Source organism: Durio zibethinus, chromosome 1 (assembly GCF_047325235.1).
Source record: "Durio zibethinus cultivar Kanyao isolate XHJ-2024 chromosome 1, ASM4732523v1, whole genome shotgun sequence".
Lineage (NCBI taxonomy): Eukaryota > Viridiplantae > Streptophyta > Magnoliopsida > Malvales > Malvaceae > Durio > Durio zibethinus.
Window position 1 is genome coordinate 9,805,796 of NC_143162.1, and position 144,179 is coordinate 9,949,974.

The following is a 144,179-nucleotide window of genomic DNA, read 5'->3' on the forward strand; positions in this document are numbered from 1 at the left end:
GACTTGGTAATGTCACTGGATAATGCGGACAAGATTTTCTATTATTTTCTTCACATCCAGAGGGCTTGCTGGCAAATTATTGTACGGGTAAGAATTATGGGAACGGGAATCAGATTATGAATCAAATAGTTGTAGTTTCTGGATTCAATTACAGCTCAGATGTTAGTGTTAGGATGGATGATGTCGGAAGAAGAAGAGATGTACTGAAGGCAGGCAGTGGGACAATAATCTGATGCTAGCGCAGTGTCCATGGCCCTGCCCCTGCCTGCACCAATAAAGCAGTGGTTGTGATTTTGTGGCTCATAATTCATATGGATCTATATATATAACATAAACAGTAGTGCACTCAATAACCCATTAACCCTTTATGAGAGTTAAAATATTTATTTCCTTTCTTAGGTTTTAGTATTCTGAAATTTTTGGTATATATTGAAACTTCTATTGTGTGTAACCATTATTCCCAAGCTCAATTAAAATTGTGAAGCCAAAAAAAGGAAAAGAAGGTAATATAATAACAAAGTTAATATGACAACTATGATTATGAGCAATGCATGAATAAATTTATAGATGAAACGAAATTCCCTTTTTTTATTTGTTCCATCATAAGATGCCTTCTGGTAAAAAGAAAAGACGTTGTGTTGATTTTCTCTTTCTCACGAAAGTCAAACGACGTCGTTGCAACATTGGGCATATTAAAGAAGATCTTAACGTTTGGGCCTAGTCACATCAATTCCAGCCGACTGAGCTCTAGTGGTCATTTAATCCCAGACGGAAACACGGACCAACCGACAAACCGTTGCGTTACCATTCACCGCGATCTCTGGAGACGGCATATCCTCCTCCCTCAGTTGCTTTTCGTTTTGCTGGGTAGTTCAATGATCAAATATTTTTGCAACTGTTAAAAAAATTTTTCGTAACGCTTTCTCCAAATGAAAAATCCCAACGCCAAAAGCGAAGAAACCGATTGGGAGGTGAGGCCAGGGGGCATGCTGGTCCAGCGGAGAGACGACCAGGAAGATGATGACGATGATCTTCATCACAAACACAATCACGAAACTTCTGCTGCTTCCTCTGGCGGGCCAATTATCAAAATCAACGTCGCTCATGGCCCGGCCCAGCACGAGCTCTTTGTCCCCGCCCATTCTACTTTCGGTAATTTCCCTGTACCTTCTTAATTCTTTACTGCCTCAAATTAAAACAAACCAAAAAAAAGAAAATTTTTTTGGGTAATTATTGGTTTCATGCATGCGCTTGTTAATTGAAGCTGTGGGCGTTAATTTGAGCTATTGTTGTCGATAAAGAATGAAGAGTAATTAAGGTTTTTGTCGTTTGTTTATGCCTTTCATATGGGTCTTGGGGCTTCCACTCCTAAGCCGTCTTCTGGTATTACTCTATTATATTCCTATTTTTTATTGTTTTTGTCTTCATTTATTATGTTCCTAAACGGATTCTTAATTTTGTTTGAGCTGAAGAATTAGTTATCATATGATTGTTTGATCTTTCTGTAAAATTTATCTATTTATTGCAATTTTTAACTTCTAGATTTTTGTGTTCTGGTCACCAAATCTTTAACATTTCTCAAAAGTTTAACTTGTTTGTTTGTTTGGTAAAAGAGCTGTATTTTCCTGTTATTAACTGTAATTTATTGTGCTGGTTGAAATTGATATGTGTTGTTGTCTTCATCGGCTGATGGCAGGGGAATTGAAGATGGAAATTGCTCAAAAAACTGGTTTGGAATGTGATAAACAAAGAGTATTGTTTAGAGGCAAAGAGAAAGAGGACAAGGAGCATTTGAACTCTGCTGGTGTGAAGGATAAATCGAAGGTTTTACTTCTTGAAAATCCTGCAAGCAAAGAGAAGAACGTTGAGGAAATGATGAGTAGCAAAGAGAAGGTTGAAGAGACGACAGATAGCAAAGAGAATAAGGTTGAAGAGATGAAGGAAACTAAAGAAATGTCAACGGCTTTTGCAGCAGTTGCTGGAGTCAGAAAAGAGGTTGACAAGCTTTCTGAAAGAGTGAGTTTGTCAGTTTGTTGTGTTTATTAGTATGGACGGTGAAGACTATACTCCAATACTCCATTGAGACTTAATTTGATTTTTCTCTTTCTTTTTTTTGTTCATTTGGATAGGTGGCTGCATTAGAAGTGGCTGTGAACAGTGGGACAAAGGTTGCAGCTGAGGAATTTGATGTATCGGCAGAGTTACTCATGAGAGAGCTGCTGAAATTGGATGGGATTGAGGCCGAAGGAGAAGCAAAGTTACAGAGGAAGGCTGAGGTTGGTACTGTAGGCATTGAGTTTTACTAAATTTTGTTTTTGGACACTGTTCATTTATTGCATCATTTTTTTTTTGTACTCATTTATTGCATCATTTTCAATATAAATATATCTTAACCAATGGCTACTTAAACCAAGTTTTTGAGATTGGTCAACTATAGTAATTATGGATGAGTATCAATGTGTGTTTATACCCTTTTATCTAAGGTAAGTTGTTTGTTGCCCATTACCTTTATCATATATTGTCAGAAAGGATTTTGAAATGTGATGGCCATTTAGAGTTCTTAGCTATTTGGATTGAATGATTAGGTCTTGCAAATGTGTTGCAACCTGAATCCTTTTTTCCTTATTTCTTTGTTGGGCATATGGCTAGTAAGTCTTAAGTTATTGCATTTTAATGCCTGTCAAGGACTACTCTACATGAGAAATATAGGACAGCAATTGTTATTCAATCAAATTTCTGAGTCAATGGAAGACATCCCAGTCCCTGCTTCCCATAGTCTTCTCTTTTGGGAACGTCATGTATGGCCTTGATGTTGACACCTGTTGTAAGGAGAATACTGCTATTTGTCCTTCAAAGTCCTTCTGCTGCAGGTGATGCTGGAACTTGCCGCTTCCTATAATGAGTAAACACCAGCAAATCCATGATAGATCCCCCTCCTTGAAGGATAGTTTGCACTATAATCTTGTTCTCCAGCATGTTAACTCTGACATGACAAGAGAATAGGTGTGTGACAGTAACACATAAGCATGTAGACATAATCATGGTAATGTAGTCTTGATGCACAAGTCTAGCATAGCATCAACTTTTGCTTTGTGCTCGAAGGAAAGGATTTTATGCAATTTTTAGATTAGGTAATGTATAATCTCTTGTGGGATCATGTTTCAAGCTTTTACAAAATTTTAAAATCTGTTTCTAGCCAATGAGTATGCAGTATGCTGTTGTATCAACTAATTGTTCCCTTGATCAGGTGCGTCGTGTCCAAAACTTCCACGAGACACTGGACAAATTGAAGGCAAGAAATTCCAATCCTTTTAGCAACAGTAGCAAAGCTGTGTCCGTGACAACAAAATGGGAGACATTTGACTCTGGAATGGGAAGTTTAACTGCCCCTTCACCTATGTCATCTTCAACAGACATTAAGCAGGATTGGGAACAGTTTGATTAGTTAATATTTGCCCCATTATTTGGCCTATAATAAAACTTATCTGTGGAACATAATATATATGTATCATGCAGGGCTCCTTTGTAATGGTTTTTGGTTGCGGCATTTACTTTTCAAGCCAAGGGAAATTATCTTTTGCTTGAAAGACAACTGGATTCTTAATGGTTGGGATATAATATAATATTTAAATTGCATGGTTTTATAATGTATTATTGCCTTAAGAATTATTCCATTATTGACAGTCACGCTGTTAACTAGACTCTAATACCATTTTCAAAGTATCTTGGAGATACTCAGTTTTCATGTGGAGAATTTTGCATACAAAACAAGGATCATGTAACATGTATTCTACCCTTAGAAATGGTTGCTTAAGCGGTATGTGGACACGACTTTTGCTTCTCTGTGTTATTATCGTTCGGTATGCTCTAGGAGCTTAATCTTACAGTTTGTGAAGGTTAAGAATGGAACCGCGGAGAAAAGTGAAAGAAATTATCAAATTATTCATCTTTTTCAGTTCCACGGACACGTCGAAGCAAGTTGTGTATTAAGAAGGACTTGCCGATGATTAAGCCTATTAATGGCTAAAAGAGAAATTTCTTCCAATTTAGGAAGAATAAAGAAAGCAAAGTCAACTGGCAGTCTTTCAATCCAATACAACACACTTTAATATATCCTTTTGTTGAGCCTTTTGTTGAGCAATTTTTATGGGCTTATATAAATGGGGTTAAAGCGATGGAGAATTTTGAAAAGACTGAGTACGTATGAGGCCCCGAAAAATCACCCATGTCCAAGACTATGATTGGGAAGAGGTGCCAAGAGAATGGTAGGGCTTATATGTTAGAAAAAAGTATCTCAATTTCAAATATTATAATAGTTTTTGATAGTATAATTATAAAATCTTTTAAGTTCTTTAGAGGAGGTGAGCAGTCAACATATTGTTAGGTTATCATATTGGTTAAGATATGTGTTAAACCACCCATTTAAGGATGCCTTTTTAGTCCCAACGATAGGGGAAAGACTCGAAACTCTTTTTATACTTGTTGTATTATTTTTGATATAAATAAAATACTTTTTTTTTTTTACAAGAACATCAGGGGTTGTCTTGGTATACTCTTATTATGCCCCTATATATTGTTGTGCATTCTTGAGATTAACTTATGACTTGTTGGTTGCCTATTCAGATATTGAACTATCCTTAGCTGACTTATGTGAAAAGTATCCATCCAAGTGCCGCACAATCTATTGCTTCATCGAAAGAAAGCTTAGCTCGTGATATGTGGTATCAAAACACGGTTGAAAAGTGCTAGAGAATTGATAATGGCTACGAGTAGTGAATTTGATGACTGACATATGATTGAGGAGCTTGAGGCCTCGATGGTTGCCCTGAAAGCTCATGTGGTAATTTTTGATTGATTGAGGGAGATCGAGACAGTCCAGTGGGAGTTGTCCGATACTCTATATAGTTTGGATGATGAGATCAGAGATGCCTTGAACGTCATCTAAAAAGAGTTTGAGGAGCTCAGAGCCCAAGTGAGTATGCTACAAATGGTTGTAGCCAGGTCGAGTTCTAGCTCAATGAAAAAAGGAAAACTGGTCAAGGTGCCAGAGCTATGATGTTATGAGGAGGCAAGAGATGCCAAAGAGTTTGAGAACTTTCTATTTGACATAGAATAATACTTTCGAGCTGTGCACATAGAATCAAAGAAGGATAAGGTTACAATGGCTTCAATGTACCTTACTAGGGATGCTAAGCTGTGGTGGCGTTCAAAATTTGTAAATGATGAATGCCCTATTAAAACTTAGGCGAATTTTAAGCAAGAGTTAAAAAACCAATTCTTCCTTAAGAATATGGAGTATATGGCTCAAAAAAAGCTTTAAGAATTGGTGCAACCAAGAATGGTACAAGAGTTTGTGATGAGCTTTTCTGCCCTTATGTTGGACATTAAAGACATGTTTGAAAAAGACAAGATCTTTTATTTCCTTGAGGGCCTCAAACCTTGGGCTATGATGAAATTACAAAGACAAAAAGTGCAAGATATGGCCATGGCCATGGCTACTACTGAACATCTTAATGACTATAATGATGGCCTTTCAGAACGAAAAAACCCTTTATCAGGTAGCAATAACTCCAACTTTGGGAATGAGAGAAAGATGGCCAAAATGGACTGACCTTTGAATGTGGGATTAGATAGAAGGCCTTTTGATTGAGACAATACCTAACCTAAGGCAAACAATGCATCAAATTTCAAGCTGAAGCAATTGCTAGCTTGCTTCCTATGCTGAGGGCTACATCAGGTGACCAAATGTCCACATAAAGGTGCCTTTAATGCCCTGAAAGCCTCTTTTCAAGAGTCCTCTAAAACATCTAAAACTATTAAAAAAGTTGAGAAGGAACTAGTAAAAATAGGCTCAATATGGTTTTTTAGTACCCTCCATACCCAACTAAATATGATAAAGAAAAAACCTAGGATTGGTCTGATATAGGTGGATCTAGTACTCAATGGTAAAATCACAAAGACTATGGTAGATACGGGTGCAACCGATACCTTTATCACACCAGAAAAGCAACCAAAGTGTGCTTTTAAGGTTAATAAAGACTATGGGCAAATGAAAGCAATTAACTTACCAGCCTTTACTATCAGTGAAAGCTTTAAAAGTGTGATGACCAAGTTGGGTCCATGGGAAGAAGATGTAGACTTCACAATTTTCCTTATGGATGACTTTGATGTTGTCATAAGATTAGATTTCATGATGTTAGCTCAAGCGATCCCAATCCCTGCTGCTAGAGTTGTCTATTGTTCTTAGAGGGATGCTTGTGTGTTGTGTCGACCATAATCTTCCCTAAGAGTGGGAAAAATGATTTTAGTATTATAATTCAAGGGGTAAGGAGAGAGGAGCCTTCTTATATGGCCATATAGGTTTCCAAAGATGGGATTGAGTCGAAATTGGTACCCAATATGGTACAAAAATATTGGAAGAGTTTGAGAAAGTGATACAAGAATAGTAGCCCAAGATCCTACCTCCTCAAAGATCAGTGAACCATAAGATTGAGTTTCACCTGAGAGTTAATCCGTCAACTAAAGGCCCATTTTGAATGGCTCCACCAGAGCTGGTTGAATTGAAAAAATAATTAGATGAGCTATTACAAACCAGATTCATTAGACCATTGAAAGTATCATTTAGGGCACTAGTGCTATTTCACAAAAATCATGATGAAAGTTTGTAGTTATGTGTGGACTACAAGACCTTGAACAAAGTCACTATGAGAAACAAATATCCTATTCTTCTTATTGTGGATTTGTTTGATCAACTAAGCCAGGCTAAGTACTTCTTTAAATTAGACTTGAGATCTAACTATTATCAGGTCAGAATCGCTGAAAGAGATAAGCCAAAAACCATTTGTGTAATACGGTATGGTGAATATGAATTTCTTGTTATGCCTTTTGGATTAATTAATGCCCCTGTCACATTTTGTACCTTGATGAATAAGGTGTTCCATGACTATTTTAAAAAATTTATGCTTATCTATTTAGATGACATAGTGGTCTATAGTTCTACCTTGGAAGAGCATTAAGAGCACATACGTCTTGTGTTTTAAAGACTAAAAGACCATTAGCTATATGTTAAAAGAGAGAAATGTGCATTTGCTTAAACATGGATTCACTTCTTAGGCCACATTATTGAAGAAAGCCACATTCGAAAGGACATGAAAAAAAATAAGGCTATAAAAAAATAGGCAACACTGAAGAATGTCAGTGAACTTCACTCATTTTTAGGATTGGCTAACTATTATAAAAGATTTGTAGAGGGATACTCTCGTAAAATCATGGCTCTCATGGAGTTATTGAAAAAGGAGCATAAATGGTGTTAGGCAAATAAATGTCAAAAGGTTTTTAAAAGCTTGAAAGAAGCCATGATGAAAGACCCTATTTTGGCTCTCTCTGACATTGGAAAGCCTTTTGAAATTCAAATAGATACATCTAATTTTGCTATTAAGGGAGAGCTTTTTGCAAGAATGACATCTAATAGCATTTGAAAGTTGAAAGTTGAGCTAAGCTAAAAGGAGATATATGGTTCAAGAAAAAGAGCTATTGACAGAAATCCATTGTTTAAGAGCATGGCAGCATTATTTGTTGGGTTCATAATTTATGGTTAAGATAGACAATGCTAGGTTAGTCATTTTCTTACCTAGCCAAGGTTCACAGCTAAGCAAGCTAGATGGCAGGAGTTTCTAGCCAAATTTGAATTTTGTTTTGAGCACACAACTAGAATAACCAATCAAGTGGCAAATGCATTAAGTAGACGGATAGAGTTGGTTGCCCTCAAAAGAGTCACCCTGATGATGGCTAATAAAGTCATGACAGATATTCGTAAGCTAATTGAAGATAATCTAAAGAAAGACCCATAAGCCATTGCCATCCTAAATGTAGTAGAAGAAGGGAAGTCTAAGTACTTTTGGTAGGAAAATAAGGTTTTATTGATAAAAGGTCCTTGGTTGTTTATGCCAAAAGTCAGAGGTTTGAGATAGATGTTAATGAAAGGGTGCCACAACACTGTGAGTGGGTCACCCTGGTTGGCAATGTACTTTAGCTTTACTGAAATAAGGTTATTATTGAACTCACATGCAGCAAGATGTGACGGATTATATGAAGACTTGCCTCATTTACCAACAAGACAAAGTTGAAAACAAAAAACTGACAGGCATGTTTGAACCACTTTTTGTGCCCACAAGACCTTTGAAAAGTATCTCCATTGAGTTTATATCAGGCCTTCCTAAGGTTAGGGATCTTAGGTCTATTCTGGTGGTGATTGATTGATTTTTGAAATATGCCACATTCATTCTAACCCAAAAGTATTGTACCATGGAAGATATGGCATGACTAATATTTAAATATGTAATCAAGTATTAGAGCCTTCCTAAAACTATTGTCAATGACAGGGGTCCGAGATTCACTGGGTTATTCTAAACAGAACTTTTCAAGATCTTGGGATCCCAACTTAACATTTCTTCAAGTTATCACCTGTAAATTGATGGTCAGACTAATGATTCAATGGGTTGTTGGATGAGTACTTAAGACACTTTATTCAAGCTAATCAAAAGAATTGACCTTCATTGTAGCTTAGCTTTGTTTTAATTCCAACAAGTGTTCGTCCTCAAACAAGAGTCCATTTGAAGTGGTCATTGGACAACTACCAAGACTACCGCATATATCCCTTGAGCCATATTGAAGAAAAAATCTGTGAGCCTTCAACCTTAGCAAAGAATGGAGATAAAACACAAAAATTACGTAAGCATACTTAGAAAAGGCATCAAAGTGCATGTCAAAATGGGCAAACAAAGACTGAAGGGCATAACAATTCAAAGTTGGTAATATTGTTCTTGTCAAACTAGTGCCTGAACAAACCAGGTTATTAAAAAAACAAGATCATAGGTTGGTGCGTAAGTATAAGGGTCTAGTGAAGATCCTTTCCAAAATGGGGAATGCCTCTTATAAAATCGATCCATCAAAATGGATGAAGGTGTATCTAGTGTTCCATGTGAGTAATTTGAAGCCTTATCATACATACCTCATAGATGCAAGTCGCAGTGAATCAACCAGGGTTATCATTACCATGAAATCGCTATCAAACATCGAGTTGAAGAGATTTTAGTTAACATGATATCCCGACTATCTCGAAAATAGTCCATGAATATCTAATGAAGTGGGAGAGCTTAGGACCAAAAGAAACCAGTTAGGAGATAGACTATGACCTCTGAGCATTCAACCAGAAGATTGAAGAATTCTAGGCTAACAAGTTGATGAGTGTGTCGATAGAATAGGTAGGGGAGGATGTCATGAGCCAACCTTGTATAAGGTCATGATTAGGCATAAAATGTTATAAGCCACCCATGTATAAGGCCATGACTGGGTAGAGGTGTCAAAGGGGAGGGTAGAGCTCATGTGCTGGGAAAAAGTGTTCTCATTTCGAACATTGTAATGCTTCTTGGTAGCATATCTCTTAAGCTATTTAAAGGGGGTGAGCAGTTGGCATGTTGTTGGCTGCCTCTCTAGTTAAGGTACGTGCTAGACCACCCATATAAGGTTATCCCTCTAGCCTCGATGATGGTGGGAAGACTCAATGCTCCTTTTGTACTTGTACTATTCTTGATATTAATAAAACACTTTTTTTTATAGGAATGTTGGGGGTCGCCTTGGTGTGCTCCCATTATGCCTCAATATATTGTTGTGTATTCTTGAGATTAATTTATGGCTAGTTGGTTGCCTATTTAGATATTGAATTATTCTTGGTTGACTTATGTGAAAGCATCTATCCAAATGCCGCATGATCTATTGTTTCGTTAAGAGAAAGCTTAGCCCGTGACACAGGGCATGCTTGAACTTAGATCGTTAAAGTCATTGCTTAGGTATCTATATCAGTTGTTTTAATTTAAGGCAATCTTCTACCACTTTTAACTTTCTTTTCATTTATAATTGCTAGCCAGTGAAATCTTACTTCTAAAATCGTTTGCTTAAAAAAAAAAAAGGTTTCAGCCACCGATAGATAATAGATATTCTTCAAGAGGAATAGGAAATTGTTTAGAGATTTTTCGGTGAGAAAGGAATCCAATAGGTGATGAACTTGGTTCTTTGCTGTTGTTTTTCTCCCCCTGCCATCACCCCCCCCCCCCCCCCCCCCCCCCAAAAAAAAATCCACTTTTTCTGCTGCGGTCAAGGTCGGGTAATATTTCATGCTTGCCAATCTTTTGTCTCTGCTGTATGGATTGAACAAATTTTGGTTGAACATTCGCCATGATAGGTTTGTTCGAAGCTTCAACTAATGCCTTACAGTGATTCAACTAATTAAACACACGACTAAAGAACAATAATGCTGAGATCAAAACAGAAACAATCCCCTTTGCAGGGTACTTTAATACTAGCAGACCACACTGGCAATGGTCTCCATTCTCAAAATTCAAGAAGCCAGGAGCTTGGGACCTCTACTTCTGATAAAGCAATCTCACACCAAGAAAATCATATTTAAAGCAAATATTTCTATTTTATTCATGTTTGCATGTAGCTACAGACTGATGGTTACTCCTCTTGCACCATTCACATAAGGTGAAGGCGCTGTCATCCCTGAGTATGGAGGCGTATGCCAACCGTGCTTTCTTGGGTCATATTTTTCTCCATCACCCCAAAGAGCATAAGCTTCTTCCCCATGGACGGCATCATCTCCAATCTCAAGCTGGTTATCGGGCATCCTTAATGGTATGTACAGCCTTATTACTAGAAGAATTATTGTTGTGGACGCTACATTCCAAGCAATAACAAACAAGGCTGCTACCATTTGCTTCAAGAATTGCACTCCTCCATTGCCACCATAAAATGCACCCCTTGTGTCGATTGGTAGTATGAGCCTGCAGAGGTCTGGCTCTGCCAATAGCCCAGTGAGGAGGCCGCCCAACAGGCCAGCCACAGCATGCGTGTGAAATACACCAAGAGTATCATCTACCTGCAGTCAAATAAAAGCACAAAATAGTTAAGTTCATATTTCAAAACATACGAAAAAACAGTACTAGTATTTCAGAAGAATTTTAGGCCTTGATTATTCCATCGAAAACATCCCAGTAAATTTGGATGACCTCAACATTGTGGTATGAAATTAATTATTCAACTAGAATTCATTTTGTTACAAGCCTTGTACCAATGGTTATTTGTATTTATGTACCAAATTGAATTGGCAATTCTTGTTTGGACTAAGCAATTTTTTTAAAAATAAAACAAAAGGATAGCTCTATCTTCTGAATTTATTAAAGGAAGAATTAACAGGGATTTCAAACGTGGGAAATAGACAAAGTAAAAGATCAAATCTCACTTAACAGGAAACTCCAATGGGATCTTTTAATCAAGGGTGGACGTCAATATTTTTATATAGGGTCTTTTTTTTTTAACCCGTAGATAATGGTCAAGAATTCTCAGCTCTGGCAATTCAAGAATCAAGATTGGAAACATGATTACAAATGCTCATAAGTCATAAATTCCATCACTGAACGTGACTGGGTGTTAAATTTCCAAAAAGTGGAGCGAACCTGATCGTTTTCTTTCGACAAACGATGAATTTAAGCAAAGAGAAAATGTTAGGAAAATGGGTCTAGTCTCATGTAATTGGGTTTGGATTAATCAAAAGTCATAGATTTTGATCTTTTTTCTTACATAGAGACCTAACTACTTAATAAAATGAGATGGGGTTGTTTTAAGGTGGTGAACCAAGAAAATAAAAATGAGGTGAGGTTGTTTTAAGGTGGTGAACCAAGAAAAGAAAGAAGAAAACCTAAATAAATAGAGAGAAAAGGGAAAAGGAAGAGTTGGTAGAACGAAAATCGATCCGTAGTCTGATTAAGCTGAAATTTTGTCAATAGGTTTATGATTCAAAGTTTTACATTATGAACGGTAAAGATTGGGTTTGAAGCTTTATAGGAATAAATTCATTGTGTATTTGTTGAGTCACCTATTTGGTGAGATTTCTTCAATTGTCTCTTTCTAATTGTTGATTAGCTCTAGTTTTAGCTAGATAAGAACTTTGTATATTTATTATTTGATAGTGAAAATTTTTTTGATGTTTCGTGATTTTTTTTCTCTACACTGGAGGGTTTTTCACGTAAATCTTGATGTATTTTATTTTTCCTGCATTATTGATTATTGATTGTTGTCTATTGTTGTGGGTTTATTGCGATATATTGCTTCTGCGCTATTGTGTTTATTGCTTCAGGCCCAACAAGTGGTATCAGAGCGAAGGTTATTTTGAGACAACGATACAAAAGTAACCCAAGATAGAAGTAAATTTTGTTTGAAATCATGAAAAGTGATACAAGTTCTATGATAAAATTAATAGCATCAAATTATTCAATTTGAAAGCCTATGATAGAAGATCATTTATACTGTAAAGATTTGTATGAGCTAATATTGGGTGATTCGACTAAAGTAGCAGATATAAAAGATGAAAATTAAAAAAAAGTTAGGCTGAAAGACGCTGGCTATAATTAGAAAATGGGTTGATATCAACATATTTCATTATGTAGCGCAGGAGGTAGATGCCCACATTATTTGAGAAAAATTGACAGCATTGTATGAGAAAAAAACAAGTATGAATAAAGTTATATTTGTTAAAAAGCTTGTAACTTTATAGTACAGGGATGGACGATCTATTACAGAGTACTTGAGTGATTTTCAAGATATATTTAATCGGATGACTACTGTGGAGCTTAAGATGGATAATAAAATAAAGATATTATTTCTTTTGGGTTCATTGCTAGACAACTGAAATACTCTAGTTGTGACTGTTCTTAATTTAGCTCCTAATTATAAGATGACATTGGAGATGGTAAAAGATAATATGCTTAATGAAGAAGCAAGGCGAAAAGATATAGACCCTAAGAATCAAGCTTTGGTCACAGAGAACAAGGGTAAAAACATCAATAGAGGTCAGAACTCAAAATGTTATAGTAAGTCTAAACATAGATTCAAGTCCAAAGATAAAATGAAGTGTTTTCATTATGGTGAAGTAGGTTATATAAAACGATACTATAAAATCTTGAAGCAAGAGCAGAAAGATGAGAAAGGCAAGAGTTTAGATGATGGTAATATTACAGTAGTGAATTGAGATAGTGATTCAGTTACTTTGATTTATACACAAGGTGATTGTAATCATGTTGGTGATCCTGGCATTAAGTGGATAGTTGACACAAGAGCGATATATCATTGTGTTCTTAAGAGATAGTTGTTTACAACTTACAAAGTATGAGACTTTGGTTACATCAAGATGAAAAACAAGAATGTGTCACAGATTGTTAGGACTGGTGATATTATTGTATAAACTAGTATAGGCTACATGTTGACTTTAAGGGATGCCAAACACATTTCAGATATGAGAATGAACTTGCTTGCTATTAATATCCTTGATAAAGAGGGATATGAGAGTCGACAAAAAAATACGCAGTGAAAGCTTCTCAAAGGATTTATGGTAGTTGCAAGGGAAAATTATGCTACACAATATATAAGACATAGATGCAATTGAACAACAACTAAATAAATACCATTGAGGATGATGCTTTAGCAAACTTGTGGCATAAAAGGTTGGTACACATGAGTGAAAAATGGTTACAAGTTTTGGTAAGGCAGTATCTCATTCTCTTGACTAAAAGTGTGTCTCTCGATTCATGTGATCATTGTTTGTTTGATAAGCATCATGGAGTTTTTTTTTTATAAAAGTTCTTAAAGAAAAGAAAATAGATTGGAATTAATTTATTTTGACATATGTGATCCTATTGAAGTTGAGTCATTAGGTGATAACAGGTATTTTGTTACTTTTATTGATGATGCTTCACGTAAGACTTAAGTGTATATATTGAAAAATAAAAGCCAGGTATTATAGTATTTTAAAAAATTTCATGCCATGGTGAAAATGATGATAGGGTTACCCTTGAAGTGTATTTGGACTGATAATGATAGGGAATATACATTCAAAGACTTTGAAGAGTACTGTTTAAAGCATGGGATCGGGCATAAGATGATAGAACCTTGAACACTACAACATAATGGTGTATCTAAAAGGATGAACTACACCATTATAGAAAAGTTAGATGCATGTTGAGGATGACAAAATTACGAAAGCCATTCTAGGGTGAAACAGTCAACACAGCTTGTTATTTACTTAATAGATCACCGTTAGTTCCTTTAGGCTTTGACATTCCAGAAAGAGTGTGGATAGAGAAAGATGCTTTATACTCTTACTTGAAAGTTTTCATATATAAAGCATTCATGTATGTATCAAAAGAATAGAGGTCAAAGCTTGATAGTAAACCTACACAGTGTGTGTTTATAGGATATAGTGATGAGAAATTTGGCTATAGGGTATAAGATCCAGTGAAGAGAAAGATAATCGAAAGTAAAAATGTGATCTTTTATGAAGAAAAAACTATAGTAGACCTTGAAAAAAATGAGAAAACTACACGAGTTACTATTAAGTGTAATGTTTCAATACTGACAAGAGTTCTATAAGAAAAAGTCACAGATGGTGAAAATGAGTAAGAAACAGAACTTGAAGATATGAATGAGCCAGTCATAATTAGTGATGAGCCAGATATAATCAATTTTGGGCAAGAGGAGCAATCTTTTCCACTAGAGAGTGTTGAGCAAGATGAGCTACCTTTGGCATTAAGTGATGTAGAGTCTTAGCTTAGAAGATCTACTAGAGAGCATAGGCCATCTATCAGGTATCCAAGTTTAGATTTTATATTAGTTACCAGTGAAGGAAAGTCAGAGAGCTTTTAAGATGTGCAAGCTACTCCAGATAGACAGTACTAGTTAAAAGCAATGAAAAAAAAATAAAGTCATTGCAAAAAAATAGTACTTATGATCTTGTTAAATTTTTGAAAGGGAAGAGGCCATTGAAAAATAAATGTGCGTTTAAATTGAAAAAAGATGGTGACAAACTAGTAAGGTACAAAGCTCGATTGGTGGTGAAAAGTTTTCTAAAAAATTGAGCATCAATTTTGATGAGATCTTTTCTCTAGTTGTAAAGATGAGTTTCATTTGAGTGATACTGGGATTAGCAACTAGTTTGAATCTTGAGCTTGAGCAATTTGATGTCAAGACTTCATTCTTGTATGGTGACTTGCAGGAGGACAGTTATATGAATCAGCCTAAGGGTTTTGAAGTAAAAGGGAAAGAGCACTTAGTTTACAAATTGAAAAAAAGTTTGTATGGCTTAAAACAAGCTCCGCGATAGTGGTACAAAAAGTTTGATTCTTTTATGGTGAACCACAGCTATAAAAGAACGGCAATGAATCCTTGTGTGTATATCAAAAAATTTTTTAATGGTAACTTCATTATTCTCTTATTATATGTTGATGATATGTTGATTGTATGACAAAATGCTGGTATGGTTTACAGGTTGAAAGAACAATTGTCTAAGTCCTTTGATATGAATGATTTAGGTCTAGTAAAGTAAATTCTTGGTATGAACATTATCCGGGATAGGAGAGCTGAAAACTTATAGTTGTCACAAGAAAAGTATGTTGAATGGGTGCTTGTAGATTCAACATGCAACATACTAAATTAGTTAGCATTCGACTTGCCAACTATTTTCATCTGAGTAAAAAATCTTGTCCGGTGTCTAAGAAAGAGCAACTAGCTAAGTCTAGTATTTTTTATTCTTCTGTAATCGGTTCTTTAATGTATCTTATGATTTGTACATGGCCAGACATTACTAATGCAGTTGGTATAGTGAGTAGATTTCTTTCTAATCTGAGAAAGGTTTACTAGGAAGCAGTGAAATGATTTTTAGATATTTGGGGGCACCTTAAAAATGTGTTTGAGTTATGGAGTTTCACAACTAGTTCTAGAAAGGTTTACTGATGTTGGCATGACAGGTGATCTTGATGGTAAGAAATCTACTTCAGGGTATTTGTTCACTTTTGCAAGAGGAGTTGTGTCATAGCAATCTAAGTTGTAGAAGATGTTGCTTTCTCAACTACAGAGGCTAAGTATATTGCAGCAACCAAAGCAGGTAAAGAAATGCTTTGGATGAAATGTTTTCTTCTTGAATTGAGGTTGAATTAGAAATAGTATGTAGTGCTTTATGATAGCTAGAGTGCTTTAAATTTGAGTATGAATGTCATGTACCATGCTAAAACAAAGCACATTAATGTTAGATATCACTGGTTACGTTCAGTGATTGAAGAACAATAAATGTTGTAGAAGAAAGTCCATACTTATGAGAATTTAACAAATATGTTGACTAAGACACTTCTTAAGGAGAAGCTTAAGCTCTACAATAATTTAGTCAGAATGGGTTTTTTGGCCATGGTAAGTTTCAAATAAAACTGCTATGTTGATAAATATCCTTCAAATAGGGCTGGAGGGAGAGATTGTTAGGAAATGAGATCCAGCCCCATGTAATTGGGTTTGGATTAATCAAAGGCCATAGGCTTTGGTTTTTCTTTTTACACAGATCTTTAGCTACTTAATAAAATGATATGAGACTGTTTTAATATGGTGTCACAAATCAAGAAAAGAAAGAAAAAAAGCTAAAAAAATAGAGAAAAAAGAGAGAAGGGAGAGTTGGTAGAACGGAAGTCGATCATGGTCCGATTGAGTTGAAATTTTATCAGCAGATTTATGATTCAAAATTCTACATTTTGAACGGTAAAGATCAGGTTTGAAGCTCTCTAAGAATAAATCCAGTGTATATTTATTGAGTCACCTAGTTGGTGAGATTTATCCAATTGTCTCTCTTTAGTTATTGATTAGCTCTAGTTTTAGCTAGAAAAGCACTTTGTATATTCATTATTTGATAGTAAAAATTTTTCTAGTAGTCCTTAATTTTTTTTTTACATTGAAGAGCTTTTCACGTAAATCTTAATGTGCTTTATTTTTTTTTGTATTATTAATTATTGATTATTATATATTATTGTAAGTTTATTATGATATATTACTTTGACATTGTTATATTTATTGTTTCAAGCATAATGGAAAAGACAGGAAAGACAACGAGCATCAGAATTAATGAATTATGTATTAGCTAGCTGGTGGTTCATATTTTACATGGGATTAAAAATGAACTCATTAATCAGCTTAAACCTCTTTTATACGGATGACCAACAGCAAAGGAGAATTCATACACCAATCATTTTAGCAATTAACTCGTACTAGCATCTTTTTGACAAAAAGTGAAGCCTAATTGATGGTCAAGCATGCAGGTTTGCAAGTTGAGGAGACGGTTGGTTCAGAATTTGATCTTCTAGCCTGGTATGTGGCCTGGCCACAAACTTAAACCTTAGGCATCCTAAAGTCAATGACTTCGGACATTTTGCCACTAGTGCTCTTAAAATCACCTACCTATCCTTCTAGACCATCTAATGTTTTGGGGGTCAAACTTTATACACATTCAATGTGGAAAAAGTGATGAGAAAAATCAAACTAAGCCAACTGTTAGTCAAGCCTCAAATCTAGAATGGGAGCCACGCACTTACCAAAACAGAAGAAACAAAAAAAGAGGACAAAAGTTGTACGGTCACGCACCTTTTGTAGCCAACTGCATTTCTTGTGAAGGATCATCATGGATACCCATGGAATACTGCCAGAAAGCATTCCCATAATTATAGCAGCCCATGATTGCACCAAGCCTGGAACAAAACAAAAAGTTTGAAGTTCTAAATTGGATTGATTGCTGCAAAATTGCCCTATAATTCTCCAAATTCTCGTTTTCTTTTTTTTACTTTCTTTTTTTGTTAAATTACGAACCTGCTCCTGGAGTGATGCAAACAAGCCCTGTCATCATTCCCTGAACAGCTCCAATTACGGAAGGCTTCCCAAAGAACACAACATCAAGAGATGTCCAGACAAGAAGGCTTGTTGCTGCACAAACATTTGTGTTGAGTACTGCTATTGAAGAGTTAATATTTGCAGCATATGGTGCTCCTCCATTGAACCCTGACCATCCCATCCACAACAACCCTGCACCGGCAAGCATAAGCAAAACATTGTTTGGTGGAAACCTTTCTCTGTCGCTCTTTAGCCTTGGTCCAACCTGTGTCATATTGTATATAATTGTAAGAACACAGGTATGAAACTATAAACCTTGAAATTTGATAATAAAAGAACGGTGATTTATGTTACCCAGTATGCGGCTGTGAGACCGGCGATCCCAGAGGAGAGGTGAATAACGTATCCGCCAGAGTAATCAATGACACCCCAGTGATAGAGAAAGCCTCCACCCCAGAGACTAAAAGCTCCAACAGTATAGGAGAATATAAGCCATAGAGGCACAAAAGCCATCCAGGCCTTAATATTCATGCGGCCAAGAACAGAACCGGCGAGCAAAATAAGAGTAATAGCAGCAAAAGTGAATTGAAAATATACAAGCGAAGCCATTGGATAAAAAGGTTCGGTGGTCTCATAGTCACCATCGGTGACCCTGTGCGTACTCTCTGGGACCTTGGCTCGGCCAACAAGGTAATTTTGGCCTAAAGCCGGTGCACCCTTACCCCAAAAAGGGAGGAGTTCGTCACCAAAGGCCATGCGGTAGCATAAAAGGACCCAACAAATAAGGACTGCAGCAAAGGCATAAAGAGCCATAAAGGCTGAATTCACTGCCCATTTCTTCTTGACAATACTCGCGTAGAGGATCACAAGCGCAGGCATGCTTTGAATCCCTACCAGAGTCGATGCTGTTATTTGCCATGCATTGTCTCCTTTGTTTAGCCATGGGGGTACTGCCGGGGCAATCTCGTGTTTTGTATAGGCTATCTGAACGACATCCATGGCCAAACTTAGCACCGGCTGCGCAGAGTTGACTCAGAAGCATGCACCTGGGGCAATATCTTTGTTAAATGAACTGCTCTTAAGTCTTATATATGTGTTAGGTGGGTAGAAGAAAGTGAGAATGAATTTTGGAGTAACATTCTTTTCCTTATTTTAACATAAAAACTACTTAATTCTTTTTGGTAATTTCTTTGGAAGGTTCGTTGTGAAGAATGAAGGGCTTTTTGTTTTTTTTTTGGGTGATTAAAATTAGACTTTTCCCAAGTTGAAAATAGTGATTTGCGAGAAGGGTCTCCGTCTTTAAACCCACACGTTTTCGCCCTGAAACCGTAGCGAAATTGCTAAACTTGGTCGGTCAATGCATGTGATATACAGTATACCAGAACAAGGGGAACATATATATATATATATATTTATATGATAGTTTGACATGAGATTCTTGGAATCTTTAAACCTTTAAATGATGCTATTGTAATCTACTCAAGCGAAGAAAATAGGTCTACATGGTATCATGTTTACATCGAAATTGTAGGCAAGAAACTGTGTTCAAGTTCGATTGTTTCATAGAGCAATTGTTTATGAGCGAATGAGATGTAAGCATAATTATTCGATTTTTATGTGATAATTAAAATATCATAGTCAAACAAATACTTGTTTCGCAAGCGAAGGCAAAATATTCATAAAAGGGGGATCGAAAACAATGAATCACTACTATTTTACTTACTTGTTATAGTGGGTTTTAAGAGCAAACTTTTTTATTTAAATAAGTTTTAATTTGTTAAAAATATTATCTATCAAAATTTTTTTGAAAACATTATATTAGTTTGCAAATTTTAATATATGTTACTATCAATATAATTATATTTTGTTAATAACAATTCTATCAATAATGATAGTTTTATTAATAAAAAAAGCTAAAATAAAAAAGTAAAAATATTGAAAGTGATTATTTATAAACCATATAATTTATATCATGAACATACTTACTAATTGATATATTTTTATGTTTTAAAAATATTTATTTTTATTAATAATTAATATTTCTATTATACAAAATGTATTAATTATTGTTTACATTATCAAATTATTCATTTGCATCATACTTTGTTCACATTTTTTAAATGATTAGATAAAGTATATTATATTTGTATCATTATATACATCAATATTATTTGAAGTTCACTCTTTTTTTTTTCTTTTATCACATTGTAATTATCAATATATATATTTTTAAATATTTTGATTTCTTAGTACCATTGTCTTCTTAGACTTACCACTCACTCTAACTCTAATCCTAAACGGATGGAAATTGCTTTACTTTAGGTTTTTAAATTTTAATGTTAAACAATAAAAATTGCATTATGGCTTACGGACTAGAAAGACTGATTAGGAGGGTTTTTTGGCCACATATTGATTAGGAGTTTAGACGATTAGAAATTTAGATTGTTTGAATTTTTTTTTATTGTATAAATAACTTAGTTTCATTGGATATTTGGTTTAAATAGCAAAAAGAGTGTGTTTCTTTTAATTGTTTGGGTTCGAATCTGTTGGTAGATTGTGAAAAAAAGTATTTTTTCATGAATTTATTAAGTTCAACGTACTTTAATTTGCTTGAATCTATCCAAAAAACGGATGTATTGAACAAAATCTAAAAATTTTTGTAAAAAAAAAAAAAAAATAGGCCATTGTAATTGATTAATTTTTGGATTGAATTAAGTGAAATTAAGGTTAAATGAAATAACTAACAGTTAAAGGCATATTAAATAAAATTAGATTAGTATAAATATAATGATACAAAATTCACGGGACCAAGATATAAATTAATGGGAGCCAAGTTATAATTCTAAATTGATGGAGAGCCAAGCTTCTAGATTAATCCAAAGTAAATAATGATGAATTTTGACGTTCAAATTTAAGGAGGTCAAAGTAATATTTTATAATAATTTTTTAAAAATATATCAAATTTATTAATAATAAAAAATAAATATAAATATAAAATAATAAAACATAAAATTATAAGTATGCTAATATATATATATATATATATATAAAACAAAATAGATATATTAAACAATTGATTTCACGATTTTTAATTATAAATCATTAAAATATTTTTTATAAAATAAATTTATTAATATTTTTTTAAAATATTAATACATTATTTTATCATATTTACTATTTAAAGTATTAAAGTGAAAAATTTACAAAAATATATTTTTTAAATAAAACATTAAATTTTAAAACAATAAAGTAAAGACTTTGATATGATAAATTGAAACCTTCTAATTTTTTCCGTAGTATTGTTACATTATGAAAAATGAAAAAGTATTTAAATTAATCATATTAATTATTCTGACATGTAACAATTTTCAAATAAAATGAGCATGTATACAGTAAAAAATTTATTAAAAAAATCACAATTGAATATTTGTTAAGTCGATTTTAGTTTTTATAATATTTGCATATATGTTAAACATTTTTGAAAATATAATGTTAGACAAATTTATTCATTTTAAATCGAAAATCATTTATAATAAGTAAACACAAATTAAAGAATTGTAATTTTTTTTTGAAATTAAGAGTTGTAATATTTAGATAAAAATAATTTTTGTAACTATATATTTAATATAAATACATAAAGAATAATATATGTCACAACATATAGATCAGTGACCTATCGCTAGACATACATTTTAGGAGACGCTACCAATCATTTTTGTTTAGGTCTGATTGGTCATCTAATTAAATCTATTCCGTTTTAAAGAAAAATTTTAAGTTTGACTCAGGTATCTTTAAAAGGTAGTTTCAATGTCTATGAAACCAAAACTAAGTTCGAGAGTACGATTATATGTGAGAAAGGTTATAACACCTTCACAATGTCCATCAAAGGATGGTACCGACTTTATTCCGTAGTATCTATTAAGCCTTTGAAAAAACTTGCCAGATAATTAATTATTAAAAATTATTCTTAATTGACTCCAATACTTTTTGTAAAAAATTAAGAGAATTTTCTCACCTAAAAAATATACAAGCAAATTATTGTTTCTCTTGTAGAGGCTCCATCATCGGATTATTTAACATTTAAAAAAATTTCAAGAAAAAATTAATACTTTTATTTTTCCTAAGATTTCTTTTCTTATTTTATTTAAAAAAATTAATGCTTTTATTTAAACAAAAATTAATACTTTCAACTTTTTTCCCAAATGTATTTTTTGAAATTGGGAAGATTTTTTTTCTTTTTAAAAATGATACTTTCAACTTTTCCTTAAAACGTCATTTTTTATTTTTTTTATTTAAGAAAAATTGATACTTTCAACTTTTCTTTAAAACACAATTATTTATTTTTTTTATTTAACAAAATTTGATACTTTAAATTTTTCCTTAAAACCTTTTATTTAAAGAAAATTGATACTTTAACTTTTCCTCAAAACTTTTTTTGAAAATTTTTATGTTTAAAGAAAATTGATTCTTTAACTTTTTTCAAAAATTTGAAATTATTTTTATTTTTATTATTTTTAGAACAAGGATTTACCAAAAAAAGTAATTAAGAATATAAGCAAAATAACACAAAGAAAATACTAAAAAATCTTAGCTTGACTTGGCTAAAAAAGGGTTGGTTACAAGAGCGAATGAGGCTTGACAGCTCAATTTTTTTCTAGTAATCTAAAATGCTATGTTTAGGAAAACATTAATGCCCTCTTTTCAAGTTTTTCTTCTTCATTTTCTTCTATAATCTCTTTTCTATCTTTTTTTCTCTAAAGAATTAACCAAGAAACTAAAACCTTAGAAGACTGATGGGATTTTTTTAGATTTTAGTGCATCATTAACATCATTGTTGCAGCAAGTTGCCACTACCACCCCCTTTTTAGTTTTTTGCTTTTTGTTTTCTCCAACCTTAAAATTTTAGTAAAAAATTCTACACCTAAAACACTACTCTTTGATCATCATCGCCTTCGTCGATGTGAGTTACAACTATCATTGTCTTCTTTGCTACTTATTATGACTGATTTTAGGTTGATTGTTGCTTTTGATTGTCTATTGGGTTTTGGGCTTTAGGTATTGCTTAGGTGATTGATTTTTGCTAGTGGGTGTTTGGCCTTATATCTTGCTTAAAGCTGGGTTTGCTAGATTTTGTATGATTATTGTGTAATATCTTGATTCTAAGATGGTAGGTTTGCAAGTGGTGTGAGATATTTGTAATTTTGTGATATTGAATATAGTGATTGAGCTGTCGAGCGATTTCAGTGGTGATAGGATTAAATAGTTTGGTGGTGATGAATTTTTGGCTAGTGGCTTTTTCTCTGTTTGTGTTTTTTGCTAGACTCATTTTTGTGATTTTCTCTCTATTTGATTGTTGGAGAAGGTGGGTTTTAGATTGAGGCTATTAAATGTTGTGGTTAGGAGTGACAACCATGCACGGTTGATAGCTTGGTGGTCGTGGCTAAAGGATGAACTATTTGGTAGTGCTGTGGTAGATTAAAGACTCTGTAGTGCTTGTGATAGTGGGTAGTATGGTGGAGAAAAGAACGAAAATGGTGATGAAGGTACCAGTAATTGTTGGGTTTTTCTTTGTATTTTTCACTCTAATTCATTTGGGTTTTATTTTGTATTTTTTTCATATTTTTCACTTTGTGTGTTTCTTGATTCTTGAACAAGGGTTTAAATAACATGATGATGATAGGATTTAAATTAAAAAAAAAAACAATCAAGTATCCTATCCCCTATAATCTGAATTTTGAGTTCAAAAAAAAGCATGAGAATTTCAAAAATTTAATCCAATACTCCAAATTTCAAACACAGAATCTTATCATTTGATTTATTCTTTTTTTATTCTTTTTATTTATTTTCCTGCAAAAAACTAATAGAAACAAAACAATTACAAATGGTTTGCTCTGATTTAACATATAATCTATGCCTAAAACTCAAATGCTAAATCCAAATCCAAATAGGTCAGGTCTAAAGCCTAATTCAAACTAACTTGAGGCTCAAAAGCATTCCAAATAATCCTAGATAAAATGAGATGTCTACAGTTATTATTTTTTGCACAATTTTTATGGAACAAAAATTATGCAAAGACATAGATACTTAATACGTTTGAGTTTGGCTTTACAACAAAATCTCAAAACGTTAAAGATTCACAATTTGAGTTTAAAGAATCACAATTTTGAAATTCAAAGATTTACAATTCAAAGATGTGCAAAGTTCAAAGATTTGCAAGAACTCAGATTCACAAAAGTTGAAAATTTGCAAGAATTAGAGATTCACAAGAATTGAATATTCGCAAAATTTTCAGCTTTGCAAGAATTTTTGAATTCACAAGATTTTGATTTTGCAAGAGTTTGATTCTCAAGAACTCATATTCACAAGTTTTTAGATTCGTAAAATTTTAGTTTCGTAAGAGTTTGATTTCAAAAACTCAAATTTGTAAGAATTTTTTCAGATTCACAAAAATTTGAATCTCAAGAACTTAGATTTATAAGAATTTTTTAGATTTGCAAAGAATTAAGCTTTGCAAGAGATTCAAGATTTGCATTTGATTGAAGATTTACAAAGGTTCAATATTTGCAAAGATTTAAGATTCAAAGATTCGTATTTAAAATTATAAGGCTCACATCCAACATTTAAAGATTCACATTCTAAAATTCTATAGATTTACACCCAAAAGTTAAAGATTTTTTTTTTTAAAACTTTAGGGATTTACTTCCAAGATTTTAAAGATTCTCATTCAAAAATTTTAGTGTTTCACATTCGATATTCCTCATTTAAAAACTTCAGGACTTCATCCAAAATTTTAAAGCTTCTTATTCGAGTTCATTCGATAAATTTTAGAGTTTCACATCTAAATTCAAAGGTTCAAATTCAAAAAATTTAGAGGTTTGCATCCAAAATTTTGAATATTTTCATTCAAAATCTTTAGAGATTCACAAAAAATTTTCAAGATTCTCATTTAAAATTCAAAAATTTTCATTTGAAAATTTTTACAGATTAATGCCCAAAGGTCTTACAAATTATTCTTAACATTGAAAATGCTTTTTCAAAAAGCTTCACAACTTTTAAAATTTGGAATATTTTCCTTGTAAAAAATTCTCATCATGAAAAGTTTTCCTCATTTAATGATTTAAAAGATCAAAACTTTCCTACCAAAGTCAAAATTTTATACAATAATGATGCACATGCTTTCTTTATGATGCAAATGCAATAATCCAGATTCTCACATAATGCAGATGCCATACTTTAAACCATGATTCAAATATTCACTACATGATGCAAATGCATACTACATGATGCAAATGTATGATCAAACCATGATGCAAATGCAATTTTCAAAACAAAGATTCAAATATTCATTAATTATGTACATGTATTATTCAAACAACAATGTAATGTAGATGTAAGTAAAATCAATACCATGAAATTCTAATTGATTGTGGTAATAAGGTTTTCAAGACTTTACCATCTCATATTTCCTTTTTGACTTTCCAACATTAACAATTTCAGAATCAATTCATAAATTTCATCAAATCCATGTTATTTTCAGCATTTGGTCATGACTCACATATTATATTGGTTGATCCATCACCATATTCACCACTTGGGCACCACATTTGCCTTTTCAAATCATTTTCTCAGGCTTCTTTCATTTTTTTTCATTTTTTTTGCCCCTATCATCCTCGATTTCTTTTTTCAAAGGAATGTATGAATCTCTTATGGATATTGTCATTCATTCATTATTGTTTCAATTCATAACAAATATAATGCAATTATATATTTTCTTAATTTATTCAGGGGATGCAAAAATGAGAGAAGACAAAGTGAATTGAGAGAAAAGGTAATCAATACTAGAAGGAGTTTGGTACAAAAATAAATAGGCAAAGGAATAAATTCAAAGCTTCTTACTAGGATGAGTATTTGAATGGTATAACAATATCTAAACAATGAATATTTAGACAATTTTTAACATTAATCTAGGATTCTTTTTAAAAAACTCATTCCATTGACTTTCAAAATCATTTTGAGTTCATCAAACTTTACCCTAGTTTCGGAGGATCTTCAAATGAGATTGATCTTTCATATTTTTAATTGCCCATCCAATTTTTAGCTTAGATATTTTCCCACCTAAATTGCCCTTTCGAGTTTCCAATTTGAGTTTTTCTTTTCTCTTTTTTTTTTTTTTTCATTTTTTCACATTTCACATTTCTCATCTTTTTTTCATTCTTTCATTTATTTATTTTTCATTTTTCTTACTCGATCCACGATTGATATCTCCTATACACCAATCTCTAATACATAATAATAAATCTCGATTCTATATCTCCTTATAGACATGCCTTAGCTCAATATATGATCATTCAATTCGAATATTCACACTTGATCAAAATAAACTTTTAAGGGTTGTAATGTAGGCTATGGTAAAAGGTCATAAAAAATGGATAAGATAGGCTCAAAACATATGTTTAAAGGGTTCAAATCAAAGGGTCATTTCTCATTAAATAAGGCAACTGGCACTTTGCCTTATTCCGCATCATTTTCATAAATTTTTTTCTTCATCTTATTCCTCACAAAGAAATTCTTATTATTTTGCTCTAGGTCATTTGTGGCATTCATTTTTTTTTGTTGTTGTTTTTATATAAGGGTTTCTTTTTTTTTTTCACTCATCATCTTTGAAACCTTTTATGATCTTTTACTTTTTTTCTGTATTAAGTACGTTTTTTTCCAAAATTTACTCCCGATGTGAAAGGTGACCATTAATTAGGATTTTTTAAAAAAAAAAATCATAATAGGCCTAAAAGAAGTAGTAATGGATAATTTCATTTTTATGAATGGTAAAAGAAAGACGACCATTTTTCATCTCAAATATGAATGCTTTCTTTGAAGATCATATTTTGAACAAAGATAAATTGGTGGATGCTTTTGAAACATGTCCATTTCATTTTTCCATGAATGATATTTGCTCACATATTATTATTATTATTTTTGCTCAACTAGCCTCTACAGATCAATATGAATGAGTTTTCAAAATTAAATTTTAGAATTATTATTTATTGATGTCCAAGCATTCATCATTTGAAATTTAAGAATAGGAATAAAAAAAGCATAAAATAATGGTTTGAATGAAATGGAAAATTTAATGAAATGCATCAACTTGCCTTTTATTAAAATGATAAAATGAAATCTTATTACATAAAAACCTAGCATTACTTTAAAAGAAATTAAAAAATGATAAGCAACTTTTAACCAGCATTAACATCATTGTCTTTTTCAAAATTATGCCCTTGTGTCATCAGGCGAAGGGTTTTCATTGACATTTGGTCCCTTTGATTTGTTGAAACTCACCAAGCTTTTTCGGATCAAACTTTACACCTTGTGCTATGCCATCTTTAGGCATAGCTTCCACAATACTTACACTGTGGGCCTATTTAAAATTTTGGAATCATTTGGATTAATTGATTTTTGGCTGCAAATTATTTACTTCAAGTGACTGATAAGGGCAAACCACTTATATGCAAATGTTTCTTGATTAAAAAAAATGAAGTGAAAATTGGATGATATCATCTTAGCCTAGATGGTTAGTACTTCGTGGCTTGAAGAAATAATAATGGCATTTTAACCCTTAATTAATGTTTGAGATAAAATTGTAAATTTTAATAAATTATGAAACTTAAACCAAGTAAAAGTTAATTATTGTATGGAATTGGAACCTTTCACATATGTATTCAAGGATATTGCATTGTTTGATCTGACTTTGTAGTCACACATAAGTGTATCACAGTTGGCATAAGTTTTTCTTAAAAGTTTAAAAATCTATCAAGAGACAAAATAAAAGAAAAGAAAAAAAACAAAATAGACAATTCAGCATAACCCCATTCCAATTTTGTCATATAAGGTGGACTTTTTTAGGCCTATTTCTTGGAAAGGCCTCGAACAAGCACCATTTGTTTTGAATTAATGCTACAAGTCATTGAAGAAGGACGTATTGTTATTTTTCATTTATTTGAAATTATGCTATTTTATCATATGAAATTAACATGCATGACTTGATCAATAATTAAAAACTTAAGATATCCCATATGTTTATCTAGTATATGTACTATTTAAATCAAACAAATTAAGAATCACATTCTAGCTATTTTTTTTGCTATAACTTTCTAACATTTGTAATTTTTTTGGGCTTTCTATCCTATCTTAATTAGCCAAAAAAGATTTTGGCTATTTCTTCATCTTTTTTTACATGTCCCTGTCAGCAATCTATTTATTTTTCTTTATTTCATTTTTTATTTTTTTCAATATAATTTTAGTAAGAAAAATTCTCCTTTTGTGCATGATACTTTTAGTATCATCTTCCTCTATATACTATAGCTATAGTCGTAATGAGCCTTTGCAAGTTTATAGAAGCAATTATTAAGAATGTGGAGTTTAGCCCCTTCTTTTGGACCAATTAAAAGTCATAGGTCTTTGGACTTTTAACCTAAAATAAAACTTTAAATAATAAAAGAGGGTGGCTGTGCTTTGGTGTGAAAAAGTAAGTGTGGTAGCCCTGAAAAGAAAGAAAAAAAGCCAAGAAAAATAGAAAAATAGGATAAGGGAGAATTGATTGAATGAAAGTCGATCCAAGTTTCGATTGAGCTGAAATTTTTTTAGCAGGTTCATGATTTAGTATTCTACATCTGAATGGTGAAAATCAGGTTTAAAGCTTTCTAATAACAAATCTATGATATATTTATTGAGTCACCTATTTGATGAAATTTTTTTAATTATCCCTCTAGTTGTTGATTTGCTCTAGTTTTTACTAGAACAGAACTTTATAATAGTGAAGATTTTTTTTGGTGGTCCATAATTTTTTTCCTTTACACTGGAAGGTTTTTCATGTAAATCTTGGTATGCTTTATTTTTTCTATGTTTTGAATTATTGATTATTGTCGTTATTGTAAGTTTATTGTGATATATTACTTTTGCGTTATTATGTTTGTTGCTTTAGGCCAAACAAGTGGTATCAGAGTAAGGATTATTTTGAGATGTCGATACAAAAGCAACCTAAGACATAAGTAAATTCTATTTGAGATCATGAAAGGTGATGCAAATTTCATGATAAAATTGATAGTATCAAATTATTCAATTTGAAAGCTAATGATGGAAGATCATTTGCACTGTAAAGATTTATATGAGTAAGTATTAGCTGATTCGACTAAACTAATATATATGAAAGATGAAAATTGAAAAAAATTAGGCAAAAAAACATTGGCCATAATCAGAAAATAGGTTGACATCAGCATGTTTCATCATATAGTACAAAAGATAGATACCCACACTGTTTGAAAAAAATTGGCAATATTGTATAAGAGGAAAACATGCATGAATAAAGTTATGTTTGTTAAAAAGCTTATAACTTTACAGTATAGGGATAGACGATCAATTTTAGAGTACTTGAATAATTTTTAAAATATATTTAATTAGATGACTACTATAGAGCTTAAGATAGATGATAAAATGAAGATGTTGTTTCCTTTGGGTTCGTTGCCAGATAGCTAGAATATTCTAATTATAATTATTCTTAATTCAACTCCTAATTATAAGGTAACATTGGAGATGGTAAAGGACAATATGCTTAATAAAGAAACAAGGTGAAAAGATTTAGACTCTGTAAATCAAGCTCTTGTCATAAAGAACAGAGGTAAAAACATCGACAAAGGTCAGAATTTAAAATGCCATAGTAAGTCTAAACATAGATCCAAGTTTTGAGATAAATTAAAGTACTTCCATCATGGTAAATCAAGTCATATAAAATGATACTGCAAAATCTTAAAGCAAGAGTGGAAAGATAAAAAAGGTAAGAGTTCAAATGATGGTAATGTTGCAGTAATGAATTCAGATAGTGATTTAGTTATTTTGATTTCTACACATAGTGATTGTAATCATAATGGTGATCATGGCATTAAGTAGATAGTTGATATAAGAGCAGTATATCGTTGTGTTCCTAAGGGAAAGTGGTTTACAACTTATAAAGTAGGAGACTTTGGTTGCACCAAGATGGGAAACAAGAGTGTGTCATAGATTATTAAGATCAGATATTATTGTACAAACTAGTACGGGCTGTATGTTGGCTTTAATGGATGTCAGATATATTCTGGATATAAGAATGAACTTGCTTGCTGTCATAACGTATAAGTCCATAGACTTGTAACTAAACTTGACTTTAAGAGTTGCTATTAATCTTTTTTTGTTTTGATACAATTGGCCACCTAACTGAATCTATCCTATTTTAAAGAGAAGTTCTAAGCTTGACTTAAATACCTTTAAAATGTAAATTCGAGTATTCAAAACCAAATCTAGGTTTGATAGCACAATTACATATGAGAAAAGTTATAGCACCTTCACAACACCCATCTAAAGAATATACCATTTTAATTTTGTGTTGCCTAAGCCTTAAAATATTTATTTAATTTTATTAAATAATTTAATTATTAAAAATTGATCTTAAACTTACTCCAACCATTTTGTAGTAATTTAAAATAATTTTTTATCTCAGGAGTATTTATGAAGATTCGCGTCTCACTTTGAAGAGGCTCCATCGTCAGATTCATTAACATATTTTCCAAGACATTATTTTTTAAAACAATAAATAAAATCCTCCAATCATTTGATATGATTTTATTTTGATACATATCCCTCAATTGTTTAGTGAGATTTTTATTTGAAAACCTATTTACAAAAAATTTTTAAAAAAAATTGTCATTAAATCTTTCAATAGTTTCATAAGATTTAACTTAAAAATTTAAATCCTCCAATCATTTGGTATGATTGAAAAATTATTTTTTAAAAATTCATTATGAAATTCTCCAATCATTTGATAGAATTCATAATTTAAGATTTAAATCCTCCAATCATTTTGTAGGAATCATGAATTTATTATAAAAATTTATTTTAAATATGCATAAAAGAAGAAAGAGAAACAACTAAGTAACATAAATAGATATATAAATAAAGAAGAAAAAAATAAAAATTACCTTGTCTTTTTTTTTTTTTTTTTACAAAATAGTTTTTTTTACAAAATAGCCTATGGCTTCGCTAGCGCCCCTTGCTTGTGGTGATTGTCTTTCTTTCTGATTTAAACAAAAATCAAACAGAAACCTAAAACATATATATTCGAAATTCTTGAAATCGTCGAAAACTTTATTGCAAAAACTTTTTGTTGAATATCGCCCTTTTGTATTTCTTTTCAACTCCTTTCTCCAATACAGAACTCCAAAGAGAAAATCTCAATTATCTAAATGCAAAACACCAAAAAAGACTACACAAAAAAATCTTGATTTTTTTTGCTTTTTTTTTACTCTCTTTATCTTAATTTTTTTTGATTGATTTTTAATTGTTTCTAATTGATCCTAAAAGGGTCTTTCTATAGGCCTTTGATCCCAATTATAATAGAAAAAGGAATTTTTTTGGTTTGAATCTCCTAATTAACTCTAACCTTGGATTTTTAATCCAAAGTCACCTCTTAAACCAATTTTCTTTTACAATCATTTTTCAATTAAAAAACTTTTAATTAACATTTTGATTAGAATTAAACCCTCTTCAAGTTTCAACAAAACAATTCTTTCCCTTTTTTATTTTTTTAAAAAATAATAACAATAGCTCTAAACTCAATACAACACCAAAAATAAAAAATTCAAAGCCTAATCTTATAATATAAATTGATCCTGGACTAAATAGGGTGTTTACACTTGCTATTAATGTCCTTAATAAGGAGGGATATGAGAATCGATAAAAGAATAGGCAATAGATGCTTTTCAAAGGATCTATGATAGTTGCAAAAGAAAAACTATGCTACACAATGTAAAAGACATGGATGCAATTGAATGACAATCAGATATATACTGCTGAGGATGATGCTTTAGTAAATATGTGACATAAAAGGCTAGCATACATGAGCAAGAAGGGGTTACAGGTTTTGGCAAGACATCTCTCATTTTCTTGACCAAAGGTGTATCTCTCGATTCATGTAATCATTGTTTACATGGCAAGCATCGTAGAATTTCTTTTCATAAACACTTTCAGATAAAAGAAAACTAATTAGAATTGATTCATTCTGATATATGTAGTCCCATTGAGGTTGAGTTATTAGGTGATAGTAGGTATTTTGTTATTTTTATTGATGATGTTTCACATAAGACTTGGGTATATATGTTGAAAAATAAAATCTAGGTATTACAGTATTTTTAAAAATTTCATGCTATGGTAGAAAGGATAACAGAGTTGTCTTAAAATGTATTTGAACTAATAATGGTAAAAAATACACATTCAAAGACTTTAAATAATACTGTTTAAAGTATGGGAACAAGTATGAGATGACAAAACCTAGAATACCGTAACATAATGGTGTAGCTGAAAGGATAAACTGCATCATTGTGAAAAAATTCAGATGTATGTTGAGGATGGCAAAATTATCAAATCCATTATGGGGTGAAACAGTCAACACGATTTGTTATTTGCTTAACAAATTATCATCAGTTTCTTTAGGCTTTGACATACTAGAAAGAGTGTGGATAGAAAAAGATGCTTCATACTCTCACTTGAAAATTTTGAGGTGTAAATCATTCATGCATATGTCGAAAGAGCAAAGGTCAAAGCTTGACAATAAAATCACACAGTGTATGTTTGTAAGATATGATGAAAAATTTAGCTACAGGGTATGGGATCCAATAAAGAGAAAGATAGTCAGATCATGAAAAAAAATCATAATAGACCTTGAGAAAAATAAAAAAAACTACACGAGTTATTATTAAGTGTGATGTTTTAACATCGATAGGGGTTTTATCGAAAAAAGGCATAGATGGTAGAAACAAGCAAGAGACAAAACTTAGGGATATGAATGAGCCAACCACAGTTAGTGATGAGCTAGAAACAATTAGTTTTGAGTAGAGTGAGTAATCATTTTCACCAAAGAGTGTTAAACAAGGGGAGCTACCTTTGAAATCAGATAGTATAGAGCCTCAACCTAAGAGATCAACCAGAAAGCACAGGCCATTCACCATGAATCTAAGTTTATATTTTATTTTAGTTACCAGTGATGGGGCCAGAGAGCTTTCAAGATATGTAGATAACTTCGAATAAAAAACATTGGTTAAAAGTAATGAAAAAAAAATATAATCATTACAAAAAAATAATACATATGATCTTATTAAACTTTTGAAAGAGAGGAGGTCATTGAAGAATAAATGGGTGTTCAAGCTAAAAAAAGATCGTGACAAGTTAGTGAGATACAAAACTCGATTGATGGTGAAAGGTTTTTTTTTTTCAAAAACTCGACATCGATTTTAATGAGATCTTCTCTCCATTTATGAAAATGAGTTTCATTCGGGTGGTACTATGATTAGTAGCTAGTTTGATTCTTGAGCTTGAGTAACTTGATGTTAAGGCTACATTCTTGTATGGTGACTTGTAGGAGAAAATTTATATAGATCAGCTTGAGGTTTTGAAGTGAAAGGGAAAGAGCATTTAGTTTGTAAACTGAATTAAAGCTTGTATGGCTTGAACAAGCTCCATGACAATGATACAAAAAGTTTAATTCTTTGATGGTTAGCCACAACTATAACAGAACAACAACGGATTCTTGTGTGTATGTCACAAAATTCTTTGATGGTAATTTCATTATTCTTTTATTATATATTGATGATATGTTGATTGTGAAACAAAATGCTGGTATGATTCGTAGGTTGAAAAAATAATTATTTAAGTCCTTTGATATTAAGGATTTAAATCCAGCAAAACAGATTCTTAATATGGATATTATCTGGGATAAAAGAGTTGAAAAACTATGATTGTTATAAAAAAAATATGTTGAATAAGTACTTAGTATATTCAATATGCAACATGCTAAATTGGTTAGTAATCCACTTGCCAACCATTTCATTTGAGTAAGAAATCTTATTCAGTGACTAAAGAAAAGCAACTAGCTATGCCTAGTATTTCTTATTCTTTTGTAATTAATTTTTTTTATGTATCTTATGATTTGCACATAGCCTAACATTATTCATGCAGTTGGTGTAGTGAGCAAATTTCTTTCTAATCTAAGAAAGGTTAATTGAAAAGCAATGAAATAGATTTTTAAATATTTGAGGAGCACTTTAAAAATGTGCTTGAGTTATAAAGTTTCACAACCAATTCTAGAAAGGTTTATTAATGCTGAATTGCAGGTGATCTTGATAGTAAGAAATCTACTTCAAGATATTTGTTCACTTTTATAAGAAAAGTTGTGTCTTGGTAATCTAAGTTGTAGAAGTACGTTGCCTTGTCAACTACAGAGGTTGAATATATTACAGCAACCAAAATAGATAAAAAAATGCTTTGGATGAAACATTTTCTTTTTGATTTAGGCTTGAATAAAAAAGAGTATGTGCTGTTTTGTAATAGCTAGAGTACTTTAGATTTGAGTAAAAATATCATGTACCATGCTAGAATAAAGCACATTGATATTAGGTATCACTGGTTACGTTTAGTAATTGAGGAACAAAAGATGCAGTTGAAGAAAGTTCACACTGATGAGAATGCAACAGATATGTTAACAAGACACTTTCTAAGAAAAAGTTTGAGCTATGCATTAACTTGACCGGAATGAGTTCCTTAGCTAAAGTAAGTTTCAAATAAAATTACTATGGTGATGAATCTCCTTCTAATTCGGCTAGAAGGGGATTTTGTTAAGAATGTGGTGTCCAGCCCCATTCCTTTGGACTAATCAAAGGCTATGGGCTTTTTGACTTTTAACCTAAAATAAAGCCCTAACTAATACAATAGGGGGCATGTGTTTTGGTGTGAAAAAGTAAGTGTGGTAGCGCTAAAAAGAAAGAAAAGAAGCTAGGAAAAATAAAAAGAAAAAAGAGAATGGAGAGTTGGTTGATCGGAAGTTGATCCGTGATCTGATTGAGCTAAAATTTTATCAGTAGGTTCATATTCAGTGTTTTATATTCTGAACGGTGGAGATCGAGTGTGAAGCTCTCTATGAACAAATCTAGAGTGCATTTCTTGAGTTACCTATTTGGTGAGGTTTCTATAATTATCGCTCTAATTATTGATTAGTTCTAATTTTAGTTAAAAGAGGATTTTGTATATCAATTATTTGATAACAATGATTTTTTTAGTGCTCCGTGGTTTTTCCCTTTACACCGGAAGGTTTTTCACGTAAACTATAATATGTTTTATTTTTCCTATGTTTTAGATTATTGATTGTTATTTGCTATTGTGAGTTGATTGCGATATAATACTTCTACGTTATTATGTTTGTCGCTTCAAGTCCAACACCGACTTGCCTATCCAAAGAAAAGAAAACTACGCTTTAATTAGTTTCATGAAGTATTGAAGGAGTATTTTTGGGAAGTATGTATACATATAGCTCCGATTCACAAATATACATATAGGTCAATCCATTGCGCCACTGCCACTGCAATGTCATGATTCACAAATAACACAATAACAGACCAAAACAAGTAAACAAGCGTAGTTATCCAAGTTAAAGACGTCATGAGTAGGGACAGGGGACGCCATCCCTTAGTGTCTCAGTCGCCCTCCCAACCCCTCCCCCCCCCCCCCCCCCCCCCCCCCCCCGGGGGCCCTTACACTCCTTGATAAAAATATGGCATTGGCACCGTTTCCACGTTACCCCAATTGTACCAACGTTCTTGACTGTTTAAACAATGACGCACACTTGCTGTCACGTCTTCCATAAATACTCCATCTTATTAAAAACCCTCCCAGCCCTGACACTCCATTGCTAGCTTATTCCCATATGGCTAGTTCTCCTCCTTTATTATCATCTTCCATGGCCCCTGATGATCCTCAACAAGACGATCACCTTCTTTTCTCTCGTGATAGAAACTTCGCTTTGCATGGTGGGATTATGATGCTTATTTTTCTCCTACTTTTTGCCGTCTTTCTTTCCTTTCTTGTGTTCTTCCTCTACATGAGACGCTCCCGCAGTCATGCTAATCTGCAAGATTCTTCGTCCGAGCAAGTTTTGCCAACGAAATTCTCAGCTGTCCAGCCCAAGGCCCAGTTCCAAAGGGGTTCAAAGCTGTAGATGAATCAACCTGTGTAGCCACTAATTAATGGTACAGTATCCAAGTTTTGGGTGTGGAATTTGGAGTTCCTCTCATCAATTGACTTCATGGAGTTGGCAACCATTGTTGAATTGGCATTTGCCACATCACTGGTAATGATAAAATCGCCATAAGGTGTCAGCTACAGACTGGTGGAGATTGTTTGATGTAGAAAATTACTCTAGCCAGAGGGAGGGATAGGGAAAAGAGATTCTATGCAAGTTTTAACATTTGCCAAACGGCACCATGAGATTTGGTTGTATTATTAGATATTTTTATAGTATTTGTTGGACTGTTGTTAATAAGTCAAGAAGCTACTTCGATTTTTCCATGTTTTCATTGTTGTCTTCTTGTTTCTTCTTACCAAGAATTAGGTGTCATTTTCGCTATTTTTTAAAGAGAAAAGAAATCTCACCAAAAATAAAAGGGCTATATTAACCACTCAAGCCAAGCTATAGAGTTTAAGAACATTTGATCTGGTCATATAGTGTTGTCTTAAAATACGCAAGTAATATTTTTACTGAAAATAGTAAGACTTATTTTCTGAACAAGCTGAGCTAAAAAAAAAAACATATAATACTGATCAGCTTAATATATTTTACAAATTTAATTGGATTGAGTGGTCATGCCCAGCAGCCTCCACCGGCTAACCTTTTTCATTCTTTCTAGTTAAGTTCGACAAAATGTTTTTAATTTTAATAAATTTAGTTTTTTTTATTTGGGAAATCCATGTCCATTATCTACAATGAGATAATTTTTGCTATAAGATTATCATTCAAATAATTATGATAATCTATACATCGTGATTAAATTATTATATCTGATAAATACTTGATAATCTTACGTGACAATAATTTTAGATCACAAAAATGATTAAATCACAATCTTAAAGGGTGACTTAATTCTCATATAAAATAGTGCAAAAGTTTTAACACAAAAATAAAATGATATATAAAATTAACAATGATCAATATTATTGATTTAACATATAAATTAAAAAGTTTCTTTCTCTTAAAGTTAGAATTATTTTATATATTAAAAATTTTATATTTTAAATTAATATTCATTATAATAAATTAAAAAATAATTTTTTATTTTTTATATTTTATATATAATATAATTTTTTTCCTTTATTATGAATTTAAAAAATTAATTTTATTTTTTAATTCAAATATCATTGCATAATTTATATTATAAAAATTAATTTACTTATCAATAAATATATTTATTAATTTAATAATTTAATTATATTTTATTTAAAATAAATAAAATATTACTAATATTTTATAAATTATTATCTTTAAAATGATTAAAATTTTTAACTCATATAACTATTATAATATGTATGATATTTTCATGCTTTTAAATAAAATAGTATTTTATTTTTAATAAAAACAAATACAATAATCTCTAATTTTTAAAAATTATTAATTATTAATTAAATAAAATAATTTTAAATTACACGAGATAAAATCACTTTATTAATTATATTATTATAATTAATTTTACAAAAGATATCATTATCTAAAGGGAATTCTCACATAACATAAGCTTTAATTGTCAATTTTTAAATTAAATTAAGATTGCAAAAATATTTAGAAGAAAATTTATGTCAATTGAACAACTTTCGTCAATTGATGCACAAATCAATATATTACTTATTTCTTAAAATTTTAACTAATGAATACGCTCAGTTGGTAGTACTGATTAATAGCACTACACATATTCGAGATGTACACATGGGCCATTAGGAGTGGGCCACCATTCGTTCATTCACTGCGAGCCCTTTTAATTTTTGACATGTCTTTCCAATACGTCCATTTTCTTCTTCTCTTTATTTATTTTTTATTTTTCTGTATACTTAGTATATATGTAATTTGGTAGGAGAAGAAGATTAAATCGGCCTAGTTTGGGATTTCAATTGGAATGAAAATTACTATAGGAAAATGTTAAAAAGTGTCTGTAAACATTTGTTAAGGTGTTAAACTAGGTCACCTGCCACTGATATAGTAAATGTAGGAGTAACATAAGGTATGACAAATAGGCATGCATATGCCTCTCAACTCATGTACTTGATTTAATAATTCTTACTTAAAAAGATGAATTTTAAAATTTGAATTGCTTTTCTTCATAAATTTTCTCAAAATGAATCAAAAGAATAAAAACCAGAAAAATGCATGTATCTGCGTGGTAAGTTATAATTTTTTTAAATTACAAAAGTAAGGAAATTATAAGAATGAGTTTGTCTTTACCACAAAGACACCTGCATTGAAGAGTATATAGCAACTGCACCGATTTATTTAGTCATAGCTGTTTCAGCATGTTATAGAGATAGACTTACCACATATATGTGTTCTACTTACAAAAAAACTTTTCTTATCAATGCCCTACCAGTTATAGAGAAATTAACCTTAATATATAGTCATGTCAAAGCAGGATACTCTTATATACAGGAAACATTATCGAAACAGTCTCGGAAATTCAAGGTCTTTTAAGTGAGTAGACATAAAATTAACAGTATGGCTGGTCTTACCTTTCAGATTTTGTGGCTCACTTTTTAATTTTGTGCTTTGCTTGTTTTTGTGCTAAATGTGATGTTAATGTTACTTTTGCCTTGCATGTCGCGTATTGCTCAAGAAATATAACCATGCCTCCATAGTATCAAACTTCTCCGGATCCTGATCAGATGATGAGTCCCGAGAGAAGCTACTCATCCTCTTCTCTTGACATTGTGGACTTGACGTCGTCCCTCCAGGACACCAAACCCTGCAGGGCCTCATTGCACCAAAGATCCGCAAGTGATTCCCTCGCCTTTGTGAACAAGCCTTATTTGGTTGGACCAGGATCTTGTCAGAGCTCAAATATTGGTGCAGAATGGTGCTCGAAACTCGATGGAGGTAATGCTGATGGAAAGGCTATCGATCACAACGTCGAAAAATTGGAGGACTCTTCGTCTTCGTCTCTCATAGGAGAGAGTACTCCTCCCCCAACTGAGCCTCAAAAACGGCGTCGGAACTTTCACCCTAGCATGGACCCCAAGAACATCAAACGGTGCAGTTGGCTATTACACTATATACTATTTATTTATCAATTTGGACAGGATTTTTTAACTATAAATATTGACACACCCCAACAAGTATACCGCATTTAATATTTATAGAGCTAAATATTTTCTTCTAATACCATTTTATTTGTTGTAGACCGCTTGTGAACAGAGTTTCAGCTCAGAAATCGCGGCTGAGGAAGCTGGAATACATAGAAAAATTCAAAAGAGATATAAACGCCGAACAGGTTGTTGAATTCCTTTACCAATGTTGACTATGTTTTCCTCTGAGTTAAATTCAATAATCTTAATACCAAACACATTGTTAAGTTTCGCATTCTCATCTTCTATTTGGGTAACATTTTCAGGCCAGAGTATCGTTTCTAGCTCCACAGGTTTCTTTCTATGAACTTCAACGCACGATGTTGCAAAAATAGAACAATGCAATGAAACAGAGGATGGAATTTCTTGAGAAAGATATGGCAAAGAAAGATGGTGAAGTAGCAGTTAACTTTATCACCTAGATACTAGCTAGACTGATCGGTTTATCCTTCCTTGATCTTCTCGTTTTTAAATTAATTTGAAAACAATGAAATTAACAATTGAGTAACTAAGCTTACTTCTGGTTGCAGCTGAATATCAAGCATTGAAGGACGAGAGAGACATGCTTGCCCTCACGTATTTCCCGATGCAAGAAGGCATTTAGAAACAATAGAGCTTTATATTTGGATTACAAGATCCAATATTGAAGTCAAAAATCTCTCAGACCTCAGACCTGTCACATTAGTATTCACAAATTGTTTCTTTTCTATTTTCAAAGTATAGTTCCATCACAGTTCCCTGGACCCTAAACTTTAAAATAATTTCAAATAATAGTGGAATCAAGCAAGCTCTTGAATCATTAGAATTCTGTTTAAGGCCGTATGCATAAGCGAAGTTCCTGCTCTTTATATACATAGTAGTTTTACTTCTATCTCGGATTATCAACATTTTGTGAAAACTTATATAGGACCCTTCTGCCCCAATTTCTTGCCAACAAGACATGGTGATGGCGGTCTTCTCTTTTTGTCAGCAAGAATATGAAGTTGGAATTGTAGCCTGTCTTGTTTCGACATAATTCTGAATTCAAATTTGATTGGGCAGGTAATGTAAAGGAAACGACGGAGTAAAGAATTAAACAAAAAGGTTATTATCAATTGGTGTAACATTGGTTCGCACATGACAATGAGAAAAACCTTCCTTTCGGATAATTACCTCAAGATCTCACTCAGAATTGTCCCATTCATATAGTCAGATCTAGAGTACTTACCCTTCTTGCACTCTCCTTGGTATGATCATCTCCTTTTAATCTGCTAAGCTTTAAGGATGATGGTGAGTACAATGACAGAGATAACTCACTACCAACATTGTCTTCCATGGAATTTCGCTGGTTTGCTTGGTTCACCTGCGTTAGCCGTAGTGATAGATCCAAATCAAGGTTGCAATCTGAAGTCTTTCTTTTCATCGCCTTAAAGTCTTGTTGATTAGGTTTATTTAAATCAGAAGGGCCATTACTTCTGCTAAAATTTGTATGATCTTCTACCTTAGCTTGCGTTTGGCTTACGGGGTTGAGCCCAATTGGGCCTAATCTTGACCAGGTGTGGAATGATTCAAGATTGTGAGATGATGAGAATTCATTCTTCAGTTTATGGCTTTTCCTGCTAGGTAGTGCATTGAAAGGGTATGTGCCCATCCTGAAATTGTAATTAGTCCAATTGCTGCTGTTACTGCCAAATATCCTCTCTGTCACTGTTCCATGCAATCCTGGTCTTTGTTCATTAATGAAACTCATGCTTGCATAAGGATTACGCATCGAGTATTCACAGCCATTCCAGGAAGCGTCTCCGTATCTTGAAAGAAGTGGAGTTTTGCACAGAAATTCATTCTGTATTTGGAAAAGACTAACACATACATTTACGAAATGTGAAAGATTGAATGTTGATTGTTAAATTTGGTACCTGAAACTACTAGAAGTATTGCCTTGATGATATTTATTATATCCTTGCAGCATGGGCAGTTGGCTGAGGTTATAAATATTTGGTTCTCCACTTTCCACAAGATGCCTATGATCGCTTATGACTGTCATGTAAAGGTAAATTGTATTCATTAGGGACGACGACCATAAACCCTAATATTGATTCAGTGGTCAAGGAAAAAGAATCAAGATAGAGAGAAATTGAAGTACATACTTTGTCCCCGGTCATCAATCTTCTTGCTTCTATACATCTGATGACAGATACCGAAAACAGGGAAAATATTTTTGGAAACAAAAATCAGAGATTTTCATTCTATTAATGAATATGACATAAGAAATTATTAGCTAATTTACAAATTTTTATAGCCAAACAACCTGTAGATGGCTCTTGACATGAGCGATGCTAAGTCCTTTTATATTCATCAGTTGAAGAACTAACTTTGGGGTAGCTCCTGAACCAAGAGAGTTCGCTTAGTTAAAAGATTGTTTTCTTAGTTGCAATTCAATTACTACCAAATTAGATCAGACTGCAGAGATTGGTAAGGGAAGAAATGAACTCACTGTCTTGTCCACCGAGTCTCTCAACTGCGTGAACAAAATGAAGGTGAAGATCGGGTGTCCACCGGAGCCTTGGCATCTTGGATCTGACGTAAGGCCTTACTGTTGGCTTCTTCTCATTCTCTTCCACAGTGCTGTTGCTTAAGGTTCCTCCATTTCTAGGCTTACTTTCACCGTCATTTTCTTCACTCTCACTCTCAGCCTGATTTTGTTTAGATGGGCTTGTCTTTGAACATTCGATGCCTCTATTTCCCTCCATCTTTCCAAGCTATCTAGCTTCCGCTCTCTATCTTCAATATCCAAGTCTAGGAATCATAGCATATAATCAGAGACAAAATATACACAGAATTATGAACATGGAGGCTTAAAATTAAATCATACTAACTAATTTGTAACCGGAAGTAGGGTGCAGCTTTCTTGGTTGATCAAAATAGGGTTAAATTTTGTATCCTCCTATGAGGAGAGCAGATAGAAAACTAGGTGAAAGCAAGCATCGACTCAAGCAAAGCTAGCCTACAGGTCTTTGAACAGAAAGGAGGATATGGGAAACCCTAGATCTTGACAGGGAAGACAGACAAACCTGTTTTCTTCTCCCCTTCTCTCTCTCTTGGGATTGGTACCAGTAAACAATAATATTTACTCATATCTTTGTGTATATATCAAGAATATTTTATATCATCCACGCCATGCAACACATGAATGCATCGATAGATGTCGAGTTAGGCATTGAAGTGTGTGTGTGTCTATATATATTACTCTTAGAGTGCATTAATTAAATTTAAAAGAGTTTAACAATTTTATATCAAATTCAATGAGTATGAAACCAAGGATGTCCAGTAATTAGGCATGATAAGCCAAAGAAATTAGAGAAACGCATCTTACATTTTTAAGAAAAGATTAGAAAATTTATTACAACTATTCTTTTATCGATTTGAAACTTGTTTTTGTTGGAATCTTAATTGAACTCTACTTACTTCAAGTGGGCTTTTGTTATTATTACTTTTGTCACTTGGCTAAAATGAAAGAAAGACTGTGGTGTAACTGATGGCGGCCTGGTTGAAATTGTTCCCTACCCAACCTAATTGAAAATCCCTTTTTTTTATTTATTATTCCATGATGACTGACGAGTATAGTATAATTCTCCCTACAGTTGAGAAATTGATTAATAATATTTCAAGAAATTCCCTATATAGGGAATCATTTACAATAAGCTAGCTAAATGCAAAACTGATGTAATGTAAAGTTAACAACAATTGAATCTAACTCAAAAAAAAAAAAAACTGAACAACAATGAAAGTCGTCACATATATAAATAAACCTCAAAAACAGGTGAGAAAATACTGTACTTTGTGAAACAGCTTCAGCTTACATTGAGGATCCAACCTAATTTTAAATTTGCATGAGGATTTTGAGCTGTTGGGAGGATAATTAATTTAAGTACACGAACAAATAAAAGTTGAAGGAATGAGCAGTAACCCATGTTGAGGGAGGGGGGGTGGTTGATGGGTCTGATGCATGCATGTGTGAGAGCTAATGTGAATGTGATGCTAAGCTGTAGCTGATGCAGACGCAAACTAAAAAGAAGATTATGAAATTGCCTTTCCAACGGGAATCACGGGCTTTGCTCCTCCTCGGGGAAGTGAAGGTACACCACTGCTCATAATTCATCACCCATTCACCCTTTCTTTCTAAACTTTAATAAATTCTGATTATAATTCCAAAAAAATATTTTTTTCTAATCATCTTGTTTCTAAATTAATTTTAATTCGATTGAAATATTGTGCGAATGACTAAGAAAAGAAATCTATACACTTCAATTATATTCCCAAATCTGTTCTAATAAAAAGATTATTAATACATACTAGAATTATTATTATTTTTTTTTGTTTTATGGTTACATGCCCATTGTAACAGGTACTATTGCTTTCTTTCTTGTTAAAGTAGTATTACTTAAATACGGTTTCTAATTGAAGAATGCAATACACCAACACAATTAATGGAAGAATTTAAGACAAAGAAAAAAAAGATGAAGGATTTCTTGATTAATCTAACATTACTAACAAGGAAAACTTATTACGTGTAGATATCCAATTTGATTCAAATCCGGATCAATTGGGTTTGATCCAAACATGTAAGCCCATTTTCATTTTTATTTTTATTTTTTTTAATTTTTAATTTTTAATTAATTAATTATTATTACTATTATTATTTATTAATATATATTTTTTATTATTTATCTATTAACATATTTTATTATTTATCTATTAATATATATATTTTATTATTTATCTATTCATATATTATTATTTATCTATTAATATATATATTTTTTATTTTATCTTTTCGGCTGAGATTAGGATAAAAAAAAAATTTTTTTAAATTCTACCGTGAATTTAAGATTCAATCAGAGTATAGATTGGATTCAAAGATTGAATCTCAATCCAAGATGAAATTGGGATTGATCAGAAAGATTGAATCTCAATCCAAGATGGAATTGAGATTGATCAGAAACTCTTCTGATCAATCCTTATAAATAGATCCATAAATCACAAAGAAAACACATAGAAAGACAAACGAAGAGAGAGCAAAAAGAAAAGAAAAAAAGGTTTTCAGAAATGTCAAAAACAATTTTAGGAGTTTTTTTTAAAATTTTAAAGAATTTTTAACGAATTTTTTTTTTGAAAATTTTTTGGAAAATTTTCAAATTTCGGTGAATTTTTCGATGAAATTTGAATTTTTCAGTGACTTTTTTGGCACTAGTTGAATTTTTCGACCAGCTACCCAGTTTTCGATGTACTATTTCCAGAAACCAATCAACTTTTCGACGAACAACCCAGATTCTGATAATATTTTTCAAAATCCGACGAGATTCAACCGGTGTTCTTAGTTTCTTTAGAGATAATGAGGAGAAAAAGATGAGAGGAGAGAGAGAGGGAAAGAAACGGTCTGTAGAAAAATAGATGTTAAAGCCTTTTATAGTGCCGTAAAATGACGTCGTTTTGGCATTAGTGAACCCACAGGATCCACGTGTTTTGTCAAGATCCGACCCGACCCGATTGCGATCCGATCTAGCGACCCGGGTACTAAGCTTCCACTGGAGTCGAGCCGAGCCGAGCCACGCGCTCCCGAGCCGTATTCTTTAAGCCATTTTTTTCTTCCTTAAGCCGAGCTGATCTCAACCGTTTAAGCCGAGTCGCGTTAAGGTTATTTATTTATTTATTTATTATTTTTATTTTTATTATTATCATTATTATTATTATTATTTATTGATTAGATTAGAATTATTTAGTATTCTTTATTTTATTTTATTTTTATTTTTATTTTATTTAAATAAAATTCTAAAAAATATATTTTTAAGGAAAAGTTGAAAGTATCAATTTTCTCGAAATTAAAGCTTCAGAAAAATATTTTGAAAAAAAGTTGAAAGTATCAATTTTTTTTGTATAAAAGCAATGAGTTTTTGAAGAGAAAATTATTTATATCTAAAGCTGAATCATTTTTTTTCTTCATTTTTTTTCTTTTCTTTTTTGTTTCTGGAATTTTCTTTAATGTTAAATAATTCGATGATAGAGCCTCTACAAGTGAAATAGTAGTCTCTTTGCATACTCTTGAGGTGAGGAAATTTTTTTAATTTTCTGCTAAAAGTATTAGAGTCAATTGAGAATAATTTTCAATAATTAATTACTTGATAAATTTTTAAAGTTTATTGGATAACACAAAATTAAGTCGGTACCATCTTTTGATGAGCGTTGTGAGGGTGCTATAACTTTTTTCACACATAATCGTACTCTTAAACCCTGTTCTGGTTAGTAGACCTGAACCTATTCTTTTAGGGACCCTTAGGTTTAGGTGTTTCTTAAAATGATAGATTCCTTAGGTGGTCAATCACACTTAGATAAAAAAAGATAGGTGACGACTCCTTAAGTCAATGTCTAATGATAGATCTCCAGATCTAGATGTTATGACAGTTTGACGACTCCACTGGGGACATCTGAAAGTCAGGCCAGCAAATAAGTTTGTGTTATCCAAAAGCCTAATAAAATTGAACTTTTTTGTATAGATATTTTTCATTCATGTTTGTTTACTTTATTAATTATGTCATTCATATGCATATGCATAACATGAGCTCTATACCCAAGCTATGTCCCTCTAGGAGGGAGTAAAGTACCTATTGCTTTCATGAGGTTTAATGCCTCCGCAGTGGCTAGTGAAATACTCCCACTCAAATTGAACCTTTTTTGCTTGTAGCCTGTAATGGGCGAGGATTAGGGTGCCTCACTAGTTTGCGATGGACAATGATGTAAGAAGCAATTTGGGAACCTTTAGACTTTAACCTCAAACCACATATAGTAAACCTTAAGAGTGTCTAACCTATAGATAGAGCCATCATCCTTCCCTTTTAGAATTGACCAAAAGCATAAGGTTCATTCCTCTTATTTTGTGTGATATTTTAATTTACTTAGTTATTTATTTATTCTTTTTTTTTTGCGCATACTAACATTTTCTCTCATTCTTTTTCATTGGTTCATGCTCATCTCATAAAGTTGCATAAATAACATTTGCTTGAAAGACGGTTTTCAACAAAAAGTTTTTTATAGACTCCATAGAATGATTAGTTTGTTCTTCATCTGTATTAGCTCCTTATGAGCTACCCAATGAAGTAAAAATCCAGTCAAAAAAGATGCAACTAAAGATGGGGGATTGTTTACTAATCGACTATGATTCTACCCTGTCTTAAGAAACATATATCCTCCTCAAATAAAATAATCTAAAAAAATTGCTTGATATATGAAAGAAGATGAACCCAGCTAGATAAGAGAAGTTTTGCCAAAGACACGGGCATATAGCACACTTTCTCGAAGTAGTTATCGACGATCAACTAATTAAAGCTGTAACGTAATTCTGGGATCCTACATATAAGTGTTTCATCTTTAATGAAGTTGATATAACACAAACTATCGAAGAATATTCGACTTTGTTAGGTTTGCACCTCAAGGCTTTTGATGAGATATATGTCAAAAACACAAGTCAAGATTTCGTAAGGTTTTGGCTCGACTTATGGGGATAGACAAAGAAGTTGTGGATTCTCATACAAAGAAGAAACAAGAACAAGTTTGCCTACCTTGAAAGTTCTTTCATGAGTTTCTAGTGCAGCATGCCAATAAAGAACAGGGGTTAAATGTATTTGCCTTAGCTATATATAAAATGGTGATATTTTCAAGGATTTTAGGTTATATTGAAATAGCGATGGTTGATTTCTTCGAGAGTGTGATCAATGGTTGTAACCCTTCAACGATAATATTAGCAGAGATTATCATATCTTTGAGTTACTGTCGTTGGAATGGAGGGCATTTTATAAGCTGCATACAGTTATTATACTTATGGATGAAAATTTGAATGGAGAAAATGTGCTTTCTCAAAGCTTTATGTTCGCAATCGAGCTTCGATTAAAGAATTCTGTGAAAGTGGATGGTCGAAACAAAAGTCTAAAAAAGAATGGATGGCTTTCTTACAAAAATTGATCAGTGCCGAAGTAAGATCATTGGTCCCATGGATGAATCATGAACCTATGTTGTATCAGTGTAGAGACAATACTGTGGTCCCACTTTTGGGTTTATGAGGAGTAACAAGTTATGAACAACTTCTAGTGATAAGGTAGTTTAGGGCAGAACAGTTCATTCCTATATTGCATGGGCTTCATCAGTTAGATTTCTCTTACAGTGAGCCAAAAGTATTTCAGAGGATGAATAATATGATTAAAGTATGAAAAAACCCCTGAAGAGTGAGTCTTGGATCGTTTACTGATAAAATCCTCTAGGGTATTTGCTTTGAAGAGCAAGAAAAAGACAGAAAATGGTATTCACTTACGAAAGCTTTAAACCACCAACAGAAGGAAAGCTTGAAGAGACACCATCAAAATTAGAGCTTGTGACAAAAGAATTTGAGTATGAAAAGGATAAGTTAAAGCAAAAAATTTAAAAGCTTTGAGAAGAAAAATATCAGTGGAAAGATAGAGTTGAAAGATATAAAGCCAGAGTTTGCATGATTGCTAGAGAACGTGATACAAATGTTGAAGATCTAACAGAGCTACACCAAAAACATAAAAGGTTATGTGTGAGAAAAAAGACCAAACAGATAGTAATTATTGAGTTGACTGAAAAGAATGTAAGATTGAAACAGAAATATACTGAATTGAAAGAAGAAAGTACCCAAGTACAGATAGAGAATAACATGTTGAATAGTTACCTAAACAGGTTGAAACAAAAGTTGAATGAATAAGAAGACCATATTACTGCATTGGTCAGAGAGCATAGAGAGTTATCATACCAAGTCTGGTGTGATTAAACAGAAAACTTAGGAAGAAAAAAATACATTGAGCACCTAATGACCCAAATTTGTAAAGGGGTATGCAAGGCAAGAGAGATGACAAAAGAGACAGAGGCATTGAAACAAGTGGTGGCCCCAATAGGAGAGGATGGGCAGCGTCTATAAAACTTCATCAAGGAAGCCAGAGCCCAGTATGAACAGATCAAACGATTTTATGGTTATAACTCTAGGATGATAAACTCAATGTAAATAAAAGTTCTTTGGAATAAATGAAATCTTTTAGTTAAGCACCGTCTTAAGGCAAATATTTTTTGCATACGTGCATTTTCATTCATTGTATTCTCACTCATTACACTTAACAAAGTAACCATGAGATAGTTATATAAATTTGCTAATTCTAATATTGGTACTTAAGGTTCAAAGATAGCTTCATTTAGCGAGAACCCTATCCATCGATACAACACAAGAGTAAAAACTAGACAAATAGCGTAAAAAAACTCTCACAAATTTGAAAAGCTGAAAAAAGCATAGGAAAAGATTGAGAATGAGTTGAGCAAGATTCTGAATGCTCTCAATAAGCTAAACAAGGGAAAAAAATAGAAAAAAATACAAGCCAACAAGACCCCCAATCACAAGAAGTGGTCGACCCTTTAAATCCTTCAAGTTTTGGTCCACAACAAGCCCAGCCCACACAGGATATTTCGTCATAACAGTTCACATATCTTGTATACCTCGAAATACCATCAGCTTCGAATCCAAGGTATTACCATAGCTATGTAAATCTTATCTTTATTAAAACGACAGTAGAACCGATTTAAGTTCCTGATCTAGATGACTTGAAAGAGAAAGAAAAAAAAAGCAAAAGTGGTGGAGTCTCAAGAAGATTTAAAGATTAGTATGCTTGAATAAAGATTACGAGCCGTAAAAAGGATTGGATTTTATGGTTCTATTGATGCTGTTGGGCTATTTTTAGTCTCAAATATAGTCATTTCATCAAAATTTAAAGTACCAAAATTTGAGAAATATGATGGTATGAAGTGCCCAAATACCCATAACACCATGTACTGTCGGAAGATGACAGCCCATGCCTATAATAAAAAATTGTTGATGCATGTTTTTTAAAATAGCCTTACAAGCTCTACTGTCATATGGTATGTCCAACTAGATAGAACTCGTATCCGTTCTTGAAATGATATGGCTCATGATTTCATCAATCAATATCGATATATTATGGATCTAGCTCTTGATCGTTTATCTTTACAGAACCTAGAGAAAAAGATAAATGAATCTTTTAAAGAATACGCCTAGAGATAGAGAGATATAGCTTCTCAAGTGTAACATTCTTTGACTGAGAAAAAGACTACAGTGCTATTTGTCAGCACCTTAAAATCTTTTTATTATGAAAAGATGATAGGGAATGCAACCAAAAACTTCGCTGATATGATGATTTCAGGAGAAATTATTAAGAGTGCCATCAAGAATGGCAAGTTGAAAGAAGGTGAAGCATCCAACAAAAAAGCCCTAAAGGAGAAAGAGACTGAAGCTCAAGCTGTAAGCTTTGATAGATAGTAATTCGAGGGTTATTAATCTTACTCACCATAAGGATAACTTTCATATTATCCTGCTGTAAATAACACTTCTCCTTATCCATACCAACCATTCGTACAGTTATTTTATCTCCAAACATATCAACCTCCTCTCAAGCCTTAGAATACCACATATAGTCCTAGCACTCAACCTACCTCAAGACCTCAAAATCATCTAGCCAGCCCAATGAGAGGTTCTCGGGAGCAACGAACCACTCGTGAAAAGTTTGTATTTGACCCAATCCCTATAACTTATATAAAGCTATATCGTGAGTTTTACAATAGTTATTTGATTGTTCCTAGTAAATTAGAACCACTTAAGTCATCTTACCGTAAGTGGTATGATCCCACAGCTCATTGTGACTATCACTATAGGATCGCTGGTCACTCCACTAAAAATTATACTGTCATGAAACATAAAGTACAATGATTGATCAAGGATGAAATGATTAGTTTTGATATAGAAAGGGTAACTGCACCAAATGTTAGTAGTAATCCTTTGCCTAATCACAATGTGAATGCCTTGAATAATGAATAGAGTGCTATCTGAAAAAAAAAGTGGCAGATATTAAGACACCTCTTAGTTAGCTGTTTGATACTTTATAAAAAGCTGACATGATACAATCAATGAATCTGCACAGCTATCATGGAGTATATATAGCAGGCACTAATTGTAAATATCATAATAGGACAGATGGTCACCCTATTGAAACTTATGAGTAGTTTCACCAAAAGGTATAAAAACTCTTAGATTTATATCATTTGAAAGTCTATGAAGAGGGAGAAGTTTCAAAAAGTGTTAAAGTATCCATGACAAATAAGCCTACAAAACTATTTTTAAAGTCGGTGACGATTCATTGCGGGAATAAGCCAAAGTCAATCCTAGATAAACTCATTCTCAGATCGATAACTTTTAAAGTTTGGACTCCATTCTCATATAAGGATGATAAAGCTATACCCTAAAATATGGCTACGATATAGTAGTTCAAGGATAAAAAAAGAATGTCTCTAAAGCTGACGCCTCCAATATAACTGGTGTAAGAGGCATTACTTGAAGTGGAAGATGCTACACTTTAGAAATATTGAAAAAGGCTAGAAGAGAGAAAGCCTAGGTAGGAGAAGAATAAAATAACCCTGAAGTGGAACCTGAGAAAGATCACTTGAAGACGGTGTCAGAAAAAGAGGCTTGTGAATTTTTAAAGTTAATAAAACATAATGAGTATTCAGTTGTTAAATAGTTGAATAAAATGCTAGCATGAATCTCATTATTATCACTGCTATTAAATTTAAAACTACACTGAAATACCCTATTGAAAGTATTGAACCAAGCATATGTGACACATAATGTATCCATTGAATATGTGAACCACCTGGCTGAAAATCTAGTCATGCCAAATTATATTTCATTCAGTGATAATGAGATTTTTCCACAAGAAAAAAAAAGTACTAAGGCTTTACATATCATAGTCAAATGTAAAAACCATATCATGGCTAAGGTTCTTATTGATAATGGCTCTACTATCAATGTCATACCTATGTCAACTTTGGCAAGGCTACCCATCAACTACTCTTATATGAAAGATAGTTAAATGATAGTACGAGCTTTTGATGAGACCAAAAGAAAAGTCTTGAGAGATATTAAGATGCTTTTACAAATTGGGCCGTGCACTTTTAATATGAAATTTTAAGTAATAGATATCTTTCCATCTTATAGCTGTCTACTATGAAAGTCATAGATTCACATGGCAGAGGCTATTCTTTTTACTTTTCATCAAAAAATTAAGTTCAATATGGAAGGCCAGTTGTGGTAATGTTTGGGGAAGAAGACATGTTATTAAAGATGTTGAGAAAGTGAAGGAGTATTCCTATCGAACTTTTAAACTGATCAACTCTGTGGGTGAAGGATTTAAAAATCAATATTTTTTAAAGATAGTGATGAGTCAAGTCATCAATAAAGGTTGGTATCCAAGATAAGACTGGGTAAGAACTTACAAGGAATAAAGGAACCCCCAACAATGGTGGACAATAGTGAAATGCTAAGCCTAGGCTATGAAGTAGCAGAATGAGAAATCAAGAGAAGGTCAACAGGTAAAACAGCAAGACTAATGATTATCTCATACCTGTACGAGACTTTCAGACCTGGAGGATTCATGTACCTAAATACAGAAAAAAGTATGAAAAAAGCTTTTGCCCAATTAACCATCCATGCTATTGAAGATGAAGTAGGGCTTAATCAAGAAAGGTGGGTCCATCTTTGTCCACTAGATTATGAGCTGAATAATTGGAGTGTCATTGAAATACCTTTGACTTTTGAAGCTAAGTCAATGTAATTGTACATCGCAATAGTTATTACCCAAGGCATTAGAGTGATCTTTCTTGTTTAGGCCATTTATCTTTTATTATTCTAATAAAGACTATGAAGGATGCATTTTCATTCATTTCTTCTTGTGTCTTTATTATTCCTATTTTTTCAAACACATCTTGTCAACATATCTCATTTCATTCAATTTCAGGTCCTTAAATGAACATGAAGATAATTATGATAACAATCAAGAGGTTAGTTTTGATAATTCAATTAACACTAATGAACTTGACAATGAAAAGAATTCTGAAGAATATGTTATGCCTCAAGACCTAATGAGATTAATTGAACAAAAAAATAAGCCAATTGAGCCTCATCAGGAGATAGTTGACTTAGTGAATCTGAGAGATTAAAAGAATAAAAAAGATGTTAGAATTGGCACTTCACTTTCATCAAGAGATAGACAATGTTTGGTAGATTTACTTCAAAAATTCATAGATGTGTTTGCTTCGTCTTACCAGGATATGCTAGGGCTGAGCACGGAGATAGTAGAGCATAGATTATCCCTAAAGTCAGAATGTAAGCCAGTCCAGCAAAAATTGAGGTGAATGAAGCCTAAAATGCTACTAGAAATCAAAGAAGAGGTGAAAAAGTAGTTTGATGTAGGCTTTTTATAAGTGGCTAAGTATCTAGAGTGGGTGGTCAATATAGTACCAATTTTTAAGAAAGATAGAAAGATACAAATATGTATAGACTATCATGATTTGAATAAGGCTAGTCCAAAAGATAACTTTTTCTTACCTCATATCGGCACACTGATAGATAACACAGCTAAACATTCAATGTTCTCCTTCATGGATAGGTTTTTAGGGTATAATCAGATAAAAATAGCTGCAGATGATATGGAAAAGATCACTTTTGTAACCATGTAATGAATTTTTTATTACAAAATCATACTTTTTGGGTTAAAGAATGCTGGGGTAACATATCAATGGGTCATGGTAACACTCTGCCATGATATAATACACAAAGAGATTGAGGTGTATGTAGACAATATGATTACAAAATCTTGTGAGAATGAAGATCATGTCACCCGCCTCAAAAAATTATTTTAGAGATTAAGAAGGTTTCAGCTCAAGTTAAACTCAACCAAGTGCACATTTGGGGTAAAATTAAGGAAGTTACTAGGCTTTGTGGTTAGTGAAAGAGGGATTGAAGTTGATCCAGATAAGATACGGGTCATTCAAAATTTATCACCTCCAAGTACACCAAAAGAAGTTTGAGGTTTTTTAAGAAGATTAAATTACATTTCTCGATTCACTCTCAGCTTACCTACAAATGTGATTCCATATTTAAGCTTCTTCGTAAGAATAATCATGAAGAATGGAATGAAGAATGCCAAGTGACTTTGATAAAATTAAGTAATACTTGTCAAAACTTCCAGTGTTGGTGCCACATGTTCCAGGAAAACTCTTAATTCTATACTTGACAGGATGTGAGAATTCAATGGGATATGTGTTAGGGCAGCAAGATGAGTCTAGTCAAAAAAAGAGAGTTATTTACTATCTGAGTAAAAAATTCATAGAATATGAATCCAAGTTTTCTCATTGGAAAAAATGTGTTGTGCATTAGCATGGACTGCCAAAAGACTTAGACAATATATGTTCTATAATACCACATGGCTCATAACAAAATTAGATCTAATTAAATACATCTTCGAAAAGCTTTCTTTGTTTAAAAGAATTACTAGATGGTAAGTAATGCTCTCGAAATGTGATATTATATTTGTAAGCTAAAAAGTAATAAAAAAGGGTGCTATAGCAGAGTTCTTTGTAGATCGTGTTACTAAAGAATATGAACCAATGAGATTGAAATTCCTTGATAAAAATCTAATGACTATTTTTCAACTGAAAAAGAAGAAGCATGAAGAAAAGTGTTAGAGAATGTATTTTGATGGAGCTGCCAATGCTTTGAGACATGAAATTGGGGTAATTCTGATATTTCCAGAAGAACAATACTGTCATGTAATAGTAAGGTTAAATTTTAATTACACAAATAACATCGTTGAATATGAGGTATGTGTCGTGGGTTTACAAGCTAATATAGATAGAAGAATGAAAGCATTAAAAGTGTTTAGGGACTCAGCTCTAGTTATATATCAGTTAAAAAGAGAATGGGAGACGAGAGATTCAAAACTCGTTTCATATCATAAGTATATTTTAGAGTTGATAAAGTAATTTGAAGATATTCAGTTTGACCATTTACCTCGAGAAGAGAATTAATTACTGATGCATTGACTACTCTGGTTGTAATAATTTGAATTAATGACAATACTGAATTCAGCTCATCAGGCTAGATGTTAAGGATATGCCAACTCATTGCCCTAATATAGAAGAAGAGAATTATGGGAAACCCTAGTATTATGATATCTTACAGTATATTAAAGATCAACAATACCTATTTCAAGCAACAAAAAATGATAAAAAGGTCATCCGAAGATTAGCTATAAGCTTTTTCCTGGATGGAGATGTTCTGTACAAAAGAAACTGTGATCAAGTATTTCTAAGATGCGTAAGTAAGGCTGAAGCAAGGAAAATTATTAAAAAGATGTATGATGGAATATGTGGGGCACATGCTAGTGAATATATGATGGTAAGATAGATCATGAGAGTAGAATACTACTGGTTGATAATGGAAAGTGATTACATTGACTATGCTCGTAAATGTCATAAATGCCAGATATATGCTGATAAGATCCATGCTCCGTCATCTACTTTACATGTTTTGGCATCACCTTGGCCATTTTCAATATAGGGCATGGATGTCATTGGTCTTATCACCCCAAAGGCTTCTAATGGGCATAGGTTTATTTTTATGATGATAAATTACTTCACAAAATGGGTAGAGGCAGCATCATATGCAAATGTAACACGATCTGTGATTTACAAGTTCATAAAGAGAGAGAGATAATCTATAGATATGGGCTTTTGAAGAGAATTATTTTAGATAATGCTAAGAATTTAAATAGTAAGATGATGCAAGAAATATACGATCAATACAAGATCAAGTATCATAACTCGGTACCCTACCGTCCAAAAATGAATGGGATAGTTAAAGCAGCTAACAAGAATATCAAAAGAATTTTTGAGAAGATGACTGACTTATAAAGGTTGACATGAGAAGTTATCATTTGCACTGTATGCATATCGAACGTCAGTATGCACCTCTACTAAGGTAACCCTATTTTTTTTGGTTTATGGGATGAAAGTTGTACTACTAATGAAAGTAAAGATCCCATAATTGAGGGTTTTAAAAGAAGTTAAATTGAAAAAAGCTGAATGGATTCAAAAACACTATGAACAGTTAAATTTTATAAAAAAAAAGATATTAACTGTATTGTGTCATGGTCAGCTATATCAAAAAAGAATGATAAAGGCTCATGACAAAAAAGTTTGACTCCGTTGCTTTCGAGAAGGAGAGTTGGTCTTGAAGAGAATCCTTTCAACCTAGCACGATAATAGAAGAAAATGGACTCTGAATTAAGAATAACCGTATGTGGTGAAACAGGCTTTCTCGGGTGAAGCACTGATATTGACTGAGATTGATGAAAATGATTTACCCCATTTTATAAATTTTGATGCTGTGAAAAAGTACTATGCTTGAAAAAAAATGAAATGAAAAAAAAGAAAAAAAAGTGAATGAAAAATGAGGACTCAAGGTAAAAACCCTAAAAGGACAATTTGAGTCATAGGGAGTTTATCTAAGTTGAAAACCTGAAAAGACAGCTTAGATAAGAAGAATACAGCATCAAATTTAAAAATCTATTAGCATGGAGGCTAGTAAATTCAAAGAAGCTCTAAGTTGCTAAATGCATAAGATGATTGGGTTTTTAGAAGAACCTTGAAATGTGTTATCATGATTATCCGATTGTTCATTTTTGGGCATTATCTTCCTATGCCTATTTGTAATTCTTTCTTGGCCAAAGTTTGCCAACATTTTTGTTAATAAAAGACATTCTACTTTACTCTTTGTGTGTCTTTTCTATTGGCTGTTTCTTAATCATTCTTATTCTTTTCTCATTAATACCTTATAATAGAAGAAATATGTGAATACATTCTTACTTTTTTATATTGAAATAATGATTGATAAATAAATAATAACATGAAAGATTACTACATTACATTGAAAAGGTCAAGAGTGATAAAGGCAAATTTAAGATGTTCAGTTCTTGACAAAGACATTGAATTTGGAAAGAGATTTTCTTACAGAAAGAATGTGAGAACTGAAAGGAAGAGATGATTTAGAGTTACATTGGCTCGATCTTAGAATAATAGCGTAACTTAGTCATTGAAGAATCAAGGGTTCGAAGCCTAAGAAAAGAGCTTGAGAAACTTGAGTACCATAATTGAATAGGAATTAATTAGCCAATATTTGCATAGCATGCATTGAATTTCACATGCATTGCATAGCATATACTACATTCAAGAAAATATAGTGTATAAATTTAAGAAGCAGAGGTATTCCAAAATCTCACATGGAGAAGACAGATATGGAGATATTTTTAAATTTGAGAAAAAGCTTGTCAAATAAGTTTTTAATCCTTGAAATATGATATCCCTCGGTATCAAGGTTGATTTGTAAGACCTTTGGGCATAATCTCCTGAAATTCCTCCAAACACAATTTTTAACTCCTTTGGACATGATTGTTAAGGAACGTTTACTTTCAAAGTTGTGATGCCTCTGATTAGAGGAGCTTTGTTTATTTTTTAAAGTCGTTGAGCCTCTGATTAGAGGAGCCATTTATTTTCAAAAGTCGTTAAGCCTCTGATTAGAGGAGCAATTTACTTTCTAAAAGTCGTTGAGCCTCCGATTAGAAGAGCCATTTATTTTCGAAAGTCGTTGAACCTCTTATTAAATGAGCTTTGTTTATGTTTTTCAAAGTCGTTGAGCCTCTACTTAGAGGAGCTTTGATCAAAATTTTAACACAAAAAAAAAAGAAAAAGCAAAAAAAAAAAAAAGTTGAGTGGAGTCTTGAATGGGTGTTTACATCTTTACGCAATTTTTGTTTCATAGAAAATGTGTAAAAAAAGGCAGCTGTAGACACCCAATTTGATCCAGGCTAGGATCAATTGGGCCAGATCTAAATGGGTAAGCCCATTTGTATTTTTATTTTTATTTATTTATTTATTATTACTGTTATTATTTATTAATATATATATTTTTTATTATTTATCTATTAACATATTTTATTATTTATCTATTAATATATATTTTTTATTATTATTTATCTATTAATATATTATTATTTATCTATTAATATATATATTTTTTTATTTTTATCTTTCCGGCTGAGATTAGGATAAAAAAAAAATTTTTAGAATTCTACCGTGAATTTGGGATTCAATCAGAGTTTGGATTGAATCAAAGATTGAATCCCAATCCAAGATGGAATTGGGATTGATTAGAAACTCTTTTAATCAATCCCTATAAATAGATCCATAAATCACAAAGAAAACACACAGAAAGATAGATGGAGAGAGAGTAAAAAGAAAATAAAAATGGGTGTTCAGAAGGGTAAGAAGCAATTTTAGGAGTTTTTTTTTTATTTTTGAGAATTTTTGGTGAAATTTTTTTTGGAAATTTCTGAAAATTTCCAGATTTCGGTGAATTTTTTGGTAAAATTTCAATTTTTCAGTGATTTGTTTGGCACTGATTGAATTTTTCGATCAGCTACCCAGTTTTCAATGTACAATTTTTAGAAATCACTAACTTTTCGATGAACTTCCGGCAAACAACCTAGATTTTGGTAATATTTTTCAGAATTCGATGAGATTCAATCGGTGTTCTTGTTTTCTTTAGAGAAAAGGAGGAGAAAAAAAGGAAAAGAGAAAGAGAGAGAGAAAGAAGCAGTCTACAAAAAAATAGAGGTTGGAGCATTTTATAGTGCCGTAAAATGACGTCGTTTTGGCGTTACTGAACCCACAAGATCCACGCGTTTTGCCAAAATTTGACCCAACCCGATCGTGACCTGATCCAGCGACCTACGTACTAAGCTTCCCCTGGAGCCGAGCCGCGTGCTCTCGAGCCATTTTTTTCTTCCTTAAGTCGAGCCGATTCTAGCCGCTCAAGCCGAGCTGCGTTAAAGTTTTTTTATTTTATTTTATTTATTTATTTATTTATTATTATTATTATTTATTGATTAGATTAGAATTATTTAGTATTTTTTATTTTATTTTATTTTATTTTTATTTTTATCTTTATTTTTATTTTCTTTAAATAAAATTCCAAAAAAAATATTTTTGAGAAAAAGTTGAAAGTATCAATTTTCCTTGAAAATAAGTTTTCTAAAAAATATTTTTTGAGGAAAAGTTGAAAGTATCAATTTTTCTTGAAAATAATTTTCTAAAAAACGGTTTTTTTGAGGAAAAGTTGAAAGTATCAATTTTTCTTGTACAAAAGCAATGAGTTTTTAAAGAGAAAAAGATTTATATCTAAAGCTGAATCATTTTTTTCTTCATTTTATTTCTTTTCCCTTTTGTTTCTTGAATTATCTTTAATGTTAAATAATCCGACTATAGAGCCTCTGTAAGTGAAACAATAGTCTCCTTGCATACTCTTGAGGTAAGAAAATTTTCTCAATTTTCTGCTAAAAGTATTAGAGTCAATTGAGAATAATTTTCAATATTAATTACTTGGTAAATTTTTAAGGCTTATTGGATAACCCAAAATTAAGCTGGTACCATCTTTCGATGGGTATTGTGAGGGTGCTATAACATTCCTCACATGTAATCATACTCCCGAACCCTGTTCTGATTAACAGACATGAACCTATTCTTTTAGGGACTCTTAAGTTTAGATGTTCCTTAAAAGTATAGATTTCTTAGGTGGCCAATCACACCTAAATAAAAAAAGATTAGTGGCGACTCCTTAAGTCAATATTTAACGATAGATCTTCGAATTTAGACGTTATGACATTAAGTACTAATTTTTAATCATTAGAAATGTAAGAGAGGACGAATCCAGCAAATAGATCATAAAATATAGGGCTAATGTATTGAATAACTCGTAAATTATAATAAAATATTTAATATGGTACTTAAACTTAAACAAATTCTAATGTAATATCTAAATTATAAATCTATTAACTATTGTAATACTTGAAAAGTTGTTTGTCTGTCACATATCATCACTTAAAGCTAACTTCACTATAGATGAGTACCGCATTAATTAACGGATTCATAGTTCAAGTAGTATGTTAAAATTTTTTTAAATTTTAAGATACCACATTGAATATTTTACTATAACTATAATTTAAGGGATATTTATGATATTAACCCTAATATATATACAACAAATGGGGAAATTTTTGACCAATTTTGCTAAACAAAGGTCTTGATGTGTTTTAATTTTATTAAAGGTTAATGTCATGAATGATCTCTAAATTATAATGAAATGTTCAATATGATATCTAAATTTTAAAAATTTTTAATTAAATATTTGAATTATAAATTTATTAATTAATATAGTGCTTGGAGGATTATTTATCATTCATGTATCATCATTTGAAGTTAACCGTCTTAAAGGTGAGTATTACATTAATTAACAAATTTATAATTCATTTACCATATTAGAGATTTTTATAATTTAAATATTATATTGGATATTTCGCTATAGTTTAAGACCATTAATGATATTAACTCTTTTATTAATGATAGTTATAACTTGCCTAATATTTTGATTGTTCCACGTATATAGATTCTCTCCTATTAAATAAGAAGAAAGAAAACCTGTTCAAGGGCTAAAATCCATACCTTACTCGACCTATAAAATTTATGACCTCTCCACCCGATCCAGTTCTTTGTTCATGGCTAGCTATATGTTTGGCAAGTTCTTTTGTGTTACAAGCCCTAGCGATTACTTTCATAATAAATAAAACCATTAACCTTTTACTTTAAGGACCAGTACTATATATAAAACCGTACCAATAATGATCGCCTTAAAGATGATAAAGATTATGAAACCTTCAAGCTTAAACCCTTAAATCCAGGCCCCTAATAGCAACCTTTACACCCCCTCTCCAAAAAATCTTTTTAACTTATACAAAGAAGTAAAATTTAGGGAAGAAAAAAAAAAGAATGTAAGAATGCATAAATAAGAGTTTGAATGAGAAAGTAGATTTATCAGTTAGCAAGGAGTTTTTTCATTCCTACCATGTGTTATTAACATGGACCTCTCTGTAACCATACTTAGTGGAGTATAAAACATAATCGGTGGTTTTCCTTTAATAGTGACATTCCCATCATTCACAGGGATCCTCTGAGCATATACATTTACGAGATTTCAACTTTTGGAAACTCTTACTTTCCTATTTTCAAAACAAATTGTTATAATCAATCCATCTTAATTTTCCATTTTTTTGGAAACAACATAAATGGGATTATTCAGTACTAAAGAATTACACAAATATGATATGATCATAATTAACCAAACGATGCAAAGGGAAAAGATGGAAATTTAGAAGGAAATAAAGGAAAAAGAACCAGAAGAATCGTATGAGGTAGAGAGAGAATCTATTGCCAGCCAAAAACTATTTTTCCATTACATAATTCTCACTGCTATTGAACCAACTAGCTCTATTATGTCATAACTAACTTGCACCAATCTCCATATAACGTTATGCCATTAATGTGCTAAATACATCAATATACTAGACTACTAACATGACTATTATAACTACGGCCTATAAGCTTTACAGAAATAAGAAAAAGACTAATGTTTATTTTCGGCATATATCAATACTCCCTTGATAGAGACAATCTTTGTCCTCGAGGATTGAGATATGGCTATTTCTTTTGCAGCTTAAACAAGACCTGTCATGTTGCATCCTTTGAAAATGAATTAGTCTAATGCACTAAAACCTTTGTTACAACTCTATTTCCCCTATTCCCAAGACTCTTGTCCATGATCTTCGAGGGCTCCTTCACAAAAGCTCCGTCATCCCTCAAAATTGGTAACTGCTTTTGTGTTGAAAGTTCACTTACATATCTTTTCAACTATGAAACATGAAATGTCAGATAAGCCCTTGAACCATGACGTAATTGAAGTTTGTATGGCCCCTTACCAACTTTGTTTAGATCCTAGAAGGTTCCAAAATACTTGGCCGATAATTTGAGGCAGTTTTTGTTAACAACCAACTGTTGTACATAAGGTTGAAGTTTAACATAGATCCAGTCGCCAACCTCAAATGATCTTTCACTTCTTCTATCTTCTATATTTTTCATTCTAATTTGAGCGTTCTTTAGATAAAATTTGAGCATATTAATAGCAGCTTCCTTTGCTCTTAAGCTTCTGTCCACAATCTCTACCAGTGAATCACCAACTAAATAGGGAAGAAGTACTGGTGGTCACTAGCCATACCTAGCTTCATATGGGGTTGTATGGACGGCAATGTGTTAGGTAGTATTATACCACCATTTAGCCAAGGCCAACCATTGACTCCATGCTCTAGGTCTCTCACTTGACATGCACCTTAGATAAGACTCTAAGCAACTATTAACCACATCTATTTACTCATCTGTCTGTGGATGATTGGTAACAAATAAGTTCAATAAAGTACCTAACCTCTTAAAAAGTTCCTGCCAAAATTGGCTCATAAATATCCGATTTTTGCCAAACACAATACTACTTGGAATACCATGTAGCTTGAACTCATGATCCATGAATGATTGAGCTATAGTCAAAGCAGAGAGAGGATATGACAATGTAACGAAATGAGCATATTTGCTCAGTTTATCGACGATCATTTCCCACTAGACTTAGGTAGCCCTTCTATGAAATCCATAAAAATGTCATTTCATATCATTTCTAAAATGGGTAAAGGTTGTAATAAAACAGGTGTAGCTGCATTATCATACTTATGCTGTTAGCACACACGGCATTCCCTCACCAACCTTTTGGTCTCTTTTTTCACTCCTTTCTAGTATAGTACACTATAGAACATGTTCATGGTAGCTTGTACCCCTGGGTGACCCCAAAAGGGCTACCATGGAAATATTGCAGCAGTTCTTGTTTCAATTCAAGCACATTTCTCGCCACCAACTTTTCTTTCCGCATTAGTTGTCCTCCAACCCAAGTAACTTAGAATTTACTACTGTACCAGTCTGTAATTCAAGAATTATCCTTTAAAGATGAGGATATTGAGCCCAATAATCACAAATTTCGTTCAATAAGTCATTATTCCCTAAGGAAATGGTTGATAGCACGACTTTTGTTTCGACAGGCTTCTTTAATAGAATGTCAGCTACAATATTAATGATCTTTTTGCATAACATACTTCATAACTATAGCCCACCATCTTGGCCACCCATAATTGCTAAGTTGGTGTGTTAGTTTGCTGATTCAATAAAAACCTTAAACTTTGATGGTTTGTTTTAATTTTGAAATGCCTTCCTACAAAATAAACATTCTATTTTTTCACTGCCAATAATACCGCTAGCATATCCTTGTCATAAATAGACAAAATTTGGTATTTTAGAGCTAAAGTTTTATTAAAATAGGCCACTGGTCTACTTTTTTGAGTTAGGATTGCTCGTATTCCTAAACCTGAAGCATTAATCTCCACAATAAATTCTTTGGTAAAATCTTGTAATCGTAAAACTACTGCAGTAGTCATCACCCTCTTCAGCTCTTCAAAGGCTTTTTGAACTAGGTGTCCCTATGCAAATGCATCTGTTTTTAATAGGTTAGTCAAAGGTTCGGCTATTGATCCATGCCCTTTGATAAATCTCCTTTAATACCCTATCAAACCCAAAAATCATTTTAATTCCTTAAGACTTTTAGGTTATGGTCAATCTAACACACATTGTTACTTCTATCCATTTTAACAACTTGTCTAGTGACTACGTGCCCCAAATACTCCACTTTCCTAGTTTAAAACTCATATTTGCCTTGTTTACAGAAAAGCTAATTATTCTTGAGTATTTCAAACACTGTCTCTAAATGACTCAAGTGAGCTTTCTAATTGAGAGAATAAATCAGAGTGTCATAAAATAAAACAAAATTCCTTAAACGAAGCTGAAATATGGAATTAATTAACCCCTAAAAAGTGGATGGTGCATTGGTAAACCCGAAAGGCATTATTAAGAACTCATAATAGTCATAATGAGTTCTAAATGTTGTCTTATGGATATTTGTCTCATGTATCCCGATTTGGTGATTGCCTGACCTTAAATCCAACTTAGAGAAGATTGTAGCAATAACAAGTTCATCCAATAATTGCTCAATCATAGCAATAGAAAACTTGTCCTGAACTGTGAACTCAATAAGCTCCCTATGGTCCACACAAAGCCGTCAAAAGCTATCTACTTCCTAACCATCACAATCGAAGAAGCAAAAGAACTATTGATGTATCTAATGGTTCCTGCCACCAATATCTCTCTGGCCATTTATTCTATCTCATCCTTCTTTATAGTAAGATACCTATAGGGTCTGATCTTAACAGACTAACCTTTATTTTTTAGGGAAATTCTGTGATCATGGAGTATGGACGGGGGTAATCCTTTTGGCAGTGAAAACAAGCTCTTGTACTTCTCCAATAATTGAGCCAACACTTGACTCTCAGCACCAGTTTGAGTCCTAAAAAATGAGTTAGATGAGTCAATTGCCCAATCATCATTAGAGCACGAGGATACTGAACTATAGAAACCACCAAAGTTTGTAATATTTTCAAATCACATTTGTTGTCTTGCATGCACTTGAATTTAACCTGGTTGAAGTCCTTCAAGGGTCTTCCACTTGATGCCATATTGAAACTGCATAGACAGTGCATTAAAATCCTTCAAGATTTGCCCTACAGCAGCCAACCATTGAATCTCCAATACTACATCACATCCCTTCAATGGCAATACCATAAAATCTGTGAATATACTGTCTTTTGAACCGACCATTTAACATTTTTGCAAAGTCCCAATGTTGTCATACATTGTCCATTTGCCACTATCACCCCAATCTTATTATGCTATCCAATAACTAACTGCAAAGCCTTTGCCACAGTGAAATCCACAAAGTTGTGCATACTTCTAAAGTCAATCAAGATAACCAGGGCCTGTTTCTTGGTACCATATTTGACTCTCATTGTTTGGTATCCCAATGTGCCCAACACAGCATGTAATGAAATTACAGCATGGGGTTCATTACCATTTTCAGCTGTTAACACCTCAGTACTGTCAAGACAATCAGAGAATTCCTCATATTCTAACTTCTTCTTACAACCATCAGTTATCAACTGATACAATTGTAACCTTATGCACTTATATTCAGGGGTATATTTGGCTTCGCACTAATAAAACAAGCCTTTCTCCATTTCTCCTCCATTGCAGCTTGAATGAGTTTTCTAGGACCATTCTTCTACATATTAGCTTGGCTAGAACCAGTGTTTGGTCTTAAAAATGGTGGTAGGTTCAGAAGGCTCGAGTTGGAAGAAATTTTAGGTGTAGAAAGTAGTGGTGGTTGATGGTTGATGGTTTTTGGTTACAAGTTGTAAGTTATGGACCTTAGCTGGTGTGAAAGAAGTTTTGGTAGCTGAAATGGATTTTTTAAAAACAAGATATAAGATGGACTCTATTTGTTTGGCTAAATGGAGTGTTTGGTTAAGTGTTTTAGGTTTGAATAGTCTGATAGTCCTGGAGATATTAGCCTTCAAATGGTTGAGAAATATGCTAATAGCATAATCATCACTCAACTACAATAGATTTACTGTTCCACAGTCCCCGATTGTTTCAAATCAACCAACTCAACCATAAGATCCTCATAATCACCAGAAAAAAATTAGTCCTATATCTCTGCTTTATAAGTACCCCCAAGTCAGTCTACCAAACCCCCTTGGGTTTTACAATAGTTTTGGTGCCACTGTAGTGCCTTTCCCTCCAAACTGAGCATTGCAACCCTGACTCTAAACACGTCAGGAACTCATTCAGCCTCAAAATATTGTTCTAACTTTATAAGCCAGCCTTTAAAATCCTCCCTATTAAACTTTGGACACTCAAGCTTAAATCGTCTAAAGTTTTCATAAAGAATAAATCTTCCTTGGACTTTATTATTAGATGATGAACTTCCCCATATTGGAGAGAGAATAGTCTCTTTCTTGTCCTCTGCTACATCATTTTCGTGAGTATCTAAGAGGTCGAACAAATTTTTGAACTTCTACTTGAACTCTTTCCTGAACTTATCAATTTTATCCTTAATCCACATGTCAATCTATTGCATCTCTATTTGTAGCTGGTGACATCCTTTTGCAGCTCGCCATAATAGTGTTTGCCATTGTTGCCAGATACATAGCTCTAATACCTTGATATGATCACAATCAAGCTAATGATGCAAAGAAGGAAGAAGATGGAGAGTTAAAAGGAAACAAAGGAAAAAGAACTAGAAGAATCGTACGAGGCAGAGAGAAAATCTAGTGCTTGCCAAAAGCCATTTTTCCATTGCATAATTCTCGCTACTACTCAACCAAGCTATATAACCTCATAACTAACTTGCGCCAATCTCCATATAATGGTATGCCACTAATGGGCTAAATACATCAATATACTGAACTACGAACAAGACTATTATAACTACGGCCCATAAGTCTTACAAAAAAAAAAGAGTAATATTTATTTTATGCATATATCAAAATATTCCACAAATTAAATCTACCTCTAGCTATACCTATATGTAATTAATAGTTATTCACTAAAAAAATAATGGGCTTTAATTTGAGGCGATTTTGTATTTGGTGTAGTGTTACTAGCTTCTGCCGTTAGATTCCTATTGTCAAAGAGTTGATTTATTTTGTTGTTTTTCTATATTATCATGTTGCTATTGTATTATTTGTCAAAGTTAATAGTACTCTATCCTCGATCCTTTTGAAGATTAGTCAATGACAGTGTAGCTAATTCAATTATTAAAAAAAAGACTTACAAAAGAAGTTTGGTAGTACTTATAAATGAGCGATTATACTTTTTGTAAATTCAAAAAAAGAAAACAAAGGCAAAAAGCTAGCTTGTGAAGGAACTTCTAAACAAACCATTCTCCACAGGTAATTTGGATCCTTTTTTTTTAATGGTAATTTGTCAACTTGCAAGAGGGACGTCAAGTTTTAAATTAGTTTTTACATTTACCATGCAAGTTAATCAGAAGGGGAATAAATGCTTATTATTTGAGATATAATATATATATATATATATATTTTATGGTATACAGTTCAACAGCTTAACAGGAGAGCTACATATATACTAAACCCCAATTGATGGTGTGGCCTGAAGTTGAAGAGATTCAGTGCTAGCTGCAGCGTCTAGGCTGTGAAGTTAACCCCCAATATATAGTAGTTTTTATGCCTTTTTTCTCGTCGTTTATGCATATTTTGATTTTCTTATTCTTATATTAAGTTTGCATAAGAATCGTGAACCTATTAATGCAGATCTGTCATGATTTGGGAATGAGGATGTCTGTCCTTTTATGTAACTCTTCTATACAGTATAGTAATATTTTGTTAGATTTAACATCGATTCATCTTGATTCATCGCATGAATAATAACCATGTCATGCCATGGTATACTATATTATCATGATCAACTCGATGCATGCCTCTAGATTAATTTTATATCATTTAAACCAAGGAAAACAAATTTAGTCAAGTCAATTCAAAGAAGTTTGCAATATTCATTTCATATATTCTCAGCTCATAAATTGTTTTCATTTGGTAGGTGAAGGTGAAGGTATTCTCTCTCAATTCTCACCAATAACTTACTTTAATAAACTAATGCATAGTGTTGGTACCAACCATATGCCATGCAAATTTATTAAACTGAAATCATGATAGCTTAGAATATATAGCAGATAGATTGATGTTTTCAAGAAAGACATGTGCTTTATTCACTGCACCAAATTCATTACCTCACCGGGCCCTCACTATGGACACATACATGACATTAATTTCCCTTTTCCCCTTTAATTTTTTGAGATGCATTATTATATTTAATTTGTGCAAAATATACTGATAATTATATATATTAAGTTGAGAAAAATCATATGTTTAATTATGCCATTCATTACTCTATATAATATGTATATATATATATATATATTTATATAACTTTGCTGAATTTCATTTTTGGTCAGCTCAACTTATGATTGGTTTGAGTCACTGTTTCTTATACCAGCATGAAAGGACTCATATTAGTGTGCTCTTTTTCTTTTCTTTTTTTTTTTCTTCCTTTTTATTTAATTTGTTTCTCCTTGACTTCACTACCAAATTCTTATAGGATCATCTTTGTCCCTCTTTTATAATTTTTCTCCTTTTTTCTTTTTGTTTTGATTCGTGCACAAAAATACTATTTACATATTGAATTCCTTAGCTTAGAAATAGCATCATCAATTAATTAATTACTCTCTATGTAAATAAATAAATTAAACAAGAGTGGAATGCCACCGAGCGATATTACTTAATTTAATAATACTTCAGGATTATTTTTATTAATAATATTAATGTTGAACATTTGCCTTTTATTTATAAGTGAGCTTTGAATTATGCATCATTTACATTTAATTTAGTTAATAATATGCTAACACAATAGTCTTTGTTGGGTGTTATGCTATGAACACTTGCATCCAACTTGCAATGTATTATTTTTGTTGATACAAAAGTTTTATAGCTTTGTCTCACAAAATACACATCATAAGTAAGGGTTTAAGTTTTTTCTTACTTAACAAATGTGGGATTAAAGGCATTATAATCTTTTCCATTAAAGTTTGACTTTTCTGTTAAGCTCAGTATAGAATTAGGATCACACTAAGCTTTTGGATTGTAAAGCTGACTCTTACCATGTAGCACTTAGCTCTCATTCATTAGGATTCTAAAGGTAGCTCCTATTGGTGTAACACTTAGTTCTCGAACTTTTGACTGATGATCACTTTGATATCAATTATGAAGATTCGTATCTAACTTGTGAGGTATTGACTACTTTGACCTACAAATATCACGATTTTGTCTCATAAAAGCTACCTCACAAATATAGATTTAAATCTTTCTAAGTATATCATATTGTTGTAAGCATTAATCCAAGATCATTATGTGATATAAGAATCACATGAACAAACAAAATGGAATGACTACTTCTTTAGGTTGCCATAATCGAAAAATGGAAGCAAAACCATTCTTAGAGTGATTAGGTTTTCCTTTTCACTTTTCACTTATTGACAACTTTTAATTAGTAGATATTGTAACTATTAGAAGTGAATAATGGACCTTAGCCAATTTTCATTAAAACCCTAGCCTGCTTATCAAAAGCTTATCAGGCCAAAGATCTACACAATTGTCAAACCACCTTGACCCAATAAGATGTGCAAAACTCACACATAAATGATCACTTTAAATTATATGTACTTTCATGCTTGTCTCATATTAGGACTAAACTTATTAGCCAATTTTATTAAATTATTAAAATCACCAATTAATAGTAACCTACTTACTAAAAAATTCTAACATTCTCCCACTTAGATAATATTAATTAGGTTGTTTAATTTTAAGAAAACATAATTTAAAAATAAGACTCCATGCCAATTTATTTTACTTTGATATGACAATAATTTTAGAAAATAATTTAGCCTTTTGAAATAACATCTTAATGATCTTGTCCAATACAACCATGTAATACTGAATCATAGCAACCTTTATGCCCTTTATTGACATAAGATCAATTCATGTTATAAGTATTAATGACTATCGATAATAGATCTCAATATGACTGTGTAGCAAGAAAATAACACCTAAATGTGATCTCAAAATGTTATTTTCATTGTTAGTTCTCTTGCTAATTTCTTTAAACTTGTTAACAAATCTGCATGGCATCTGAATGTGTCTGTATATCTTCTTTACAACTTCAAGGTTCCTTTATGGTGTCATTCATGAGACATATCCAAGTGACAAAATAGTCACACTTATGACAAACACCAAGTGTTAAGATTTCACAATGTATATATTTATATACATATAACAAAATTTAATTATTCAAGTGTACATATACTAATAAAATTAAATAAAAACATGAAATATCAACCAAAGATAATCATCAATTAAGCATGGAATCAAATATCACATAAATAAATATAGAAAAGGTCCAAGTAAAATCAAACCATGATGTGTGATTATTAAATACATATAATATACTCCATTAATGAAGTACATTAAAAAACCCCAAAATACCCATGCTATCAACATGTTTACCAAGCACATGAGGTTTTAATTCCTTCGTTAAAGTATCAACAATCATGTTGTCAATCTTAATGTGTTTGACAACAATATCATCATTTTTAACAAAATTTCTTACTATAAGATATTTTATCTCTAAATGTTTAGAGCTACTAATGCTTTTGTTATTCTTAAAGAACAATACAAGGGACCAATTATCACAATAAATCTTCAATGGTGTAGAGATGGAATCAATAATAGAAAAGTTATAAATAAAATATTTAAGCCAAATAACCTATATAATAGCTCCATAGCATGCAACAAACTTAGCTTACATGGTGGAATAAGCTACGAATGTTTGTTTCACACTTTTCCAAAACAACTTATCCAACCAACATAAAAATATACCTTGACATGAACTTCATGTCATCTTGACAACTAGCAAAGTCAGAATCTGTATACTTTATTATCTCAAGATTGTCCATATTTCTACATACTAATATATGATCTTTAGTCTTTTGTAAGTGTCTCATCACTTTTTTAAAGTAACCTACTGATCCATATCAGGATTGAAAATATACCTCTCAGAAACTCTTACTACGAAAGTAACATTCGGCCTAGTGCAAACCTAAGCATACATGAAATACCAACTGCATTAAAATAAAGTATGCTCTTCACAGATTATTTCTCTAAATCGTTTTTCAAGTATTGACTAAGATTAAGCCTATAAACTCTAATAATAGGTGCATCCCCAATCTTACAGCTCTACATGTTAAATTACTAAGTACACGATCAATGTAAGACCTTTGTAAAAATACCAATAAATTTTAAAACCTATCTTTATGAATAACAATCAAAGAATAGAAAAGGCATTTTCAAAATATTTCATGTCAAAAGTCTTGATAACTATTTAATTTCGTGCAAGTTTTATGCAATAATTCAATATCATTCACATATAACACAAGAAAAATTTACTTACACCCATTAATTTTAAGATACATCAATAGGAGTAAAATTAGTAAGATACAGATTTGTATCTTGTTGAATTTAATATTCTCTTTCAATAGCCATTGGCACAATACTACATTGTGTATAGGCAAAGAAATAAAGATATGTCTAATAGGTTCATTATTATCAATAACTTCCGTCACACACCTATCAGTAATATTTAACTTAATAAACTTTGTCACCTGTGACTATATAATCTCAGTCTCACATATAAGACAATAAAACCTACATCTTTTATAATGGTTTTAAATACCCTATAAAATAGTAACGAGTACTCCTAAGTTGTCTTTTTTTCAAAAAAGTTATAAATTTTAACTTTTGTAAGACAGCGCCTAAACTTTAAAGTGGTTCAAGCTAGATTTTTTATCAGTCCATAATTCAAAAGGTGATTTAGAAATAGATTTACTACATACTCTATTTAGTATATACAAAGCAATTACAATGGTTTCACCTAAAAGAGATTTAGGAAGATTCCTATTCATCATGCTCATCATCATATCATTAAGGGTGTAATTTCACATTTCAGATATACCATTTTGTTCAATACTACTAGACATGCTATATTGGTCAACTATCCTACATTTTTACAAGTATCTAGCAAATGGTCCCATATAATGTCTAGTTTCACCATGTTGGCTATAATACTCACCACTTTAATCAAACCTAACTATTTTGATGACTTTTCCTAATTATTTTTCTATTATAGTTTTAAAATTTTTGAAATTTTCAAAAACATTAGATTTTTTCATCAATTAAGTAAAAATATCCATAGCGAGATAAAAGTAACAAAATATTTGTTACCACACAAGGGGTACGTAAGAGATTCACTAACATCATTATGCATAATTTTCAAAAGATTAGAATTGCGAGTTATCTTTTTTTCTTAGTCTTGGTTAATTTACCCATTTTGCAATCAACACAAATATCTAAATTTTTAAATTCAAGAGAAAGCAAAAAAGCCATCTTTTATCAATCTTTGTACTCTTTCATTTGAAATGTGAACCAACTTTTTATACCACAACAAGAAACAAAAAAGTCTTTAATCAAAGATTTTTTTAACATTCATGCAACTATACCCTTTATTGTAGGACAAGAAAATTTATATAAATTGTCAATTAGTTTAAATTCACTAACAATATTTGAATTTAAAAAAAAATCAACTTTTCTATTTCCAATGCCAAAATAATAATCATGTTTATCTAAAACAGGAAAATAAAATCAAAATTTTCCCCAAAAATGATATATGAAAAACATTTTTCCAAAATAATTTCAAAATTAGATTTTAAATTTAAGCATATTGTTCTTACATAACTAACTTCTACTTTAGCATTGTTTTCAACTCTAAGCTAGGCTTTTTTCTTACTTAGTTTCCGTTGGCTTTTAAACCATACAAGGTAATAGGCACATAAATAGTTGCACCACTATCAAGCTACCAAGAATTTATTGGGGCACTAACAATATAAGGTTCAAAACAAACAAGAGTTAGTGAGTTACCTTCTTATTTACTTAGTTTATTTTTTTCTCTAACTAAGCTTTATATTTGGGGCACTCATATTTTATGACATTTCTTCTTGTAGGAAAAATCATTTGATAACTTTCTTAATAATAGTTTTAGGATCAAGTGCCCTTTCAGTCTAACTATTATCTTGTCTTTTATTATCTTAAACCTTATTACAAGCATTAGGAACATATGTCCCAAGTTTCCCAAAAATTTTTTGGTAATAAAGTTTGGAATAGGTAGTGAAAAGGCACTTTCACTCTTTCCTTTCTTAAGTTTTTCTTCCTCAAAGACACATTTGGAAATGAGATCATTACACTCCAAACCTTAATCAGGGTATTGTATGCAATTTTGATCTGTGTGAACTCAATAGGTAAAACATTAAGGGTATGATGAATAATGAATTTATCCTAGAGGATAATTTCATAGGAAGTCCATTTAGTTTAAATGTGGACCATTCTCATAATAAAATCTCTAACACCTTTTACACTGTCATATCTCATAGTTGTAAGCTCACTTATAAGGTTCTCAACCTTAAACTTATTTGATTTTTTGTATTTATTGCTAACAGCATGATAGAGGTCCTAAAAATTCCAATGGTATCCAACACATTCAAAAGATGTTCATAAACAAACCTATTAATAGCATACAAGCACATATGATTTGCCTTTTTCTCATTTGACAAAAAAATCTTTTTATTCAATAATACTTTTATTAGTAATCATATCAGGCTTTTGAAAATGGATAACTATATCTATATCACTTTAACCAAGGTAAAATTCAAATTTTCATTCCATCTCCTTATAGTTAAACCCATGAAAAACTTTATTAGTAGCTTAATTGTTATTAACAGTAAAAGTCATTGTTCAAAATAAAAATACAACATTAGTTAATGAGTATGTAGCAATGATTCATGATGTGCTAACAATAACTGAAAGATTTTAGTGCATCATCATAAACTCCACTTTGGGCAGAGAATGTAACATGCTAGTAATAAATTTGTAACGCCTCCAATCCTACATCAGGAGGATGTGTGGATAAGGAATGATATATATATGTAGAGACTTAATCCCAAAACTAGTGAGGCACCTTTTGTAGGATAAAATCATGAGATTTTCGGGTCAAAACGGACAATACCTCGCAGGTTGGGTGCGGGTCTCTACAAATGGTATCAAAGCGGTCACCAATCCATAGTCGTGAGAGTCACTAAGTGCTACACGGTGGAACCGTGGGAGTCACTAAGTGCTACACGATGGTCTGGTGTGATCTTGGTCTTGTGGATGGACTCGGCTTGACAGGGACGTCAAGCATTAAAGGTGAGGAGATTGTAACGCCCCCAATCCCACATCAGGAAGATGTGTGGATAAGGAATGATATATATATGTAGAGACTTAATCCCAAAACTAGTGAGATGCCTTTTGTAGGACAAAATCATGAGACTTTCGGGTCAAAACGGATAATACCTCACAGGTTGGGTGCGGGTCTCTACAAAATTACCCTACATATTAACTTCTTTTGGGTAGGCAATTACATAAGAAAATTTAATAATCATCTTGTAACCTTTAAATAATAAAATATTCTATTAATTTTAATAAGTTAGCCGTTTAGGCAGACAAACACTTGTAGCAATTAATAAAAAAGTTTCAAATCGAAAACTTTAATTAATTGCCCACAATTCTCAATTTGCATACTCAACTATAATGTATGTAATAAATCACTTCAATTGAGATATTACATCTTGATGTATCTCATTAGGTCCTTTAAACAATGTATATTACATTTAAACTTAGGTCTTGAACTTGATTAAAACTTATTGTAAATGCTAAATTAATTATGTATATAAAATTCAACTTGAGAGTACATAAATATTAAGGTTTATTTAGGAGAGTGCGTATTGTCATTAGTCTCCTAACATGCCAAAATATTTTCCTATAAAATAAAACAATGAAAAACAAGTGTATAACATATAGCAATTACCAAATAATGACTAAATATCAAATAATATATATTTCATGCCATTAATAAAATTCCAAAAAAAAAAAAAGAAAAAAAAAATCAAGAATAAAATTCTAAGCATATTAGAATAAACTGGAACAAATGACCATTAGATGAGCCCACACGTGCCATTTCTTGTGCTTGAGCTTTGTTTAGCCATGATGGGAGGTAGTCTTCATCCCTCGATCAAGGCAAGTCAACCCGCTTGAAACTATTCTTGATTTGTTTGGGTCTATATAGGTTTCTTAGCCAATATTAATGTTGTTTAATGACATTCTCATCAAATTAAAGTTCTATAAACTCAATTAAACCATTGATTCATCAAATCCATGTGAAAACGCATCGAAAACAACAAAAAAAGTTCAATTGATCAAAATTTTTTGGATTATAAAAACCCATATTCTACCTTTTCTTTTCTTTTTTAATATTTAGTCAAATACAACTATATTTAACAACAAATACTTTATTTCATCTCTACAACACATGGGTAGCAATATTGAAGAATCAATTTTAGATAAAATATTAAATGTAAAAGTTTTAACTAAATCTTGAATTTAAATAAAAACTTGAATCCAAGTTTTTCAATACTAATTTTTGTTTTTATAGGACAAATTAAGAAACGATCTATACATGGTTTGAATCTTTTCATAAAGGAAAACAAAAACCCTAAATCAATTTTTTTTAAAATAAAGATTGAAGAATAAGATTATAGCAACAAAATTTCACCTCAAACAAGCAATTCATGTAAAAATAAAATTTAAATTATAATTTTAGGTACTTCTATTACATGATGAGGCTTTAATACCTTATATAAGCATTAATCCACAATCATTATATGATAATTAGAACATCACGAACAAACAAAATGAATTGACATACCTTTTTGGGTGGCCATAATCAATAAGTGAAAGTTAAGCTATTCTTGAAGTGATTAGGTTTTTCTTTTCGTTTTTCTCTTACTAACAGCTCCCAATAAGTAAATACTATAACTATTAGAATTGAAGAGGGGTTAAAACCCTAGAAGCCTTTCAATTAATGACTTATCAAGTTAAAAACTTTTGCAACTGTCAAATCACGTTAACCTAATAAAATGTGTAAAGTTTATACATAAGTGATCACTTTAAATTATTTAGGTTCTTATACTTGTTTTGTATTAAAACTAAACTTATCAATCGGTTTTATTAAATTATTAAAATCACTCATTAATAGTAGTCCATTTCTAACATTTATATCCTTACACTTAATCCACGTGGGATTGAAGATGTTACATATGTTTTTGTATAATATGATAAATTTTTTGTAAAAAATATTTTATTAATATATTCAAATGCGCTTTCACATCAATACGTATGCATAGTTGGAAAAGCATAATAGCAAAACAAGAATATTTTATTTTCATCAAAGGAATATAAATTGTCTCATTTTTATACTTATATTGGTAGTCTACGGATCCTACATAATGTAACATCTAACCTATACTTTGGGTCAGTCCCGTCCTCATGTACACACTTCTACTTGTTAATATTAATATATACTTTAAATATTATTGGTCTTTGATTTTATTACTAAATAAAATTTTAAAAAATATTTAGAAATTATTTTCAAATACTATTATGGGTTGACGTCAAATGTCAATTATATACCCTCCAAATAAGTGGTATTATCCACGTCATCGTAAAATTAAGGTATAAATGGGTGGAATAAGTCTTTGCAATTTGAAATGGGAAAGATATTTGCAATTTGCCAAATGTCAATTACATACCATTTTTCAAATAAAGAGGCATAACCCAAATACAACAAATTCCAATACTTTTACTTTTTTAAGAAACAATTATGAGGAATTACCTCTTATTTTTATAACCCAAGATTCAAAATTCAATGAAATTTCGTAGGTATAAAACAAATTTTCAATTTTTCCACTCAAATTATTTCAAAATTTATTATAAAACTATTTGTTTTTAAAATTACTTCTAAAATAATTTGGGTCTAGAGTCAAAGGTTCAAAACTATGCAATAATTAGACACAACAATTTCCCTTACCAAATACAAAAAAAAAAAAATCCAAACTAATATAAAATTATGTTTTGTAGGAAGGAAAGAGGAATTATACAATGGAGTGGAAGGAAACTTATCAAAGATGAGGGAGAATTAGATAGATCATTTGAGAATGTCATATAGGGCTAGACCTGTTAGGCCCTTTTCGAAAGGACGAGTGTTCTATAGGGAAGGGCTTTTCAAAATGAAAAACGACTCATTGGATGGACTACATTCCAGGCCATTGTAGAGTTCAAATTTAATTAAATGGATTGTAGTTCATTATCACGAATCCATTTAAATTTAAGGCGATTTGAAAACTTTAGGTATAAGAGTAAAAAAAAATCTTTATATAAAAATTAAATAATTATTTAAGTCTAATTTTTTATTTTAATTAATTAAATTTTAAAATTTTTATTTGAAATAAATTAAATTTTTAAACATTTATTTTCGCTTAAACATATATTTTTATTCAATTAATTGATCAATGGGATAAAAATAGACAACCAATTTTTTTCTGACAAATGCTCAAATAATGAAAATAGATGTTTGAGGTTTAATTTATTATAAAAAAATGATAAAGATATAAATGATTATTAAATTTTAATTCAAAAATTTTTTTTATCTTTTTGCCAAAACTTTTTTCTTAATTCTAAATCCATTTCAATAGCCATGGCGGCATGGCGTTGAAACAACCTTTAATTTTTATATATATTCATGGTTTTGTGAAGCTATAGATAAGGCTATAAACGAGTCGAGCCGAATAGTGAGAAGTTCGAGCTCAACTCACAACTCGAGGCTCGATACTCAACTCGAGCTCGATCGAGTTTTATTTTTCAAACTCGAGCTCGATTCGTATATTCGATAAAAATTCGATTATTCATGCTCGAACTCGGACTCGAAATATTTTATTAATTAAAATAATTAAAATATATTTAAATATAAAAGCTCGATTAGGCTCGCGAGCTACTCGAGTCAGATATAAGAATACTCAAATTTGGTTCGATCGATAAGTTGAGCTACTCGAGCTCGAGCTCGACTTGACAATAATCGAATCGAATTCAAGTTTTTTTCGAATCGAACCCGAATAATTTGCGAATACTAATGTATCCTTTACACCTCTAACTGCATATCATTTTTTCTAGCAGGACCAGCTGAAACTACGATCAAGAATCGTTAGAGTGTAGCTGCTTTTTGGTATTATTCAAGGTTTTGTGCTCTTTTGGTAATAATTTTCTTCCAAATAATTTAAATATGTGCTAAAATTGCAAGTACCATACAAGTTAAGATATGTCCGATTATTAGAGTAAGAAAATACTAAAACAGTGAGAAACAAAAGTATTGAAAGTTAATGTTAAAGCAAACTTTACCATATTTTGATAAATGGAGCTATACTTTCTGCAAGCCAAAAAGGGGTAAGAGAAAAACATTAATATAAATATATATATATATAGGAATTGGGAAGTGGTCCTTTGAGTTTGGTAGGTATATAGAGGGAAAACATAGTATAGGCAATGTTTAAATCGTCTAGTAATATTATTTTTGTATGAAGAACAAGAACGACTCGATTTTTTTAGGCTGCGGATCTTTCTGCTATAAGAGTAGCGGATAAAGTAACGTATAATATATTATACGATACAATAATATGGTTTAATTTCAAAAACTGAATTATAATACTAATGCATTTTCATATTATAATTATAATTATATATGTATGTCTAATCATAAAATAACACTCATAATGCAATAAAAATTTATTCTATCATACATTCAAATAAAGCATCAATTGATCACGAGCAGCAAATGGAACAATTAAAACATGTGTAAATTTGACAATTTGCTGCAGTCGTCTTGATTTTGACTTTGGTAATAACAATATTGGCATAATCGATCTTTGTTGCATGATCCTTATCATGTATACTTTTTGTTTTCTGTTTTTTTCTATTTCTTCAAGTGGGAAGGAAGGGTGCGTTAGAATATAGTGGTAGTACTACTTTCTATCTTTTATATAAAAGAAGGAATACTAAATGTAGAGAGCTTGATTTTACATCCCTGAAGGGATCTAAGCTAATCAATCTAAAAATCTAGTGGCCCAAAAGCACATATGGTATTCTACAATTTGGTTTTATTCCTAAAATGAGAGATGCCTCAACACATACTATAATAGTATTACTAGTTAACTTTTTAATCATGCTAATCGGAAACTTATTTATCATGTTACAAGAGGTGTAATATATTAATATGCACTAAAATTACCAAATAAAATGAATTCTTAAGAATTTTCACTCTTATACATCTTTGGGTAAGCATTATTTTATCCCTTTGCCAAGTCCTAATTAAAAGTGTAAATGAAACACCCACATTCATAAACTACTAAAATTAGATTGAAAAAAAAAAAAAATTCAAACTCAGACCGGTTATTAATTTAGGACCCCATCCATCCCAAAAGAAAAGTATTTATTAGTTGGGACCCACAATCCAGGCCTGATTTGGATTTGGAAGGAAAGAGTGAAATCTCTCCAAGCAATACAATGGCGGGCCTTAAACGGGGTCTTGAAAGGTGGGGCCACCCAAAAGATGATTGCTATATGTTATCATTCATCACGCAAATATATGTAGACTTTGTCATCCGTCTCTAGATTTATGTCATTTCCAGTTTCACGCGCCTTTGGAGTAATTGAGTTTCATTCTCTCATCCTCCTCCATTTCTTTTGGATAATAATCAAATTAAGATGAGATTAACCTAATCTTTTAATACCATCATCAGATATGTTTTTGGAACATGTGAGAAGGTTCATGTTGGGACGAGGATTTCAACCTTATCCTATTTTATATAAGGATTAAGCATCCTGAAAGGTAATAGTGTGAACAAAAAAATTACATGTGTTATTAATCCATGTGATTTAATCATTATTTAGAAAAATAATATTTAATTTATATGAATCATTGAGGTATTTTTGGATTAATAGGATAAAATTCATAAGTGATTTTAAAAAGAAAACTTGTATTATTTTTAAAAAAATATAAATAAAAATTTTAAAACATATTTCTATGCTTAATTTAATAATTGTATAAAAAAATTATGAAAATAAAAAAGATAATTATGAGAGAGAGAGAGAGAGTAAGATTAATATATATATTTTTTGTCATTCAAGGGGGATAGTCTTACATTAAGGGGAGGAGAAAAAATATTTTTTTTAAGATTATCTTGATCATTAAATCAAACAATTAAAGACAAGATTAATATATTTTAATTTTTTATCTTATAACTCTAATATTTAAAGATATTATATGTCTTTTATACTTATTTTTTATTTATAATTAAAACATGATTAACATAAATGACATACAAATGCGTTTAAATGACATACAAATGCTTTCTTCTTTTTTAATTTTTCTAAATTAATCTTCCTTTATAGACTTCATGAACTTGACCTTGTTTTCATCCTTTAATTTAAGAAAATATTAAATTTAACAATAATATTAATCAAAGTGGAAAAAATTTTTTTTTATCACATTCTAACAAATCACTCATCTAAACGAAATCTCATTTAACTATTTAATCAAAAGCCATCAAAATTAATTATTATCATTTTTTCTTTAAAGTATTATCAGTTATTTTTTAAATGCAAATAAAATTTGGTGATACTTATACAATAGAAACTAGCCTGGCTTGGTTTCATATTAATATTTTTAGTTCTTTAAGTGGTGGTGGTTGACTCAGACATGTAACTGAGGTTCCTAATATAATGAAATGGGTTAATTCCTTAAGTGGACAACATCATTTGCATTTATGATATTCTTCTAAATGGCGCATGCCTCTTCCTAATTAACTACATCTAATAATTACATATAAATTAATTTGTTACAATTACAAATGTGTTGAATTAATGTTGTTATATGATATATTAGACCCTACATAGGACAAAATCGAGTGTATAAAAAAATCTATATTCTTTTTTTTCATTCAATAATTACAATTAATTAACACTATAAAAGTATTATTTAAATAGTAACTTAATTCTTGATAAAATATTTATATTTCACGCGCTCGAAATGTAGTGAGAAAAATGCGAGAGTTGCAGGGCTTGAAAATGATAGATTGAAGGGACGGAAAAAAAAAAAAGGTTTTTGGCAGTTTAAAAGTAATGATTAATGAATGTAAGATGGGAAGATTAGACTTTTTTTTTTTTTATATTGTTTTGGAATAGAGATTATAGAGAGAGAAGACGGGGCTAAAGACTGGTTGGGCGTGACTTTTAGCGGTTCTCCACTTCCACTGCATTTGATAATAATCTTTTCAAACACATAAACACACAATTAGTACTTACGACAATCCCTGTTTCAGACATGCTTTTAACGGTGCACCATAGTGACAAATTTGTCTGATTATATTCTTGTAATAGAATTTCATACACGTAATAAAAACAAAACAGAGAGAATATATATATATATATATATATATATATATATATAGCAGATGATTGAAAGACAGAGAGCGGCAGTTTCAACGGCCACCTCCGCCCTTCAAACGACTTCTGGTTGGCCGTTAACGTGATTATTTCCTCCTATTCTAAAAACAACTCTCCATTTCCATTACCATTTTTTTTTCTCTTTCGACTTTCTCCCAAATTTCTCGTGAAAAAAAAAAAAAGAATAAAAATTCAGAAGGAAAAAAAAATCACCGTTTTTGCTAATACCCAATTGAGCCCTGCATCACCATCGTGTCCCTCGCTTCTTTTTGTTCTGAGCTGTCGTGTTCTGCAGGTAAATTTGAGTTGCCATTCATTTCATTTCATTTCTTCAATACCCATTTCGTTTATATTTCCAGGTCTTCCATTTTGTTCCTTTTTCTTTGGGGTCTGGAACCTTGTTGAAGTTTTTATTTTTTTGTACCATTAGAGAAATTCTTCCTTTGCTCTTGATGCGAACAAATATGCAGCATAATATATTTACCACAATGCGTAGTTTAAAACTTATAGATGGATGTAAAGGCCCACAAGTCTGTACTCTTAACTCCACCACTGCCGGTGGTGGAGGTGGAGTCGTCGGTGAAAAGCTCTTTCACCAACTTCAAGACCATCTTCGAGTTAATTCGATTCGATCCAAATCAAGTCGAGATTACCAAGCTTCTATCGTGACCCCTGTTGTTGTAACTGAAACCCTGCTTCCTTATGGCCTCCCTGTCTCCGATCTTCTTGAGCCCCAGATTGAATCATGCCTAAAGTTCGTTGATTTTATGGAAACTCTTGCTGATGTGTACCGTAGGACTGAGCAGTGCCCTCAATTTGAGAAATCAGGAATATATCTCGAGCAATGTGCAATTTTAGGGGCTTATCTGATCCAAAACTGTTCCGGCGGACCCTTCGAGCTGCCAGGCAGCATGCAGTCGATGTGCATTCCAAGATTGTGTTAGCAGCGTGGTTGAGGTATGAGAGGAGGGAGGATGAACTTGTTGGCACATATCCAATGGACTGTTGTGGAAGAAACATTGAGTGCCCTAAGGCTACCTTGATAGCTGGTTATAATCCAGAATTTGTTTATGATCCTTGTATTTGTTCTAAGACTCCTCTAGCTGAAATTGAGGATGATTCTTCAATTGGAGATGAGGAATGTTCCACTTCTGATGATGATGCGGATATGTCATTTTGTATTGGAGATGACGAGATTAGGTGTATACCGTCCAATATTGCTTCATTATCCACACCATTTAGGACAATGCTGTATGGTGGTTTCAGGGAGTCAAGAAGAGAGAGGATAAATTTTACGCAGAATGGTATTTCAGTAGAAGGTATGAGAGCTGCTGAGTTATATAGCAGGACAAAAAGATTAGATTCTTTTGATCCACGAATTATTTTGGAGCTTATTTCTTTCTCAAATAGTTTTTGTTGCGACAATTTGAAGTCTGCTTGTGATGCTTATTTAGCATCTTTGGTAAATGACATGGAGGATGCACTGTTGTTAATTGAGCATGGATTGGAGGAAAATGCATATCTTCTAGTGGCAGCTTGCTTGCAGGTATTTTTAAGGGAGCTCCTAAATTCAATGCACAGTCCTAATGTGATGAAATTTTTTTGTAGTTCGGATGCAAGGGAAAGATTGGCTGTAGTGGGGCATGCTTCCTTTTTATTTTATTACTTCTTGAGCCAGATTGCAATGGAGGAAGATATGAAATCCAACACTGATGTGATGCTTCTAGAGAGGTTGACAGAGTGTGCAACAGAAAGTTGCAGAAACAACTTGCATATCACCAGTTAGGTGTTGTGATGCTTGAGAGAAAAGAGTACAAAGATGCTCAAAGTTGGTTTGAGGCAGCTTTCGAGTCTGGTCATATATATTCAAAAGTGGGTGTTGCAAGGGCCAGGTTCAAGCGTGACCAAAAATATTCAGCATACAAGATGATTAACTCACTCATTTCGGATTATCAGCCAGTTGGGTGGATGCATCAGGAACGTTCTCTGTATTGTGTTGGGAAGGAGAAGATGCTAGATTTGGAAATGGCTACAGAATTGGATCCAACCCTTTCTTTTCCATACAAGTACCGAGCTGTTTCATTGTTGGAGGAAAATAAGATTGGAGCGGCCATCTCAGAAATTAATAAAATAATCAGTTTCAAGGTATTCCCCGACTTCCTGGAGTTACGTGCCTGGATTTCGATTACCATGGAGGATTGAGAAGGAGCTCTTAGAGATGTCCGGGCACTTTTGACTTTAGAACCAAATTACATGATGTTTCATGGAAAAATGCATGGTGACCACTTGGTGGAGCTCCTGCGTCCTCTTGTTCGGCAGTGGAGTCAGGTTGATTGCTGGATGCAATTGTATGACCGGTGGTCTTCAGTCGATGATATTGGTTCCCTAGCTGTTGTACACCATATGTTGGCAAATGACCCTGGAAGGAGTCTCCTATGGTTTAGGCAGTCTCTCCTCCTCTTAAGGTAATATGACAAACTCTTTCACTGGTTGAATAAAATGTCCTTTCACTGTTTCTGTTGAATGGAATTTTCTGTATAGGTTCTTCCTAATTTAGTAAAATTTGTTTTTAGCTCTACCAAGGAATTCGCATTAATGCTTTGTAGTGAAGATCAACTACTTTATGCCCCTGTATAAATGACTGTTCATTTTCCTTTTGAACTTAGATCTAAGATTAACATTATGAATTTATGATAAGCCAAGTGATGTTTTCTTCTGCTTATTTTCAGATGTAGGTATCTGCCCATTTAAAGGCATGATGGATTCTATGTTAACTACAGACAAGTTAAATAAAATAAAATCTACATGATATTCTAATAAGTTTACTGTTGAGAGATGAGACAATGCAGCATGCATGCCATCACAGTGGTATCATTTGGTATATTATGGAAATTTTATTCATCATAATGTGCAGTTGAGGTACTGGCGTTGCAAGATGTAAAGTAAAACAACCTATGTTACCTTCTTCTTCTGATGGCTCTTTAACACGAAATATTCTATGGTAAATGGTGGAAATTCATTCCACATTTGCTTCCTAGTATTACTACAGTTAATTTTTGAGGTTAACAAGTCTTTCTTAGTTATGACTTATGAGTTAACTGTCCTGTATCAATATTCTGTTCACCTTAATATTCTATCTGTTCTACTGAATGCTATAGGTTAAATTGTCAAAAGGCTGCAATCCTTAGTCTAAGGTTGGCTAGAAACCATTCTACTTCAGAACATGAAAGGCTCGTCTATGAAGGATGGATATTGTATGACACTGGCCACCGTGAGGAAGCACTAACTAAGGCAGAGGAGTCAATCTCCATCCAGAGATCATTTGAAGCTTTCTTCCTTAAGGCATATGCTTTAGCTGATTCCAGTCTTGATTAAGAGTCCTCAGTATCTGTTATCAAACTTCTCGAGGAAGCTCTTAGATGCCCTTCAGATGGCCTTCGGAAAGGACAAGTAAGTATATTTGGAGCAATTTTAACTCTAGCTATTTAAGTGCAATGAATAGGTTTAGAGTTCTGAATGATTCTGCAATTCTGCAGGCATTGAATAATTTAGGTAGTGTGTATGTAGACTGTGAAAAGCTAGATCTTGCTGCTGATTGCTACATGAATGCACACAACATCAAGCACACACGAGCACATCAGGGTCTAGCACGGTATTTCATCTAAAAAATCAGCCTAAAGCTGCATATAATGAGATGACAATGCTGATAGAGAGGGCACGCAACAATGCTTCAGCTTATGAAAAGCGTTCAGAATATTGTGACTGTGAAATGGCAAAGAGTGATCTTGCAATGGCAACACAATTAGATCCCTTGAGGACATATCCATACAGATACAGGGCTGCAGGTAAATTCCATGACCAGGGTTACAGTTCCTTTTTCCCAATAATTTTGTTTGTGGAAATTGCTTTTTGCAACCTGGCTAATGATTAGCCATTTTAGAATTGCAATGCACTGTGACTTTTACGCCTTTAGATTGCTATTAACTGAAATGGTACCCCCCCCCCCCCCCCCAACTCAATAGACAAATAGTTAATTCTAGATGAATGTGTAGGTTGAGTAAATTAATTTTCCTGTGGTTTTAGACTTGTTTACCTTCTTTTAAGCTCCTCATTTTCCATCTGCTCAGCTCTTTGTTGCATTCCAATATCTTTGGTCATATGGAAGCCTTGATCTTTAACGTGTTAGAGTAAAATTTGTTTCCATGTGGAAACAGTTTACTTTCTTGGATTTCTTCTTAGTGCAAAAGCATAGGGTTCCCAATTCTCAGATTTAAGGAATAAATGAACTTCCTTTGTACATTGTCTTGCTTGGCATTTGGCAAAAGGACACCCATCTTGACATGAGTTGCTTTGATGATCAGGACTTCTGTTAAATTATATTAATATAAATGTTATTAATAATCATCTTTCCTATAAAATTTTCAAATGTCATCTATCAGAAAGGAAAGACAAGAGAAAGAAATTATTGATTAAAATTAAGAAGTTGATTCCTTGTTTTCTGCTATATTTAATCCGCATGAAATTTAGGTTTACTCTGTGATAATTGCTTGTTATTTGTTCTCTATTGTTAATTCTGTGATTATGAATTTGGTCCTGAACACTGAGGCCATATTTGCAAGAGGGGCTAGCTTTTTTGAGCCTCTAACATGAAGTTTCTGCCTTTCCAGTTCTAATGGATGATCACAAAGAAAATGAAGCTATAGCAGAGCTCACAAAAGCATTAACTTTCAAGCCAGACCTCCAGCTACTACATCTTCGAGCTGCTTTCCATGATTCAATGGGTGATTATATATCCGCTGTTAGAGATTGTGAAGCAGCCCTATGTCTTGATCCCAACCATACTGATACTCTTGAGCTATATAATAAAGTTCGTGAGCAGGTTAAAGAGCAGAAGTGAGAAAGTCAGATCCCCATAGTCATTTCCTCTCTTCATGTCTACTGCGGGCAACCTGATTTTTGCCACCCTTTTTTGTTTCAAATGTTTTTGTTCAATTACAAGGAAGGGCACCATTGGTTTTGGATGTTGTCTCCAGGAAATTCAGAAGCACCACCGTGCAGAAATGTAACTTAGGAGGAAAGAAAAAGACCAGTGTTTGGTTTGATAGAAAAGGTGAAAAGGGAAACTAGACAAGATAGCTTGTAAATATTTGTTTTGTGTTAAACTGTAAGAATTGGACCAATCAATGATATAAATCGTCCAGGGAAGCCACTGATGCTGCTACTGACCTATATATTACTCTGGCAGAGGGCGGTGCCAGTGCTACAGTCAAAAGAATCATTTAAATGAAATTGCAGAACTTTATCCAGGCTAGAGATTTTGCTCTCTGTTGCCTTTTTTGCTATATGTTATGTACTCTTAACTCTTCTCATCCTGAATGTTCTATTGTTGTTGGAGCTTGAAAATTTTCCTTAAGACAGGGTTTCTTTTCAAACAGTTTAAAGCTATACTTAAAGAGCAGGCATTCTTCTACTCGTTTTCAAGACTTGGTCAGAGACCCAATGCTGCCTCGACCATGCTTATTTGTTTTCTCCTTTGTTACAGACTTATTATATTTGACAAATTTTCTTTCTTTTATTTTCCACTCATATAAAGAATCAAGGAACAATTAAACCAACTTACTACTAACTTCAATGGGGATCATACTCTTTTCAAAGCTACACGCTATAGGCGTTTGGTTTTTCACTTCTCAGATGTTATCTATTCTCAAGTTCCCAACAAGTTCGTTTAACGTTCTGCTTCAGGCTTCAGTCTGCAGGCAATTAGACATGGGGAGACTGGTGCTGCGGCTGCCATCCTTATTGTTTTATCATGTTAAGTAGCGCCAACAATAGCAAAAAGAAATCTAATCGTACAAAATCATTTTTTTTCATGGTAATTCGATTTCCATGTGTCGAAACTCGAAAGTTGGCAGCAGGGAACTGGGCAAAATTAGGTGTGGTGCACCACTTCTGCCACATGGTTTCTGGATGATTCCAGTCTTCCAGCAAATGTTAACCTCATGCATCACTTTCTTAATTCACCATAGAAGGACCTTTTCCACCCAACTTTTGTGCATTATAAAGTGAAAATATCGGTTTTAATACACTGCACGAGATCCCCATAGTTTCAGCTGCTTTACAATTATTTCATACAACCACTCCTTTATCATCTCTTCATTCATATCCATCTCAAGTCACCCATTCCCCTTTTCCCCACCTACTCCAATGAATCCTTCACTTACAGAAAGATATTTCTCTATGTGGGAGAAGGAATGAATGAAGCAATGGAAAAGAAACGCCCAAGAAAACTGAACTTCAATGCACCACTCTTGTCAACAAGGCGAACAGCTGGTGGTCACATTAGTGATAAAGTGTCTTGTACGAATTCTCTGGTGGGATGGAAAGATGCAAGTAATGGGATTCCATTCTGCTGGGAACAGGCTCCCGGCCAGCCCAAGAACTTGACGAGAAGTAACAACATAGATGAAGCAGAAACGACTCGTCCAAAACCCCCACCAGGCAGATGGCGTCCACCAAAAGAAGCAACTAATGGGGATCGTGATCGGACCCTTAAAGATCACTATCATGACCATGATGAAGGCTGTGATGCTGATGTGGATGACTACGACAATGATGACACAGATGATGTATTCTCGGATGCCATGGAAGTTTTGTCACTGACAGAAGCAATAGACATTGTTGAGAAAGCAGAAAAGTTTCATGGATCATCAGATGGGTTAAAATCAAAGAGTGTAGAGCCTAGTGACTTAGATGGGTGGAACTTAGAGATGAGTTTAGAGCACAGTGATTGTCCATCTCCAAATTTCATAATCGAGCGCTTTCTTCCAGACGCCACAGCATTGGCCGCATCATCTGCTCTAAACATGTCAAAAACAAAGCTTCCTTATCTCTGCAATTATTCAGATCAGTCACCATGTGTTTCCCAAGCAGTAATAAAGCGATCATCATTCTCTTCCCCAAAGCGTTGTGGCCTTGAAATGTTGTTGCCTTGGCGCATGAAGCACAAGCTCTTTGGTGTAAAGGGTCCAATCAAGGAAAGGTCTACCAATATTGTGCAACCAAAACCTGATACAAAGCCGAAGAAATTGTTTTCATCAATTGTTGCGCCTTCTGGAGAATGGAGATGTAAATAAAAGAGGTTTGCTTTTGCTATGTATAGACATATAGTGCATGAAAAAAAAAAAAATCTTGTAGAATGAAACGATCTTCTTTGTCTCTCTGAGTTTTTGGTTGTTCTGCTAGAGTTAATTCTCTGGTTCTGGTTCATATAATAGTTAATATAATTTATAAAGCATATTATAATAAACGTTTTATTCTTCTAGTAATAGAAGAATCATGGAGACATCCTATTATATGATACTATATTATATTTGTCCAGTATCGATCTTTTGGTAGGCAAAGATGCTTAGTGAGTATGCAGATCCTCAGGAAATACAAAAAAAAAAGGGCCAAAACCAAACATCTATTTGATTAAAACAATGAAATTAAATCTCAACAGCAATTTATTTCAAGAAAAAAAAAAAAAAAAACTCAACAGCATTAATTAATTTAATTGGGACTCCTGCCTCCATTGTCCATTATATAACTCCATAGACATGGACCTCATTTCTTATGATTAGATGTACTTTTAAGTATTGATTCAACCCATAGAAAGATAAAAGGGTAAAAAAAATTATTTGACTTTTCTTCCAAACTATGATGATTCTAATTAAAGTGAAATTAGTAGAAAAATAATTGGCCAAAAAAAAAAGAAATTAAAACAAAAATTTGTTCATGGTTTTTGTTTCTACAAGAAATTCTGGATAATTTGAAAATTAGTGGACTTCAAAGTCCATCCGAAACGGGCTGCAGCCTTTCCAAGCTCATGGGCCCCATTGCATTCCCAATATAGTTTAACCCGCAAGAGGGGGGAGCATCACACGTGGTAGATTTAAACAATCTAGGGTTTTGCAGGTGAGTGATCCCGGGCATACTCAAAGCCCCGCTGCCCGTTGGTTCGGTTTGTTTTTTAACATTTGAGTCCTGAGTCCCTCGCTCCCTCCCTCCCGCTTCCTTCCCATCATTCGAAATTGATTTACATATATATTAAAATTATCTCAAAAATCTCCCCAATCCAAAGCTCCTTAACTCTAATCGCTGTTCAGTGATTCTCTCTCTTTTCCCTTTTCCTACTCATTTCTTCAAAGCTTAGGCAAAACAGGAAAAAAAAAAAAAAACCAGGGAGAGAGAGAAACCCTAAGTTTTGCGCTTCCCTGAATTTTATTTTATTTTTTTAATTGTAAATCTCTCTGGTTCATCGGAGACTAATTTGAGGTATCACTCTTCGCTTGAAGTTTTCCTTTGACTTTTCATTTTTTGTTTTAGTTTCAGATCTAAGGCTTTTGTGCTTGTACTTTAGTGGGTTTTTCTTAGGGTTTTACATTCCAGCTTTAAAAATTAGAGTTTCGTTTTTTTCCCCATTTCTGAATCTATGGATCTCGTTTTACTTATTCTTTTTTGTTAGTTTATCGTCTATTATATGTTGATCTTTTAGTTTGTTATTCCTGTTTGGTTGTTTCGTTTAGTTTCCCTCTGTTTCTGCTATTTGAAAAGGATTAAGATTATTCGTTTTGCATATGTTCTAAGTTTTTCTTAGATTAAAACTGTTTGTTTTTTGTGACCGGATTGAGTAACTTTGGGGATATATATCTGAGACCCCTGAAAAAAAAAAGAATATTAGCTTTAACTCCCTTCATTTGCTTGAACTTGGAAAGCCAATAATATTACAATACAACTATAACGGGGCAGTGGTGAGGTAAATTACCTTTGGATACATAAGTCACTGCATGTACTTGAAATTTGAATATTATCCGCATAATGATTTTATTCATGTGGGCAACATGGTTTCAGTAGTTCAGCTTAGCTGTCAATGTTGATTTTAGCGAATCAGTAGCATTGGTGTTTGACTCTATGTCAACTCAGTAAATGTTTGTGAGTGTTTGTTGGATGACTTGTGTGGTTTTGATAAATTCATTCTGCAGTATCTCCTTTCACTGTTATTATTACTTATTATTAGTTTTTGCCCTTGTTCTATTATAACATGCTACAATCTTTATGAATGGATTTGTATCATAAGCATCATTTCTGATCAGTGTTTTATGTTCTCAGTTGTAGTGTAGTTAAAATGGCAATGGAGATCACTCAGTTTCTGCTGGCTGCTCAATCAGCGGATACAAAAGTCCGGACAGAGGCAGAGGCTAATCTGAGGCAGTTCCAAGAACAGAACCTGCCTGTTTTCCTTCTTTCATTGTCAGTTGAGCTTGCTAATAATGATAAACCTGTTGAATCCCGTAGATTGGCTGGTATTGTGCTTAAAAATTCGTTAGATGCTAAAGATGCTATTAGGAAGGAACAACTTGTTCAACAATGGATGGCAATTGACATTTCTGTTAAGTCTCAAATCAAAGAATTGCTCTTGAGGACTCTTGTCTCATCTGTTCCTGAGGCGAGGCACACTTCTGCTCAAGTTATAGCGAAAATTGCTTCAATTGAGATTCCCCAGAAGCAGTGGCCGGAACTGATTGGATCATTGCTTAAAAATATGACACAGCAAGATAGCCCTGCAGCCTTGAAACAGGCTACCTTGGAAACTCTTGGATATGTTTGTGAGGAGATATCTCATCAGGATCTTGTTCAAGATGAAGTCAATGCTGTTCTCACTGCTGTAGTTCAAGGAATGAACCTAGCTGAACATGGTGCTGAAGTTCGGCTTGCTGCAACCAAGGCTCTATATAATGCTTTAGAATTTGCACAGACCAACTTTGAGAATGAGATAGAGCGGAATTACATCATGAAAGTTGTATGTGACACTGCCATGTCCAAAGAGGTGGACATCAGGCAGGCTGCTTTTGAGTGTCTTGTTGCGATAGCATCAGCATACTATGAGGTGCTTGAGCCTTACATGGAAACCCTATTTCAGCTTACATCAAATGCTGTAAAAGGTGATGAAGAGACTGTTGCTCTCCAAGCAATTGAGTTCTGGAGCTCTATTTGTGATGAAGAGATTGAACTTCAGGAGTTTGAGAGTCCTGAAAGTGGGGACTCTGGACCTCCCCATTCTCGTTTCATAGAGAAGGCTCTCTCGTCTCTTGTTCCTTTGTTGTTGCAAACTTTGCTGAAGCAGGAAGAGGATCAAGACCAGGATGATACAATCTGGAACATATCTATGGCTGGTGGGACATGTCTGGGTCTTGTTGCCAGAACCGTTGGGGATGCTATAGTGCCTCTTGTAATGCCATTTGTGGAATCTAACATTTTGAAGCCAGATTGGCGTTGTAGAGAGGCTGCCACTTATGCATTTGGCTCTATTCTTGAAGGTCCAACCGTTGAGAAGCTCTCCCCTCTGGTACAGGTAGGTTTGGATTTTCTGCTTGCTGCTATGAAGGATGGAAACAACCATGTGAAGGACACAACTGCTTGGACTCTTAGTCGTATTTTTGAGTTCCTGCACAGTCCAGCTAGTGGGTTTTCTGTCATTTTTCCTGAGAATCTTAAACGAGTTGTGGCTGCGTTGTTGGAGAACATTAAGGATGCTCCCAATGTAGCGGAGAAAGTTTGTGGTGCAATCTATTACCTTGTCCAGGGCTATGAGGATGCAGGACCAAGCTCATCTCTTCTTTCACCCTTTCTCACAGACATAATTAGTTGTCTAATTGCGACTGCTGATCGTACAGATGGTGGTGACTCTAAGCTCAGGTCTTCTGCGTGTGAAACCTTGAATGAAGTTGTGAGATGTTCCAACATTGCAGAAACATCTTCCATCATAGCACAGCTATTACCAGTCATTATGAATAAGTTGGGCCAGACTGTGGAAATTCAGATTGTATCATCAGATGATAGGGAAAAGCAAGGGGACTTGCAAGCCTCTCTTTGTGGTGTTTTGCAGGTTATAATCCAAAAACTTAGCAGTACAGATGAAACTAAACCCATCATACTTCAGGCTTCTGATCAGATCATGATTCTATTCCTTAAGGTGTTTGGTTGCCGCAGCTCTACTGTGCATGAGGAAGCAATGCTTGCAATTGGTGCACTTGCTTATGCCACTGGACCTCAGTTTGAGAAGTATATGCCTGAGTTCTATAAGTATCTTGAGATGGGGCTGCAGAATTTTGAGGAATACCAGGTTTGTGGGATCACAGTTGGGGTTGTTGGTGATATTTGCCGTGCCTTGGATGACAAGATCTTACCCTATTGTGATGGCATCATGGGCCTTCTTCTGAAGGATCTTGCTAGTTCAGAACTCCACCGCTCCGTAAAGCCTCCCATATTCTCTTGCTTTGGGGATATTGCTCTTGCAATAGGAGAGCACTTTGAGAAGTATGTCCCCTATGCTTTACCCATGATGCAAGGAGCAGCTGAAATCTGTGCTCAGATGGAAACTGCTGATGAGGAGATGATGGATTATGGCAACCAGCTCAGACGTAGTATTTTTGAAGCTTATTCTGGTATCCTTCAAGGTTTTAAGGGTGTGAAGCCTGATGTAATGGTGCCATATGCTCAACATCTCTTAAAGTTTATAGAATTAGTCTCTAGAGACAGACAAAGGTAGTTTTATTTTCTTCTTTTCTTCCCCTTTGGTACAGTGATGCTGCTAATGCCTTTGGTTTTGTCCATCTAAATACTTCTTTTCCCATATATTGCAGGGATGAAAGTGTAACAAAAGCTGCAGTTGCTGTTATGGGTGATCTTGCGGATGCTCTTGGCTCCAATATAAAGCTTTTGTTTAAAGACTGTGCATTCTATGATGATTTTCTTGGTGAATGTCTCCAATCTGATGATGAGCAGCTTAAGGAGACTGCAGGTTGGACCCAGGGCTTGATTGGACGTGTCATGGTTTTATGAGCTGAAGTTAGTTCTTCGAGTAAAGTTGTTATTTTGGTCTGTCTATTTTTCTTGCTATAAATCTGTTTTTCTTCTTCTTTTGGTAAATGTTTTTAAGTCGTTAGGGAACCAAAGCGGGGTTACTACATCTATCTGTGCATTTATTGTTGCAGATTTGGGTTTTGAATTATCAGGATTTTCTTAATCCACATGTAATTGGGTAGAGAACAAAGTGCTGGCATTGTTTGAGGCCTTTATATGACGGTGGTCAAAAAGCTTTGTGACAGTTTATCAAATGCATCCACTATTCAGTGGTTTGTTGAGTCAATTTTCTCCCCATGCAATTTTTTTATGCTTTTAATTTCTCATTCAACTTGCTGGATTTTCTTGTGATTCTATAATGGGCAGTCTGCAACTTGGGTTGCCACCGATGGAACATGATTCAGATATAAATTTTAATTAGATATCTTAGCTGAAGTTTTAGGTTGGGGTGCTACAGTTCTAAAGGGACATGATAATGTACAAAATCTTGAAAAGTTCTTTAGAAAGAGGGGTGCTTAGAATATAAAATTAATAAGTTTGATAAGAATCAAGTCAACTTATTGAGGTTCGCTTAGGGACGTGTCTTCTTTGAACTATAGTTTGTGATAGAGGTAATTACATGTTTAAGCTGAACCAGATCTTATGAACTTGCTTTTATCTTTCGGTAAATTTTGAGTAGTTGGAACTTCATTTTCATTCTTTGACAAATTGGATTTTGAATTGTTTCCTGAAATGAAATTTTGCTTAAAAGTAAATAGCATGTTTTGGTCTATAAAATGATGGGGGTGGATTGATCAAAACCCAAATCAAGGAAAACGGTTTAGCTCATCAGAAATAATCATATAAAAAATGTATACAAAGTACAAACTGGAAAAGTGGAAAATTACAAGCTAAGGGAACCAATGAAGATATAGAGCTAGAGGTTCCCGTTCAGTTTTGGAGATCATCTGCCGGTGGATATAGAGCTCGAGGATATTCCACCAATGGATAATGAATGATATGATGTCATTATTGTATCCTTAGAAATCCCTTCTAAGACTCTTGAATTGATCTCAAAAATGCCTTGAGAATCAATCGAGCCCCAATCATCAATAAAAGGAAGCGGTTCATCGCCGTTGAGATACTGCATCACTCGTCTCATGGTTGGCCTAGAATCTGGTCTTTGATGAGAGCAAACAAGTCCCAATTCCAAAACCAACTCCATCTCCTCAACCGCATAATTAGAATTCAACTTAGGATCTGCCGCATCAAGAAGTCGACTTATTTGCTGGCATTCTATCACCCAATCCACCAAGAAGTTACCTGAACCAGTTGGCCTTCTTCTGCTAGCTATTTCAAGAAGTAAAACTCCAAATGCAAACATGTCTGTTCTGGTGGAGGCCTTCCCTGTGCGAGCCAATTCAGGTGCAATATATCCAACGGTGCATACATTGATGGTATGCGATGCTGTTCCATGATCATATAATCTGGCAAGACCAAAGTCCCCAAGCCGGGCATTCATTTCAGCATCTATTAACACATTGCTGGATTTCACATCCCGGTGGATGACTACTTGCTCCCATTCTTCATGCAAATACAATAGCCCTGCTCCAATGCCTTTGATGATATGGAACCGTTGTGCCCAGCTCAATATAAAGTTGTCTTTTAGGTTGAACAGCAGAGTGTCGAGGCTTCCGTTAGGGATGTAGTCATAGACTAGAACGAGATCATTCTTTTGCTTGCACCATCCTAGGAGATTAACCAAGTGCTTGTGCCTTAATCTTCCTAAGCTTTAGATCTCTGCTGCAAATTCTCTCATTCCTTGAACTGAATTCCTAGCTATCCTTTTAACAGCAACTTCACCTCCTGTACCAGGCAAAACACCTCTGTAGACTGCACCGAATCCGCCTAGACCTATCACCTCGCTCTGTTTAAACCCCTTTGTTGCAGTATAGAGATCCTTGTACCTAAATCTGTGAGGACAATCCAGTTCCCACTCTTCAAGATTTTCGTATTGCATCATCCTTCTACGAAATGCTAAAATGATTAACGATACCAACAGAAGCAAGGTCACAACAGATAAAGCAGCAATAAGCACGACGATTCCGGGTTTAAAAGAGTTAGAAGAGCTTTCCTCTCCTGGTGCTGTGGGAAGTTGAGAAATATTTAGTGCAGGCGGTTCACCATTAGTGGAAAAACTCCATCCTAAAATGTAATGAGAGCTTGATTTTCTTCCTGTAGATGCGGAGAAGCAAACATACATTGTTTCCTTGACCATTGGTGTCAAGTCGATGTGTTTAGATATAAGGGATACGGTTGGTTTTTCTTCTTCTAGAGGGCATATCGTTACATTAATAATTTTCTGCAATCCATCATAATCTATCCAAGCATGGGTAGGCTTGTCACCTTCCAAAGCAAGCTCTTCTTTTGTTCATTGACAAAATAAGAGGCCGGCTCTAAATATATTGAGGAAACGCTATTGATGTTGATTCCAACATGGTTTCCCTCTCTGTCATCCTTCTCTTTGTGCCCGTTAACAGTATCAAATTCAACTGCAAAGATATAATTGGTCTCATTGCCATCATTTGAGGAGTTGAAAATTCCCAGGTAATGTTCTGTTCCAGCTCCAGTGAAACTTGGAGATGGAGATAATGTGAAGGCCAAACCGTAGCCTCTTGCTCTGAGACAAAAGATGTGCTAAAACAAGAAGCGTTGTGAGAGGAAGAAAATTTTATATCAAACATTTTAATTGGTTCAGAATATAATGCACGACCTAAAACATGATGCGATTTGTTGGTGAGCCTAAGAGCAACAGTGGGTTTGATAATAGAAGCTCCCTCTCTGGTAAGATTTGTTTCACTTGCATTGAATCCATGGAAGATGAATTCAACAGATTGAGCGAGAGCAAGTAGAGGAAAGAAGCAGAAAAGTACAGTTAAAGATCCTGTTGAGGCCATGGAATTACAAGAAATTGCGAGATTATTAGCTTAAGAAGAGACGAGGATGCAAACAAGGACATATAGAGGAAGATATACGAGAGACTTAAAAGAGTTCACAAAGTCAAAAGAAAATGCTGTACGGGAGAGGCTAAAATGGGTTGATAACTGGTGAGACAGCTGGGTCTTGCTAGTTAAAGCACGTCCATGAAAAGGGAAGAAAGTGAGTTGAAAATTACCGTGGCATAGATACCTTGGATTTTTTTTTTCAGTCCTTCTAGGCTGCTTTCACTTTTTTTATCACGCAATTTGTAAGATCAAATTCTAGATAGTCACTCCAATCAGCTGTCTTTGAAGACGAAAGATCTTTACCAGTCGGCAGTGTTTTCTGACAGAAAGTCATAATTGATTTGGGTTGAAAGCACGTAGCCTGTTTAACCCAAAAGCTGCAATCAAGGTCCGCTGAGAGGTTTTCCCTCCGTCTAACGAGAGAAAACGAGCGAAAAACGACAGTTAATATCGAAAATGATAGGCCCAATTCTCTGAAAATGATTGTTTTGTACTTATCTCTTAATTTTTCATATTAACTTGGCAATTTAATCTCGTTTGAAGGCTTCGGCCTTCGAGTTGAAACCTGATGTTGTGTTTGTTGACTTTTCTTTTCTTTCTTCATTATATAGCCTACACTTGGTCCACAAACTTTGACATATCACAAGAAAAAATCAGCGTTCATTTATTCCTGAATTGGACAGCCGTTTTACCGTCTAATACTCGTATTTCTTTCCAAGTGCATAGTCTCAATAGCATTAAAAACTGCAGAGCAGAATCTACTAGACCTAATCTCTTTCTTCTTAATTGATATTTAAAGATGGAATAGATTAGGATGGAGAAACTTGAGTAGTTGATTTAAAACCCCACAAAGCAGAGGAATATATATCATCATTTATTATATTTTGTAAAAACAATTAAAATCACATTTAGTTGAGAATAACGAATCAAGATTTGGGAATGAAAGATTGACTAATTTTAATATGAAAATCCTAAACAGGCCCGGGTGGAAGATTACAATTCAAGTTTCTATCTTTCCCAAATTAAAGATTCAAAATTGATTTTAATGAAATTAAAAATAACGATATTAAAAAAATTAATTATTATAATAATAAAATTAATTATTATAATTATAAGATTTAATATTGTAATAATAAGATTAAAATTAATAATAAAATATATATTTAGATGAAATCGTAACGATGATTGTGAGATCAAATATAATAAAAATAAAAAATAATTATTAAAAATGTTAAATTAAATTGATATATAATAAAATTTATAATATATGATTATTTTTATTTCAAAATAATAATTTTAAAAAATTAATATATTTATACATTTTAAAAAAGAAAAATTAATACTTATTTATATTATTATTTATATAGTTATCTATTTTTTTATTCACTAATAATCTATTTGATTATAAAATTAATTTTTTAATTTATATTTATTATTTTAACTATTAATTAATTTATTAAATAATTATATAAATAATACGATAAGTAATTATAATAAATTAATTTAAAAAATTTTAAATTAGAAATAAAATAACCAAAAATAAACATGTAAGTGACTGGACAAAGTTGGAAAGGGGAAAAGGTGGTAGGATATAATCTAATCGTTCATTATAATCTAATCTAAGGACAACAAGAGAATTAAAAAAAAAAAGGAAAGAGCAGGGGCACAGTGAGAAAAAAAAAGGATCTGAATCTTGAATCTATCTGCCAGTGCAGATGGAATTGGAAGTGATGCCACCCGTGGAAGATGAGCGATAAGATTTTGTGATGCTATCAAAAGAAATTATTTCCAAGAACTTTGAGTACGTTCCATCTCGAGCACCAAAGGAGTCCCAGTTATCAATTGAAGGAAGCTGATCATCCCCGTTGAGGTACCGCACGACTTTTCTCATGCTAGGCCTAACTTCGGGCTTCGGATGAGAACACAGAAGACCCAATAGCAGAACCAACTTCACCTCTTCTATCACATAACTCGAGTTCAACTTAGGGTCCGTTGTATCAAGTATTTGACCCATTTGGTGGCACTCTATAACCCAATCTACCAAGAAGAAATTTCTTGAATCAACTGGCTTTTTACCAGAAACTACTTCAAGGAGCAAAACTCCATATGCAAAAACGTCTGAGCTAGTAGAGGCCTTACCATTGCGAGCAAATTCAGGTGCAATATATCCAACTGTGCCCACAATATTTGTCGTGTGTGAATCTGTACCATGATCATACAATCTTGCAAGACCAAAGTCCCCCAATCGCGCATTCATTTCAGCATCTATTAGGACATTGCTAGACTTCACGTCTCTGTGGATTACAACCAGCTCCCACTCTTCATGAAGATACAGTAGTCCAGCAGCAATTCCTTTAATGATATTGAACCTTTGTTCCCAGCTTAACACAAAGCCTTGTTTCTGATTGAAGAGAAGAGAATGAAGGCTTCCATTCGGAATGTAATCATAGATTAGAAGAAGATCATTCTTTTGCTTACACCAACCTTGGAGATTAACCAAATTCTTGTGCCTTAATCTTCCTAGGCTTTCGATCTCCGCTGCAAATTCTCTCGGACCTTGGATTGAATTCCGATTTATCTTTTTAACAGCAACTTCAGTTCCAGTTGTTGGCAACACACCTTTGTAGACCGCACCAAATCCTCCAACTCCAATAATCTCACTCTGTTTGAAACCCCTAGTTGCTGCATAAAGATCTTTGTACCGGAACCTGTGAGGACATTCTAATTCCCAATCTTCAAGATCCTCAGATTTGCCATTCCTTTTGTACAACGTAAAATAGATCAATATTCCCAACAATAGAACTGTCACGATGGATAAAGCAACAATAAGACCAATGATTAGAGGATCAAAAGAAGATCCGTTCTTTTCATTTGGCGGTGGCACAGGAAGTTGGGAAATATTGAGTTGGGAAGCCTCTCCGTTAGTAGAAAAACTCCATCCTAAGATGAAATGTGAGCTTGGCATTTTCCCCGTGGATGCTGAGAAGCCAACGTACATGGTTTCCTCAACAAAAGGTGTTAAGCCAATGGGATAGGAAATGAGAGGTTTAGAGGGTTTATCTCGATTCAAGGGAGAGATTGTAACATTCACAAAACTTCCGTCGTATTCAATCCAGGCATGGATGGGATCACCGCTCTCCAATTTGATTTCCTCGTTTCGCTCTGTGTTATTGAGATAATAAGAGGCCGGTTCCATCGCTTTTGAATACATGCTATTGATGTTAACCCCAACGTGATTTCCTTCACTGTCTGAATCGTCGTTGAATCCATTTACAGTATCGAATTCCACTGCAAAAATATGGTTGGAGGGTAAAGCATCGGTATTTGAGTTGAATATTCCCATGTAATGCCCTGCTGCAGCTCCAGGGAACTGCTTGGATGGGGATAACGTGAAAGCAAGGCCATGGCCTCCTCGCCCTGAGCTTGGAGGTACAATAGCAAATACAAAAGTTGTGCTGAAAGAAGAAGCATTCGGAGAAGGTGAAGACTTCTTGTCCAGCATTTGTATTGGTTCTGAATAGAAAGCATGGCCTATAGTATCATGTGATTTGTTCGTGAGTTTTAGAGCACTGGGCCTAATAATTGAACCTCCTTCAAGGGTAAGCTTTGATTCACTTCTATTAAAACCATTCAAGATGAAACTTGTGGGCTGAGGTTGAGCAAAAACTGGGGAGAAGACAAAGCAGAAGAGAAGGAAAGCCAAAGAATATGATCCTGCCATAGGATTTTGAGAGGTAAAAGATTTTCTTGTAGTAAGTTAATAGATAACATAGAAAATTATATGAATTGAAACAATTAGTCCCAAATGTAAGACTTGAAGGTTTCAAAGTCAAGGACTAATATTTTGGGCAACTAGGATTGTGATTTGGGTTGTGGGGGAGTCTCAAGTCACAGTCATTGGCTCAAGTCTGAACAATCGTGGTGGAACCGGCAGTTGCCGTAGGGTGGAGGGTTTTGACTTTTCCAGACCAATAGAAATATATTGCCCTATTTTTATTAGATCGTGGAATTTGATAAAACATATGCTAGCCATAATATTTTTGCTTGAAATTATTGTTTAATAAAAAAAAGAGAGGAAAGTTGTACATATTTTGGATTAGAGAAATAGAATCTTCTGAAAAAAATACCAACAATTGGCATTAATTAGAAAGAGTTGGGTTTTCAGGCTGATGATAGTCTCAGTTATAGAATAGGCAGAAGATTGGAAACCCAACAACCCATGCCTTCACCTGTTTCTATTCACATTGGTCCTTGTCCAACACTATTGTGTAAAATTTTTAGATTCTTTAAATGGGGTTTAAATTTATCATTTTATTTACATGAATGGTTTAAATTTATACTAATTGTAATTTTATCATTATATTTTTAATTTTGGAGTAAATTTAGCATTATACTTCAAATTTTAGAGCAATTAAAGAATATTCAGATTAGAAACTATTTTGCAATTAATTTTTTTTTAAAAAAAATTATAGGAAAGAGAGCCAAATTAATTGAAAAAATATGATGAGAAATTATATGCATTAGAAAATGTCATGATAAAATAAAAAAATAAAATAAAAAATTCTTGATTATGTTGCATTATATTTAATAAAAAAACCAAGAAGAAAATGAATATAAAATCGGATTTTAGCTTCATGAATATTTTTCCCTATCATATTATTTTTAAAATTATTTTTTGAACTGTAAAACAGTTTCAAACAAATTCTTTTACTAAATATTCTTTAATTGTCCCAAAATTTGAAGTATGATTTTAAATTTGCTCCAAAATTAAAAATATGATTCATAAATTTGTACCATTTAAAATATTAATGATAAATTTGAACTAAGTATAGTGATAAATTTACACCTCATTGCATGCCATATTAATAATATATGCATATACTACCTCTCACGAAAATTCCTCTCCTATATATGTTTAAATATATTTCTTTCCATCCATGTGAACATTTAAAATTAAAAAATCTGCAAAATCAGAAGAGGCAACTGGAAAATTTCAAACCCTGTTATGCAAAGAAAAGAAAATAAAAGAAAAAGACAAGGCAAAAGAAATCTAATTGTTTAATATAGCTAAGTAAACTAAAACAACAATACTAAACATTCGAAAATATAGAAGATAGTTTAGCAACCTTATGTGAAAAATAAAGCAGTAGGTAATGGTAGTGGTTGTAGCAATTTACAGAAAGCTGCTTGACATCCCAATTTTTCCAACCAATTTGACTTAACTCTTTACGTCAAAACATTTTTTTTCTTAATCTGTTGGATTACAATTGAGGTTTAAACTTGATATTTTTAATTCTGGAGTTCAATGATAAACTCATTACGTAATTTTGGCGTACGTCAAAAACTGGGTCTCACTTAGTCGATCCTCAATATAAAAAGATCCCATAAGGAATAGCTTAATTAAATTGTTTAACTGAAAGGTATGGCATTCTAATTGGCTTCAAGCCTTGAACTCGTACGGAATAATTTCAGAAATCGAACTGAAATCCATTTGTTTATCCATCTAATACTAATTTTCTTGATCAATTTGCATAGATGGTACAAGTGTTCAATAATCAAAATTTAATATATTTTTGGTAAGTCAACTTGACGTAATAGAAAAGATCGTAATTAACAGGAAGATTTTAAAATATATATACAGATAAAACAATCATGTTCAATTTTATTTTCCAAGTCAACTCCATCCCTGCTCTGCACAACCCAACCTTTGTGTGTAGAGTTAGCAACTAAATTGTTGTTTGATGACCAAAGACGGAGGCATTACATCAAAGGTGGTAAGTACATCAAGTCAAGGCTTTAAGAGGGAGAAAAAACTAAGAAGATGGGAACTAAAAAGAAAATGTCAGGCTTCACTGAGACCTTCAAAGGACTACCTCACCCCCATGTCTCTCTTCTCTTAGGCCCACCTCTGAATTTAAGAGATTAGAAATAAAAAAAAAAAAAAAAAAAGACAGAAGAGAAAACAAACAAAATCTAAGTGAAAGTTTAGAGAAAAGTTAATTACTGCTGCAAATGAATAATGTATGTTAATTTTTTATTTTTATTTTTATTTTTTTGGTGCATGAGATACGGAAGAAAACTGACTACTTACTTTGAAAGCTAGCACCATAAACAAATTGGCTTGGATACTGTACATGTTTACTCAACCTCACCAACCTTAAAATCATAAATTCTAAGATACTGAGATTGCAGATTTGCCTCTCCATTAACAAAATGAACTATATATACAGTTGCGTAGTGATGCTCATAGCTCTTATATGTTTAATCGCAAACTGTTTTTCTTGGTTTTAAAATTAAAGCGGCTTCTGTTTTGGATGCAAATGTATGCAATACAAACGTATGATATGTAAAGAGTTATATTTTTAAGGAAAATGCCTGTATATATACATATATATATATATATGCTCGTACTTATGTAATACATTTGTTTTGACGTAAAATTTTGTTTTCAAAAGCTCTATTAAAACTTAAAAAAAAAAAAAAGAAAATATTACTTTTTCTTATCATACAAATTATAAATATTACAAATGCATTTAAACCGGTTATTAATCAAATACTAATATTGATGCATTAATTGATATTAAGCATGTAATTTAAAACTAATTGATAATAAGTGGAGGGATTCAACTTGAATATAAGATTACAAGAAATTAAATATTTATTAGATGTGGGATAATTCACTTTAACAGGCCCCTATCACGTGGAGGGAGAGATGGTAGAAGCTTATTACATGCTAGATTTGAAAAAGACAACAAAAGAAAATCCTGACTTTGATACCATATTAAGCTTCTAACTCAAGATCAATTGGTAATAAGTTGATTTTTTTTTGCTTATTTTATTTTTTTAATTTTTTTTGTTAAAGTGGATTATCTGACAACTAATAAATATTTAATTTCTTGTAGTTTTATATTCAAATTGGGCCCTTTCACTTATTGTCAATTGGTTTTAAATTAGATGCTTAACATGGTATCAGAGCCAAAATTTATTTTTGTTACCATTTCTAAATTTCACGCAACAGGCTTCTTCCATTTCTGCCTACACGTGATGGAGGTGTTAAAGTGGATTATTCCATGTTTAATAAATATTCAATTTCTTGTAATCTTATATTAAAGTTGAATATTTTCATTTATTGCTAATTGGTTTTGAGTTGAATGTTTAACAACCCATATATATGGAGTGTAATAATACTATATAAACTATCCATTCATCCATCCATAATATTAACTAGAAAGTGGCTCATGCTTTGCCCGTGGGTTCAATTTTTATGGTTATTCGTATATAATAATATTTATTATAAATTTAATGAATGAGAGAAATTAAATATATATTTTTTATATTTTTAATAAGAATAACAATTATTGAAGTATGTAGAAAAATATAAAAAGTTAAATAAAAATAATTGTAAACAATAATGCTCTTAATGTTAAGTTATAAATCTATATAATATAAATATAAAAAATTATCCACTATTGAATCAAGATGGATACAAATCTCTCAAATACATGTTGTTTTGGTTATCTTTATCAATTAGTACCTTTTGTCGAAAATTTGATCTTATTAAAAAAATACAAAAAAAAGAAAGAAAAAAAAATCAAATAAAGGTGCTACGTAGATACTCCATTAGCCTTTTTTTTTAACAAAATTAATTTAATTAAAAAAGTATTAAAAAAAGAAAAAGAGAAAAAAAATGAACTTATTAGGGTACTATTAGACATCTCAATTAAGCTTAAAATGTTAATATCTTAAATCAATAGATCACATATTAACTTTCTTAATAAAAATATTAAAAACCAAAAATAACAAAAAAATAGAGATCATTTGGGTGTCAACATCCAAATTGAGTTTAAAATGTTAATATCTTATATTAAGGTATCAAATAATAACATTAATATAATACATATATATTATATAAAATCAAATAGATAATAAGATTATATATTTTTATTTATACTATGGGGTGGTTTGGGCAAAGCATCCTAAATTTGCTTCAAGCCCATCCATGCTTTTCTAAAAGATCAACTCAACTCAACTCACCATCATTTTTTGCAAAAATGCTCATATCAAATTGGACAGATTAAAATCCATTGGATGTTAATTGTTTTGCCATCCATATCAATTGGTTTATTTTGTTATAAAATTTATCTAATTAAAATAACAAAAGAAAAGAAACAAATGAAAGTACTATGTGCACACCTTAATTGATATTATTTTCTTACAAAGTTTATCTAAATAAATAAATAAATAAATGAGCTAATAAAGGTGCCACAAGGACATCTCGTTAATTTTAAAATCTTGTAACCTTTAATGTAAGGATGGATGGATATATGGATTTAGTCTATAGATGGATATGTAAGATTTATGTTAAAAAACTTTAAAAAAAATCTAAAAGTAAGAAAGAAAGAAAAAAAAAAGAACCCAAGAGAAAACATATTATATGTTTATTTAATAAATAAATAAAAACTACCTTATTATATTTATATGTCAATAACCTTAAAAAATTCAGATAAATATGAATATTTAAATTTTATGTTTGATTGTTCATTTATTTTAATATATTTTTCTTATATTTAGTTGTAAATATAAAATTTTGAATTTTTATCAACTTGTAATTGTCAACTAATTGTAGATTTTTTTAGTTATTTTTTGATAATAAAATTTGTTCTCACTAATTCTTTTTACTATAATATAAAACATAATAAATATTTTGTATATTAAAATCCATATTATAAATTTTGCAATGTTTGACCCAACTTTGATCTTTTCTTAGCCTATCATGTATTAATTCCTTTTCACCTATTGGACCTTTTTTATTATTTTATTATATTTTATTTTATTGATAATTTTTTTTCTCTCTTAAACAATGATGGTAGGAAGATTTTTAAATATATATATATATATATATATTTAAAATGAGATGTTTTAACAAAATTATTTATCAAATGATATCATGATAAAGAATAATTAATGAACAAATGACAATTTTTAAAATTGATGAAAAAATATAATTACTTTTGTAACCCAAATATTGAATGTGATATAAAATTATAATATGCGCAAACATAATATTTTATATGTATGTTTAATAAAAAAATATATAAAACAATCTTATAATAATGAATGTCAACAATCCTAAAAAATTAAGGTAAATATATATGTTTAAAAGTTATACTTGTTGATTCATCTATTTTAATTTTTTTTTTCTTATCCATCTATAAGTTAAATTTTTCGTATGTATGGAAACCCTTTAGGTGCCATGTGCCATTTTTTTATTTTTTATTTTTTTCTATTTACTTTTTAAATATTTAATTTAATAAATATTTTTATTTTTAAATCTTTTTTAGGGTCCATTTGATATTATTAATTTAAATATATATATTTTTCAAACTTTTTTAATTAGATGTAAGAAAAGGATATTAAAAGAGATATTGATATGATATCCAAACTTAGTTTTTTCCTTTTTTTTTAGTGTTTTTTTAAATCCATGATAAATTTTACAAAAATAACTCATCGTTGTTAATGTAGTGTGACAACTCAACTTTCTTCCTACTTTTTTTTTAAAATTTCTTTTTGCTTTTCATCTCTTTTTTTTTTTTCCTTTTTTTAGTTTTTTTTTTCTTCCTATCTTTTTTTAATTAGATCAATTTTTTGTAAAAAAGAAAAACAAATGGATATATTCACATGACACCTTATTTCACTCTTTTTACTTTTTCTTTTTTCTTTTTATAATTAGAAAAATATTGTAACAAAAAAAATCAGTAAATAAATTTTTAAGATAAAAGTCAATGAAAGTATGAATGACAAAACAACTAGTATCCGATGGATTTCAATTCGCCCATATTCAATAAATGCATTTTTTTAATTGGGATTGAATCAAGTTTTTTTCTTCAAAATTGAGGTTGGATCGAATGTAAGTTTAGAGAGTTTCACTATGTCTGGGTATATATAAATATATATTATATTAATAAATTTATTATTTAATAACTTAATTTAATAAATTAATATGGCTTCCCATTTGGCTTTTTTTTTTTTGTGAATGTTTCTTTGTTTTATAAAGTTTTTACTTTTTTTTAATTATAGATAAGAAAAAAAACCAATGGATGTAGAGATAGCAAAATAACTTATATCTCATGGGTTTTAATTTGTTCTGATTAAATATGGACAAATTTTTTAAAATGTTGAGATTAGGTTGAGATTTTTTTATTTTTTTAAAATTAGGGTTGAATCGAATATGGGTTTATGATGTTCTGTCTTATCATAAGTAAATATATAAAATTATATTTTAAAATTTTTATTTAATTTTATATGTATATATATGTATTATATTAATAACGTTATTATTTAGACATTAGTTGAATACAAATAATATATTTATACATAATTACAATGAAGTCTATTAATCTTTTATATAAAGTTTACTTATTTTAACTTTTACTTTATTTTCATTTAACGTGTAAATGAAGGACTTTATTTTATTTTATTTTGCTTTTTTCCCTTTTTTTCATTGTTTGTTTTTCATTTAGAAAAAATTGTGAAAAACTAATGGAGGTACCTACATGACACTTTAATTTGGCTTTTTCACCTTTTTTTTGTTTTTTAATTGGCTAAATTTTGTAATAAAAAGAACCGATGGATAGGAATGAAAAAGCAATTCCCATCTAATGGATTTCGATTCGACCTAATCTGATAGTGGTGCAATTTTTTTTAATTAGGATCAAGTTAAGAAAAATTGTATTTTTTATAGGTAAACAAATTTGGGCAGATGATGGATTAATGGTACTTTGCTTCGACCCACCTCGAGATAGATATATATATATATGTATAATAAGTATATATTTTATTATACATAATATAAATTTTACAAATTTTGACCTCTACATTTTGCCACTTTTAACTTACTCTTTTTCCTTTTCTCTTTTTTTGTTGTCATTTTCTTCTCATTTTTTCTTATTTTACATTTCTTTAATTTTTTTTCTCTTTTTATATTCTTTTCCCTTTTCTTTTTTCCATATTTAATAAAATAATATTCTTTTAAGATTTATGGTGGAACTCATTTGATATTATTGATTAAAAATATCTTTTTTGCCTTTTTTATTTTTATTTTTTTCTTTTTCTAATTAGGCAATTTTGTAAACAAAATCAAATAAGGTGTCCATATAGCATCCGGATTTGACTTCTTTTTTTCCCTTTTCTTTTTTTTAAACCTTTTTAATTTTTTAAAATTATCAACCACCTTATCCATAAACCTTTTAAGTATTAATCATCAATTTTTAAGAGACTTGAAAGTCATATGTCTGATAATGAAATTTGAATTATGTAAGGCAATTTTGTTGGTCATTTTGAAAAATTTTGAATGACTAGTTAGGCATTTTGTAAGGGATAGGTGTGAAAGAAAAATCACAAATTGTGAGAGTCTTAAAACAAGTTTTGGTTCAAGAAATAAAATGTATTCATTGATGAATAAACATTTTTGAAAAGAAAAACAAGAATTTAAAAAAAATTAGGGAAGAAATCAATCTTTTAGACTAATGGCTTTTTTTTCCAAAAAAAAGGTTAAAAAAAAGAGAGAGAAAGAGAAAGTGCATATTAAACCTTTAAAATTAGAATTCAAAGTGGTATATGAACTTGAATGGTTTAGGACAAGAAAACGTGAAAGTGAGAATGCCCTTTTAAGTATGAAAATTAAGTTTGATTTATTAAGCCTTATCAAGATGCTATCAAGGCTTGGGGGAATATGGTGGTTTCTCTTTTTAAACTTTTCATGATGCATACGTCAAGTTTGAGCTGATCATATGCATGTTATATATTAGATTTGAAAATGAAATAAAAAGAAAAGATAAATTGAGTTAGAATGAAGGAAAAATCAAGTTTCATAGTTAAAAAAAAAAAGGGCAAAACTTAGTGGAGAAACAAGAAAAAAAATTCAAGGAATGAGGAGAACGATAGAAAAAAATGGAAAAACAATCCTTTTGAAAAGAAGTTGAAGAAATAATTTGATGAGAAAAGAGAAGCAAATGAATGAAATGGAATTGAAAAAGTGAATTTTTTAAAAGAGAAAAAAGATTTTTAGCATTTGCATCTTTTGAAATGCATTGTCACCTTTGAAAAGGGTCAATTTCACTTGGAAAGCAATTTTACTAGTAAGAAATTTTGCATTGGTATTTTTGTAATAGGCATTTGCACTTTGGAAAGGAAGTTTATTGATAAGGAATTTTACACTTGCATCTTTGTATGGGGCATTTGCATCATGAAAAAGAAATTGGCATGTTTGTCATTGGTAAGAAATTTTGCATTTGCATTATAGAAAAGGAATTGGCATTTGCATTGTTGATAAGAATTTTTGCATTTGTATAGATCATTTGCATTTGCATAAAAGTTGTTGCATTTGCCTAAAAATTGTTACATTTTCACAATCGTTTTAAGGATAGAAATTTTTATCATGTAGCCTTTGTAAATTTTGCAAACATTAAATAGAAAAAGAAAATATAAGCATTTTTTAATTTGAAAAAATAAAAAGAAAAATTTTGTCAAGAAAAGAGAAAAAGAGGAAAAAGTTTGTGAAAAACAACAAGTTTCAAAGAAAATGGAAAAGGTGTACGGTATTTGGAAAGCAAAAAAAAAAAGAGTTTTTCTTAGCAAGAGAAACTGTTGATAATTTTTAGATTTTCAAGATAAGATTTATCTAAGTGAGATTTTAAGCATATGGCATTAGTTGAGATTTTAAGGCCATGGCAACAATTGAGAGATTTTTAAACCTAATCTAGTTGGCCCAAAGATTTTAAGCTCGGTTAAGTTGACACAAGATGGGATTTTTAAGCGCAATCTAATTGGCACAAAGGTTTTAAACATAGTTAAATTAGCATGAAATGAGAATTTTCAAGATTTTTAAGCTCAATCTAGCTAGCATAAAAGTTTTAAGTCCAGTTAAGTTTGCATGAATGAGATTTTTAAGCTTAATATAGAGGGCATAAATGTTCTAAACCTAGTTAAACTAGAATGAGATGAGGATTTTAACCAAAAGGTTTTAAACGCGTTTACATTGGAATGAGAAAATATTGTCAAGCCTAATGTAACTGGCACATATGGATATCAAGCCAAGTTTAGTTAACACAAGATGAGAATTTTAAAATTTCAAAACTTTTGTTTATGAGGAGTTTTTTTAGATAAGATTTTTAAAGTTTCCAAACATATGTTTATGATAAGCTTGAGATTTTTAAAGTTTTAAAACCTCTATTTATGATGAGTTTTTTTTAGATGAGATTTTTAAAATTTCAAAACCTCTATTGAAGAATAGCATTGTTCAAAAACGAAAAAAAATAAAAACCTATAAAAAAAAGACAAAACTTAAAAAAAGAGAAAAAATCCAAAAACAATGAAAGAAGAAAAAATCTAAAAAAAAAATATCAAAGGTTCGAAAAAAAGAAGGAAATGAGAAAAATAAAAAAAATAAAAAACTCTTGAATTGTTGGTCTCGTATTTAATTTTTGTCCTATTCTTGATTTTTTGTAATATGCAAAGAGGGATAATTATATACATCAAACTTTGTCTGGGTTGATTAAAATGAATTGTGAATTTTATGTTCAATTTGGACCTATTTTTAGTACCTTAATTAAGTTTATTAAGCAATTTGGATCATGTTGGGCTTGATTGCACGAGCCTTATTACATGGATCATTTAGACTTAAAAGTCGAGAATTTAGGTCATTTAGGCTTGAAAGTCCTTAATCCAAATTTTAGAAAAATCCAAAACCCATTAGAACCAAAATCTTTTCTTTTCCTTTCTAATTAAAAAATTAATAAAAAAAGAAAAAAATAATGTGAGTTAAAAATTGCAACAAATGCCATGCACATAGCCCTCACTTATCAGCCTCTCACTTGTAACTTAGCCACCCTATTCTTACCCAGTCACTCTACTGTCCCAATGTTAAGGCTAGCCACCATGGCAGTTAAAATTAGCCGAAATCCCTCAAGCAGACTTCTTTATCCCAAAAAATCTAAAATTCAATTCCACCATCATTTTTCAAATAGAGCTAATTTATAAACAAAAATAATAAGCGAGACATGTAAAAAAAAAATCTTAAGTTTTTCTTTGTTGATAGCAAAAGTCTTACCAGAATCGGGAATCTTAAGCCAAACCACCATGGCTAAAGTCTCCTTAAGTAGCCATCACCAAATACAGCAAAATAGTCACCATTGAAAAACCACCCCTAGCCTTTAAAACATTGCCATAACTAACTCCAAATGATATCCCTAAGCCACATTGAGCTTAACTTAGACCACTACCTATAAGCAAGTAAGAACACTTTATGTAGACATCTCATTTAGTATGAAGTTTAAGTTAATTAAGCCCAGTTTAATTTCACACCCAAAGATCCAAAATCGATTGGGCTCGAGTTTGTCCAAAACCCAATAGTTTTTCTTTTTTAATTATGATTATTTTTATTTTATTTCATTATTTTTATTTGTTCGTATATATATGTTTTTTTTATTATTATCCAATTTATTCTATTATCTTATTTTTATTTTCTTTACTTGTTAAAAAAATAAATTTTGTTATCTTTATCTATTAATTATTGTTAATTTCAATTATCTTTTAATTTACTAATTATTTAAAAAAAATAATTAATAAAAAAAATGTAAGGAAAAATAAAAAGATTGGCTTTGTTGATAAGTCAGGAAACTTTAAATTGATAATCTTCAATTTCAAACTAAGTTTGATTTGATATGAAATTCTCCTAGCTTGTCCTATAAATAATCTTGAGTTCACAGAAATCAGAGGGGGGGAAACTAGAGCAATTAGAGGAAAAAAAAAACACAAAAAGTGAATAAAAACACTAAGGAAAGAGCAAAAATTTTTTTAAAAGATGTTTTAAGAATATAGGAGTTGCTCGAGTTTGATCAAAGTCTAAGTGTTATTGGAGGATTCGAGATGCCTAGAAGGTTTGAATTGGTGTTTTTCTAGCATTTTTTTAAAAGTTCTTTGAAAATTTTTTGGAAATTTTAGAATCTAGTTGAATGTTTTGAAATAATTTAAATATTTTAATGAGTTTTTTGGCCAAATCCCTAGTTCCCGAAGAGTTCCCAATTTTTGACAATCTTTCCCAGATTTTGGCCAACTCACGATAATATTCCAATTGCTAAAACCTAGATTCCAATCAAATCTTGACTACCAACAAACTTTTTGACACCAATTGCAAAATCTGGTGATAGGTGTTGCTTTTAGTGAGAGAAGCTCAAGAATAGAAAGAGAGAGAGGAAAAAGAAATATGAAAAAAATGGGTTTTTTAAGCTTTTATACCTGTTTGAAAAAGCACCGTTTTGAGGCCTTTAAAGACCCCAGGATCCATGTGTTACTCTATTGATAGACTCGACCTATACTGCTTGAACCGAAACCTGTCACACCTATTGAGCTAAGTTCTCTAGCCACGAGCCTATACGACATTTCCCTAAGCCGCTTATTGTGTTTGAAGTTGAAGCAAGATGATTTTGCTGAGTTGAGCCATAACCTTTTTTGGTAACTTTTCCATTTTTTTTTATTCTGCTTAGTTATTTATTTATTATTTTTTGAATAAGTTTTTTAAAAAATAATTATTATTTTTTTGAAAAAAAAGCTAAAATATCAATTTTTCCTTAAAAGAAAATCATTTAAAAAAATTTTATAGAAAAAGTTAGAATACCAATTTTTTCTTAATTTAAATAAATTTTTTGAGGAAAAAGTTAAACTATTAAATTTTCCTAAAAATAAGGAAAATTTTGAAAAAAGTTGAAGAAAAATTTTAAATATTAATTTTTCCTTAAATGAAAATAATTTGAAGGAAAATTTTGAGGAAAAAGTTAATAAATTAATTTTTCCTTAAGATTAAATTTTCAAAAATTTAAAGAAAAAGTTGAAATATCAATTTTTTCTTGAAACAAAATTAATTTTAAAAATTAAAGGGAAGAGTTAAAATATCAATAATTCCTTAAAAATAATTTTAATGGATTTAAGAAAAAGTTGAAATGTCAATTTTCTTTTCAATACGATTTCAAAATTTTTAAAGGAAAAATTGAATTATCAATTTTTCCTTGAAATTAAATTTTTTTTAATTGCATAAATTTTAATAAGATAAATGTTAAATTATTTGATAATGGACCCTCTACAAGAGAAATAATTGTTTTCTTCAGGTTAAGGAATACTTTTAATTTTCTACCAAAATATTGGAGTCAATTAAAGATAATTCATAATAATTCATTATATGGTAAGATTTTTTAAGGCTTTTGATAACATGAAATCAACTGGTATCATTATTTGGATGGGCGTTGTGAAGGTGCTATAACCTTCTTCACAAGTAACCATAATCCTGGACCTAGATTTTGTTTTATAGATTGGAATTTACCTTTTAAAAATATCTAAATCATGCTTGAGACTTCTTTTTAAAATGGAACACATTCAGTTAGGTAGTGAATTACATCTAAACAAAAAATATCGGTGGTGACTCTTTAAGTTGGGTTTAACGATAGGTCCATGGATCTATACGTTATGACACTGCAAAAAAAAAAAAAAATATCCCCTTGGCCCATTATCTCTATTATGACTAGCCATCAGCCACCACTAAACCAAAAATTAACCCATTGCTAGTTCCTAATACCACCATCAGACACTAAAATCCCACCAAAGAGCCACAACCAAAAACCCATCCAGGAAATCAAAAAAATAAAAAAAAAAGCAAAAAGAAACAGTAATAGTCTTCACAGAGGTGAGAAACCTAATCAAACACAAATATATATATATAATAGAGGTGAAAGAAGGTTTTGGGTTAGGTTAGTTTTAAAGTGTTTTGAGATTGGAGTTTTGGGGGATAGGAAGGTATTGGGAAATGGGTATTTTTAGGTTTAAAATCGATAAGTTTAAAGCCATATCTAGGGGTTTTGAGTTAAGTTTAGGAAAAACTGGTATTGGGAAATGGGTATTTTTAGGTTTAAAATTGATAAGTTTAAAGCCATATCTAGGGGTTTTGAGTTAATTTTAGGAAAAACTACTATGATAGAGAGAAAGAGGAAGAAAAAAGAAGCATTTTGGTATTTTTCAACAACAATCTGGCACTAGGTAGTAGCGATAGATGACGATGGCTGATTGTCAAATTCTAGGTTCTGGGGGCTGCTGTCAATGACTTTTTAAGGGAAGGGATAGTGTTGAAGCTTGAGAGAGACAATGAAATTGAAAAAAAAATGAAGGAAATGAAAATATTTTGTGTTTTATAATGTAGTGGAAAAAAGTAAAAAAATTAAGAGACGAGTTAGATCTGACTCGTATGCTTGCTGACTCGTATGCTTGCTGACAGTAAGCTTTAGTGGCTCGTGTTGATAAGATCATTGATCGATTGACCAAACCCTTTGATTAGTCTAATTTTTTTAATTTTTATTTATTTTATTTGATTATTTATTTTTTTACTTATGTATTCACTTGGAAGTTTTCTAAAAAATGATTAAATGGTAGAGTTAATAAATGTGTATTTCATCTTGGTAATTTAAGAATTGTGGAAATTTGTTTGAAGACAAGATATTAAGAAAATCCAAGTAGTAATTCCTTAGAAATCTTTAAGTGAGGATATTTTCCTAAAATGCTACCAAAGTATTGGGATGTTTGGAATAATATTCAATACAAAAAGTTTTTCTAATATTCAATACAAAAAGTTTTTCACTTACTTATTACTTTTTTAATTTAATCTAACATAAAAAAATGAGAAAAATATTTTTTAAAAGGAATAATGTTGCATGCAATAATACATGAACATCATGAAAATAATCATGAGCCTACGAGGCTAAAATTCTAAAGAAATCTAAGTAATGATTTCTAAGAATGTTGCCAAAGTATTGAAATGTATTGAGAATTTTCAATATTAAAGATTTTTGTTTATTTTTAAAAACATAAAAAAGGTAAAAATTTCTTCTTCTTTTTTAAAAAATAAAACATGATGAAATAAAGTAAAATTGGTAAAAAAAATAAAAGTAGTTTTGATGATAAACTAAAGGAATTATTGTTAAATATCAAAATTAAATATATTTTTATTAAGGTATAATGATGATATATAGTTAATTGGTACCTTTTTCTAATGGGTGCTAAGGGAATGTTATTCATTCCTTATATGTAACCATATTCTTGAATTCAAACTATTTTAGTATACTAAAAAATTATTTTTTGATAAATCTTAATTGATTTTAGAGTTTTATTAAAAAGGTAAATGTTCTTAGATGGCTAATTGCATTTAATTAAAAAAGATTGATGGAGACTCATTGTGTTTTTAAAATCTTCTAGTGGTCGAGTTTTCGAACAAAATCGTTATAACAATACTAACGGATATGTCAATGTGACATCCAAAAGTTGGGTTTTTTGCTCTTTCTGGTTTTAGTTTTTTTTCCTTTTTTTAGTTTTAGTTTTTTTTTTTTTAAATCCATGATATAAATTTTGTTGGAAAATCTCATAATTGCTAATGTTACATGGTAACTCAACTTTAGACTTTTATTTTAGTTTTTTTGTCTTTTTTTTCCTTTCTTATAGTTTTTTCTACATTTTTTTTTATTTTTTAATATTTTTTTTTTGAAAAACAGGCTAAAGGATGTGTATACATGGTACACTATTTCACTTTTTTTCTTTTTGTTTTTGCCTTTTTCTTTTTTTATTATTTTTTAGCCAAATTTTTTTTTAATTTTTTAATTAAATAAATTTTGTAATAGAAGAAACTGGTGAATAAATCTTTTAAGAAAAATGTTAATGGAGGTATAGATGATAAAACAACTTGCATCCAATAAGTTTCGATTTGTTTAGATCTAATAGGTGAGTTTTTTTTTTTTTTAATTTGAGATCAGATCAAGTTTTTTTTCTCAAAAAGCAATGTTAGATCAGATGTGAATTTAAGTTGTTTTGTGCCACTCTAGCATGTATAAAAATATATTTTATTATTTATTTAATTATATATATATGTATTATATTAATAAAATTATTATTTAATACATTAATTTAATAAAATTGCCTTGTATCGCTATTTGATTCCTTTTACTTTCTTTTATTTTCGTATTTGTTTTTTATTTTTTAAAGTTTTTAATTTTTTCAAATTAAATAAATTTTGTAAGAAAAAAAGTAAATGAATGTAAGGATGACAAATCAACTTATATCTCATGGATTTTGATTTGACCCAATCCAATATGTTCGAGTTTTAAAAAAATTCATGATTAGATCAAGGTTTTAAAATTGAGGTTAGGTCGGAGGTGGGTTTAGGGTATTCTGTATTATCTTAAGTATATCTATGAAATTAATTTTTTAATTACTTATTGAATTTTATTTATATATATTATATTAATAAAGTTATTATTTAATATCTTAATTTAATAAAAATACTATATTTATATATAATTAAGATATAATTCATCCATCTATCTATTATATAAGTTTTATTCATTTTTACTTTTAATGTTTATTTAAAGTATCGACATGACACTTTTCTGTTTCATTCATTCTTATTCTTTTTTTCAACCTTTTTTTTTGTTTTTAAAATTATTTTTTATTTTTAATTTAGATAAATTTTGTAAAAAAATAAATAATAGAGGTATCAACTTGACAGTTCAATTTGTTTTTTTTTTTTTTCCTTTCAATTTTTCTGTTTTTAATTACATAAATTTTGCAACAAATGAAGTTGATGGATAAAGATAGTAAAACAATTTTATATCCAATTGATTTCTATCTAACCTGATCCAATGGGAGGCATTTTTTTTTTTTACTTTTTACTTTGTGCTTTTTGCTTTTTTATTATTATTATTTTTAATTAGATAATTTTTTAAAAAAAAATGTTAATGTGAGTATTCATGTAGCACCCATTTGTTTATTTCCTTTTTTATTTTTTGGTTTATAGTGTTTTTAATTAGATAAATTTTACAACAAATGAGCCAATTGAGACGGATAGCAAGACAATGAGTATCTTATGAATTTCAATCCGTCTTGATTTTGATATAGGTTTTTTGTGTTTTTTAATTTAAAAATTTGGATTTAGTCTGTAAATAAATATTTTTTCGACAAAATCTAGAAATATGTAGCTCAGTTCAACTATAAAAATGGTAAATATCTGTTAAAAATAAATGGTAAAACGCTTTATAAATAATAGTAAAATTTTTTACTCTTTTAAAAAACAATAATTTCATTTAAAAATGAAAAAATGATTAATTTATTTTATGATTTATTTGCAAAAGTTGAGTATAATTGCCTTTTTTATAAATTAAAAAAATGATAATGTCATTACGAGGTATATTTTAAATTAACTTCAAAAAAGGAGTCTAATTTCTCATTGGTTTTGAATATTATCGTTAGATATTTTAGTTTTTTTTTTAATTTTCATTATACAAAAAATTAGAGTGTCTTTCTTACCTTTCATTATAACTACTTTTTTCATGTAATTATATTCAACTAAAGTTTTGAAATTCACTTAATTGAAAATAAAATCTTAAGTACACCAATGAACTGTGAGAAAATATATCCTTAACATTACTAAAAAAAAAAAAAAAGACTAAAGCTTCATGATCATGGGATTTAATATCCTTAATAAATCCTTGTAAACAATTTGTTGGGATTGTAGACATCCTAATATGTTTAGAGTTTTACTTGTTTCTATTAATTAAAAAATAAATAATAAAAAATGAAAAAGAAAAAAGTAAGGAAAACTTTAAAGGGCCTGGATTTGTTTACGATTGTTTCTTTGGGGTTGTTAAATATGGGTTAAAATTAGAATTGAAGTTGGAATTGAAACTCTGTTGATATAGGGTTTTTTGGATTAGAACCCTATAAATACAAACCCTAATCAACCCTCAACACACAACAAATTAGGGAAAAAAAATTAGAGAGAGACAGGTCAGAGAGACTCATAGAAAAGCAAAGAGGAAAAACACCCACAAAAGCAGTCAAAAATTTGTTGAGAGATTTTGGTTTTAAAAGACTTTTTTTTTTGGATATTTTTCTAAAAATTTTTAGTTTTTGGTTAAATTTTTCGACAATATTTGAAGATTTTGGTGACTTTCTGATGAGATTTTCAATTTTTGAATTCAAATTTTTAGAAATCAATAAAGCTTCCAGCGTCGTTTTGATGAACCAACCCAGATTTTGGTATAAATTTCCAAAATCTGATGAAGATTCAATTGGAGTTCTTCAATTCTAGAGAAAGAGAAAGAGAGGAAAAAAGAAGAGGGAAGAGAAAACAAAAGGGAGATATGAGAGAAAAGCAAAAAACTTGGGCTTTTATACCTTTAAGAAATGATGTCGTTTTGGCCTTAGAAAACCTAAGATCCACGTGTTTTCCTAGCGGGTGACCTGACCTGAGCACCAATCCATTATGTGACCCATATTTCAATTAAGCCCTTTAACCGAACTGAGCCACTTCGATCCGCCAAGTCGCGTCTCTGAAGCCATCATTTGTGTTTATAGCTGAGCTGTTTCAGCTATCGAGTTGAGCCATTTCTGTTTTGGTATTTTATTTTTTATTATTTATTTATTTTTTCAAAGTATTTTTACATGATTAAATTTTAAAAAAAGTAAAAAAATAAAAAAGTATAAAACAAAATCAAATATTTTATTGAGAATAAATATTAATTATCCAATAATGAAATTTTTAAAAATTTTAAATGGTAAATTTTTATAAAATTCCTAGGTGAGAAATTTTTTCTAAATTTGTTTCAAATAGTGGAATAATTTAGAGAAAGTTTCAATAATAATAATTTTTATTTATATTTCAATTCAAAAAAATAAAAAATAGAAAATAAAAATATTAATAAAAATTTTAGAATTAAATTCAAATTACACAAGCATGAGTTTTTTAAAAATTTCAAATGATAAATTTTTTAAAAAATCTCTAGGTAAGAAATTTCTCTAAATTTTTTTCAAATAGTGTAATAATTTAGATGAAATTTCAACAAAAGTAATTGTATTCTTTCCCAAAATAAAAAATTTTTGTTAATAATATTTGACAATTGTCCAAGGATGAGATTTTTAGAAATTTTAAATGGTAAATTTCCTAAAAAATCTTTAGGTGTGAAATTTCTTTAAATTTGTCCCAAATAGTGAAAGAATTTAAATGAAACTTCAAAAAAATAATTGTCATATTATTTTTTCTATAGGTAAAAAAAAAAAAAAAAAGAATTTCTAAATGACCTAAATGGTGAAAAATTTAAAAATAAAAAAGAAAATTTGTAAATAGGCCCAAATTGTGAAAAAATTTAGAAATAACACTTGTAAAATAAAAAATAAATTCTAATGATGAAATTCTTAGCAATCACAAATGGATGATTATCTAGGAAATTTCTAGATGAGAAGAAATTTCTAATTTGGCCTAAATGATGGAATAATTAGATATATTTTCAATAAAAAAACCAAAATAAATACTGAATAAACCTTTTTTTAACGACGCTTGAAGAAGACAAATGAAATTCTTGAATACTCTTAAGGTAAGAAAATATTTTTAAGAATTCTACTAGATTGTTGGAGAATCTTAAAAGTTATTTTCAATATTCAATATTAAAATTTAAGGCCATTAGCATCAAGACTTTAGGATAATTTAAAATAAAATGGTACCATCTTATGGATAGGCATGTGAGGGTACTATAACATTCCTCATATGTAACCGAACTTTCGAATCTTGTTTTGATAAGTACAACGGAACCTATTATTTTAGGGACCTTTAGTCAAGCTTAAGTGCTCCTTAAAAAGATAGATTCATTAGGTGGCCAATCACACTTAGAAAAAAAAATTGATGGCAACTTCATTTGTTAAGTCTAGCTATAGATTTATGAATCTATATGTTAACATAGTTTGGTGACTCCATTGGGGATGCTACAGAGGGTTAGGCTATAACATTTTAAATTTATCCTATCCTTTGATCTAATGGTTTTAAAGTGTAAATATTTTGTTATTTGTTTGATAACTTTTTTTTGTCTTTCATTTGATTTATGGGGGTTGAAATTTTTATGTTCATTCACAAACATTATCACATTCATTTGCATTACGTTAGCTTATACCCAGCTCTATCCCTCTTAGGAGAGAGTAAAGTACCTATGCTTTCGTGAGATGATAATTTTCACAATGGTCGGTGAAATACTCCTATTTAAATTGAATCTTTTTTGTTGATAGCCTGTGATGGGTGATGATTGGAATGCCATACTAGTCTGTGATGGACAATGATGTAAGAAACAATTTGAAAACCTTTAGTGGTTAAAGTTACTTAACCCTGTATATAATCAACACTTAAGATGCCAGCCTTAAAATAAAGCCATTCCAACCCAGTGATAGATGTACCTCAAATTTAAGACACAAGACTAAATAATTTGTGATCTAACCAATTTGTTTATTTGACTTTCTACATTTTCATCATTTCAATATTATTCTATGCATCATTTTCATGGTCATGTTTAACATTGTCATTTGCATCATTCTCATATAAGAAATATTTGCCACATATCAATCATTGATAAATTAAATCTCATATTTACATCGAAGGAAAGTCAAATGCAATCAAAGTTTACATAAGTTCATTATGAATTTGCTCATCAATTGAAAATAAAGTTAGAGAAAGGTTAAAGAAAATAGGGTAATTACTTGCCTGAGGGTTTTATCTCATTATTTCCTAAGAGAGTTCATTTTGATCTTTAACAAAATAACCTGGCTGATTTAAGTAATGTTTGGGGATGCATGAGTAAAACAAGATAAGAGGCATTTGAGAACAAATATGGAGACATAGCTTCACTGCTTCAAGTAGATATAAACAATAATATGATTAAAGCCACCTTTTAGTTTTGGGATCCTTCTTATAAATGTTTTGGCTTCAATGAAATAGATATGATGCTCTTAATTGAGGAGCACATGGTCTTACTTTGCTTTGATTTATCAAACCTAGACAAGATTTATTGGTCAAATAAGGTGGGTTATCGTAAAAAGCTTGTCTAAATGCTGAGACTTAGCTTGCCTCAAGTTAATGCATGTGTCAAGATAAAAGGTGAAAGTAAGGCTATCCATAAAGTTTTTTGCAAGACTTCATCCAAGGGCATTTGGATGATAATCAGGGGATAGTGGCAATGTCTATAGCTTTAAATGGATTTTTAATCTTTTCAAAAGTCATTGGATATGTTGATGATGCAATAATAGACTTCGTCGATCAGTTAGTATACAAAGTCAATGAAACACTAACCATTTTAGCAGAAACCATTCGTTCTTTGAATTTCTATCTCAGAAATGGTAAAGGTTAGTTTAATAGGTGCTTACAACTGTTTTATGTATGGATGAAGAGTCATATTAAGCATGAAGAAAGCTAGTTTCGTAAACCATACCTTTATTTTAGTGTTCCAATCAAAGAGTTTTGTTACAACACGTGGCCTAAAGCAAAGTCAAAATAAGAATGGGTTTCATATTTTCGTGCACTTGATAGCCAAAAGATAATTTGGAGAGCACCTTGGATGCATCATGATACAAAGTTATATAGTTATGAAAATCAACCTTAGGTTTTCTTATTGGGCCTATGAGGTGCTATTACTTATGCTTCAACTTTGGTAAGGAGACAATCAGGATGTAAGCAATTTATTCCAGAAACCTATGGACTTAATTAGTGAAAATTTTCTTTCACTGCAAAATGGGTGTATGGAATGATTGAAAAGATAAAAAAGACATAAAAATAAACCATCAAGGTTAACTAAGGGAGGTTTATTTATATGTCACCCTAGAATTTATTGTGTGGCAATAAGAAGGGGCAAAGACATTGTGCTTCCTCGAGAACAAATAATTGATCATTTTTCAGAGCTGATTCCTTAAGATCCCTTGCTCAAAGTGGAAACGCCTAAAAAAAAACTCCAAATTGAGAAAGATGAGTTGGAGTACGAAAATAAGTGATTAAAAGTAGAAATGGAAAAAAGTTTGAAGCTCCAAGAATAGAAAATCCAGAGCCTTACTGAGTAAAAAAATTAATGGAAAGCCTTATTCCATGATCTAGACAAGACACATTCATTAGTCACACCCAAGCTTACCCCACTCTTAAAAGAAAATAAATTATTAAAAGCAAAGGTAGAGAAGGATAAAAGGCCACTACTAAGGCACACAAACATATCCAAATACTATAAAGGATAGTGGATCAACGCACAGCATAGGTAGAACTTTTGACTAATGAATGCAAGAAACATGCTAAATAGAGTGAGCTATAGAAGGGTACGTGTACGAAAAAATAAAAACATCTAAGGCACTTGTTCGATTAGCTATGCATTATTGTAGACAAGGCATCAGAAATGAAAGAAAAAGTATAAGATTTGAAGGCCATGGTGCAACTAGTAAGAGCTCATGGATGACGATTGCTTAACTTCATATATGAGGCACAAGATCATTACCAGCAAGCTAAGAAATTTATAAGGAGGCATTAAAGTGATGTTGATGTTTAGGACTTTAAAGTATTGTTTTGGCTTTGTTAGGATGTAGTTTGAAATTTTATTAAATAAAATTTTGAATTGAGATTTCTTTTATCAATGATAGTTATGTGGCAACTATTAGTACATTACACTCATGCATTGAAATACTGAACATAAAGCATAGCATTTCTAATAATTTATGGTACTTAAGGTTCAAAGATAGCTCCACAAAATAAGAATCCCATATGATCAACTCACTAATACAATATAAGAGCTCGAGCCAGACAAGTAGAACAAGAAAATTCTAATCGTCTCATGAAGATAGAAAAAGCTCAAAAAAAGTTTGAAGGGAAGTTGAGTAAGATTTTGGATACTTTGAACAAGTTTAACAAAGAAAATGGTATAGAAGAAAGTACTAGCTAATAGGACCATCCATCACAAGAGGTGGCTAACCCTCTATACCCTCTTAGTTTTGGACTGCATCAAGCCCAATCCATATATGATGCACCACTATAACAATTCACATACCCTGTAGGATAGATATACCTTGGAATGCCATCAGCTTTAAATCTAGGATAGTATTAGAGCTATATGAATCTTACCTTTACTGAAAAGGTAGTAAACCAATACCAATCTATAACTTGGATAATCCAGAAGGGAAAGAGAAGCTTAGACCTAAGAAGAATGAGACTTATTAAAAGAAAGGTTGTAAGTGGTGGAAGGAATTGGTTTCTATAGTTCTGTAGAAGCTACTATGCTCTATTTAGTCATAGATATTATTGTTCTTTCGAAGTTTAAAGTACCAAAGTTTGAGATTTATGATGGTATAAAGTGTCCAAAGACCTACATTATCATGTACTGTCAAAAAATGGCTGCCCATGTTAATAATGAGAAGTTGTTGAGGCATGTATTTCAAGATAGCCTTATTGGTTTTGATGTTATATGATATGTCTAGCTAGACAGAACCCATATTCATCTTGAAGTGATATGAACCATGACTTTATTAGTTAATACCGATATATCATAGATTTAGCTCTTGATTGTTTGTCTTTGTAGAATATAGATAAAAATGTAACTAAATCATTCAAGGAGTATGCCTAGAGGTAGAAAGACATAGCTACTTAAGTACAGCCTCCTCTAACTAACAAAGAGACTATAATGTTGTTTGTTAGGATAGGGAATGCAATAAAAAATTTTATCGATATAGTGATTTCAAGTAAAATCATTGGGAATGCCATTAAGAATGGCTAGTTGAATAGAGAAGAAGTTTCCACTAAGAAAGCCTCAAAGAAAAAAGAAATTGAATCTCAAGTTGTGAGCTTTGAAAAATAACAATTCAAAGGTTATCAACCTTATCCACTATAAGCTTACTTCCCATATTATCCTGCAGTGAATAATGCTTAACTTTACTTATATCAGCCAATCCCACTGCCATCCTACTCTCTAACATATTAGTCTATTTTTAGACCTTAAATTGCTATATACAACCTTAACACTCAACCTTCTGCAAGGGCCCAGACTCATCCTATTAGCCTAACAAATGGTTCACGAGAGTTATGAACTACTTGAGAAAAAATCGTATTTGATCCAATCCCTATGACTTATACAAAATTATGTCAAGAGCTCTAAAACAACCACTTGATTGCCCTCAACCATCTAGAGCCACTTAAGTCACCCTATCTCAAGTGGTATGATCTTACAGCTCACTATGATTATCATTATGGAATTATTGGTCATTTCACTAAAAATTACACTGCCCTAAAGCATAAAGTGCAACGATTGATCAAGAATAAAATGATAAACTTTGATACAGGGGGGATAACAACACCTAAAGTTAGTGGCAATCTATTGCCCAATCACAATATTAATGCTCTAAATGAGGATCAAGAACGAGTTTGATCTAAAAAAGGCTTGGTGAGCTTTAACGAATTAAAGGGACCAAATGTCAATAAGAACCTTGCACCTGATCACATGTGGGCATAATTTTGAAAAAGAAAAAGACGTTAAGGGTGGTTAAGAGTTACTTGTCATTTTGAGATTGCTTTCAGAGTAATGTTAGGATTTCTTTTATGCAATAAGATTTCATTTGTTATCATTTTAATAAAAGGTAAGTTGATGCATTTCATTTCATTTTCTCTTTCATCCAAGCCATTATTCCATGTTTTATTATTTCTCATATCTTTTTATTTCCATTCTCAAATTTCAAATGATGAATGTTTAGACAATGATAACAATAATTATAGGATTTAATTTTAAAAACTCATTCACATTGATAAAGTTCAATCTATGGAGACTATTTGAGCAAAAGAAACAAGCTATTGATAGATGTGAAATAGATATGTCTTGAAGATATATAGTCCTTTATAAAGATTCATGAGCTTATTTTGTTCGATAGATAATTTTTAAGGAAACCATTCACATTTGAGATAAAAATGGCCATTTTTCTTTTACGATTCATAAAACCATCCATTGCTACCTCTTTTGAGCCTATTAGAATTTTTTTCTAAAGAATCCTAACCAATGATCACCCTTCATATTGAAGCATAAATTTTAAGAAAAACATGCTTGAAAAGGAAAGAGGTAGAAGATCGTAAAAGGTTTCAAAGATAAAGAGTAAAAAAAAAAAAGAAAGAATAATCTTTTACAAAAAAAAAACCACAAATAAGTTGGGAGAAAGTAATGAGACTCATTTTGTAAGGAATAAGATAAGTGGAAAAAGAAAAAGTAGTGAAATGATGTGGAATGGGGCAAAATGCCAAGTTACATCAAATGATGAGAAATGATCATTTGATTTTGAACCCTTTAAACACATGTTTTGAGCCTATTTTATCCATTTTTTTCATGACCTCTCACCATAGCCTACATTACAACCTTTAAAAGTCTATTTTCATCAAATGTTAATGCTCGAATTGAATGATCATATGTTATTAATAGAGCAATGGAATTGTGCTATATTCTTATGTTTTAGAGATTGATGTGTAAAAAATATCAATAATGGATGAAAAAAATGAGAAAGCAAAATGAAAAAAATGAAGAAAAAATGAAAAAAAAAGTGAAAAAATGTGAAAGCAGAAAAAAGGAAAGACTTAAATCGAAAATCTGAAGGGGCGATTTGGGTAGAAAAATCTTTAAGCTAAGAGTTGGGTAGATAGTTCAAATATATGAAAGATTAAGGCATCTAAAGATCTTTTAAAGCTAGAGTAAAGTTCAATAAGCTTAAAATAATTTTGACCAAACTCACTCCTCATTGATTACCCTTCTCTTAAATTACTTTATGCTCTTTTATTTTTTCATTTCTAGAATAAATAGAGAAAATGTATGATTGCATTATATTTATCATGATTTGAAATGATAATGAATAAGTGATAATGTTCATAAAAGATTCTTGTATTCCTTTGAAAAGAAATCTAGGATGATAGAGGCAAAAAAAATGAAAAGATAGTAAAAACCTGAAAAATGATTTGAAAGGACACATGGTGTAACCAATTGATGAAATGGTGATGGATTGGTCAATGTAACTTATGAGTTATGATCAAATAATGGATATAATGTAGATCAGTTGACAAAATTTATCCTAAAATGGCTAGTTTTGGGAAGCTATGAGTTGTGATGGAAATAATATAGATCAACGAATGAAATTTGTTCTAAAATTGCTAGTGCTAAGAAGCTGTGAATTGTGATCAAGTGATGAAAATAATAAGGATCAATTGATGGAACTTGTTTTAAAATAGTTAGTGCTGAGAAGCTAAAAAAGGAAAAAAAAATGAGATTATGGGGTCTTGAAAACCATGTTATCACATTTAATTAGAATTTCATGACAATGACATCCGCATTACATTCATTGCGTTTGCATTATTGTTTAGAGAATATTTAAAACTTTGGTTTGGCTATGCACTTGTGTCATGCAATGAACATATGAATCATGATTTAAATATGACATCTGTAGTATTGTGAGAATCTAGACTGATGCATTTGCATCATTAAAAAAGCATTTGCATCATTATTGTGATATTTTTTACAAAGTTTTGACTTTGATGAAATATTGAGAATTTTTATGACAAGAGATTTTGAACTTTTGGAAGAAAGCTTGACATTTGCATAACATGCATTGCATTTCTGAATGTTTAGTGCACAACATTCATTACATGTGAGAATGTTGAGTGCATGAAGCAAGGATATTTCAAGATTCCATATGGAGAAGATATGTATGAAAACTTTCTAATGAAATACTTTCAACTTCTCATTTGAAAAAAAAAAATCTTTGAGGTAAGATTTTGATCCTTGAAAAAGGATATTTCCTAATATTATGAATGATTTGTAAGACCTCCAAGCATAATCTCCTAAAATTTCTTATGACATGATCTATGACTCCTTTGGATATAATTGTCTAGGAGCTTTATTTTTTAAAGTTGTTGAGTCTCTGTTGAAAGGAACCTTATTGATTTTTTTTAAAGTCATTGAGCCTCTATTTAGAGGAGCTTTATTTGCTTTTCTAAAGTTGTTGAGCCTTTGCTTAGAGGAGCCTTATTTATTTTTTTAAAGTAATTGAGCTTTTGTTTAAAAGACGTTTATTTACTTTTTCAAAGTCATTCAACCTCTGTTTAGAAAAGCCTTATTTATTTTTCAAAGTCATTGAGCCTATATTTAGAGGAGCCTTATATATTTTTCAAAGTCACTGAGCCTTTGTTTAGAAAAGCCTTATTTATTTTTCAAGGTCATTGAGCTTTTACTTAGAGGAGCCTTATTTATTTTTTAAAGTCGTTTAGCCTCTGCTTAAGGCAGTTTTATTTATTTTTCAAAATTGTTGAGTTTCTGATTAGAGGAGCTTTATTTATTTCTCAAAAGTTGTGGAACCTCTGTTTAAAAGAGTTTTTATGTTATTCAAGAAGTCTGAGTATGCTTTAAAAGAAAAGGTATTGAGTTGATTCTTGATTGGGTTGTCTACATATTTGTATAATTTCTTTTTCATAGAAAATGTACAAAGAGGGACAGTTGTGGGCACTCTAATCTGTTTGGGGATGTACTAGATTTTTTTTGTTAATAAAAATAATAAAAAAATGAAAAAAAATAGATGGTTGAGTTTGATTAAAGTTGTTTGTTTGAGTTTGAGTTAAATTTGAGGTTTGAAGTTGAAGTTTAAAAGAAATTGAGATTTCTATCCAGATTAGGGTTCTTTGGATCAAAACCCTATAAATATAAACCTACATCACACACAGAAACACACAAAATCAGAGACAGAAAGAAAAATCAAAGAGAGTACACAAAGAGAAAAGAAGAAATAGCTAGAAAGTAGTCTGAAAGTGTGAAAAATTTTAAGGAAATTTCTAGATAAAAATAAGTTTCTTTTGGAAATTTTCTAAAAAATTTTTGAAATCTGGTTAAATTTTTCGATGACTTTTGAAGATTCCAGCAACTTTTCGATAAGATTTTCAGTTTTCATTGTGTTTCCCAATTTTCTATGATAAATTTTCAAAAATCGATGAACTTTTGACTAACTTCCAATGAACCAACCTAAATTCCAGTGAAAATTTTCAGAATCTAGTGAAGATTCAATAGGTGTTCTTGAAGGTTCTAAAGAGAGAGGAAGAGAAAAATGAAGGAAGAAAGAAAGAGAGTAGAAGTGAAGTCTAGCCCAAAAAGACTAAATTTTAGTTTTTATAGCCAATCAAAACGGCATCGTTTTGAGGATGAAAAGGGTTAATGATTCACATGTTTTCCTTTGGGTTGATCTGACTCGAGCACTGACTCATTTTTCGACCCACGTCCTAGCCCTAGGTTATAGCTTAGCTGAGCTACGTCTCAAGCCACTTCAGCCATCTATTCTTCCTGCAGCCAAGCCATCTAATAGTCGAGCTATGTTCCTATTTTGGTATTTTATTTATTCTATTTATTTATTTGTTTTTAGTATTTTTTGCATGATTAAATTTTAAGAAAAATAAAAAATAAAAAAATAAAATAAAATATGTTTTTAGACTAAATACTAATTATCCAATGATGAAATTTTTAGAAATTTCAAATGATAAATTTCTATAAAACTCCTAAGTAAGAAATTCTTTCTAAATTTATCCTAAATGGTAGAATAATTTAGAAAAAGCTTCAATAATAATAATAATAATAAATATTTATATTAATTTTTAAAAAAATAGAAAATAAAAATATTAATAAAAATTTTGGAATTAAATATGAATTACTTAAAGATGAGATTCTTAGAAATTTTAAATGGTAAATTTTCTAAGAAATCTTTAGGTGAGAAATTTCTCTAAATTTGCTCCAAATGATGGAATAATTTAGATGAAATTTCAACAAAAGTAATTGTATTCTTTTCTAAAATAAAAAATTTTTGTTAAAAATATTTGACAATTATCCAAGGATGAGATTCTTAGAAATTTCAAATGATAAATTTCCTAATAAATCTCTATATTAGAAATTTCTTTAAATTTATCCCAAATTGTGGAAGAATTTAAATGAAACTTCAAAAAAATAATTGTCATATTATTTTCTTTCCAAAAAAAATAAGAATTTCTAAATAGACCCAAATGGTGAAAAATTTACAAATCAAAAAGAAAATTTCTAAATTGGCGCAAATAGTAAAAAATTTAGAAATAACACTTGTAAAATAAAAAATAAATTTTGCTGATGAAATTCGTAGTAATCATAAATGGATGATTATTTAAGAAATTTCTAGATAAAAAGAAATTTCTAATTTGACCCAAATGGTAGAATAATTAGATATATTTTCAAGAAAAAAACCAAAATAAATACTGATTAAACCTTTTTTCAATGATGCTTCAAGAAAATAAATGAGATTTTTGAATACTCTTGAGGTTAGAAAATATTTTTAAGAATTCTACTAGATTGATGGAGAATCTTAAAAGTTATTTTCAATATTGAACATTAAAATTTAAGACCATTAGCATTGAGACCTTAGGATAATTTAAAATAAAATAATACTATCCTTTGGATGGACATGTGAGAGTGTCATAACCTTCTCCATATGTAGCCAAACTCTCGAACCGTGTTCTGATTAGTAGACTAGACCCTGTTCTTTTAGGGACCCTAAGTCAAGCTTAGAAGTTCCTTAAAAAGATAGATTCATTAGTGGCTAATCACACATAGGAAAAAAAGATTGGTGGTGACTCCATTTGTTAAGTCTGGCTATAGATTTATCAATCTATATGTTAAGACTCCCCAATCTGTCCAGGGTTCTACTTGGCGATGTTAATTGAAAGAAAATAAATAATAATAAAAAATAAAAAGGGAAAAAAAGAAAAAAAGGTGGTTGAATTTGTGTGAAATTGTTTAAATTGGATTGTAAAGTTTGAGTTGGGTTTAAGGTTGGAAAGAAAATTGGGATTCCTTTCTGGATTAGGGCTTTTTAGATCAAAACCCTATAAATACAGGCCCTAATCAAGCCTTTAAACACACAAATCAAAGAGACACATAGAGAGATACACGGAGATAGGCAAAAAAAAAAAAAGATACAGCAGAAGGAATAAAGATTACCAAAATAAAAAAAAAAATTTAAGTTTTTTTTTTGGAAAAATTTGAAGAATTTCTAAATTCGAATAAAATTTTCCATATTCTAGTGAAGATTTCAACAATATTTGAAGTTTCTGGAAAAAATTCTAATTTTTGGCAAATTTTTCAGCAATATTCCTAATTTTGGCAAAGAATCCCAGAAAACAGCACGGGAGTTCGTTGGGGTTTAGAGAGAGAACAAAAAAAAAGAGAGGAGAGAGAGGGAGAAGGAGAAATATGAAGAAAAAATGATTTTTTTTGCCTTTTATAGCCCACTGAACTGATGCCATTTTAGCATTTAGCTCAGCTCAGGATCCATGTGTTTTATTGCCTGAAGGTCTGACTCGTAGCGTTGACCTATTTTTGACTTGCATTTTAGTCAAACTCTTTAGTCGAGCCAAGCTACACTGAGCTGCCAAGTCGCATCTCTGGAGCTGCTATTTGTGTTTGCAGCTGAGCCATTTCAGCTGTCGAGCCAAGTCGATTCTATTTGGTGTTTTTTTACTTGTTAGTTATTTTATTTATTTTTAAAGTATTTTTGTATGATAAATTTTAAAAAAATAAATAAAATAAAATATTTTTTTAGAATAAATAATAATTATCCAATGATGAAATTTTTTGAAAATTTCAAATGGTAAATTTTTACAAAATTCCTAAGTGAAATTTTTTTTCTAAATTTATCTCAAATGGAAGAAATATTTAGATAAAATTTTAATAACAATAATAAATATTTTTTAATTCAAAAAGGAAAAAAAACACAAATTTTCATAAATTTTGAAATAAAATACTAATTACCTAATGTCAAGATTTTTAGAAAATTCAAATGGTAAATTTTTTAAGAAATCTCTACGTGAAAAATTTCTTTAAATTTGTTCAAATGGTAGAATACTTTAGATGAAATTGCATTAAAAGTAATTTTATTCTTTTCCAAATAAATTTTTATGGTTCAAAATATTTGACAATTATCCAATGATGATATTTTTAGAAATTTCAAATGGTAAATTTTTTAAGAAATCTCTAGGTGAGAAATTTCTTTAAATTTGTCCCAAATGGTGGAAGAATTTAAATGAAACTTCAAAAATATAATTGTCATATTATTTTCTTTTCAAAGAAAAAAAAAAGAATTTCTAAATAGACCCAAATGGTGAAAAATTTTGAAATAAAAAAAAATTCTAAATTGGCCTAAATGATGGAAAATTTAGAAATAAAACTTGTAAAATAGAAAAATAAATTCCAAGGATGAAATTCTTAGTAATCGTAAATGGTTGATTATCTAAGAAATTTCTACGTGAGAAGATATTTCTAATTTGGCCCAAATGGTGAAATACTTAAAATATTTTCAATAAAAAATAAAAAATGATTAAATCTTTTTTTGATGATGGAGCCTCTTCAAGAAAACAAATAAGATTCTTGAATTCTTTTAAGGTGAGAAAATATTTTTAAGAATTATATCGATTGATGGAGAAATCTTAAAAGTTATTTTCAATATTTAAACATTAAAATTTAAGACCATTAGAATCAAGACGTTAGGATAATTTAAAACAAAATGGTACCATATTTCGGAGGTGCATGTGGGGGTGCTATAACCTTCCTTATATGTAACCGAACTCTCAAACCCTATTTTGATTAATAGACCAGAACATATTCTTTTAAGGACTTTTAGTCAAGCTTAGAAGTTTCTTAAAAGGATAGATTCATTAGGTGGCTAATCATACCTAGTTAAAAAAGATTGGTGATGACTCTTCTTGTTAAGTCTAGTTATAAATTTATGGATCTATATGTTATGATAGTTTAACGACCCCACTAGGGATCAGCCATAGAGAGTCAGGCCATGAAATTTAAATTTATCGTATCCTTTGAGCTAATGATTTTAAATTGTAATTATTTGTTTACCAACTTTTTTTTTTGTTTCTCATTTGATTTATGGGGTGAAAAATTATATGTTCCTTCACACACACTTTCACATGTATTTGCATTACATGAGCTCTATATCCAGGTTGTCATCCCTTTTATGAAGGAGCAAAGTATCTACGCTCTCGTGAAATAATAATCTCTGTAATGGCTAGCAAAATACTCTTTTTTATTGGTAGCCTGTGATGGGTGAGGATTGGAATGTCTTACTAGTATGTGATGGACAATGATGTAAGGAACAATTTAAAAATCTTGAGTGATCAAAATCACTTAACCTTATATATAATCTACACTTCAAAGGCTAGCTTTAAGATATAGCCATTCCTACCCATTGATAAATGTACCCTAAAATTAGGATACAAGAAGGAATAATTTGTGATATAAACATTGTGTTTATTTGACTTTGTGCATTTGCATCATTTCAATTAGTGCTTGCATTAGCATATAATTCTATGCATCATTTTCATGGTCATGTTTAACATTGTCATTTGCATCATTTCATATAGAGAATATTTACCATATGTCAGTTATTGATAAACGAAATCTCACACCTACATCCATGGAAAGCCAAATGCAATCAAAGTCTACATTAGTTTATTATGAATTTGCTCATCAGTTGAAAATCAAGTCAGAGGAAGGTTAAAGAAAATAGGATAATTGCTTGCTTAAAGGTTTTATCTTATCATTGCCTGAGAGAGCTCATTTTGATCTCCAACAAAATAACTTGGCTAACCTAAGTAATGTTTAGGGATGCATGAGTAAAACAAGGCAAGAGGTATTTAAGCATAAATATGGAGACATAGCTTTACTGATTCAAGTGAATGTGGATAATAATTTGATTAGAGCCATCATTTAGTTTTAAGATCCTTTTTATAGATGCTTTGTCCTTAATGAAATAGATATGGTACCCACAATTGAAGAGTACATGGTTTTACTCTGCTTTGATTTATCAAACCTAGATAAGATTTATTGGTCAAATAAAGTGGGTTATCATAAGAAGCTTATGCCAATACTTGGACTTAGCTTACCTCAAGTTGATGCACGTGTCAAGACAAAAGGTGAAAGTAAGGCTATCATATGGAATTTTTTCCAAGACTTCATCCAAAGGCATTTGGGTGATGATCAGGGATTAGTGGCAATGGTTATAGCCTTATATGGATTGGCAATCTTTCCAAAAGTCATTGGATATGTTGATGTCACAGCAATAGACTTTATCGATTAGTTAGAATACAAAGTCAATACAGCAGTAACCATTTTAGTAGAAACCATTCGTTCCTTGAATTATTGTCTCATAAATGGTAAATGTTGATTTAATGGGTGCTTACAACTACTTTATATATGGATGAAAAGTCATATTGAGTGTGAAGAAAGCAAGTTTCGCAAACCATACATTCATTCTAGTATTCTACTCAAGGAGTTTTGTTGCAGCACATGGCCTAAAGCAAAGTTGAAAGAATAATGGGTTTTACATTTTCGTGTGCTTGATAGCCAAAGGATAATTTATAGAGCACCTTCGATGTGTTATGATACAGTGTTATATAGTTGTGATAATCAACCTTGGGTTTTCTTATTGGTCTTATAGGGGGTTGTTACTTATGCCCCAACTTTGGTAAAAAGACAATCTGCATGTGAGCAATTTATTCTAGAAACCTATAGACTTAACCAGTAGGAATTTTTTTCACTTAAAAAAAGGTGTATGAAATGATTGAATGATAAAAAAGGCATGGAAATAAACCATCAGGATTAACCAGGAGAGGCTTACTTTTGATTTCACCCCAAAATTTATTGTGTGGCATATAAGGAGGGGCAAGGACTTTGTGCTTCCTTGAGAACAAATAGTTGACCATTCTTCAAAGCTGATTCTTCAATATCCCTTACTCAAAGTGGAAATGGCTAAAAGGAAACTCCAAATTAACAAAGATGAGCTAGAGCAAGAAAATAAGCGATTAAAGGTAGAAATGAAAGAAAGTTTAAAGTTGTAAGAACAGAAAATCCAAAACCTCACTGAGCAAAAAGATCAGTGGAAAGTCTTATTCAATGATATAGATAAGACATATTCATCAGTCACACCCAAGCTTGCCCGACTCTTAAAAAAATGAACTATTAAGAGCAAGGGTGGAAAAAGGATAGAAGGCTACTACTAGGGTGCATAGACATAGCCAAATGCTACAAAAGAATATGGATCAGCACATAGCACATGTAGAAACCTTGACTAATGAATGCAAGAAACATGCTAAACAGAGTGAGCTATGAAAGGGCATGTGCATGAAAAAACAAAAATATCTAAGGCACTTGTTCATCAACTATACACTATTGTAAACAAAGCATTATAAATGAAAGAAGAAGTGAAAGATTTGAAGGTTGTGATGCAACCAGTAGGAGCTTATGGGTAACAATTGCTTGACTTTCTAGATGAGGCACAAGATCATTACTAGTAAGCTAGAAAATTTATAAGGAGGCATTAGAGTAATGTTGATGTTTATGAATTTAAAGTGTTATTTTGGCTTTGTTAGGATGTAGTTTTGAAATTTTGTTAAATAAAGTTTTGAATTAAGATTTTTGTAATCAATGATAGTTATGTGGCAAATATTAGTACATTCCATTCATGCATTAAAATACCAAACATAAAGCATAGTATTTCTGATAATGTAATTGTGATACTTAAGGTTTAAGGATAGTTTCACCAAGCAAGAACCTCACACGATCAACTCACCAATACAATAAAAAGCTCTAGCTAGGCAAATGGAACAAGAAAATTTTAATCATCTTGAGAAAATAGAAAGAGCTCCAGAGAAGCTTGAAAGAGAGTTGAATAAGATTTTGGATGCATTGAACAAGTTAAATAACGGGAAAGAGATAAAGAAAAATACTAGCCAACAGGACAATCCATCACAAGAAGTGAGTAACCCTCTGTACCCTCCTAGTTTTGGACCCTATCAAGCCTAGTCCACACAAGATGCTCCACTACAACAATTTATATACCCTGTAAGGTATATATACATCAAAATCCCATCAACTTTAAATCCAGGGCATTACCAAAATTATATAAATTAAGTCTTTACTAAGAAGGCATGGAACCAATCTAGGTCTCTGATTTAGATGATATAAAAAAGAATTAAAACCAAAAAGGGATGAGTCGCTAGGGGACTCATAACTGATAAGAAGATATATATGCTCGAGGAAAGGTTAAGAGCAATAGAAAAAGTTGGTTTTTATGGTTCTGTGGGTGCTACTGGGCTTTGTTTTATCCCAAATGTCATTATTTCTTTGAAGTTTAAAGTATTAGAGCTTGAGAAATATAATGGTACAAATTACTCAAAGATTTACATTACCATGTATTGCCAGAAGATAGCTACCCATGCTAATAATAAGAAGCTATTAATGTATGTATTTCAAGATAACCTTACTAGCTCTGCTACTAGGTGGCATGTTTAGTTGGATAGGACTTACATTCAGTCTTGGAGTGATATAACTTATGACTTTATTAGTCAGTATCGACATATCATAGATTTAGTTCCTAATCGCTTTTTTTTATAGAATATAAAAAAAAAGGTAATTAAATCATTCAAGGAGTATGTTCAGAGGTGGACGGATAAAGCTACTCAAGTTCAACCTCTTTTAACTGAGAAAAAGACTATAGTATTGTTTGTTAGCATTTTAAAATCTTTTTATTATGGAAAGATGATAGGGAATGCAACAAAAAATTTCACTGACATGGTGATCTTAAAGTGAAATCATTGAGAATGCCATTAAGAATGGTAAGTTGGAAAAAGGGAAACTAAGAAGATAGCAAAGAAGAAAGAGATTAAAGCTCAAGTTATGAGCTTTGATAAACAATAGTTCAAGGGTTATAACCTTATTCACCATAAGCTTATTTTCTATATTACCCTACAATGAATAATACCTCATCCTACTTATATCAGCCTACCCCATAGCAATCTTACCCACCAATATATCATCTTACTTTCAGACCCTAAACTGCTATGTATAGTCCTAACACTCAACCTTCTATTTTCGGACCTCAAATTCATCTTACTAACCCAATAAGTGGTTCATGAGAGCTATAAATTACTCGAGAAAGACTCATATTTGACCCAATCCTCATTACTTATACAAAATTATATTGAAAGCTCTACAACAACCACTTGATTGTCCCTAACCATCTAGAGCCACTCAAGCCACTCTATCTCAAGTGATATGATCTATAGCCCACTATGATTACCACTATAAAATTGCTGATCATTCCACTGAAAATTACATTGTCCTAAAGTATAAAGTGCAACAATTGATCAAGGACGAAATGATAAACTTTGATACAGGAAGGATGACAACATCTAATGTTAGTGGCAATCCATTATCCAATGACAATGTTAATGCTCTAAGTGAAGATCAAGAATGAGTCTGATCCAAAAAAGTTTGGTGAGCTTTAATGAATCAGAGGGCTAGATATCAATAAAAACCCTTCACCTGATCACATTGGGCATAATTTTGAAAAGGACAAGGGTGTAAGGCGAATTGAAGTTGCCTATCATTTTGAGATTTCTTTTAGAGTAATATTAGGATTTCTTTTATGCAATAAGATTTTATTTGTTATCATTTTAATAAAAGGCAAGTTGATGCATTTCATTACATTTTCTTTTTCGTCCAAACCATTATTCCATGCTTTGTTATTTCTCATATCTTTCTATTCCCATTCTCAAATTCCAAATGATGAATGTTTAGACCATGATAACAATAATTTTGGGATTTAATTTTGGAAACTCATTCATATTGATAAAGTTTAATCTATGGAGACTATTTAAGCAAAAGAAGTAAGCTACTAGTCGATGTGAAATAGATATGTTTTAAAGATATGCAGTCTTTTATAAAGATCCATGAGTTTTTTTTTGTTCAATAGATAATTTTTAAGGAAAGCATTCACATTTGAGATGAAAAATGATCGTATTTCTTTTACCATTCATAAAACCATCAATTGCTACCCTTGTTAAGCTTATTATGATTTTTTTTTCTAAAAAACTTTTGTTAGCTCAAAGATTTAGAATAAACCAAGAGGGGGTGAATTGGTTTTAATGAAGTTTTCAAAAACAATATTCAATAAGAATAAATTTTGCTAAATAATTAAACACAATAATTGAAAGTAAATAAGAGATAGAGATAGAGAAAATAACATTGTGATTTATAGAGGTTCGATCCTTCTTTAGGCACCTACGTCCTCCCCTTTAGCCTCTCTTGCCAAGGAGTTCATTCCACTATAAGTGTTGAAGATTACAGCTAAGCTTCTCTAAGCTTTACAAACTCAACACAATATACTCTTAAGGGTTATCCTCCCCCTTAAGCTTACAAACTCACAAAACAAAAAAATGAAGTGTTTTACAAACTCTAAGAACCTCACAAAGGTTGGGTGTTTGCTAAGTTGAAGTACACAAATGTATATACAAGAGAATGATGAATGAACAACAAAAATAATTTGGATACAATAAATACAAAGATATAGACTTTGAAGCTCTAAAAACTCTTGATTATTTAAGAGAATGAAAATATTGCTTCTTGACTCTTGCTCTCTTGATTCCTCTATCTTCTTAGTGCGTTAGAGTGCTACCTTTATAGAGAAATTGATGAACTAACCGTTGGGGAAGCTTGGAGTGAAGAAATACCCGTTGAAAGCATGAAAAAATAGTCGTTGGAGCATTCTGGGCAAGAACCAATCGATCCCATCCATGAGGAGATTGATTGGTTCATGTTTTGAACCATTTTTCACTTGAAAATTACCTAACCGATTGATCCTCTATATGGGGGGATCGATCCCTTTTCTGAAAATTCAGTCCTGGGGCATTCTGGTTGAAAACCAATCTATCCCTTATAGAGGGATCGATCATATCCATGTTGGGCGGTAGTTTCCTGTTTTGTACTCAACTCACTAATTTGATCATAACTTGAGTTATAAAAATCTAAATTACAAATCATTTGAAGATTTAGAAACTAGACTTAAAGGGATTTCTATCCATATAAAGTTTATCACCTTATTCACTGTGTACGAATTATAGTGAATTTTCAAAGTTACCCATTGTGTAGTTTTTTTGACAATTGCAGAGTGTCTAGTAAAAATTCAAAATCTTTTCTTAGAAAATTTGGATTTTGATTTTGTTTGATCCATTAGAAAGTAGACTCAAAGAGATTTCCAACCATTTAAAATTCAAATATTAAAACTTTGTGAATTAATACAAAAAAATAAAACAAATTCAATGTTGGAAAACTATGTTCTTGTAAAATAGCTTTTTTAAGTTAATATATTTCTCAAAACCAATATTGTCAAAATTGTTTTAAGTCCAAAATGAATAAGTTCACTTTAAAAACAACAATTGGACTTTCATTTAAGCTCAAATAAATAATCTTCAAAAGTAAGTTTGGTTTAAGAAATATGAAAACAAAGCAAGGTTTGTTTAAGCTTTGAAAATCATATTATTTATTTAGTACCAAAAATAAAACTTAAGAACATGTACTAAATAAATATTTTTCAAAATCTTGATCAAGTTTATTTAGCTTTAATGTTTTGTCATTTCAAAATAAAGATCAATTCAAGGCCAACAATTCATTTTCAGGATCAAGCGCTTACTACTATACCAAAAGCTATAGCTGAGAGTGAAGGTGTAACTCTATTTTCTTATTCTCTTTTGGTAGCATAGAGCCTCGTACTAAGCGATATGTGGACATAAAGGGCTTCACAAAGCTTTAATGGGATACCTTACCCATTAGGCCTTGATAGGTTGGGTTGTCATACATCGAAATCTGATCCACCATGAGATACTCCACCTAGATGAATCGGCATACCGAGTCCCTAAGGGAGACCGCTGGACCCCATAATCTAACAATCTCCCCTCTAGCGACACCTAGGGGACTTGAACCTATAACCTTGCTCTGATATCAATTTTCAGGATCAAGCACTTACCACTACACCAAAAGCTATAGCTGATAGTGAATGTGTAACTTTATTTCCTCATTCTCTTTTAGTAGTGCAGAGTCTCGTACTAAGTGACAGGTAGACATGAGAGGCTTCGTAAAGCCTTCATGGGATATCTCATCCATTAGGCCTCGACAGGTTGGGTTACCATACATCGAAATCTGATCCATCATGGGATATCCCACACAGATGAATCGACATACCGAGTCTCTAAGGGAGATTGTTGGACCCTATAATCCAACAACTTCAATCAAAGATCACCTTCCATATTTGGAGGAAAATTTTGAGAAGAATATGCTAAAAAATAAAGTAAAAAAAAAAAAAGAAGGAAAAACTTTTTTACAAAAAAAAAAAATTAATGCCATAAACAAGTTTGGGGTAAAGCAATAAGAATCCTTTTATAAGGAATAAGATGAACGAAAAAAGAAAAGTAGTGAAATAATGTGAAATGGGGCAAAATGCTAAGTTGCATCAAATGATAAGAAATGATCTTTTGATTTTGAACCCTTTAAACATGTGTTTTTAGCCTATTTTATTCGTTTCTTTCATGACCCCTTACCATAACCTACATTACAACCTTTAAAAGTTCATTTTGATTAAATGTGAATGGTTGAATTAAATGATCATATGTTAGGCTAAGGCATATTTATGGTGGAATAATAGAATCATGCTATGTTATTTTAGAGATTGATGTATGAGAAATATCAATCATGGATGAAAAAAATGAGAAAAAAAATGAAAAAATGAAAAAATAAGAAATGAAAAAGAAAAAAAAATAAAAATAAAAAATAAAAAAATGAAAAAAATGTAAAGAGGAGAAAAAGAAGACTCAAATTGAAAACCTTAAAGAGCAATTTGGGTAAAAAAACCTCTGAGCTAAGAGTTAGATGGATAGTTCTAATATATGAAAGATCAAAGACATTTGAAGATCCCTCAAAGTTGGGGCAAAGTTCAATAAGCTCAATATGATTTTGAAAGTCAATGGAATGAGTTTTTGAAAAAGAATTCTAGATTAATGATAAGAATTATCTAAGTATTCATTGTTTGGACATTGTTACACCAATCAATAGCATCACTAATGACATGCTTTGAATTTGTTCCTTTGCCCATTTATTTTTGTACCAGACTCACTCCTCATTGATTACTTTTTCCCCAATTCACCTTGTGTTTTCTTATTTTTGCATCTTGAGAATAAATCAAGAAAATGTATGATTGCACTATATTTATCATGATTTGAAATGATAATGAATGATTGATAATGTTCATAAAAGATTCTTGTATTCCTTTCAAAAGAAATCCAGGATGATAAAAGGTAAAAAATGAAAAGATAACAGAAACCTGAAAAGATGATTTGAAAGGATACATGGTGTGACCAAGTGATGAATATGGTGATGGATTGGCCGATATAACTTGTAAGTTGTGGTCAAATAATGAAAATAATATGGATCAGTGGATAAAATTTGTTCTAAAATTGCTAGTGCTGAGAAGCCTATGAGTTGTGATCAAATGATAGAAATAATGTGGATTAGTGGATGAAATTTATTCTAAAATTGCTAATGGTGAGAAGCTTGTGAGTTGTGATCAAATGATGAAAATAATGTGGATCAATGGATAAAATTTGTTCTGAAATTACTAGTGCTGAGAAGCTTATGAGTTGTGATCAAGTGATAAAAATAATGTGGATCGATTGATAGAATTTATTTTGAAATGGCTAGTGTTAAGGTGCTAAAAAAGAAAATGAGAGATGGTGGAGTCTTGAGAACCATATTACCACAATTAATTAGAATTTCATGACATTAATGTTAGTAACATCTGTAATACATGTATGTAATTTGGTTGGCTATACACTTGCATCATACAGTAAACATTTGAATCATTATTTAGAATATGGCATCTGTAGCATTGTGAGAATTTAGACTTTTGTATTTGCATCGTTAAGAAAGCATTTGCATCATTATCATGATATTCTTTACAAAGTTTTAACTTTAATGAAAAATTAAGAATTTTCATGACAAAAGATTTTGAACTTTTAGAGGAAAACTTGACATTTGCATAGCATGCATTGCATTTCTAAATGTTTAGTGCATAGCATACATTGCATTTGAGAATGTCTAGTGCATGAATCTAGGAATAAGGATATTTCAAGATCTCACATGGAAAAGATAAAGATAAAGACTTTCCAATGAAAGAATTTCAAATTCTCATTTGAAAAAAAAAAAAAGACCTTTGAAGTAAGGTTCTGATCTTTGAAAAAGGATGTTTCAAGAAAAACAATTATAAAAGTTGTGAAGCCTTTACTCAAAGGAGCATTCTTTTATTTTAAAAATAATTTGTAAAACCTCCAGGCATAATTTTCTATAATTTTTTTTGATAATCTATAAGACCTTTAGACATGATTGTCGATGAGCTTTATTTATTTTTCAAAGTTGTTGAGCCTTTGCTTAGAGGAGCTTTATTTATTTTTCAAAAGTTGTTAGAGGAGCTTTATTTTTTTTTTTAAAGTTGTTGAGCCTATGTTTAGATGAGTCTTATTTATTTTTCAAAATCATTGAGCTTCTACTTAGATGTGCTTTATTTATTTTTCAAAGTCATTGAGCCTCTATTTAAATGAGCTTTTTTTATTTTTTAAAGTTGTTGAGCCTCTATTTAAAGGAGTCTCATTTATTTTTCAAAGTTATTAAGCCTTTGCTTAGAGGAGTTTTATTTATTTTTCAAAAGTTGTTAAAGGAGCTTTATTTATTTATTTTTCAAAGTTATTGTTAGATGGGCTTTATTTATTTATTTTTTTAAAGTTGTTAAGCCTCTGTTTAGAAGAGCTTCATTTATTTTTCAAAGTTGTTAAGCCTCTGCTTAGAGAAGCTTTATTTATTTTTTAAAGTTGTTAAACCTGTATTTAGAGGAGATTTATTTGTTTTTCAAAGTCATTGAGCCTTTGTTTAAATGAGCTTTATTTATTTTTTTCAAAGTTGTTGAGCCTCTGCTTAGAAGAGCTTTATTTATTTATTTTTTAAATTGTTGAGCTTTTATTTAGGGGAGCCTTATTTACTTTTCAAAGTCATTGAACCTGTGTTTGAGGGAGCTTTTTTTTTTTTTTTAAAAGTCGTGAGCCTCTATTTGAAGGAGGTTTATTTATTTCTCAAAAGTTGTAGAGCCTCTGTTTAGAAGAATTTTTATGTTATTCCAAAAGTTTGAGTATGCTAAAAAAAAAGAGAGGAGGTGTCGAGTTGATTCTTGATTAGGTTGTTCACGTTTTTGCACAATTCCTATTTCACAAAAAATGTACAAAGAGGGTTAGCTGTAGACACCCTCAATTTATTTGGGGTTCTACCTGGTGTTGTTAATTGAAAGAAAATAAATAATAATAATAAATAAAAGGGAAAAAACTAAAAAAAAAAAGGTGGTTGAATTTGTGTGAAATTGTTTGAATTGGATTGTAAAGTTTGAGTTGGGTTTAAGGTTGAAATTCAAAGGAAATTAGTATTCCTTTCTAGATTAGGATTTTTTGGATCAGAACCCTATAAATACAAACCCTAATCAAGTCTCAAAACACACAGATTAGAGAGACACACAAAGACATACATGGGGATAGCCAAAAAATGATACAGTAGAAGGAACAAAGATTAGCAAAATAAAAAAAAAAATTTAAAGATTTTTTTTGGAAAAATCTAGAAAATTTATAGATTTCGATGAATTTTTTTAGATTTCGATGAAGATTTCGACAATATTTGAAGTTTTCGGCAAAAATTTTAATTTTTGATGATATTCCCAAATTCTGGCGAGGAATCCCAGAAAATGGCATTGAGTTCATCAAGGTTTAGAAAGAGAACAAGGAAAATAGAAGAGGAGAGAGAAGGGGAAGGAGAAATTTGAGAAAAAAAAAAGAAAAAATAATTGTCATATTATTTTCTTTCCAAAAATAGAAAAAAAGAGATTTCTGAATAGACCTAAATGGTGAAAAATTTAGAAATAAAAAAAATTTTAAATTGACCTAAATGATGAAAAATTTAGAAATAAAAATAAAAAAATACAAATAAATTTCGAGAATGAAATTTTTAGTAATCGTAAAGGGTTGATTATCTAAAAAATTTCTAGGTGAGAAGATATTTCTAATTTGGCCCAATGATGGAATAATTAGATATATTTTCAATAAAAAATCAAACAAAAAAATTATTAAATATTTTTTTAATGACGGAGCCTCTTCAAGAAAACAAATAGGATTTTTGAATACTTTTGAGGTAAAAATTTTAAGAATTCTACCAAATTGATGAAAAATCTTTAAAATTATTTCTAATATTTAAATGTTAAAATTTAAAACCATTAGAATTAAGATCTTAGGATAATTTAAAATAAAATGGTACTATTCTTTGGTTGGGCATGTGGGGGTGCTATAACTTTTCTCATATGTAATTGAATTTCTGAACCCTGTTCTAATTAGTAGACTAAAACATATTCTTTTAGGAATCCTTAATCAAGCTTAGGAGCTCCTTAAAAGGATATATTCATTAAGTGACAAATCACACATAGTTAAAAAAGATTGGTGGTGACTCCATTTATTAAGTCTAGTTATATATTTATGGATCTATATGTTATGACAAGGATGATAGGGTTTTAAAGATGAAGATGAAGGAAAGGTTAAAATTACTACTTAGAAAAGCTTGGATTGCTTTGGTCATAACATCATTTTCGCCCTCAATACTTGGGAACTAAATATTGCCCCGTATTTGAGATAAAGTTTGCATGGCTTGTTGGAGTGGATTGATTGAGGAAAAGATTACTTGTAGTGAAGAAGGTGTTGTTTCAGTCAAAACCTGAGGTCAAGATGCATTTGGGATGGCAAAGATAACAAAAGAGTCTAGACCACCCGTGGATAATGAGCTTAATGATAATGAATAAGAAAATGACTTGTTTGGATCAATTATTTTGGAAAGCTAATATCTTACAAGAGATAAATTGTCTTGAAAGGTCTTATAGGAAAAAAACTTCGCATCTCCATCTCAATGTTAAGCTATTAATAAGATAATAAAGTTCAATGACAAAGTAGATTATAGATATACTTGTCAATTTATATAGATTAATATTTTTAATAAACAAAAGCAAGTGGCATTTTTACCTTAATTCCTACTTCTAGTTATAAAGGCAGAAAGATATTAGGTTAGTCTGATTAAACAAAAATGCAGTATTTAAATCTTGCCAATATAATTTCCATTCATATTTACCTAATAAAGCTTTTGTTGTATCCGATAGGATGGTTAGTTTTCAAGCTCCAATTTCCCTAGCTTAATGCAAGACCTATTATTCTTGAAAGTAAGAACTAGAAAAAGGCCATTGTAGTGTAGAAATACCACAAGTTAGTAGTTTTACTGATCAAGCAAAACAAAAATTGGTAAAAGAACTTTTGCCATATAGATCATTTTCAAGAGTAAACTCAGAGCTTCAAATTGGGTGTTTTGTAGTTAACATTTATTCCAACCAATTAAACATTCATCAAGAATCAAAGTATTAGTTTCTCAAAATCACAAAAGAATATATGCAACTGGTAATGAATGAGAGAGAGAAAGATGATACTTCATTTAATGCAAGTACAACTACCACCATAGGTATGTGTAGTTGATCAACAGACTGAATGAGTAATTGGAAAAATTCAGCACATGATACTTCATTGAGGTGTAAGATAGCATCCATGCAGTTAAAATAATGAAATAAGTGACATTTGATATTTTAAAGTTTACAACAGAATTTATAAAAATAAAAATTATATTTAAATTTTTTAAATTTTAAAAAAAATATATATTGATTGTTTGAGATATATTTAAATTTAAAAAGAGATCATATATCTTAATTGTTAGAGGTCATATATCTAAATGATATATTTTAATTTAAAAGAAATATATCTAGATATTATGAAAATTCATTTTTAAAAAAAATATCAAAACCATCGACCTTGTGCCCACATAAATGTTCAAGTAAACAAATTTATTAAGCTTTATCCTATAGGTGTCATTTAAAAAAGCTATACGTACTCCACGTGGCAAATTTTATTAAGTAATGTATTGATTTAAAAAAAATAATAAGTCATATTGTGTAGTTTTCAAATTTTAAAGGTGTTTAAAAAGAGATTATAAGAAAATTTATTAACAAAAAAATGTTTTTTGAAATTTTAAAGTTTGAAATCACAATAATAGGAATTTGGGTAATTAATTTTTTTTAAATACATTTATTTAATTAATAAATTACATAAAATAAGAATTATCTTATGTTTTATATAAAAAGATAATTGATTTAAGTGTTTACATAAGTAAATTTTATCAAGTAAATCATATATCTTGTAATAAATATATAAAATAGCATTCACGTAAATTACAATATTGCCCTATTACATATTGGGCATCCCAGACTTTGCACTGTTTTCACACGGCAACCCTTCCTTTACTCCTCCAGTAACAACTATAACTTTTCTCAATGTTTCTTCTCCTCCTGTCCTTCTCCAGTCCCCTTCCAATAAGCTGCAATTCTCAACCCCTAACCCAGCATCCAACAAGACAAGAATCCCCTCCCAGTCCCGATTTCGACCTCAGCTACACCTTCCCTTCTTTGGTGAGCATGTTAGAAAAGAGAAGTACTTTCTTTCTTATTGACTAATAATGGTTTTGCATGATGTTCTTCATAATTAATTTTGTTATTACCGAGAAGGAAACTTACAGGGGCCGGCCGGCCTCTGAAAGAATGAAGATGACTGAGATTGAGCCATGGATACGACCAGGAAAAACGATAGGACAAGGAATTAGACATGGATTTAAATACGGGTGTCAAATTCAAGGCTAGGTTAATGAATTAGTCAAAGGTTTTCTGTAATAAAAAAATGTTGGCAGAAGAAACAGACGATTACTAAAATAATAATAACGAGGTATAGGCATATATAGCTTCATTAATTCTGGTATTGGTTATCTGGCTGAATTTCCAGTCTCCTGAACCATACAATATAATGGTGTTATATATATTTATTTGCGACTGAAAAAACAAAAGCATGGATTATGATCTGCATGCATGCCATATATATCTTAAAACATTAATTTGATACAGATACAATGACAATACTTAACCAGAAAGTAAAGTTTATCAAATCAAAAGAGGACAAGAATCAAGATATTGATAGCATGTTTTTCATGTAGTTGCGTAAAACTCTTTGCTTAATTTGTACCTTTATGATTAATTATTACTACACTATTATTATTAATTATTACATTTACTCAAATGATCAATATTCAGAAACTGCATGCTATTCAACTTCAACAACATTTTGATTGTTTAGATGATTAAAATGGTATTTTTTAGATTGTTTATTCTCATATAAATCGTGACATTAATAAAACATGTTGTTTGATACTATCAAAAACACTTTTTGGAATGAATATTGGCTGATGAATGAGTAAAAGAAAGGTAGAGAATAATAATATTTGGAAGTGTAATCAGACACCGAAAAGAACGACTTTGACGAGTAATCTAACCTTTATAATTTACTGAAAGCGACGTAGTCAGGAATTTTCCAATTTCTCATGCAACCTGGTAATTTTATCCGCTTGTTCTTCCTTAAATTCAAATAAAATATGTGGATGATTAC

The 144,179-nt window shown here is 31.4% G+C and overlaps 6 protein-coding genes and 2 pseudogenes across 9 annotated transcripts; 4 read left to right on the forward strand and 4 right to left on the reverse strand.

Annotated features, from left to right (window-relative positions):
* The first annotated feature begins 719 nt into the window (after positions 1–719).
* On the forward strand, positions 720–3,651 carry LOC111312079 (BAG family molecular chaperone regulator 4). 2 transcript variants are annotated; one of them, XM_022912058.2, is made up of 4 exons: positions 720–1,152; positions 1,697–2,016; positions 2,130–2,276; positions 3,248–3,651. In XM_022912058.2, exons 1-4 carry the CDS (start codon positions 930–932, stop codon positions 3,443–3,445), a joined length of 888 nt encoding a protein of 295 aa, XP_022767793.1. In that variant the 5' UTR covers positions 720–929; the 3' UTR covers positions 3,446–3,651. The 2 variants fall into 2 exon arrangements, with proteins under 2 accessions (XP_022767793.1, XP_089619058.1); XM_089762932.1 differs by lacking the exon at positions 720–1,152 and adding an exon at positions 1,185–1,383.
* Positions 3,652–10,313: 6,662 nt separating this feature from the next.
* LOC111312080 (ammonium transporter 2-like) lies at positions 10,314–18,936 on the reverse strand. The gene is made up of 4 exons (XM_022912059.2): positions 18,103–18,936; positions 17,728–18,013; positions 17,506–17,609; positions 10,314–10,936 (listed from the first exon to the last, which is right to left on the reverse strand). The coding sequence occupies exons 1-4, from the start codon at positions 18,745–18,747 to the stop codon at positions 10,502–10,504; spliced, it is 1,470 nt and encodes a 489-aa protein (XP_022767794.2). The 5' UTR covers positions 18,748–18,936; the 3' UTR covers positions 10,314–10,501.
* Positions 18,937–40,070: 21,134 nt separating this feature from the next.
* On the reverse strand, positions 40,071–42,224 carry LOC111311133 (uncharacterized). Its single transcript, XM_022910503.2, has 5 exons — positions 41,450–42,224; positions 41,264–41,340; positions 41,103–41,139; positions 40,872–40,992; positions 40,071–40,763 (listed from the first exon to the last, which is right to left on the reverse strand). Exons 1-5 carry the CDS (start codon positions 41,703–41,705, stop codon positions 40,157–40,159), a joined length of 1,098 nt encoding a protein of 365 aa, XP_022766238.2. The 5' UTR covers positions 41,706–42,224; the 3' UTR covers positions 40,071–40,156.
* Positions 42,225–80,209: 37,985 nt separating this feature from the next.
* On the forward strand, positions 80,210–84,920 carry LOC111312082 (ethylene-overproduction protein 1-like; annotated as a pseudogene). Its single transcript, XR_016343091.1, has 4 exons — positions 80,210–82,360; positions 83,054–83,345; positions 83,432–83,740; positions 84,563–84,920. The product of XR_016343091.1 is annotated as an ethylene-overproduction protein 1-like (transcript).
* Positions 84,921–85,953: 1,033 nt separating this feature from the next.
* LOC111311134 (uncharacterized) lies at positions 85,954–87,151 on the forward strand. The gene has a single exon (XM_022910504.2). The coding sequence runs from the start codon at positions 86,147–86,149 to the stop codon at positions 87,026–87,028; it is 882 nt and encodes a 293-aa protein (XP_022766239.1). The 5' UTR covers positions 85,954–86,146; the 3' UTR covers positions 87,029–87,151.
* Positions 87,152–87,898: 747 nt separating this feature from the next.
* Positions 87,899–92,082, forward strand: LOC111312083 (importin subunit beta-1-like). Its single transcript, XM_022912060.2, has 3 exons — positions 87,899–88,208; positions 89,043–91,478; positions 91,577–92,082. The coding sequence occupies exons 2-3, from the start codon at positions 89,059–89,061 to the stop codon at positions 91,773–91,775; spliced, it is 2,619 nt and encodes an 872-aa protein (XP_022767795.1). The 5' UTR covers positions 87,899–88,208; positions 89,043–89,058; the 3' UTR covers positions 91,776–92,082.
* Positions 92,083–92,617: 535 nt separating this feature from the next.
* LOC111312084 (putative L-type lectin-domain containing receptor kinase VI.1 pseudogene) lies at positions 92,618–94,855 on the reverse strand (annotated as a pseudogene).
* Positions 94,856–96,365: 1,510 nt separating this feature from the next.
* Positions 96,366–98,839, reverse strand: LOC111311135 (putative L-type lectin-domain containing receptor kinase VI.1). 2 transcript variants are annotated; one of them, XM_089761729.1, is made up of 2 exons: positions 96,920–98,839; positions 96,366–96,817 (listed from the first exon to the last, which is right to left on the reverse strand). In XM_089761729.1, exons 1-2 carry the CDS (start codon positions 98,499–98,501, stop codon positions 96,480–96,482), a joined length of 1,920 nt encoding a protein of 639 aa, XP_089617855.1. In that variant the 5' UTR covers positions 98,502–98,839; the 3' UTR covers positions 96,366–96,479. The 2 variants fall into 2 exon arrangements, with proteins under 2 accessions (XP_089617855.1, XP_022766241.2); XM_022910506.2 differs by having other exon boundaries at positions 96,366–98,834.
* Positions 98,840–144,179: the final 45,340 nt, after the last annotated feature.

Coding starts and splice junctions, on each gene's coding strand:
- LOC111312080 (XM_022912059.2), bottom strand. CDS start 18,747: ATGGATGTCGTTCAGATAGCCTATACAAAACACGAGATTGCCCCGGCA. Junction 17,610..17,727: donor TTGCATCACTCCAGGAGCAG/GTTCGTAATTTA, acceptor GTTTTGTTCCAG/GCTTGGTGCAATCATGGGCT. Junction 10,937..17,505: donor AATGCAGTTGGCTACAAAAG/GTGCGTGACCGT, acceptor ATTTGACTGCAG/GTAGATGATACTCTTGGTGT.
- LOC111312079 (XM_022912058.2), top strand. CDS start 930: ATGAAAAATCCCAACGCCAAAAGCGAAGAAACCGATTGGGAGGTGAGG. Junction 1,153..1,696: donor CCCCGCCCATTCTACTTTCG/GTAATTTCCCTG, acceptor GGCTGATGGCAG/GGGAATTGAAGATGGAAATT. Junction 2,017..2,129: donor TTGACAAGCTTTCTGAAAGA/GTGAGTTTGTCA, acceptor TCATTTGGATAG/GTGGCTGCATTAGAAGTGGC.
- LOC111311135 (XM_022910506.2), bottom strand. CDS start 98,501: ATGGCAGGATCATATTCTTTGGCTTTCCTTCTCTTCTGCTTTGTCTTC.
- LOC111311133 (XM_022910503.2), bottom strand. CDS start 41,705: ATGGAGGGAAATAGAGGCATCGAATGTTCAAAGACAAGCCCATCTAAA. Junction 41,140..41,263: donor ATGTCAAGAGCCATCTACAG/GTTGTTTGGCTA, acceptor ATCTGTCATCAG/ATGTATAGAAGCAAGAAGAT. Junction 40,993..41,102: donor GATTGATGACCGGGGACAAA/GTATGTACTTCA, acceptor TTTACATGACAG/TCATAAGCGATCATAGGCAT.
- LOC111312083 (XM_022912060.2), top strand. CDS start 89,059: ATGGCAATGGAGATCACTCAGTTTCTGCTGGCTGCTCAATCAGCGGAT. Junction 91,479..91,576: donor GTCTCTAGAGACAGACAAAG/GTAGTTTTATTT, acceptor CATATATTGCAG/GGATGAAAGTGTAACAAAAG.
- LOC111311134 (XM_022910504.2), top strand. CDS start 86,147: ATGAATGAAGCAATGGAAAAGAAACGCCCAAGAAAACTGAACTTCAAT.